Source organism: Leptodactylus fuscus, chromosome 2 (genome assembly GCF_031893055.1).
Source record: "Leptodactylus fuscus isolate aLepFus1 chromosome 2, aLepFus1.hap2, whole genome shotgun sequence".
Taxonomy (NCBI): Eukaryota; Metazoa; Chordata; class Amphibia; order Anura; family Leptodactylidae; genus Leptodactylus; species Leptodactylus fuscus.
The window spans coordinates 35772895-35917073 of NC_134266.1; the positions used below are offsets into that span (position 1 = coordinate 35772895).

At 44.2% G+C, this 144179-nt stretch overlaps 3 protein-coding genes across 3 annotated transcripts; all 3 read right to left on the bottom strand.

The window, feature by feature from the left end:
• Window positions 1-6725: 6725 nt before the first annotated feature.
• On the bottom strand, window positions 6726-24918 carry LOC142194486 (arylsulfatase D-like). The gene is made up of 9 exons (XM_075263638.1): window positions 24794-24918; window positions 24144-24265; window positions 21494-21616; window positions 16142-16553; window positions 15329-15465; window positions 13324-13458; window positions 11861-12023; window positions 10274-10395; window positions 6726-7099 (listed from the first exon to the last, which is right to left on the bottom strand). The coding sequence occupies exons 1-9, from the start codon at window positions 24883-24885 to the stop codon at window positions 6726-6728; spliced, it is 1680 nt and encodes a 559-aa protein (XP_075119739.1). The 5' UTR covers window positions 24886-24918.
• Window positions 24919-38418: 13500 nt separating this feature from the next.
• LOC142194037 (arylsulfatase L-like) lies at window positions 38419-64809 on the bottom strand. The gene is made up of 6 exons (XM_075263065.1): window positions 64079-64809; window positions 43935-44069; window positions 41839-41981; window positions 41067-41229; window positions 40371-40492; window positions 38419-38792 (listed from the first exon to the last, which is right to left on the bottom strand). The coding sequence occupies exons 1-6, from the start codon at window positions 64807-64809 to the stop codon at window positions 38419-38421; spliced, it is 1668 nt and encodes a 555-aa protein (XP_075119166.1).
• Window positions 64810-67342: 2533 nt separating this feature from the next.
• On the bottom strand, window positions 67343-94065 carry LOC142194471 (arylsulfatase H-like). Its single transcript, XM_075263618.1, has 9 exons — window positions 93923-94065; window positions 86208-86329; window positions 81852-81980; window positions 81032-81455; window positions 78323-78459; window positions 77037-77171; window positions 75215-75377; window positions 72099-72220; window positions 67343-67692 (listed from the first exon to the last, which is right to left on the bottom strand). Exons 1-9 carry the CDS (start codon window positions 94063-94065, stop codon window positions 67343-67345), a joined length of 1725 nt encoding a protein of 574 aa, XP_075119719.1.
• Window positions 94066-144179: the final 50114 nt, after the last annotated feature.

A 144179-nucleotide genomic window follows, 5' to 3' on the forward strand; every position in this document is an offset into this window, starting at 1 on the left:
TAAAGCAGAATATACACAGATATATACTCCTAAAGCAGAACATACACAGATATATACTCCTAAAGCAGAATACACACAGATATACACTCCTAAAGCAGAATATACACAGATATATACTCCTAAAGCAGAATACACACAGATATATACTCCTAAAGCAGAATACACACAGATATATACTCCTAAAGCAGAATACACACAGATATATACTCCTAAAGCTGAACATACACAGATATATACTCCTAAAGCTGAATATACACTGATATATACTCCTAAAGCTGAACATACACAGATATATACTCCTAAAGCTGAATATACACCGATATATTCTTAAAGCTGACCCAGTCTGTATAAATCTACACAACTACTGCACGAAGAAGAAACTGCAGGAGTTATTGGTTCCCCCATCCCAAAGTAATATCCCCCTTTGCTGATGGCTCCGGGGGTATCTTTCAAATGAATGGGTTTGAAAACTGACTTCTGGTTTCCGTCTCCTGTCCAGTTTCTCGGGTAAAAGACGGAAACCTGAAAGCGGAGACCGGGCACAGGTGTGAACCCGCCCTTACTTGTTATTAGAAAGGAGCCAGGGAATAAAGGTACATTAAAGAGGACCTTTCACCATATCTGGGCACATGCAGTGTTATATACTGCCGGAAAGCTGACAGTGGGCTGAGTTCAGCGCACTGTCGGCTTTCCCGATCCGTGCCCGGTGTAAAGAGCTTACGGCCCGGTACCGTAGCTCTTCTATGGTCAGAAGGGCGTTTCTGACCATTAGCCAGAGACGTCCTTCTGCCTCGCGGCGCCAATCGCGCTGTGCTGTGGAGCAGGGAGGAACGCCCCCTCCCTCTGCTCACACAGCTCGTCCATAGACGAGTATTATCAGGAGCGGGAGGGGGCGTTCCTCCCCGCTCCACAGCACAGCGCGATTGGCGCCGCGAGGCAGAAGGACGTCTCTGGCTAATGGTCAGAAACGCCCTTCTGACCATAGAGCACTACGGTACCGGCACCGTAAGCTCTTTACACCGGGCACGGATCGGGAAAGCCGACAGTGCGCTGAACTCAGCGCACTGTCAGCTTTCCGGCAGTATATAACACTGCATGTGCCCAGATATGGTGAAAGGTCCTCTTTAAATTTAGCAAATACACTGAATATTTCTATAAGGTAACGAGTCAATAGCTTCCTCCTTGGCTAGCACTTTGTTGGCCTTTATTTATATGAAATATTCTTGGACATATATATGTACGAGGGCTGGGGGAATTAATGAAAAAAAACAAAATCGAACATCAACCAGTAAAAAAGTTGTGATTTCGTTATGCCGATTATGTTAGTTCAGTTATTATAATATTTGCCAGGTTCCACCTGCAGTTTCACTCATACATGTCCGAACTGAAAGTGCAATTTTTATACTCTGTGGTCTCCTCAGACCCCAGAGTATAATAAGTGGTGCCCCAGGGGGAGGTGACAAACATAAAAACAGTATAGAGGGATGCAGTTGGAGACTTTCGTGTGAACGTAGGGTCCCAACCCACAATATCTTATAAGAAGTGAACATCACACTTGAGTTGTGCTGTGAAATTTTCTTTGTTTATTCGTATATACAAGTAGAGTAAAACGTTTTTCGGTATAAAGATACCGTCATCAGACTCTACAATGAGTAGAGAAGAAAGACAAAATTTAAGTATACAAGGCACTGATATACATATTATATAGTCATATGTGTCAAGCCAAAATGTACATAGAGGCAAATGATCGAGAACATGCAGAACAAATTGCAACAGAATATGAGACAACATCACTTCTAACAGGCAAAATCTAAAGTAAAAATACGAAACAGTGAAAAAATAAATGCAAAAAAATAAATCAATAAGTACAAAAGAAGTATCTGTGTATTGAGTCAGGAAAAATGGCTGAAATAGTATTGTTTGAACAAAAGAATACAAGAAAACTGTAAATACCTGGATGAAAGTTGCAAATAATGCGAAAAGGCATACATCATAAATTGTGGTGAGTATCAGCTTGAACTGTGGATGGCAAAAAGGCCAAAGGTCAAATAAGTGACAATAATAAGGGAGAGGGTACTAAGGTATGACATTGAAAGAAATGATATGAACATAACTATAGAAATAATGAGGGACTGTATAGCTTGTAGTAATGGTAGAACACAGAGGTGGTACAATGGTGTCAGGATTACCTCATAACCCTATATAAGGCAGTCAAGGTTCAAGTATTGAAGAGATAGGATAGGGCCATACATGCTCGTTGTCCAGGGGCTTACCTCCGCCTTGTTCCATGCAGGGTCCGCTTAAAGTAAACAAACTGGTAGCAGTAAGACGCTGTGCAGCAGCTGGGGGCGAGAACGCCAGGGAGAAAAAGCGCGCGCTGGCCCCTGTCAGAGTCAGACTGTAAAAAGGCCACTCAGCCAATCATGTACAGAGCCTGTCGAGGCTGGTGACATCAGTGAAGATCACCTGATAAACAGGGAGAACCGTCCGTGAATTGTCGGCACGGTCTCCAGCATGTTGCATCAAGGAACCGCCCAGGGGGCATGTTTGTAGAGCGGCAGGCTGGTGACTGCTTGAAAAAAGAAAGATGAGATATACTTTGATGGAGAGCTCCGTCCTCATCAAAGAAACACAGGAGATAGGTCAATTGTATGGGTTGCAATTTGTAGAGGACCTGAAGAGACATAGGGAGCACTTAACAAAGGATGGTGAACATATATGCAAAATGAGGTGATAAGGGTATAATAGGAATGGTAAGTAGAAGAGTATATTATAGAAAATAGACTGAACAATAAAGAAATGGAAAATAATAGAAAATAAAAAATGAATGGAAAATAAAAAATAAAATAAAAGTAAAATTGAAAGTTTGTGAGTTTGGATGTTTGTGGGTTAGTGTGTTTGGATGTTTGGATGTTTGTTCCTCAATCACGCAAAACCCGCTCCACCGATTTGGCTGAAATTTTCCACAAATGTAGTCACTACACTGGATTGCGCAATAGGCTACTTTTCGTCACAATAGCGCACATACATTTTTCCCAGGACCCCCACAAAACCCAAACTCCCATCACTATCTCTGCAATCTCACACACTTTGGACCATAGCAAGCCACAAAATTCATATTACCCTCTACAGCAGAGGTCAGCAACCCCTGGCACACGTGCCATGAGTGGCACTCCTGCCATATTTCACTGGCAAGCCAGCAGCACAGGACCTGCAAGAGTTAAATGAAGTCCGAGCGTCCCTTCAGTGCTCTGCTAGAGCTGAGGCATAAGGACACTCCCCTTTGAGAGGGGTGCAGGAAACCCAGGGGGTGGAGCTTAATCGCTCAGGTCTCTGCCTGCCTGCTATAGTGGTCTGCATCCTGCAAACGTTCCCCGAGGAGGACAGGAAGCTGCTAGCAAACTGAAAGTAAGAAACACACAGGTCCCTTCCTTTAGTTCCTATTCTCATTAATGTCAGGCATTTGGGGTTATTAGTTTAGTGTTAGTAACTCCATGTGCCTCACATTAATAGGAATAAACCCCACCATGTCCCTCATATTAACCCCTGTGTACCCCATATAAAGGTTACTCATATGTGAGACATATGGAGGCACTAATAAAAGACCTCAATAATGAAGATACTTAATTATTACCTCCAAGTCTCTCACATATCAGTAACTCTTACACAAGGGTTAATGTGAGGGACATGATGGGGTTAATTGCTATTAATAAGAGGCACATGGAGTTACTAAACTGTCATGCACAAGGACAGACTTTATGTGGCTTGCTCAAGAGTATCCTGTGCCCAAAATGTACATGTACTGGCGGAAAATAACAAATCATACAATGTCGTATATCGAAGTATATTAACTTGAAATACCTCTGTCCCAAAGACACTATGTACAGTTTATACCAACACCGTATAGCAGCTGAAATACAAATTACATTCAACACAAAAGTCTCATGTGCTCTCAGAATTACAGCAAAAACAAGATACAAAGTTACATTTTATATCCCATACCTTTTACACACTACTAAAACCTTACCCGCGCCTGTATTTACCCACTTCTACAATCTCCGCAGATGAAGTCGCGGGTACCAGCTAGTAGAAAATAAAAATAAAAAAATAAAAATAGCCAAAAATTTAAAAAATTATTTAAATTTTTTTTAAAAATACTGTTTTTTCCTATGTGGGCCAATTGAAAAACAAAGGATACTTTGCAAGATGCGGACCCTGATGGGTAGTTGGAGGGGTCTCAAGGAGTCTAAGGAAGAAAGAAACAACATACTGTATATGGTTAGTCACTCAAATAAATGCATTTACATCATAATCATGATTAAGTCCTTTTGGTTCTAGAGTTTGAAGTTTGTGTATCCAAAAGGCTTCACGTTTCTTGAGCATAGTACCACGGTTACCACCCCGTCTTGGGATATCAATGTTTTCAAGGACTTGAAATCTCAGTTGTGAGACGTTGTGATTCATCTTGTCAAAATGAGCTGGTATGGGCAAGAAAAGGTTCTTGCATCGGATGTTAGATTTATGCTGTTTTATGCGGTCTCACACACGTTTGGTGGTCTCCCCAACGTATGCGAGACCGCACGGACATTTGATGAGATAGATAACAAAGTTTGACTCGCATGTATAATAGCCCTTGACGGGGGTGGCCTGACCGGTGTGAGGATGATATATTATGTTCCCTTTGAGAATGTTAGAACATTGGTGGCAACTTAGGTAAGGAAAGGTGCCCATTTTTCGTGTACTTAGAAAGGTTTGGCGGGGTTCCGATTCCTCCGATGTCCTCAGGTCCCGTGTTCCTCCGGCGCTCGCGAATGGACGTTGATAAAAGAAAAATAGCCTGGGCGCATGCGCAGTAACTGTAGTAGAAGCCGCATGCTACTGCGCATGCGCCCAGGCTATATTTTTATATCAGTGTCCGTTTGCGAGCGCCGGAGGAGGACGGGACCGGAGGACATCGGAGGAAGAAGAGGCGTGGACGAAGATGAAGACACACCCTGAATGCCCGCCCAGCGTACACGTTCGGTAAGTAGAGCACATTCTTTTTTAGGTAATTATTTTAAAACGGGGGGGTGGGGGGGGGGTGTAGTTTAATATAACATTTACGGTGCCTGAATAGCCTATTCACGCATATGTGGGGCTCTATCAGCATGATTTTGCTGAGAGAGCCCCTTTAAGCGGACCCTGCATGGAACAAGGCGGAGGTAAGCCCCTGGACAACAAGCATTTATGGCACTATCCTATCTCTTATATCTTAACAATACTTGAACCTTGACTGCCTTATATAGGGTTATGAGGTAATCCTGACACCATTGTACCACCTCTGTGTTCTACCATTACTACAAGCTATACAGTCCCTCATTATTTCTATAGTTATGTTCATATCATTTCTTTCAATGTCATACCTTAGTACCCTCTCCCTTATTATTGTCACTTATTTGACCTTTGGCCTTTTTGCCATCCACAGTTCAAGCTGATACTCACCACAATTTATGATGTATGCCTTTTCGCATTATTTGCAACTTTCATCCAGGTATTTACAGTTTTCTTGTATTCTTTTGTTCAAACAATACTTTCACCCATTTTTCCTGACTCAATACACAGATACTTCTTTTGTACTTATTGATTTATTTTTTTGCATTTATTTTTTCACTGTTTCGTATTTTTACTCTAGATTTTGCCTGTTAGAAGTGATGTTGTCTCATATTCTGTTGCAATTTGTTCTGCATGTTCTCGATCATTTGCCTCTATGTACATTTTGGCTTGACACATATGACTATATAATATGTATATCAGTGCCTTGTATACTTAAATTTTGTCTTTCTTTTCTACTCATTGTAGAGTCTGATGACGGTATCTTTATACCGAAAAACGTTTTACTCTACCTGTATATACGAATAAACAAAGAAAACTTCACAGCACAACTCAAGTGTGACGTTCACTTCTTATAAAGCATAAAAACAGTGTTACTCACCTCTCCTGGGCTACGGCATGACTCCTTGTTATCTTCTGATGCATAGATGTTAATGGCCTCAGATGTCCCTGAAGACAAAGGGAGTTGCATTGGCGACCAGGAGAGGTGAGTAACAGTTTTTTTGTTTTTTTTTTAAGTTTGATCACCTATCCTGGGCATCCACTTATTATATTCTGGGGTTTGAAGAACCTGACGAGACTATTTTCACAAGGTTCGCCCAGAACATACTGTAAAAGTGACATAACCTGAATAGTTGTCCGATTAATCGCCCACCCTATATGTACGTAGAGTAAAAGTTCTAATACTTTGAAAATAATGGAGAAAAACAAAGCAAAGGAAGCGATAATCTCAGAAATGTATTGTGTGAGAAACCACAAAGCCCCTCTTTACAGAGTGGTACTAAGATTGCCAGGAGGACACTTGGACCATCTGTATGCCCTAGACTCCTTTATTTCTGAACCCTGTAATTGAGTTACATAAAGACATTTTAGAATCTGAAAATGTGTTTAATAGTCCAATTAAAAAAATGTGAATTTACAAAAGTAGTTTTTAGACCTCATTATATTTAGTCAATCGGCAGTGAAGGAGTCTGGATACCAATACTGATGTTCTGCTACTCAACGATTTGCTTCATGGTTCATTCAGTCATGCAGGATTCCTAAAATCTTTTGAGTTTATATATCTCACGTGTATTCCAGCAGTCATAGGATGCAAAAAAAACAAAAAACAACACTGTATGGCAGCAAGTCAGAATTTATGCCAGGATTCCTGTTGCATTGCCTTCTTCCTTATCACACCAGCAGAAAGGAAAGGTCCCACAACATGGCTGTAACCAGGGCCTCCATAGGTAATTGAGGAAAGCTAACTGCAGAGGTACCACACTGATGGTTTTCTGATGCTCTGCCACTGCCGCCTTTATTCGGTCTAGTACAGTCTTATATTGGGGGTCCACATGAGGGTCAAGAGGTTTGGACTCTGAAGGATCAGCAGATAATTCAAATAATAATGGAGGATCATGGAGAGTAGTCCCATCTCCATCACAAGCACAGAATGCAGTTTCATAGCAGCCCACCGCACCCTCAGGGGAAAAGACTGGAGTCATGTAGTGAGCTTTCCATATAGCGCCACCTAGGAAAAAAAATTTAAGTACAGCAATTAATTTTCTGTAGGAGATTTAAACATGAACAATAAGTCAAATGAGGACCTTTCACCACCTCTACCAACTCAAGTTGGCGGTGCTCTTTAGCTTCCACTGTTCCCAAGCAATAAGCACACTTAGTTTTGGTGCCTGATGTGTTATTTAAACTCTGTAATGTCAGGTGGGCGGTGTCAGACAGGGGGTGCGATTCAGAGCTCCAATCAGATGCAGTCATTGTCAGAGCTCAGAATCACACCCCTTGTCTGTTCCTGCCTGACACCACCCTTCTGACAATACAGAGCCTAAATAGTATATCAGGCACCAAAACTAACAGCATTGATTGCTCAGGAATGATGGTGGCTAGAGAAAAAAAAAATCCAATTTCACCAGAATCGGTGGAACAAAACCTATTAAATAATGTAAATAAATGGACTTTTTGGAGATGGTGAAAAGTCCTCTTTAATGTCCCCATTATGCCCTAAAATCCTTGCAGATTAATTTTTTTTTTTTTTAAACATTAACAGTAAAAAAAAAAAAAAAAATAATTTGCATCCTACCCCATTGTGAAGCAGTATTAGAACTGAAAATGCCATATATAGCAATTGGAAGCTAAAAACAGCACAAAAATGCATACAAAAGGAAAGCAGTATATAAATACTGATTTTTGATTTGGGCTTATTTTTTAGGCTATTTTTTTCAGATTGATAAACAGTGTGAACTCAGCCTCAGTGCCATTATGTGTGCTAGAAGTGTGCACAGGAGCTGTGTCTGTGGCATTACTTCTGGTGTCCGACTGTATTAGGCTCTATTCAGATCTTGTTTTTTTTACATCTGTTTAGCAGATACAAATAGCCCTCCGTTCACATCCGTTTTTTTTTAAGGACACAATCATAGTATACTATATTTTTGTGTGTGTTAAAAAAGTTAAAATCAGTTTTTTTTTAAACTTTGTGTAAATGGATGCGTTAGATATTTGCGTTAGTTTTTTGCATCTGTTATACAGATGTAAAAAAATGGGTTTTGAATAGAGCCTTATGCAGCCGAGGCCTGGGAATAGCCGCTGGAGTCAGATACTCCAACTCTGGTGGAATAACCCCTCAGATACCGCTATCAATAGCATTAATGACATCCAGTGGTTTAGGGGCAAAGATCCCCGGAAGGGTTTGCAATGACAGCCAGGAGGTCAAGCAAAGGCTTTCTGACTGCCTATGCTAGAAATGTAGCTAGTGGGAAGGGGAGGCAGAGGGGGCTACTTTCCTGAAGCCACTGACTCTGTGGGGCCCACCCCAGGGCAGCCATTAATGCTTTACTTTTATCTAGATCGGTGTCTGCAGACACCAATCTAGTTAAAATCCATCCTTTTCTTGTAAACCGCAAGCCACATCAGGCCTGAGGTTTACAAGACACCAAGAGCAGACAAAACATGTCTTCTCCTGTCACAGGCCGGCACGATGATGTCATCGCGCCTCCAGCATTGGGACTCAGACGCCTTATGCGTGAACCCTGGGCATAGAGCAGAATAGGAGGCGGCTCCAGCTCCATTCAGCAAAGGATTGCAGGTAGGTGAGTATAACTTTTGTTGTTGTTGTTGTTCTGTAGCACAGTTGTAGATAATTTAATAGTATAAGGTGTTGTTAGGAGCAATGGCGTAACTAGGAACGGCGGGGCCCCGTGGCAAACTTTTAACATTGGGCCCCCCCATCCCCCGACTGATGCTCGCCGAAGACCCTGACTGAATCCCCCCGCATTCCTGTGCTCTCTATTATGCCCCAGAGTGGCCCCTGCGCACGCACGCACGCACGCACACACACACTATTATGCCCCATAGTGGTCACTGCACACAGTATTATTCCCCACTGTTGACACCAAGAGTATAATAATCGGAGACCGAAGGGGGGTACCAACATAAAAAAACCATTGTTACTCCGCTACATCTGGCTCCGCTTCACTATTCGGTGATGTCAGCCATCTTCCCTGGACGTCACATGACCCGCGATGCAGGCCCCGGTCATGTGCCGTCAGGGAGAGTCACAGAAGTAGGCCTGAACCTGCCCAGAGAGGTAAGTAACAGTGTTTATGTTACCTTACCCTGGACCTCTGATCATTATACTCAGGGGAGGTCTGAAAAGACCCCTGAGTATAATAATGATGTTTGTGGGGCCCGTGGCATCACTTACCAGTGCCACTGCCATGATTGGTAACTAAATAGGGCCTGTTACCAGCTGGAGTAACGGCCTATAAAGAAAAGAATAAAAACACAGCGGTAGCGGCTGTCGCCGGGCCCCTAATGTCCCGCGCCCTCTGGCAGCCGCTATCCTGGTAGTTACGCCACTGGTTAGGAGGGTATAATTTAAGGGAGGATTCATAGGGCATTAGGATAATGGGGGGGGGGGAATCATTTATATAAGGGCTATTAGGGGGCATTACAAGGGGGGGAGGTCATTTATATAAGGCGTCATTATGAACATAAGGGGGTGGTCATTTATATAAGGGGTCATTAGTGGTCCAGTTTTTAATGTCAGGGGGAATAAGGAGCGGATTATAAGGGGGCAAAAAATGCTGCAGGAAAAACCGTGGTGTTAATGAATCATGTTTTTTCCTGCAGTGCTTTTCACAGAAAGTCCACAGAGGTATACGGGTAATACAAATTGCAAAAAATTGAATGCAAAAATTGCAGGTTTTTTTGCACATGGACCCCTAAAAATGTTAGTAAAAGCTAAACAAAACATTATATGTACCCCATAGTACCTCACATAGCTATGTTGACAAAAATAAAAGTTATGAATTTTGGAAGGTGGGGAAGGAAAATATCCTTAAAGGGTTAGAGTGATTTTTGGGATTACGATATTGGAAGGTACAATAGCCAGCATGGCCACTACAATATGTACAGAGTTGTCTCCTTCTGGCTATATATACTTTGCAGTTGAAGTGACTGTGACTGCTCTCAGGCAATTTCTAAGGTTTTTTCTCCCCGCCATTATGATATTAATGGTCTATGCTAAGGATTTGTCATCAATATTGTTGTTCTGGAAGTCCCTTTAAATTTATTGCCGGTAGGTGAAGACCCCCATGAGCACAGGATAAAAACTGCACAGTATTCACAACACTGAGGCTATAGCTTGGACCAAGCACATATGATAGTAAACATGAAATAAAACACTTACTCTCTTTTTGATGCCAGCGGACCGCATGTAGGCTAGTGCCACAGTAATGGAACAGAAATTCATGTTCTGAGTGAGGAGATTGTTTTGTGACTAGAGGCATCAGGTTCCTTCCATCAATGATTCTAATATAACAGAAAATTTTAATATGAATATTTATAGGTTTTAACTTTTATTATACTATTTTTTACTAAATTTTCTGACCTCCAAATCCCACATTCCTTCATACAGCCTAACTTTAATCATTACCAGGGAAGCTAACTATCTACAGGTCTGTACAGATCCTATTGCTTTTTTAACTGCATCTCTAAGCAGCCCGGATGCTGGACCCATTCATAAAGAGGAATTTTGAGCTTTCAGTGGAGGCAGTGACATTTTTTTTCTGTGGAAACCGCGTTGCGAGACTCATGCTGATTAACCCCATTGTATCTGTGGCTAACCAATGTGCAAACTAGCTGCAGAAATCCAGAACTCTACTTTGGCTTTCTGTGAAGGGTTCCACAGGGCTGATATTTAGAGAACAATATGAGACAAAACACCACCTCACGTTCCGCCCCAAATTCCTCCATGCGAACAACCCTTAGATCATATTCCATCGACCACAATTTGGCATCTGTTCTTCATCACCTCCCGCGGTTCTACTGAACTTCAAATGCCAAAGAAACCTACAGTAACCTAAGATATGTTCCCTTCCCATCATATAATAGATTAATTATATTTGTTGGCCAAGAACAATACAATAACATATTGGTATGAGGGTAAAAAGAAAAATCGGTCAAAACAAGTGATAATACCATTCTGAGTACAAAGAGAGAGACAACCCCCCCCCCCAGAGAAACGATAGGAAAGAGTTAAATGGGGGTGGGGGGTGGGAAGAAGATGCAGGCCATGGAGACCATATTGACTGGAAGGTCTCCATTGTATTGTAAAGCGTAGCAGTGAGGAGTGGCATAACTAGGAATGGCAGGGTCCCTTGGCAAACTTTTGAAAAGCCCTCCCAAAGACCTTGACTGACCGACCAACCTCTCCCTGCATTCCTGTACACAGTACTCTTCCCAATAGTGGCCCCTGCACACGCTATTATGCCCCATAGTGCCCCCTGTGCACAGTATTATTCCCCATAGTTGCTATGGGGAATAATATTGTGTTTGCAGGGGCCACTATGGGGCCTATTACTGTGTGCAGAGGCCACTATTGGGAAGAGTACTGTGTGCAGGGGCTACTATGGCAAGTATTATGTTACATAGTGGTCCCTGCACACTTTCAGACCCCAGAGTATAATAATTGGAGACCTATCGGAGGATACAAACATACTTACCTCTTCCTTGCTCCGGCGCACTCCCCGGTTATGTCGGCCATCTTCACAACGCATTACTCCAGCAGGTAATGGACTATTAAAAAAAAAAAAAAAAATCCACAGCGGAGGCGGCTGCCACCAGGCACAAATGTCCCAGGCCCAGTGGCAGCCACCATCGCTACTACCCGGTAGTTACGCCCCAGGCAGTGAGATATTCCAAACTCCTAACATCTTTACTTTGAGGTCATTCCTACAATGTATTAGATGTGACAGGGCACAAACATAACACAAACCTGTCATTAGGCAATTCTCCACCACCCAAAGAGACCAGTGTTGGATAGATATCCATCAGACTTGTGGGCTCATCAATTTCTACATCAGAAGGAATCACTCCAGGCCATCGCAATATCCCTGGCACTCGGATACCGCCTTCCCAGCCAGCCATACCCTTTCCACCTTTTATATGATAAGAACATGTTGTAAATGTGTTAGATGAATTTAATACACTGAGTAGATTTGTATGCAGTGTGTATGACTTATTAAAATAAAATTGAAAGAATATATGATTGTATGATGCTATTAACCAGGAAAATTGTTTCTCAATGGAGATAGCTGCGTACACCAACATACCCAGCATTCTGGACATTCTGGGGCCCACAATGACGCAAACACCATTAGGGTCCATTAGAATCCAGGGATCAACTCTGCTTCTGCCCCTTCATTTTAGCCAGAGGTATACCTTGAAGCTACAGGGCCCCAGAGTAATATCTGTAATGGGGCCCCAAAGAATAATTGCATATTTAAAGGGATTCTACTATTATAAACTTTTTTTTTCTCATGTCGGAATAGCCTTAAAGGCTATTCTTTTCCTACCTTTAGATGTCTTCTTCGCCCCGCTGTTCGGTTAAAATTCTGTTTTTCATTGGTATGCAAATGAATTCTCTTGCAGCACTGGGGGCGGTCCTCAGCGCTCAAACAGCACTGGGGGCCTCCCCAATGCTGCGAGAGAACTCTCCAGAGCCGCCTCCATCTTCTTCTGAAATGTCCTCTTCATGCGTCTTCTTCCAGCGCTAGGGTCATACTTGTATGCCTGCGCAGTCGGCTCTGCCATCAGGCCGCAGGCAGAGCCGAATGCACATGCCAGCGGCCATGTTTTTGTGGTCATTTATGCGAGCATGCGCAGTACGCTCTGTACTCCGTTGAACTACAGGAGTGTACTGCGCATGCTTGCATAAGTGGCCACAAAAGCATGGCCGCCGGCATCTGCATTCGGCTCTGCCTGTGGCCCGATGGCGCAGGCGTACAATTGTGACCCCAGCGCAGGAAGAAGACTCATGAAGAGGACGTTTTAGAAGAAGATGGAAGCGGCACTGGAAAGTTCTCTCGCAGCATTGGGGATGCCCCAGTGCTGTTTGAGCACTGAGGACCGCCCCCAGTGCTGCGAGAGAACTCATTTGCATACCAACGGAAAACTTAATTTTAACCGAACGGTGGGGCGAAAAAGACATCTAAAGGTAGGAGAAGAATAGCCTTTCTTAAGGCTATACCGACGTATCAACGCGAAAAAAGTTTTTAATAGTAGAATCCCTTTAATTGGTCAGGGAGACCTTTGACAACCCTGAGGGCGGAGGGCTATAACTATGCTCTCCATGTGAGTCTCAACATCTGCGCCATTATTAATCATAACTTCAGACATAAGTGTTACAATAATATCTCAGATATTACAGCACAACATGAACTTTTTTTTTTTTCTCACCTCTATAAATTCCATTCCATCCTCCAGTTTGGATGTTGCCATCTTTAACCTCTAAATGTCCTCCATGGTCAGAGGCAAAATAAATCATCGTGTTATTCCTTAATCCAGCATTATCAATAGCATTGACTATTGAACCTGAAAAAATATTCAATGATGTAAGTGATTAAACTGTACAGAAATAGAAGACAGATGTGCTACATGTGATAACCAAGACCTAACGCAAGGGGATTATATAGAAATAATTGCTCTATGTTGCTGTCATGGATAAGACTAGAAAGCTTGGAAACCTATCCAAAGGATAGGCCATCAATGCCAGGAGTCTGACACCCAACAACTGGGGGTCTGATACCAGACAACCCCATCTATCAGCTGTTCTGTGCAGCGGATACACAGACAATAGATCAAGAAGTCCAAGTGATGCAAATCAGCTTCTATTTTCTATCTCCAGATGTTCCATGGCAGTGAATTGATAGCTCTTGACCTTGACTGGCACAACTGGAGCTTCATTAACAAGGAGGATGCTGAGGGCACTTTCAGCGGTGACTTTATATTACAGACCGTAAACCACAATAAGTTTTGTGTTGGTTTTGTTTGCGGGGACTTACATTACAGGGGCGGTTTAATTTAAGAAGTGAAGGCGGTCAGTCACAGCAGTCTGTCTCCAAAGGCCTTATAGGAGTATTCCAGGCCCATATATATAACCTATATGAAATAAGTGAACTACTCTTTTAAACACATGAGATCATAAGGAAAAAGTACTGTGGGAAAAACCGTGGCAGCAACACATCACGGTCCTCCCCGCAGTGGTTTAGATAGAAAGTTCGCAGAGATTTCCTCTGTAGACTTTTTGTTTCAATTACACCTATGGGGAAACCGCCGACGTTTCCGTATAATTGACATGCTGAGATTTCCAAAACCACGCCGGTTTTGGAAATCGTGGCATGTCCGCTGTGCGGTATTTACCGCAACATGGTCATGGGATTTGTTGGAATCCCATTCACTTTGCCCTGACTGTAAAACGCTGCGATTTTTCCAGCAACATTTACACCAGGTGGGGCCCTGGCCTTAATATATGAGAGAAAGGTTCCATTCTATTTAATATGTCTATTAGCCCCTGTTCATCCCCCTCCCCTCTGTTTAGCAGATCTATTTAACTCTTTCAGCACCGAGCCAGTTTTCGCTTTTGCATTTCCATTTTTCCCTCCCCACTTTCCAAGTGCCATCATTTTTTTTCATTTGTCAGTTCTTAGAGACAGAGGATGGCCTGTTGTTTGTAAAACACATTGTACTTTGTATTGACACCATTCAATATCCTGTGCAATGTACAGGAAACTGTAAAAAATTCAGAATGAGGTGGAATTGGGAAAAAAAACGCATTTTTGCCAATTTGTTATGGGTTTAATTTTTACGACATTCACTATGTGATAAAAATGACACGCTACCAGTATTCTCTGCATCAGTACGATCCCAGAGATTCCAAATTTAGGGTGCATTCACACGATGTAACGTGCAGCGTGATGTGGCACGTATATGGCGTGTGAGAGTTTGCGCGCCGTAAAAGCTCCTATTCATTGCAATGGGAGTTAGGATTGTATACGCCACATTTTTTTTGCGGCCTAGCATACTAGGACGTTCTGTAACAATGAGGGTCTTTGTGAAGAAACTGAAGTATGTTTGGCTGCATTAAATTTCAACGGGTCTAGCATAATCTACCCTGTTTCCCTGAAAATAAGACACCCCCCTTTCACCTCCTGGACTACCTACAACCGGCAGTCATGCTGGCGCTCCGCTAAGGAAGAGCCAGCATGACTGCTGATTGTCCCCCGCTCCAGCCACTGCATAAGACATCCCCCGAAAATAAGACAGGTCATATATTTCGGAAGATAATTTAATATAAGACACTGTCTTATTTTCGGGGAAACAGGGTATCAAATTTGGACTGCACAAAGGCCGTACACTCAGACAATCGTAATAGTCATTGCATCTACTTTATTGTATGACCTACCAACCATGAAGTCCATTTCTTCAACATTATCCCCATAAGGCCCATGTTTGCTTTTTCCAGTAAATGCTTTTGTGGTTACCAGCGGTGTGTGAACATGGAGAAATGAAACGATGAGCAGGAAAGGAACATTCTTTTTTCTTTAAATAAACAGAAATAAATTTATTAAAATGTTAATAAAACTGTAGTTCAGAAAAAAAAAAAATTTAAGAAAAAAAAATCTAATACGTAGGTAGATAAGTTCTCTAATTGTTTGAAGTGAATGGACCAAAAATAACATAACATAACGCGTAACATAAGACACAGAAATGCCAAAATAGTTCAGGCATTTTCATACATGACAATACCTAATGTTTTTTGTAATTGGTAGAGTAGGTGATTGAATGTTTTTAAACTTTTAATTTGTTTAACTTTAATATTACTTAGAGGTTTGAACAAGAAACTGTTCATAGATTGCTTACAACTTAGACTTCAATACTATGGTATTGCAGCCTATGGTTAAGTTTTTATGTTACTATTGAGGCTTGCCCCAGGCAATGCTTAATAGTACCTTTGGCCTGGAAGGTCTCTGAGAGACAACTCCAATCATGGACACTGCCACCTATAGAACTGGCTCAGCTCCTAAGACAGTGCCATGTTTAAAGACTCGAAATTTACCTTACATGTTGAATGTTGGGAAGTTTTTACCATGGGAGACTACAGGTTCTGCAATATTATGGAAAATGAACTGAGACCATTAGCTGCAAACCATGTTGTCTGCTATCTAAATATTCATACGTGATATTTTGTTGCAAAATGAAAGTCAAGCCGCCATACCTGTCAATGAACTGTTGTGTTTCCCTCAGCAGCTGAGATGCAGATCTTTCCAGATTCATGGGTTGTTCAATGATTTCGTGATTTCTCATTATTATACAGCTCAAATGTTGTACAAAAATGGGTTTTAGGTACCAGATGATATAAAACAAAATGCCAAATAGGGCAACGTAGAAAACGACCCTCCTGTTGATCTTGAGCATATTACTGTATCTAAGAACCATCAATGTCATCAGAGAAAAAGCCATAAGATGAGTAAAAAATGTCAATTGCACATCAATGTTCAGCAACCCTTTGGGCTGACACATAAAGTGGAGTGAAAATGGAACACCATAGAAATAGTCAAAACCATGGCTAAGCGGATGATGGCAGTGATCATTACGAGATTCACAACTCACCCCAAGATGCCATTTACCTAAGTAAAGAAAAAACACAATGCTTGTTACGTGGTCACTAACCTTTAAAGAAATTCTACCATTAAAATCAATTTTTTTTCTCACTAACATGTAGGAATAGCCTTAAGAAAGGTTATTTTTCTCCTACCTTTTGTTATCTTCTCCGCACCGCCGTTCTGTAGGAATCCCGGTTCTTGTCGGTAGGTAAATTAGTTCTCTCGCAGCACTGGGGGTGGGCCCCAGCACTGAAACAGCACTGGGGGCGTCCACAGTGTTGCGAGAGAACTCTTCAGCACCGCCTCCATCTTCTTCAGGAACAGACTCTTCACACGTCTTCTTCTGCGCGCTGGTGGTCAAACTTCTAGGCCTCGAGCAGAGCCGACTGCGCATGCCCACAGGCCACAAGAAATTGACCGCTTACTTACTGTGTAAGCGGGCATTTTTCTTGTGGCAGCGGGCATATGCAGTTGGCTCTGCCCGAGGCCTAGAAGTTTGACCACCAGCGCCGGAAGAAGACATGTAAAGAGGCCGTTCCTGAAGAAGATGGAGGCGGCACTGTTTGAGCGCTGGGGACCGCCCCCAGTGCTGCGAGAGAACTCATTTGCATACTGACGAAAACCGGGATTTCTACCGAATGGCGACGCGGAGAAGACATCTAAAAGTAGGAGAAGAATAGCCTTTCTTAAGGCTAATCCTACGTGTTAGTGAGAAAAAATTTGATTTTAATGGTAGAATCCCTTTAAACAAATTTTGCATATATCTCTATACAAGGAAACCCTGCAGTGTTTATATTAGAGAAAAATGCTTCTTTCCCCACTTACAGTGGCTTGTAAAGGTATTCATACCACTTGAACTTTTGCACATTTTGTCTCCTTACAACCACAAACTTAAATGTGTTTTATTGAGATTTTAAGTGATAGATCAAAACAAAGTAGCAGATAATTGTGAAACAGAACAAAAATGATACATGGTTTTTAAAATTTTAATGAAAAGCGTGACGTGCAAAAGTATTCATCCCCTGTACTCTGATACTCCTAAATAAAGTCCACTGCACACAATTGCCTTCAGTAGTCATTTAATTAGTTAATGAAGCCCAACTGTGTGTAATTTAGTCTCAGTATAAATACACCTGTTCTGTGAAGGCCTCAGTGGTTTGTTAGAAAACACTAGTGAACAAACAGCATCATGAAGACCAAGGAACTCACCAGACAGATCAAAAATGGAAAAAGTATTCTACAACAGTAACTCTACCAAAATATGCTCGTGTGAGTGGTGATGTTAAGAAAGATAAAGAAAGCTTAGGAGAGACGTCTATGAGTAAAGAGTATACAGAGAATGAAGGCAATCAGAAGAAATGCAATTTTACTACTGTTGACGCTGAAAGGGTTTTTCAGGGAGTTAAATACTGATGGCATAGCCTTAGGATATGTCACTAATATCTGAGCAATGGGGGTTTAATACCTAGGATTCCCACAGATTTACTGCTCAACAAGGCAGTGGCACTTGCTTGAGTGTTGTTTCCACTTCACAGGCCAATGAAAGCATGGTCATTTTTTCATGTGGCCTGCTGGCAGCTGAAGCTCCTTTGTAATGAAAATTTGCGGTTTATTCTTAAACAAATTAGCTGCTAAGTGCGTTAGGGGCAATTCTTCTCCTATAATAGAGTTGTCAATAAATCTGCCACTCTCTGATAGTATTGAGATGATTCTGTCGATCCCATCTCAGTCTATACAGTTAAGCTGGCAAGTGAGGTGCAGAAAACAGGAAATAGGAGTCTATTTTAGAGGTTCTGGTGACAAGTGTGAAAACTGAAATATTACCCTTTTATTTTATTACATGAATAGTCACATACCTAAAATATATTACCCTGAACCTAAAACAAATTTCCTTCCATGAGATTTTCTTATATCCTATGCACTGAATATTGGTCTAGACTAGAGCATCAACAAATTCATGGATGGCAACTCAGGCCCATTTACCTTATCAGTATGTTTTTGATGTGTGGAAGGAAACCTGAGTCACTGGAGCTAACTCAAGAAAACACACAGGAAGAACATGCAAACTTCATGCAGATACAAAACTGCAAAGCTGCAAAAGTTACAATAATATTTTGGAAAAACATTTACAAAGTATGAAGAGTAGAGATGAGCGAACACTAAAATGTTCGAGGTTCGAAATTCGATTCGAACAGCCGCTCACTGTTCGAGTGTTCGAATGGGTTTCGAACCCCATTATAGTCTATGGGGAACATAAACTCGTTAAGGGGGAAACCCAAATTCGTGTCTGGAGGGTCACCAAGTCCACTATGACACCCCAGGAAATGATACCAACACCCTGGAATGACACTGGGACAGCAGGGGAAGCATGTCTGGGGGCATAAAAGTCACTTTATTTCATGGAAATCCCTGTCAGTTTGCGATTTTCGCAAGCTAACTTTTCCCCATAGAAATGCATTGGCCAGTGCTGATTGGCCAGAGTACGGAACTCGACCAATCAGCGCTGGCTCTGCTGGAGGAGGCGGAGTCTAAGATCGCTCCACACCAGTCTCCATTCAGGTCCGACCTTAGACTCCGCCTCCTCCGGCAGAGCCAGCGCTGATTGGCCGAAGGCTGGCCAATGCATTCCTATGCGAATGCAGACTTAGCAGTGCTGAGTCAGTTTTGCTCAACTACACATCTGATGCACACTCGGCACTGCTACATCAGATGTAGCAATCTGATGTAGCAGAGCCGAGGGTGCACTAGAACCCCTGTGCAAACTCAGTTCACGCTAATAGAATGCATTGGCCAGCGCTGATTGGCCAATGCATTCTATTAGCCCGATGAAGTAGAGCTGAATGTGTGTGCTAAGCACACACATTCAGCACTGCTTCATCACGCCAATACAATGCATTAGCCAGTGCTGATTGGCCAGAGTACGGAATTCGGCCAATCAGCGCTGGCTCTGCTGGAGGAGGCGGAGTCTAAGATCGCTCCACACCAGTCTCCATTCAGGTCCGACCTTAGACTCCGCCTCCTCCGGCAGAGCCAGCGCTGATTGGCCGAAGGCTGGCCAATGCATTCCTATGCGAATGCAGACTTAGCAGTGCTGAGTCAGTTTTGCTCAACTACACATCTGATGCACACTCGGCACTGCTACATCAGATGTAGCAATCTGATGTAGCGGAGCCGAGGGTGCACTAGAACCCCTGTGCAAACTCAGTTCACGCTAATCGAATGCATTGGCCAGCGCTGATTGGCCAATGCATTCTATTAGCCCGATGAAGTAGAGCTGAATGTGTGTGCTTAGCACACACATTCAGCACTGCTTCATCACGCCAATACAATGCATTAGCCAGTGCTGATTGGCCAGAGTACGGAATTCGGCCAATCAGCGCTGGCTCTGCTGGAGGAGGCGGAGTCTAAGGTCGGACCTGAATGGAGACTGGTGTGGAGCGATCTTAGACTCCGCCTCCTCCAGCAGAGCCAGCGCTGATTGGCCGAATTCCGTACTCTGGCCAATCAGCACTGGCTAATGCATTGTATTGGCGTGATGAAGCAGTGCTGAATGTGTGTGCTTAGCACACACATTCAGCTCTACTTCATCGGGCTAATAGAATGCATTGGCCAATCAGCGCTGGCCAATGCATTCTATTAGCGTGAACTGAGTTTGCACAGGGGTTCTAGTGCACCCTCGGCTCTGCTACATCAGATTGCTACATCTGATGTAGCAGTGCCGAGTGTGCATCAGATGTGTAGTTGAGCAAAACTGACTCAGCACTGCTAAGTCTCTGCATTCGCATAGGAATGCATTGGCCAGCCTTCGGCCAATCAGCGCTGGCTCTGCCGGAGGAGGCGGAGTCTAAGGTCGGACCTGAATGGAGACTGGTGTGGAGCGATCTTAGACTCCGCCTCCTCCAGCAGAGCCAGCGCTGATTGGTCGAGTTCCGTACTCTGGCCAATCAGCGCTGGCCAATGCATTCTATTAGCCCGATGAAGTAGAGCTGAATGTGTGTGCTTAGCACACACATTCAGCTCTACTTCATCAGGCTAATAGAATACATTGGCCAATCAGCGCTGGCCAATGCATTCTATTAGCTTGATGAAGCAGAGTGTGCACAAGGGTTCAAGCGCACCCTCGGCTCTGATGTAGCAGAGCTGAGGGTGCACAAGGGTTCAAGTGCACCCTCGGCTCTCCTACATCAGAGCCGAGGGTGCGCTTGAACCCTTGTGCAGCCTCGGCTCTGCTACATCAGAGCCGAGGGTGCGCTTGAACCCTTGTGCACACTCTGCTTCATCAAGCTAATAGAGTGCATTGGCCAGCGCTGATTGGCCAGAGTACGGAATTCGGCCAATCAGCGCTGGCCAATGCATCCCTATGGGAAAAAGTTTATCTCACAAAAATCATAATTACACACCCGATAGAGCCCCAAAAAGTTATTTTTAATAACATTCCCCCCTAAATAAAGGTTATCCCTAGCTATCCCTGCCTGTACAGCTATCCCTGTCTCATAGTCACAAAGTTCACATTCTCATATGACCCGGATTTGAAATCCACTATTCGTCTAAAATGGAGGTCACCTGATTTCGGCAGCCAATGACTTTTTCCAATTTTTTTTCAATGCCCCCAGTGTCGTAGTTCCTGTCCCACCTCCCCTGCGCTGTTATTGGTGCAAAAAAGGCGCCAGGGAAGGTGGGAGGGGAATCGAATTTTGGCGCACTTTACCACGTGGTGTTCGATTCGATTCGAACATGGCGAACACCCTGATATCCGATCGAACATGTGTTCGATAGAACACTGTTCGCTCATCTCTAATGAAGAGTTTATTTATCAGAATTTTGAACTTCGAGTTCCGAGACTGTAGGACTTTATAAAGAATATTTTATAAGATTAAAATTTACGCTACCCGTTACTTATGGTATTGAAAACAAACACAATGAAAGTTTTACTGATATGAAAAATATAGGACAGTGTACAATACCTATAATCCCAGTAGAATAGCCTTGTTTCTGCAGTATTGAGGCAAATGTAGTCTCATTAGGGGGTAATCCGCTAGGTGCACCAAGCCACTTTAGAACACGAGCTCCACCACATGACCCCATACCTATCATAAGACAAATATGACTCATTTTACACCTTAAACACCATATAGCTCCTATCTGATATACAGTGCACAGAACTTCAACCGAAATGTTTACTGTGACGCATACAAGGAATGACTGAAAATCGGTTATTCGGGAATAGAAAAGTGCAGCTCACTGCCTTAATAAAGGTGAAGGCTTTAGGCCAGAGTAACTAGCAAACTTGTTTTCTATTTATTGAAATATACAGAATATATATCCTTATACATTTATGCAGTATTTCCTTTCTGGCATTATTTTTTGGAGGTCCTAAATTCTATATTTTTCCTGGGGCACTTTACATGGTGAAAGCTGACAAGCCACTGCCAGAAATGTATCACAGAGAACATAGCAGCAGGAAGAAAAACTAACAAGACCAACTGAGATGGTGAGGGATTGCTAGACTACCTCTATACACATTAAGTTGGATTAAGCTGGTATTGCCAGGGGAGGCCACATCTGGATAAGACACAGTAGATGAAAGAGGTTATCCACGTTCATTAAATTGATGGAACTTAGACCATCAAGTTTAGATTGACGTAGTCCCACTATCGGTACCCCACAAGTGAATCATAAACTGATTGGAAAAAGACATATGAAGATGCCAAGGGATTGCACCTTCCTGGGGGTTCAATTTATTACCATGTTTCTCTGAAAATATTATTTTTTTCCTCCGAATAAGGACTAGAGCTTATTTTTTGGGGTAGGATGGTTGGGAGCTACGTCATGCCTATTCTCTGCCTCCATGATATCATGTGACATAACCTAGGGCTTATTTTTGGAGAAACAGGGTATATTCTGGGGCCTGAAACAATCCAGATGGATGAATCTCACAAATATTCATTGAAAACAAATGTTGCGAGGTTCGTCCATCTCTAGTGAATAACCCCTTTAACCTCTTATTGCACCTTAATGTAACTGTATATCCAAGTGTCCAGGTACTTTTGAATACTTTGATACCCAGTTACATCACCGTAATCGCTCGGAAGCCGTGTCTGGGATCTTGGTGACGATTCACTGTTGTGTTTCTGCTGTACAGAATGGCATTAACACTGATCTTGCCCATTTAATCCCTTTTTTTTTTGCAGATTTTAAGCCAAGTAGGGGGCTCTGCTGTTTCTCCATCAGCTCTCATGATGCTATTGCTGGATGCCAAAGGCCGTACACAGGTACCCTAGGCCTGGTATTGCTGTTTGTCTACTTAGGAGAGGCATGGACTAATAGATTGCAGTTTCATGCTGACAGACAATTATACACCTAGTAGACCAAAGCAGTATATCACGATACAATAGAGGCAGGCAAGAGTAACTGCACTTCTCCAAGATCTTTAGTTGACTTATATGAAATCTATATATGTCACCTATGCATCTCTGTGCATTTGAGTGGCCGAGTGAGAAGGGCAGCATGTACCGGTAAACGACACACAGTCGACTTGATATACACAGGTAGGTATTGGAAGGATTCCAACAGACAATCCGGTTCAGCGCTCTCTCGGGAGTCAAGAATGTTCAAAGTTCATTGCAAACATATAATGCGTTTCGGGGTAATGGAGTACCACAAACAGCTCTACCCCTTCATCAGATCTTTGTCTTTGCAGCTGAATGGCATGCAGAAAAGGCCATTCAAAAATTTTGGGGAAAATTCACAAGGAGTGGACTGCTGCTGGAGTCAGTGCTTCAAGAGCCACCACACACAGACATACAGGACATGGGCTACAAGTGTCACATTCCATGTGTCAAGCCACTCATGACCAATAGACCACGCCAGAAGAGTCTTACTTGGGCCAAGGAAAGAAAGAATTGGACTGTTGCTCAAGCTTTTTGTAGATTAAATTTTCATTTTTCAACAGGACTTGGCCCCTGTCCACACTGCCAAAAGTACTAATACCTGGTTTAACCACAGTATCACTGTGCCTGATTGGCCAGCAAACTGTCCTGACCTTAATCCCATAGAGAATCTATGGGTGTTGTCAAGAGGAAGATGAGACCCCAGGCCCAACAATGCAGATGAACGGACGGCTATCATACAACCTGGGCTTCCATAACCCCTCTGCGGTGCCACTGGCTGATCCCTCCATGCCACATTGCCACATTGATGTCAGCCAACATTTCAGTGTTAATTTTTTTTTTTACAGTTGGTCTTATATACCGTAATATTCTAATTTGCTTAGTGTGTCCATCACATGACCATGGACCATAAATCACACGACCATGGTCAGAGTTTTATCCACTAGAAGTAACAAAATAAATGACAACAAGCCGAGATCTAGAAAACTGTAAGGAATTGATGCAGAAAGTATATTGGAAAATTGTATATGTTTTTATTGTACAAACAATAACATTTGTCTCTCGATATTGGCCTGAAAGTGACCATCCCCTTTAACTCAAGTGCACAAATGAAGAGTTACATAACCAATGCACAATTCTTGAATTGTCATAAAAACTACACAACTGGTTCATTATTTCACATATCAGACCTGGATATGGATTCACTAAAGAGATATTTACTCACCAGACCTAAAGGGATACCGTCCTGTCATAAAAGCAGCTCTGCTTGGTGTGCATAATGGGGCGGCTGCTATGTGTTGGGTCAGTTTAACTCCTTCATTTGCCAGTTTATCAATATTTGGCGTCCTTTGAACAGGAAAAATTGTTTTATTTTTTTGGTAATAAAACAGAAATGGATTCCAGATAACAAAAATCTTCCCCAGTGTAGCAAATATTTTATATGCTACGTTCATTCTGCTTGGGGACCCGAAAAACGAAACCCAACTTACTTAAAAAGTGGTCTCTCGCAGAAACCCATGGCCCTATAGACTTTAATGGGGTCCGCCCGGTGGCCGTCTGAAAAATTTGGAGAGAAAACCGCTGCTTGCAAGACTTTCTCTCCACATTTTACAAGCGGAATGGGAAGGGATATCTCGAAGGGAAGGTGTGAACCTAGACTTAGTTATTACAAAAATATCAAAGCTCAGAATCTATTAATTCAGTACCATACAGTAACATCTTCATTATAAGACTAGACTGTATACAGTCCTAGGGAAACAATCACTGTCCTGCACCTTTAAGTAAATCTCCATCTTTTGTAATAACTTTTGAGTAACAAACTATGGGGGGCTTTTTCTAATTGGAAATCATGTGAAAAAGATTTTATACATGTACCTTATTGTGGTATTTCCATAACATCCAATATCTCCAATGCCAAGATCATCAGCAAGCATTAGCACAAAGTTTGGTTTAGGGTTTGATGCCATTATAAGTGTATTACCAGCTAAATGCAAGATGACCAGAAAAGTCCTAAATCAGATAAAGTCAGAGTCACATAAAAGCATGGCAGAGTACATGTTACTTACATGTTACTTAAAGAGGTTGTCCCTTCTCAAGGATCCTATCTGTACTGGTAGCTTATGTAAATTGAAGCCTTTTCCTAAATATATTGCTTTAGAAATTCTGCTTTGTTTGCCTGGTATGTGAATTTATTCCCTCCATTGTTTAAACTGTGTTGCTATAACCACAGACCTTTAGGACAAATGACCTCACTTACTCACTGCTCTGCCTGCAGGACAATCGTTCAGATAATTGCAGTTATCTGATAAAGCCGAGTCTATCTCTCAGTGTAAACACACAGATAACACCGAGTCCATTCTGTGCCAGCATCTGCATATTATCTGATCTGCAGAAGTGTTCTGTGTCTCGTTCAGCAGGAGGGGGGAGAGAAATGCAGGAAGTGATAAGCCGGACACTGCAGGCAGAGTGCTGAGACACTGAGATGGGAAAACCCCTTTAATAACCAGTTTCATCTACAAATCAATTTATAACTCAAATGACCCAACAAAATTGTCATTTTGGGGTTCTGTCAGTCATCTGTATCCTTTTTAAGTGTTAATGCTTAACAATCACATGTACAGGAGCCTGATGAAGGTCTGAATAATCTAATGGCGAAACCTTCATTGCTTCTTTTCTTGTGGGAAGGGTATAAGGCTAGTGTCAGCACCTGGCAAACCCAAGGGACCCTACTCAGATGCAGGTTACTGATTGCAGCTGCTGTTTTTTTTTCCCATTATATAAAAAGGATTAACCCCAGCAAGTACCAGACCCTATTTACTTACCATTTCCTGATCCTGCTCACGGTTGACTTTGCTTCCGCTTCAGCCCTCCAGGGGGCCCAGCCTTCCTATATCATGTTGCTGATGTTAAAAAGCAATATGTAATGGGATTCAGAGGGCCTCCTAGAGGGCTGAAGTTGAAGTAAAGGCAGCCATGATCAGAAGTGGGGATTGTTAAGTCGGGCTGTGGGCCATGGCAAGAGTATTTGTTGAGCGAAATTCACCCCACAAGGATTGCCTGGTGGTTCCATTCAGCTCGAATACATCCAAAACCCAAACTACTTTCATTATATCTGAGAGTTTCTTCAGACCCCTGAGTATAATGATTGGAAGGTCCCAGGGAGGTGAGGAAACATAAAAACCATTGTTACTCATCTCTTCTTGGACTCCGGCATGTCACCCTGCTATCTTTGGGCCTGTTTCGTGACGTCACATCATTGAAGAGGGCCAAAGACTGTACAGGGTTCTATCTACTATTACAGTTTACCCCAGTAGGTCTGACTTAGCGAGAAAAAAAAAACTATTTCAGTTGGTTTTTTTGCTGCAGTGTGCATGTTGCTCCAAAAGAGCAACATGCACAAGGCCCCAAGGCCCCATACAAAATGGAGCCGGCCCTGAAAGAATAACAACATCATCTAGGAAAATAAGGAAATCTGTAACCATTTTCTGGATTTTTTTTTCTTCTTTTACAAATATACAAATGAATTACAAGGACAATGAGGCTTGCCAAGATTTCTGTACTTCGAACTTGAGTTCTTTTTTTTTTTTTTTTTATAGAAAATGGTTCATCTATTGAATTATCTGAAGTATGATATTGCATAATGGTTTATCATTTTGTCTTCAGATTACAGAATCCCTTTACATCACTTAAGGAAATTGTACATCTATAGGGCTATCTAAAGGTGTTATAGTTCACAGCATATTCCCTACAATGCTCTGCAGCTGCTTTGATACAGTGTTTCCTGGTGGTTGATGTAAGTTCTAAAGCTTCTCTTAACGAAGTTATTCCCACCAATTCTAGCAATGGTGCTCTGGTTTTCCTGTCCTGATGGAGCAATGCCACTCCATTCACTCCCAAATAAAATGACTGGAGCAGGAGAACCAGAGCTACATTTTCAAAATTGCTGGATTTCCTCTGGTTGGATCCCCATCGATTAGGACGTTATACCCGATCTTATCTTAATTTCATAATTTGGTACAACCGCTATAAGACCTGATTTAGATGGCTGTATTAAGTATATTAAATACGGCCTATATGTTGGCTGTATCACTTGACTGAACACATTAGATGAATAGAGTCTTACACTATCTATCTATCTATCTATCTATCTATCTATCTATCTATCTATCAATCATATCTATCTATCTATCATATCTATCTATCTATCTATCCATATTGCTGGACTACTATCTGGAACTGAAGGCAGGATTACAGAATTAGGCAGTGATTTACAACATTATAGGTGACTATGATGCTATGAGACTATGTTCAGGCAAGCAAATACTATTAACATATGGTTTGTCGAATGCAATGAAAATCTACACCATTGGAGGAAATTTTTTATGTTACTACATTGCACCTATCATGGGCTAAAATATCTTTCCTATAGTAATAATAACTTTAAAAAAAAATTCTCAGCCATGTTTACCCTGCCGTCCATACTTTTCTAACTATGCAGTCATTCAGAAAGCAATCCATCAGAGAAGTTAACGGATACAGTATCTCATTCTCTAGCCCTGACCTCAGTTGTCCTTTCAGGATTTCCCACCAGAGATAGGATATCCGATTCCCGGTTTATGGCATTGCTGCTTCATTTATACTTATTTCAAAGAGTTGTTAAAAATACATAAAAAATAATCCAAAATGTAGATAGAACTGCTCAAGGATACTTACACATGCATTCTAGTGAATCCCATTCTTCACCCAGAAATGAAGATTTGATAATAAATATCCTAATAGAGGCAGAACAATATTTGACAAGTCTGTCCTGGCTGGGGTCAAATTCCGCAGCGTTTGCACTGTAACTACTGTACTGTGTGATGGATCAAAGACTGTTAATAATTAATCATTTTAACATGCAACTGATAAAACATGGCGTTATATAGTGAATTTAGAGACTTTTTCCATCTGGTATAAGCTGTCATTTTTTCAATGGTAAGAAACTATCAGATGAGTACAACTTACCTTTTATATCGCCACATTCCCTGCTATTACATTTTCTATCCTGGCAGTTCCTTTAAGAATATGCAAACTGCATTGTGATTGGTTGTGTTGAGTTTGCCTCTGTAGTTCTACACCAGGTGAGTGTTTCCATCATTTGTTTGTAAATTTCCTTGGGTTCGGGTCCTCCCGAAGTGTCTATTTACCATGCTTATCCATTGCATTGGCTCAGTTGAAATGCTTATCCACTTTTGGCACCAGACACCTCAGGGTCCATTGTTTCCAGCCAAAGGGAGTTGGCTCAAATCAATAGGAGTGGGACTATTGTCTCCCCAGACAACAATGAATTACAAGATGGCAGCATGGACATATCATTTTATCTTTAACCTGGGGCAGAAAGGCAAATATATATAGCTGTATCCACAGCGCCGCACCTCCCATGAGGCGACCTGAAGCGAGCGCTTCAGGCGGCGCTATGTCAGGACCCCAGGGAGGGCGGCATTTTTAATTACCTAAGCCAGTCCAGGACAAGCTGTCCTGCACTGGCTTAGCACCGAGCGGTGGTTTGGGGAGGCCACTGGAGCAGCGCTGCTCCAGCAGCCTCCCCTCACGCTCAGGCAGAGAGCAGGTCGTCTCCGTGCCCTTTGTCTGCCTGCGAACGGCGCTAAGCCCCTCCCCCTTCGCGCCACCACGCCCCCTTCGCTCCGCCCACTCCTGGGGGGGGGCAGCTTTCTGTAGTTCGCCTCGGGCGGCGTAAGGGGTAGGTTCACCCCTGTGTATCCAGATATTTGCTGATTTTCTATTTCTGGGCCACCTTCACCGAGATCCCGGGTGCAGGCGTCATCTTGTCACGTAATGTCATATTCAGTTTCAAACATAAATAATTATACTGCATTTAGTTTTACCTGGGGTATAGGTGACCATTTCTAAATTCGGCACAACCCATTTAATGTGAGCACTGAGACAAGTAGCGACATAAGTTAAGCAGTCACTTGAAGCAGGAATTTTAAATAAAATAAAAACCTCACTAGACTAGGGTACCTCACCTAAACATACATTTCTTGAACAGATCCAAGAGGTCAGGTTGTTCACACCAAGAATAAAAATAGCAATTTTTTTTTTCGAGCCTCTCTCAACCTGTGCGCTGGAACTGTAAACTTTTTATACATGGTGAACTACAGCAGCAGAGAAGGTGTATATGTGTACGGAGGGAATGAGAATGATGGATCCCACTGCAAACCTTCCTGCTACTCCATAAAAATTAACATCCTCAGCAAGATTTTTTTACCTTTCATATGTCTGGTAATTGGACTAATCCTTGAGGCTTGCACTCTATTTTTGACAGCATATTATATATATACAGCTGTAGCATGGCCATATGACCTAGGGATGTGATGTTAGTACCTGACCAAAGGGAGGACACAACGCACAAACGTTTGGATGAAGTCACATCCCTTTGACATGATCATGTTCATTTGGTCACAACCCTTTTCAGCTATACCCGCTTTTTTGGAAATGATTGGGCACAAAAATGCCCAAATCAGTGCCTGCTTATTTTTGTAGCGCGGGAGATTTACCCACTGTCACGATACTAGTGGCACAGGATCAGGAGTCCAGTCGTCGGGTAATGCAGAGGAGGCTGGAGACAGCACGTGGGTAGCCCACAGGTGGGCTGAGGTATAGTTCAAGATCAGATGAGCAAGTAACAGATATGAGTCTGTAGAAGTTCAGGAGCTGTATAGCGCTACGGTGAGCTGGCAGCCAGCAGGTAAAGTTCAGAGGAACTAAAGAGGATCTCTAGCAGAGAGGTCCCCTAGGTGTCCAGGCTGTATTCAGAACACAATACCAACACAACAGGAAGTGTCAGAGTCACCTATATATAGGAAACCCAATCAGGGTAATACAGGGCGGGTTCCAATCATTAGAAACAGCTGATGAGCCTCAGGAGTAGGCTCCACACAGAAGTCCAACAGGCCGTTATTCAACAAGCTGGATAGCTCAGGAAACAAGGAGACACCGGGCAAGACAGCAGGTCACAGGTTCAAATCCTGACATCACTCCCCTCCTAACGGCGACCTCTGGGTGCCACAGATCCTGGTTTTGTTGGATACTGTTGATGAAACTGTCTAATCAAACGAGGAGCATTGATGTTAGATACCGGTTCCCATGAATTCTCTTCTACACCATACCCTTGCCATTTGATAAGGTATTGTAGTCGGTTTCTGTATATACGGGAGTCCAGAATCTTTTCCACAACAAACTCTTCTTGTCCATCCACTTCCACTGAATCTGGAGGTTGAGAGGACCGTTAAGGAAATGGATTGGCCGTAGCAACTTTCAGAAGAGATACTGTACATGAAAAACAGGATGAATTTTCATTGTTTCCGGAAGTTGTAAACGTACCGCCAGAGGACTGATTATTTTAGAGATCTTATAGGGGCCAATAAATTTTTGTCCTAGTTTGGGTGCAGGGACCTTCAGTTTAATATTTCGGGTAGAAAGCCATACTCGATCCCCTACTTTGAATTCAGGCGCTGGTCTCCGATGTTTATCTGCTGCTTTTTTATATTGCTCCTGAGCCGCTCCCAATGTTTCTTTCAACATCCTTAGATTTTGTTGTAGTGATGTGATTTTCTCTGTAACTGCTTGAATTAGTGGTGCAACCGGATTTTTTGGGAGAATACTTTGATGGTATCCTAAGTTTGCAAAAAATGGTGTTTGTTTTGTTGACGAATTCTGAGAATTGTTGTAAGAGAATTCAGCAAAAGGTAATAAGTCTACCCAATCATCCTGTAAATGGCAGATGTAACAGCGCAGGTATTGTTCTAGCGTCTGGTTTGTACGTTCCGTCTGACTGTTAGTCTGAGGGTGATAAGCAGTTGACAGGTGAAGTTTAATATCTAACGATGTACAGAAGCTTGTCCAGAATTTAGATGTGAATTGTACCCCACGATCCGAGACCACTTCATCTGGTACACCATGAAGACGGAAGATGTTATGGACTATTAAGTCAGCAGTTTCTTTGGCCGAAGGCAAACCGGTACAAGGGATGAAATGAGCTGCTTTTGTAAGTCGGTCCACGACTACCAGTATCGCTGTCTTTCCTTTGGAGTTAGGTAGATCCACTATGAAGTCCATTGAGATCGAACTCCAAGGTCGTACTGGAATGGACAATGGCTGCAGCCAACCCATCGGTGAGGAATGTGAAGGCTTATACCGGGTACAAGTATCACAAGAGAGAACATATTTTTTCACATCTTCTAGACAGCCAGGCCACCAGAAGAAACGGGATAACAATTCATATGTCTTCTGTACTCCCTTGTGTCCAGCTAATCTGGAATCATGTACAAACTGTAGGATCCTCAGACGCATTGCTTCCGGTATGTATAGACGCTGTCCATCAGTCCATACTTGATTCCTAAGGAATAGGTGTACATCCCTTGACGGTTGTGCTAGAAATGGATCAGTGTCATAGGCCGCTTTTAAGTCCTCGAGCAAATCACCTTCCTGGATAATACCTACCACCCCTGCCTCAGGCACAATGGGAGCAGGTGGAATTGAAGGATTAGAATCACTTGAAAACATCCGTGACAAAGCATCTGCTTTTCCATTGCGGGACCCGGGTCGAAATGAAATTGAGAAATTAAAATGGTTCAGGAATAGACTCCATCGGGTCTGACAAGGGGAGAGGCACTTGGCTGATCTAATAAACTCTAAGTTGCGGTGATCAGTTAGAACTAGTATTTGTTGTGAAGCTCCTTGAAGATGGTGTCTCCACTCTTTAAATGCCGAAACAATAGTGAGTAACTCTTTGTTCCCTACATCATGATTCTTCTCTGCAGAAGACATCCGCTGAGAGAAGAATGCACATGGATGTAACAGCTTCTTCTCACCTGATCTTTGAGAGAGGATGGCCCCAACTGCACAATCCGATGCATCAACTTCAATTACAAAAGCAAGTTCTGGGTTGGGATGACGTAGTACTGGAGCTGTGGTGAATTTAATTTTTAAACGAGAAAAAGCTTCATCTGCTTGTGGTGTCCAGGAGAAGTGGGTCTTCTTCTTTGTCAGCTCTGTAATAGGAGCTACAATTTCTGAGAAATTTTTAATAAAGCGTCTATAAAAATTAGAGAAGCCAATAAATCTTTGCACTTCTTTTACAGTCCTGGGAGTCGGCCAGTCGATAACTGCTTGGATCTTTCTGGGATCCATATGCAATCCCTGAGAAGAGATGATGTACCCTAGGAATTGAATCTCCTCCCGATGGAACTCACATTTTTCCAATTTGATGTAAAGTCGATTTTCCCCCAATCATTCCAATACACGTCTTACATGCTCCTGATGTTCTTCTAGCGATCCATAGAAAATTAGTATATCATCTAGATAAACCACCATGAATTGATCTAGTAAATCTCTGAATATATCATTTGCTAGGTGTTGGAAGGTAGCCAGAGCATTGCAGAGCCCGAATGGCATTACCAGACTTTCAAAGTGTCCATATCGAGTACGAAAAGCGGTCTTCCATTCATCACCTGGCCTTATCCGGAGTAAATTGTAAGCGCCCCGTAGGTCTAATTTGGTAAAGATCTTTGCTTGTTGAACTTTTTCCAACAGTTCAGGAATTAGAGGCAATTGGTAATGATTCTTTACTGTAATCTTATTAAGTTCTCTGTAATCCACCACTGGCCGTAATGAACCGTCTGATTTCTTAACAAAGAATATAGGAGCCCCTGCAGGAGAAGATGATGGCCGGATAAACCCTTTTTTCAAGTTTTCATCAATAAATTCCTTAAGAGCATTTAATTCAGGTTCTGATAATGGGTATATAGTCCCAAAAGGTATGGGTGCTCCCGGAAGCAATTCTATTGGGCAGTCGTAAGGACGGTGAGGTGGTAGTTTGTCCGCTTCCTGTTTATCACAAACATCCTTCAAATCCTCATATACTGTTGGTAACTGATGTTGTTCCTGATTTTGAGTAGAGACTGGAATTGTTGGTTCGGGTTGATCTTTTATCTCATTGTCTTTTGGGGGAAATCTCAGCTCCTTAGTTCCCCAATCGATGGAAGGATTCTGTGCCTGTAACCAAGGTAAGCCTACCGTAAGATGACAGGAAAGTGTGGTAAAAGGAAAATGTTTGTTTTGGTACCGTGTTAGCCAGCGGTTATGAAATATAAAAAAAAAAAAAAAAAACTTTGCAAGTCTTCAGTAGGTGATACCTTTTTTAATGGCTAACTCATAATGATGACAGAATATGACGTTTCGAAGCTTCCTCTGAGCTCCTTCTTCAGATATATCTAAAAACACTTTCTAGAGGCTGCATATTTATAACTGGACACGGGTAGGATTACAGGAGGGAGGGGGGAAGAGGCTTATTACTATATACTTATAAAAACAAATAATCAATTGCCAGATCCCAGGTTCTTATCTTAATGGCTGTCTTAGTTCAGTGATCTGTATAGAAAGACATAAACCCACGTGAGATGTTCATTCCACTGTCCAGCGACTTGAATAGGATCATGGCCTTGTACTCATAAATCAGTCGCTGTTTCCTTGATTTAAAGTTCCCTTTTAAGATCAAGATTTTCATGTCATTGATGATGTTATGATCTTCCTGGCAGAAATGTTTTGGCACGGGAAGATCAGTTCTCTGTTGTTTGATTGTATGGCGATGTGAATTAATTCTCATTCTGAGTTTCTGTCCGGTCTCTCCAACATACAGATTTTCAGTGGAACATTCGGTGCAAATGATCAAATACACCACATTAGGTGTGTTACAGGTGAACGTACCTGGGATTTGATATTCCCTGTTAGAGTTTGGTATCTCTATCCTGTCAGTGGTCAGTATGTGGAGGCAGGTCTTGCACCTCTTCTGTCCACATGGAAATGTTCCTGTGTTAGTTGGAGGTGACAGTGAGCTGCTAATAATCATATTCCTGAGGTTTGGTGGCTGTCTGTAGCATAGGAGAGGGGGATCTGGAAATATGGATTTTAGACGGTTGTCTTTTTGCAGTAGTGGATGTAATTTGCGTGTGATTCCTCTCAGCGTCTCCAGGTGGGGGTTATATGTGACAACCAGGGGCACCCGATTGTTCTCCTGTTTGGTATTGTATTTTAATAACTCCGATCTTGGTATCCTGGTGGCCCTGGTGATTTGGTTATCAACTGATCTTGGATGGTAACCCTGCCTCAAGAATGTGTTTTTGAGGCCCCCAAGGTGTTCGTCTCTATCTGCAGGGTTTGAACATATGCGATGGTATCTGATGGCTTGGCTGTATACAATGGAATTCTTTATGTGTTTCGGATGAAAGCTATCCCATCTTAGGTAGGTAGGGCGGTCAATTTTTTTCCGATACAGTGATGTCTCAATTTTGTTGTCCTGTATCTTGATGACTGCGTCCAGGAAGTTTATTTCAGAGAAGGAGTGATTGAGCGTCAGGTTGATGGTGGGATGGAACTGGTTGAATTGTTCATGGAAGGTTTTCAGCTGTTCCTCAGACCCGGTCCAAATGATTAGGATATCATCAATGAAGCGATAGTAGGCCAGAGGTCTGATGGTGCAGGTGGATAGAAAGTCACTCTCAAGCTTGGCCATGAAGAGATTAGCGTACTGTGGCGCCATTATGCTCCCCATTGCGGTGCCGGTCCGTTGTAAATAGATGCAGTCACCAAAGGAGAAGTAATTGTGAGTGAGGATGAATTTTTTCAGTTTCACCACTGATTCAGCGTTCATACCTCGCTTTTCCATGAAAAACTGGCAGGCATTTATACCGTCCTGGTGTGGGATGTTGGAGTACAGGGATTCTACATCCATGGTGGCCAGGATGGTTCCATCTGGAAGGGGACCTATAGTGGATAGTTTATTTAATAGGTCTGTGGTGTCCAGAAGGTAGCTGGCTGTATCCTTCACTAAGGGTTTAAGAGTACCCTCCACCCATCCAGAGATCTGTTCAGTGAGAGTCCCAACACATGAAATGATCGGTCTCCCTGGGTTCCCAGGTTTGTGCAGTTTTGGAAGCATATAAAAAGTCCCTGTCCTTGCTGGTATGAGGCCGCTTAGGCTTATTGCTCCATCAGATAGGCCGGAGATCACCTTTTTCAGTTTTTTAGAGTACTCCACTGTGGGGTCTGAATCCAATTTGGAGTAGTAGTGTGTATCAGTCAGTTGTCTGTGTGCTTCCTGCATATAGTCTGATGTGTTCATCCTGACTATAGCACCACCCTTGTCCGCTGGCTTAATGATGATGTCTTTGTTATTTCTCAGGGATTGTATGGCCCTTCTTTCCTGGGCACTGATGTTAGATGGCAGTGCTTTATTTGTATCCAGTATAGTTGATTTGACCATGTGTCTGAAACAGTCTATGTAATTGTCCAAATCAAAATTTCGTCCAGTTGGAGGTGTCCAATCAGATGTCTCCTTTTTTGCTAAGATTGGAACCTCTGAAGGGGTAGGTTGGGTCTCCTCTGTGTCATGAAAATATTCCCTCAGGTGCAGTCTCCTGAAAAAATCCTCCATGTCACTGCACAGTTCAATTTTATCCATGGTTTTAGAAGGACAAAATGAGAGTCCCCTGGAGAGTACCCCAAATTCTGCTTTGGTGGGTTCATAAGTGGAGAGATTGATAACACAGTTCGGTGTGTGGAGAAGAAATGAGTAAAAATGAGAGAGTTTCACGATGCTGAGGTTCAATGTGAATCTTCAAAGGTACAGTTTCCTGGTCTACAGGTCCCGAACTCAGGGGAGACCCATCCACAGTCTCCATCACAATAGGTGAATGTCTCTTATATGAGCGTATTCCATGTTTCTGGGCGAAACCAAAGTCCACGAAATTTCCGCTAGCCCCGGAATCCACCATAGCTGATGTAGAGATCCACACAGAGTTGATTAATAATTTAAGAGGGACAAAGTAATGTGAATCCTTGTTCTCCTTTTTAACCTGAGAAATGGACACTTTCTCCGGCTGATTGTTCCCCCTCTGAAGCTGAGGATTCCTCATTGGATGCATGAGGATCCATTACAGCAGCCACTGTTCTCCGGGGGTGATTCGCAGAGCGGCTTGGGCAATTTATAAGAAAGTGTCCCGACTTTCCGCAATATAAACACAGATTTTCTTTAAACCTATGTTCTCTTCGCTCGGCACTCTCCCGTTTCTGAATCGCATCAATTTGCATTGATTCTGGTTGGGATTCCCGGGACTGCTGATCAGATGACTTTTTATAACCCAGTGGTAATGTGGTAGTGTATTGACTGGTCATGCGGTTTGCATAGCCCCATTTCTCCTGTCAACGTTCTGTCAGACGAGTATCAATCTGAATGCAGTGATCAATAAATTCAGAAAAGACTGAAGGAGCTTTTGCTCGTGCTAATTCATCTTTAATATTGCTGGAAAGTCCACTCTTGAAAAGAGCTAGTCTTGCGGAGTCATTCCAGCTAGTGTCCACGATCCATCTCCGAAATTCCATGGCATAATCCGCAACAGAACATCTGCCTTGCTGCAATGTTAGTATGGTGGTCTCTGCTGTAACCATTCGGTTAGGGTCATCAAACATCCCTTTCATTGCTTCCATGAAGTCTTTGTAGTTATTCAGGCAGATGTCATCGGTTTCGATTAGCGGATTTGCCCAGGCAATAGCTTTGTGTGTTAACAGCATAATGACGCACAGCACCTTTGATCTTTCAGTTGGATACTGGTTTGGATGCGCATCAAAATACAAGTTGCACTGGTTTACGAATCCCCTGAATTTATCCCGATCACCATTAAATCTAAATGGCGGCAATCTTGGGGATGGAGCAGGGGTGGGAATCAGGCCTTGTGCATCCAGCTGTGCAATACATGCTGTGACCGTATTCATGGATGTCTGCAATTCCTGCAGAGCTTGGCCTTGAATAGTGATTTTACCAGTGATCATGTGATCAAAAGATTCCCATTGGTGCTTCATATCTTGGACCTCCGTATACATTGCGCCTTCTACCTTTTTGAAGCGAACCTCCCAAGCTTCTTTCCCAATGGACTCCATTGTAGGTGTTGGTATCCTGTCACAATACTAGTGGCACAGGATCAGGAGTCCAGTTGTCGGGTAATGCAGAGGAGGCTGGAGACAGCACGTGGGTAGCCCACAGGTGGGCTGAGGTATAGTCCAAGATCAGATGAGCAAGTAACAGATATGAGTCTGTAGAAGTTCAGGAGCTGTATAGCGCTACGGTGAGCTGGCAGCCAGCAGGTAAAGTTCAGAGGAACTAAAGAGGATCTCTAGCAGAGAGGTCCCCTAGGTGTCCAGGCTGTATTCGGATACTCAGAACACAATACCAACACAACAGGAAGTGTCAGAGTCACCTATATATAGGCAACCCAATCAGGGTAATACAGGGCGGGTTCCAATCATTAGAAACAGATGATGAGCCTCAGGAGTAGGCTCCACACAGAAGTCCAACAGGCCGTTATTCAACAAGCTGGATAGCTCAGGAAACAAGGAGACACCGGGCAAGACAGAGGGTTCAAATCCTGACACCCACTCTCTCTGGAGTTCGGGAGGTCAGTCCTTTCCGAAGATTTCTGAAGCTTTTCAGGAGAGTTGACAAGTAGTTTATAACCATTGACATCTTCTCTGACTGTAGTGATGGAATTGGGAAGTGGAATAAAATCTCCTGTGACTCAGTCTCTTTCATGCAGAAATATACTAAGAGAATTCTGTAGAATTTTCCATATCTGATTTATTTTTCACCACAACCTACTTCTGCTTTTGGCATTAGACTACCCAAGCATAAAAGCAGTACTGTATGGAAACCTCTCAAGGGTAGAAGCAGGGCCGTTTTTATACATACAAGTATCCCCCCCTCATGTAATGTAATGTCTGCCGAAATAGCTCAGACAACATAGTATCCACTCATGTAGCCCCCACATAACTCCTGTCCCCTCAGAGAACATTCGGCAATTGATACATTACAAACAAATTTTAAAAAATTCATATGGGACCTCTATTGTGTAAATCAATGTGATTACAATAATACCCATTTTATTTATTTATTTACGTATTACTTAATTTAGCATATATGTCACGTATGGCACAGTGCGAGTAGGGTTAATCATAATTGAGGTAAAATGTTAAATTCTTTGTGATTTTAATCATAATCACCCAGCAATAGAAATTAGGGAGCATTTACACATTCAGATGGTTGAACGCAGTTCAGGTGTGAATCATAAATAGAGTATAGAGTTTGTTACAATCACAGCTATCAAGCTGTATTCCCGTGTGTCCATCACATGACTATGGCCTGTCCATCACATGACCACGGACGTCCATCACGTGATCATACATTGATTTTCATCCACTGAAAGTAAACAAAAAATGACAACAAGCAAAGATCTATAAAACTGTGAATAATTGATAAAGATAGCGTATTGGAAAATTGTATAATGTTCATATTTTCTGAAACCTGAAAAACTTTGAAGTCTTCTAGAAGTCCTAAAACATATTATATCTCTTCCAGAAGGAGTGTATGGCAAAGATTTCCTCACAAGACCTCACTGGAGGATTTCTGTTGCATTTCCTTCTTCCTTATCACACCAGCAGAAAGGAAAGGTCCCACAACATGGCTGTAACCAGGGCCTCCATAGGTTATTGAGGAAAGAAAACTGCTGAGGCACCACATTGATGGTTTTCTGATGCTCTGCCGCTGCCGTATTTATTCGGTCTAGTACAGTCTTATATTGGGGGTCCACATGAGGGTCAAGAGGGTTGGACTCTGAAGGATCAGCGGATAATTCAAATAATAATGGAGGCTCATGGTGAGCAACCCTGTCTCCTTCACAAGCACAGATTACAGTATCATAGCATCTCCCCGCACCTTCAGGGAAAAAGACTGGAGTCATGTAGTGAGCTTTCCATATAGCACCACCTAGGAAAACAACATATAAATGCAGCATTAGCAGTGTTTTGAGTGATTTCTGACTTTCTGGGAATCCCTGGCATCCTCTGCATTTGTTTAGATGCTTTCCTAGCTTCCTGCTGTCTTAGAATACAACTCCCATGACCCCCCTCACTCCCTCCCCCACCCTGTTTCCCTAGATGGCCTTGGATCTCTAGCTACATCTATCTACCTAACTAACTCAGCCCACCCTCTCCCTATCATACTTACCTGTCTTCTGTGTCCTGGAAATGAGTTTTCTTCGATCCCATCGGCATCTTTTTCTGTGGACTTCTTGTGCATGCGGGAAAGTGTACAATAAATCTCTATTGTGCAGGTGCCGGCATAAGCGTAGGAAGAGATGCATCATGCTAGAAGGCTGAAGATTGGTAAGAATGATGGGGGAGTGTAGGTGACGCCTCCTTTCCGGAAATGCAGAAACGAAACGTCACCAGATCATCAGAAAATGTGCCTGGACCGCTCTAGCTATGTAGGTAGCTATATATTATTTTTTTAATTAAGCCTATTAAAAGTTAGGCAGCAGGGGATGGGGGTAGAGGGTAAGGGGGTGTTAGTTTAGGGAATAATTTTCAATTTATCTCATTATGAAATGCAACTTTTTTGTTGCAGACTTTGCTGTGATTTTTTGAGCCAAAGACTAGAATGGCTGCTAGCGGAATAAAAAAACGTATAGGACGTTCTTATACTTCTACCTTTTGCTCAATCCCCTCCTGGCTTTGGATCAAAAGATGTAACAACATTTTCAACAAAAAAAAGCTGTATTTCCACAACATGGGGCCTCATCTTGAATGATTTAGTCCACTCTGAAGATCAGTTTAGTTTGCACTGATTGTGAACAATCTATTACTAGTACAGGAGCACCACTGGTCATCTGTAAGAGACGGTCCATTAGTCTATCCACATTGTGTGTGTAGGTTACAACTAGAGAAAACCTCAATGAGCAGAGCGTACAAACTGTTCACCACAGTAAAGCTAAAAAAAAACCAATTTGTGGTCGTGTGATAATCACGGAACAGCAAAAAAAAAAATCTAGCTTGGTCCAAGGTCCATGAATAAAAAAACCTGAAGTCTAAATAAATACATTTAAGGACGGGTTCACACCTGCGCCTGGTCTACGCTTTGTGGGTTTCCATCTTCTACCTGAGAAACTGGACAGGAGACGGCAGTCAGTGACCGTCCGTGAGCGTCTTCTGGTCTCCGCTGCGAAACCGTTTTTTTAAAACTGGACATAAAGTCCTGCATGTCCGACTTTGTTTCCGGTTAAAAAAACCGTTTCGCTGTGGAGAGTCAGAAGACGCACACGGGTGGTCACTTTGTAAACCCATTCAAGTGAATGGATTTGAAAACTGACTGCCGGTTTCCGTCTCCTGTCCAGTTTCTTGGGCACAAGAGGGAAACCTGCAAAGCGGAGACCGGGCGCAGGTGTGAACCCGCCCTACATGTATGCCACCCATAAAAGATGTAGACAGCATAGGTAAATTACAGACGCGTGAATAGCCTAACACAGACCAAGCACATATGATAGTAAACATGAAATAAAGCACTTACTCTCTTTTTGATGCCAGCGGACCGCATGTAGGTTTTGGCCACAGTAATGGAACAGAAACTCATGTTCTGAGTGTGCAGATTGTCTTGTGACTAGAGGAATCAGGTTCCTTCCATCAATGATTCTAATGTAACAGAAAATTTTAATGTAAATATCTATAGGTTTTTTCTTTAATTAAACAAGACACCAGTTATTTATATGGGGAGCTTAAGGGGTCAAACCTCTTAATCATGGAGCTGTGAGCACAATTTTTCTATATGTGTATTTCTTATCTATCTGTGGGGCTGGGTTCTGGTGACAGACCCCCTTCCCCCTTTAAGGTAGCCGAGTTCTGTAACATCAAACTCAGTTTAGATCCTTAGACGTTATTCAGATAGATGTAATGTGGCCACATTTTAGTACCTGTATTGTGATGGCAATACTTGTAGTGTATACTTGCCTTCTACTTAGCAAAAGTGATGGTGGTGGAGCTTGGTTCATTTCACCCGAATGGGACATAGTTGCAATACTATACATCACTGGTACTAAGTAGACAGTGAGCATGAGGACAGAGCAGTGTAAACATTGAAGGAGCTGCGGCACTTGCACAACCACCATGGCCAATGCGGGGGTGTTGAGAGTCAGACCTCCACCAATCAGAAATTGATGGCCTGTACTAAGATTGCAAAAATAGACAAAAATGACATTCTAACACTGACCTGTCATTAGGTAATTCTCCACCACCCAAGTAGACCACAGTTGGATAAATATCCATTAGACTTGTGGGCTCATCAATTTCTATATCAGAAGGAATCACACCAGGCCATCGCAATATCCCTGGCACTCGGATACCGCCTTCCCAGCCAGCCATAGCTTTTCCACCTGGAAATTTTACATCAAAAACATTTTTTACATGCCCTACTTGAATTTGGGAAGAATATGCAAATCTGACTTCCATGATGTAATTAGGATGCCAGTGTCTCAGTCATGCACTCCAATAGAGGGCGCTCACTGAGGATGTGCAAGTCTATCTTCCATGATGTAATTAGGAAGACAGAGCCTCAGTCATGGAGCCCAATAGGTGGCGCTCCCTTTAACATCATGCCTGACCTTCTCAGAGGCCTTTGTTTGCAATGATGTTGGGATTTTACCAGGTAGTCTTGAATTTGATACACTACGATATGTAGGTTTGTTTGCGTTGTGTATGACAGATGTTACATTAAATTGAAGCAATATACAGTAAATCTGATTATGAGCTATTTTCTGGCTCAACCTCTGAATTGACTCTTGGGAATGGCTGAGTTACTATAGGCTACAGACTTACTGTTCATACAGGGAGCAGGTCAGTACCAAAGAGGCACAGCGATAAATTAGATGCTGCTTTGAGGGAGCCTTAATCTCTATACCATCCACCAATCACACCTTCTACATGACCCTATGACTGTTTTAATACAGATATGTATTATATCACCCTATGAAAGATTTCCTCACCTCTATAAATTCCATTCCATCCTCCAGTTTGGAATTTGCCATCTGTAGCCTCTAAATGTCCTCCATGGTCAGAGGCAAAATACACCATTGTGTTGTTCTTTAATCCAGCATTATCAATAGCATTGACTATTGAACCTGACAAAAATATTCAATGATGTAAGTGATTAAACTATACAGAAATAGAGGAAGGACATAGAACACATAATAAAAACTAACTAAAGAAAAAAAATGAGATCTGTAAAAGTACTGTTGCAATTTACTGCCACATGGAAGGCTAGAAAGCATGGAAAACATAGAAATGAGATGACATTCAAGTGTGATAGCCTTTTCAATTTCTTTAATCCCACACAAAAACAAAAGGAAATTGCCCGGTAGGGTTTAGTTATTGTGTTTGTATGGTATATAGATGGAGAAGGCTTTTATACATTTGCTCAAAAAGAGCAAAACCCAGGTGCAGCTACAAAAGGAATGGGAAATACAAAGGGAAAGTGTATACTTCTCTCTTCTGCGCAATCCACAATCTGCAACAAGTAAAGTGTGCCTAACGGAGCTTTCCCAACTATATCATTTTAAACTCTATTTGCTGGATACAGAGACTTGCAAAAGTATTCATACTTGGAACTTCTTCACATTTTGTCAGCTTACAACCACAAACTTAAATATGTTTTGTTGAGATTTTAAGGGACATACCAACACGAAGCAGCAGATAATTATGGAGTGGAACAGAAATGATACCTGAATTTCAACATTTTAATTAAATAAAACAACTTTACTTTGTAGAGCCAACTTTCACTGCAATTACAGCAGCAAGTCTTTTGGGGTATGTCTCTGACTGGACCATTCTAACACGACTATTATTTTATCTAAACTATGTTTAGGGTCATTGTCTTTTGTTGTCTCCAACGGGTTTTCTTCCATGATTGCCTTGTATTTAGCTCCATCCATCTTCCCAACAACTCTGACCAGCTTCCCTGTCCATGCTGAAGAAAAGCATCCTCCGCAGCATGATAGTGTGTTCAGGGTCAAAAAGTTGAACTTTGGACTTAGAGCACCGTCTTCCACATGTTTGCAGTTTCCCCTATGTGGTTTGTGGCAAACTGCAAACAGCACTTCTTATGTCTTTCTTTCAACAATGATTTTCTTCTTGCCACTCTTCCATAAAGGCCATATTTGTGGAGTGCACGACTTATAGCTGTTGTGTGGACAGATTCTTCCATCTGAGCTGTGGATGACTGAAATTCCTCCAGAGTAACCATGGGCCTCTTGGCTGCTTTTCTGACCAGTATTCTCCTTGCTCAATCTTTCAGTTTACATGGACAGCCAGGTCTTCGTAAGTTTGCAGTTGTAGAATACTCTTTCCATTTTTGGCACTCCTTGGGATGCTCAAACTTCTGTTTTAAACTTCTCTACAACTTTATCTCTGACATGTCTGGTGAGTTCCTTGGTCTTCATGATGCTGTTTGTTCACTAGTGTTCTCTAACAAACCACTGAGACCTTCAAAGAACAGGTGTATTTATACTGATACTAAATTACACACAGCTGGGCTCTATTAACTAATGTGAATTCTGAAGGCAATTGCGCGCACTGGATTTTATTTACTGTTATCAGAGTATAGGGGGCTGAATACTTTTGCACGTTTTTTCCACGGTGCTGGAAAATGCCACTAATTTTGGCACTGATATCTCCCCACTGTCAGAAGGCAGAAGGGTGGGGCTTACAGCTCAGTGTCATCTCTGGACATTAAGGGCCCCTTCAGACGGAGGATACGCTGTCTGATTTTGAACGTGTAGACGTTCCGAATCAGCAGCGTTTAAGAGCAGGTCCCATTGCTTTCTATGGGAGCTGGCATACGTGCGCTCCCCATAGAAATGAATGGGAAAAAGCAGCACTGTCAGCGCACTGTCAGCTTTCCAGCAGTATATAGAACTGCCTGCGCCCAATCTGATGAAAGGTCGTCTTTAAATGAGTTGTGTAGAGAACATTCAATGTAGAATAAAAGCTGGCATTGCTCCGAGGTTGCAATAAAATCTAACTTTTAATCCCTGATTTTAAAAAATTGAATCAAGAATAATACTCCAAAAAAAAAAAAAAGTACCTTATAGTGTCATTCCCGTAGCATCCAATATCTCCAATGCCAAGATCATCAGCAAGCATTAGCACAAAGCTGGGTTTAGGGTTTGATGCTGTTATATGTCTATTGCCAAATAAATACAAGATAGCCAGAAAATTCCTAAAACAGACAAAGTTTAAGGTCATATAACTGCACAGTAGAATTCATGTTACTACAAAACCAGTTTCTTGATTCCCACAGAAGTCTATCCATCTACATAGTCCAAACAAACACTGGTTAAAAGGGATGATGGGTGCAAGAAATATTTTTTGTAGTGTATACACTACAACATGATGGAGGTCAGCATACTAATATAGATGGTCCCGTGATTACTGATAGTGATTTATCACAGCACTGCTGGGGAATTGGAGGTCATAGCTAGTTTAGCCTGCTTTGCCGACATTCCAACTCTTCGTCATGTGATCCACTTCATTCTACTCTGAGCACAAGCAGCAATATCTGAGATCGGTCATGTGACTAAGAGTTGGAGAATTGCCCATCGATCTTGAAATGTTTTTTCTAGACTAAAAATATTAGGATAGGTCATCAATATCAAGTCAGTGGACATCTGACCCCTGGCACGCCCTGTGCAGTGAGCAAACCACAGTATTACACATCAACACAACTTCACTTGAATGAGAACTAATACCCGGTTCACATTAGCGTTCGGCTTCTGTCCAGAAGGAGTCCGCATGAACCCCACCCCCCCGAACGGAATACCAACGCTAATGCAAGCGCTGTGCAGTTAGGCACATGGACTCCATAGACTATAATGGGATCTGTGTGCTCGCTGCGCACTGCCCGCACGATGAATGTCACCTGATAATATACTACAGAGGACACAGATAATATCAAGATGGAGCGTATTAGTGAGTGTGTGAGCAACGTTACGAGTTCTGATGGGATAAGTTAGTAACTGTGTAGCACGGCATGAGGAACAAGTTCAGCAGCAGGACAGCTTAAGAGCTGCCGAAACGTCAGAGCAGGCAAACCACAGACAGCAGCAATTTGCTTAATATTGGCGGATCATCGAAGCCAACAACACGCAGACGAAGTCGCGGGCAGAGGCTAGTACATAATAAAGGCTGTGATGTCATTCGTTGTTTTGGACAACTAAGAAAATTTGGTTCTGTACTTCAGCATGCCACATAGTAGTTATATGTCTATTACCCAAAGCACATATTACTCAAATCCAGAGACAATATTGGTTTCAGTTATAGTTCCACAAATTTGAGTGCAAGGTGTAAGACTTTCTCCATTAACATCTTCCAAGCCTATAGAAAATGGTGCAATAGACTCGGCCCTTCACAAGCTTCTTGTACTCCGATGTGCGTTTTCTGAATGTATTTCTTTCCAGCTTTGTAGTAGTCAGAACAGCCAACTATGGGGAGGCAACTTTTTTTTTTCATGACCACAGTATGTTACAGAATGGATAACAGATAACAAGCCCTCTTAGTCTATGGTGTTGCTGCTGCTGTCTGTCTGATAGTTAATGAAAAGATAAGGAAAAGAGAAGTCACATTGCTTGTGCCTACTATTAAGTCAGAATTAGTCTCATTCAGATGAACTTGTTGGTCCTATGAATTATAAGTAGAGTACCCAGATCTCCCATAGGGATCTGGTCAATCAACCTTATTGTACCATAGATCTGTATAATGCTGAATGTTCATCTCATAAAAATGAAATGGGGACATATCAGGCACCAAAACTAACAGCATTGATTGCTCAGGAACAGTGGGTGCTAGAGGAAAAATTCCAACTGTGCCAGAATGAACGGAGCAAAAGCTATTAACAGATAATAAGAGCTGAAGTTGGCGGAGGTGTAGAAAGGTCCTCTATAAGATGCCTAATGTTTGCTATGGGACACCACGTTCTTTATATACGGAATTATTGCTAAATATACACATATTGCAAAGAGTTATATCATACATTAAAAATGATAGATAACTGCTCAAGGGTACTTACATAAGCCATCTTGTAAATGCCATTCTTCTTTCTGAAATGAAGATTTAATCATGAGTGTCAGAGTAGACTGCTGATTTTGACTTCAGACAGTCTGAATATAGGGGTGTCACTTGGTGAATATACAAACCCATACACCCATTCACTTTGATAGCAGTGCCACAGATAGCTGTACTACAACTCTCCGCTCTCTATGTCTTTCCCATTGAAGAGAATAGGAGCGTATATCAAAAAAACTCTGTGGGAAAAAAGAACGGTGGCAACGCATCGAGGTTCTTTGAACAATTGATTTAGGCTGAAATGTTTCAAATTGTTAGACAAATGGATGTGAATTATCAGAAAAAGGGGGCATGGCCTAAATGTGTCACACTATGCCTTTAAGATTATGGGATAGTGTTATAGTATTAAAAAAAAAAACCCTGCCACTGCAAATTATACAAAGAATGAGCAATGTAGCTCCAGGCATGAAGCATTTCCAAGAACGGTGGTGTTCCCGAGCTGCAACTCTATGGGGCTCTCCGATGGTGGACTCCCACAGATCGAATATTGATGGCCTATCCTAAGTATAGACGACTAGAGATGAGCGAACACTAAAATGTTCGAGGTTCGAAATTCGATTCGAACAGCCGCTCAATGTTCGTGTGTTCGAACGGGTTTCGAACCCCATTATAGTCTATGGGGAACAGATACTCGTTAAGGGGGAAACCCAAATCCGTGTCTGGAGGGTCACCAAGTCCACTATGACACCCCAGGAAATGATGCCAACACCTCTGGAATGACACTGGGACAGCAGGGGAAGCATGTCTGGGGGCATCTAACACACCAAAGACCCTCTATTACCCCAACATCACAGCCTAACAACTACACACTTTACACACTCAATACCACCTCTCTGACAGTAGGAAAACACCTTGAAACATGTGTATTTGGCACTTGCAGTGAGGAGAGCTTGTCACCAGCAGTGAATTTGGCCCTTGTAGTAAGTTGAGGTTGGCACCAACATTTGTTTTGAAAATCAGGGTGGATTGAGCCTCTAACCAGCAGAGTTTGGGCAAATTCATGGTGGAGGGAGCCTCTAAAAACCCCAGTTTGGACCAATTCATGGTGGAGGGAGCCTCTAACCAGCCCAGTTTGGGCAAATTCATGGTGGAGGGAGCCTCTAAAAAACCCAGTTTGGACCAATTCATGGTGGAGGGAGCCTCTAACCAGCCCAGTTTGGGCAAATTCATGGTGGAGGGAGCCTCTAACCAGCCCAGTTTGGACCAATTAATGGTGGAGGGAGCCTCTAACCAGCCCAGTTTGGACCAATTAATGGTGGAGGGAGCCTCTAACCACCCCAGTTTGGACCAATTCATGGTGGAGGGAGCCTCTAAACAGCCCAGTTTGGGCAAATTCATGGTGGAGGGAGCCTCTAAAAAACCCAGTTTGGACCAATTCATGGTGGAGGGAGCCTCTAACCAGCCCAGTTTGGACCAATTAATGGTGGAGGGAGCCTCTAAACAGCCAAGTTTGGACCAATTCATGGTGGAGGGAGCCTCTAAAAACCCCAGTTTGGACCAATTCATGGTGGAGGGAGCCTCTAACCAGCCCAGTTTGGGCAAATTCATGGTGGAGGGAGCCTCTAAACAGGCCAGTTTGGGCAAATTCATGGTGGAGGGAGCCTCTAACCAGCCCAGTTTGGACCAATTAATGGTGGAGGGAGCCTCTAACCAGCCCAGTTTGGACCAATTAATGGTGGAGGGAGCCTCTAACCAGCCCAGTTTGGACCAATTAATGGTGGAGGGAGCCTCTAACCACCCCAGTTTGGACCAATTCATGGTGGAGGGAGCCTCTAACCAGCCCAGTTTGGACCAATTCATGGTGGAGGGAGCCTCTAAAAAACCCAGTTTGGACCAATTCATGGTGGAGGGAGCCTCTAAACAGCCCAGTTTGGGCAAATTCATGGTGGAGGGAGCCTCTAAAAAACCCAGTTTGGACCAATTCATGGTGGAGGGAGCCTCTAACCAGCCCAGTTTGGACCAATTAATGGTGGAGGGAGCCTCTAAACAGCCAAGTTTGGACCAATTCATGGTGGAGGGAGCCTCTAAAAACCCCAGTTTGGACCAATTCATGGTGGAGGGAGCCTCTAACCAGCCCAGTTTGGACCAATTAATGGTGGAGGGAGCCTCTAACCAGCCCAGTTTGGACCAATTAATGGTGGAGGGAGCCTCTAACCACCCCAGTTTGGACCAATTCATGGTGGAGGGAGCCTCTAAACAGCCAAGTTTGGACCAATTCATGGTGAAGGGAGCCTCTAAAAACCCGTTTGGACCAATTCATGGTGGAGGGAGCCTCTAACCAGCCCAGTTTGGGCAAATTCATGGTGGAGGGAGCCTCTAAACAGCCCAGTTTGGGCAAATTCATGGTGGAGGGAGCCTCTAACCAGCCCAGTTTGGACCAATTAATGGTGGAGGGAGCCTCTAACCAGCCCAGTTTGGACCAATTAATGGTGGAGGGAGCCTCTAACCACCCCAGTTTGGACCAATTCATGGTGGAGGGAGCCTCTAACCACCCCAGTTTGGACCAATTCATGGTGGAGGGAGCCTCTAAAAACCCCAGTTTGGACCAATTCATGGTGGAGGGAGCCTCTAACCAGCCCAGTTTGGACCAATTAATGGTGGAGGGAGCCTCTAAACAGCCAAGTTTTGGGAAATTCATGGTGGAGGGAGCCTCTAACCAGCCCAGTTTGGACCAATTCATGGTGGAGGGAGCCTCTAAACAGCCCAGTTTGGGCAAATTCATGGTGGAGGGAGCCTCTAAAAAACCCAGTTTGGACCAATTCATGGTGGAGGGAGCCTCTAACCAGCCCAGTTTGGACCAATTCATGGTGGAGGGAGCCTCTAACCAGCCCAGTTTGGACCAATTAATGGTGGAGGGAGCCTCTAACCACCCCAGTTTGGACCAATTCATGGTGGAGGGAGCCTCTAAACAGCCAAGTTTGGACCAATTCATGGTGGAGGGAGCCTCTAAAAACCCCAGTTTGGACCAATTCATGGTGGAGGGAGCCTCTAACCAGCCCAGTTTGGGCAAATTCATGGTGGAGGGAGCCTCTAAACAGCCCAGTTTGGGCAAATTCATGGTGGAGGGAGCCTCTAAAAAACCCAGTTTGGACCAATTCATGGTGGAGGGAGCCTCTAAACAGCCAAGTTTGGACCAATTCATGGTGAAGGGAGCCTCTAAAAACCCGTTTGGACCAATTCATGGTGGAGGGAGCCTCTAACCAGCCCAGTTTGGGCAAATTCATGGTGGAGGGAGCCTCTAAACAGCCCAGTTTGGGCAAATTCATGGTGGAGGGAGCCTCTAACCAGCCCAGTTTGGACCAATTAATGGTGGAGGGAGCCTCTAACCAGCCCAGTTTGGACCAATTAATGGTGGAGGGAGCCTCTAACCAGCCCAGTTTGGACCAATTCATGGTGGAGGGAGCCTCTAACCAGCCCAGTTTGGACCAATTAATGGTGGAGGGAGCCTCTAACCAGCCCAGTTTGGACCAATTAATGGTGGAGGGAGCCTCTAACCAGCCCAGTTTGGACCAATTAATGGTGGAGGGAGCCTCTAACCACCCCAGTTTGGACCAATTCATGGTGGAGGGAGCCTCTAACCAGCCCAGTTTGGACCAATTCATGGTGGAGGGAGCCTCTAAAAAACCCAGTTTGGACCAATTCATGGTGGAGGGAGCCTCTAAACAGCCCAGTTTGGGCAAATTCATGGTGGAGGGAGCCTCTAAAAAACCCAGTTTGGACCAATTCATGGTGGAGGGAGCCTCTAACCAGCCCAGTTTGGACCAATTAATGGTGGAGGGAGCCTCTAAACAGCCAAGTTTGGACCAATTCATGGTGGAGGGAGCCTCTAAAAACCCCAGTTTGGACCAATTCATGGTGGAGGGAGCCTCTAACCAGCCCAGTTTGGACCAATTAATGGTGGAGGGAGCCTCTAACCAGCCCAGTTTGGACCAATTAATGGTGGAGGGAGCCTCTAACCACCCCAGTTTGGACCAATTAATGGTGGAGGGAGCCTCTAACCAGCCCAGTTTGGACCAATTAATGGTGGAGGGAGCCTCTAACCACCCCAGTTTGGACCAATTCATGGTGGAGGGAGCCTCTAAACAGCCAAGTTTGGACCAATTCATGGTGAAGGGAGCCTCTAAAAACCCGTTTGGACCAATTCATGGTGGAGGGAGCCTCTAACCAGCCCAGTTTGGGCAAATTCATGGTGGAGGGAGCCTCTAAACAGCCCAGTTTGGGCAAATTCATGGTGGAGGGAGCCTCTAACCAGCCCAGTTTGGACCAATTAATGGTGGAGGGAGCCTCTAACCAGCCCAGTTTGGACCAATTAATGGTGGAGGGAGCCTCTAACCACCCCAGTTTGGACCAATTCATGGTGGAGGGAGCCTCTAAACAGCCAAGTTTGGACCAATTCATGGTGGAGGGAGCCTCTAAAAACCCCAGTTTGGACCAATTCATGGTGGAGGGAGCCTCTAACCAGCCCAGTTTGGGCAAATTCATGGTGGAGGGAGCCTCTAAACAGCCCAGTTTGGGCAAATTCATGGTGGAGGGAGCCTCTAACCAGCCCAGTTTGGACCAATTAATGGTGGAGGGAGCCTCTAACCAGCCCAGTTTGGACCAATTAATGGTGGAGGGAGCCTCTAACCAGCCCAGTTTGGACCAATTTATGGTGGAGGGAGCCTCTAACCACCCCAGTTTGGACCAATTCATGGTGGAGGGAGCCTCTAACCAGCCCAGTTTGGACCAATTCATGGTGGAGGGAGCCTCTAAAAAACCCAGTTTGGACCAATTCATGGTGGAGGGAGCCTCTAAACAGCCCAGTTTGGGCAAATTCATGGTGGAGGGAGCCTCTAAACAGCCCAGTTTGGGCAAATTCATGGTGGAGGGAGCCTCTAACCAGCCCAGTTTGGACCAATTAATGGTGGAGGGAGCCTCTAACCAGCCCAGTTTGGACCAATTCATGGTGGAGGGAGCCTCTAAACAGCCCAGTTTGGGCAAATTCATGGTGGAAGGAGCCTCTAACCAGCAGAGTTGTGGGAAAGCAGGGTGGAGGGAGCCTCTAACCAGCAGAGTTGGTGGAAATCAGGGTGGAGGGAGCCTCTAACCAGCAGAGTTGGGGGAAATCATGTTGGAGGGAGCCTAGTATTAGCAGAATTGTGCAACGCTTATGGTGGATGAGTATGAGGATGCGGAGGAATTGGAGAGGTTGAGTACAGACATGGAGTTTCATGTTGGGGTGCTTTACACAGGTGGGCACAAAAATGAAGGCTCTATCCAGTGGTGGTTCATTTTTATCAAAGTGAGCCGGTCGGCACTCTCAGCTGACAGACGGGTGCGCTTGTCAGTGATGATGCCACCGGCTGCACTGAACACCCTCTCAGATAGGACGCTGGCGGCAGGACAGGACAGCACCTCCAAGACATATAGGGCAAGTTCAAGCCACAGGTCCAACTTCGACACCCAATACGTGTAGGGCGCAGAGGGGTCGGAGAGGACAGGGCTGTGGTCGGAAAGGTATTCCCGCAACATGCGCCTATACTTCTCACGCCTGGTGACACTAGGACCCTCCGTGGCGGCACTTTGGCGAGGGGGTGCCATCAAGGTGTCCCAGACCTTAGACAGTGTGCCCCTCGTTTGTGTGGACCGGTGAGAACTTGGTCGCCTACTGGAGGAACTGCCCTCCCTGCCGCCAACGTCACATGCTGGAAACATCTCCATCATATTCTGCACCAATTGCCTGTGGCAAGCATTGATGCGATTGGCCCTCCCCTCTACCGGAATAAAAGACGAGATGTTGTTTTTATACCGGGGGTCAAGGATAGCAAAGATCCAGTACTGGTTGTCCTCCATGATTTTGACAATACGCTTGTCGGTTGTAAAGCACCCCAACATGAACTCAGCCATGTCTGCCACAGTGTTAGTTGGCATGACTCCTCTGGCCCCACCGGAAAGTTCAATCTCCATTTCCTCCTCATCCTCCATGTCTACCCATCCGCGCTGCAACAATGGGACGATTCGAAGTTGCCCGGAAGCCTCCTGTATCACCATCACATCATCGGACAACTCTTCTTCCTCCTCCTCCTCCTCCTCCTCCTCCATTAAACGCAGTGAAGCGGACAGATGTGTGGACCTACTCTCCAGCTGTGACGGATCGGATGCTATCCCTAACTCCTCTGTGTGATCTGAGTTATCCCTGATGTCAATCAGGGATTCTCTCAGAACACACAAGAGCGGGATTGTAAGGCTCACCATCGCATCCTCAGAGCTCACCCTCCTTGTGGACTCCTCAAAGACCCGTAGGATGTCACAAAGGTCTCTCATCCATGGCCACTCATGGATGTGAAACTGAGGCAGCTGACTTTGTGGCACCCTAGGGTTTTGTAGCTGGTATTCCATCAAAGGTCTCTGCTGCTCAACCACTCTATTCAACATCTGAAACGTTGAGTTCCAGCGTGTGGGGACGTCGCACAAAAGCCGGTGTTGTGGCACATGCAGGCGTTGCTGGAGAGATTTTAAGCTAGCAGCGGCTACTGTCGACTTGCGAAAGTGGGCGCACATGCGCCGCACTTTCACCAGTAGCTCTGGAACATTGGGGTAGCTCTTTAGGAAACGTTGCACCACTAGGTTGAAGACGTGGGCCAGGCATGGAACATGTTGGAGTCCGGCAAGCTCCAGAGCTGCTACCAGGTTCCGGCCGTTATCACAAACGACCATGCCTGGGCCCAGGTGCAGCGGCTCAAACCATATTGCCGTCTCATCGAGGAGGGCATCCCTCACCTCGGAGGCAGTGTGCTGTCTGTCCCCCAAGCTGATCAGCTTCAGCACAGCCTGCTGACGTCTACCAACGCCAGTGCTGCAACGTTTCCAACTCGTAGCTGGGGTCAATCTAACAGCGGAGGAGGAGGCGGTGGCGGAGGAGGAGGCGGTGGCGGAGGAGGAGGCGGTAGAGGAGGAGGAGGAGGGGGGTGTTCTTCTCGTGTCCCTGCCAGGAATGTTAGGCGGGGAGACGAGGTACACCGGGCCAGTTTGGGAAGCAGTCCCAGCCTCAACTACATTCACCCAGTGTGCCGTCAGTGAAATGTAGCGTCCCTGTCCGCATGCACTTGTCCACGCGTCGGTGGTCAAGTGGACCTTTGTGCAAAGCGCGGAACTAAGGGCCCGCCTGATGTTGAGTGACACGTGCTGGTGCAAGGCGGGGACGGCACACCGGGAGAAGTAGTGACGGCTAGGGACGGCATAGCGAGGTGCCGCAGTTGCCATCAGGTCCAGGAAGGCGGGAGTTTCAACAAGCCGGAACGCCAACATCTCCTGGGCCAGCAGTTTAGCGATGTTGGCGTTCAAGGCTTGCGCGTGTGGGTGGTTAGCAGTGTATTTCTGCCGCCGCTCCAATGTCTGAGAGATGGTGGGTTGTTGTAAAGAAACGCCTGATGGTGCCTTTGATGGTGCAGGAGAAGGAGATAAGACAGGACCAGGGGAGGATGAGGTAGAAGTCAACAAAGTGGCGGAGGCAGATGAAGTGGTGTCCTGGCTCGTCCTCTGGAGTGCATCGCCAGCACAGTCAGCAGTGGCAGTGGCAGAGGCAGAGGCAGTGGCAGAGGCAGTGGCAGTGGCGTGAACGGCAGGCGGCCTTTGTCCTGCCGTTGCTGCCTGCCACTGATTCCAGTGCTTGGATTCCAAATGACGGCGCATTGAAGTGGTGGACAGGTTGCTCTTCTCAGAGCCCCTAATCAATTTCGAGAGGCAAATTGTGCAGACAACACTATATCTGTCCTCGGCGCATTCCTTGAAAAAACTCCACACCTTCGAGAAACGTGCCCTCGAGGTGGGAGTTTTTCGGGGCTGGGTACGAACTGGAACATCTTGGGAGATTCCGGGTGTGGCCTGGCTTCGCCTAAGCTGCTGACCTCTGCCTCTGCCTCTAGCTACCCTTTTTGGTGCTGCACCTGCCTCAACATCCACACTACTTTCCCCGCTTGACATCCCCCCTGTCCAGGTCGGGTCAGTGTCCTCATCATCCACCACTTCCTCTTCCAACTCCTGTCTCATCTCCTCCTCCCGCACAATGCGCCGGTCAACTGGATGCCCTGACGGCAACTGCGTCACATCATCGTCGATGAGGGTGGGTTGCTGGTCATCCACCACCAAATCGAACGGAGATGGAGGAGACTCTAGTGTTTGAGCATCTGGACACAGATGCTCCTCTGTTAGGTTCGTGGAATCGTGACGTGGAGAGGCAGGTTGAGGGACAATGAAAGGAGCGGAGAACAGCTCTGGGGAGCAGGGACAGTTTGGGTTATTGTTCTGTAAAGCTTCGGAATTTTGGGAGGAAGGAAGACAAGACTGTTGGGTAATAGGAGGAGAGGAGGCAGAGTCTGACTGGCTGCTGGACAATGTGCTGTAAGCGTTCTCTGACAGCCATTGCAAGACCTGTTCCTGGTTCTCGGGCCTACTAAGGTTTGTACCCTGCAGTTTAGTTAATGTGGCAAGCAACCCTGGCACTGTGGAGTGGCGCAATGCTTGCTGCCCCACAGGAGTAGGCACGGGACGCCCTGTGGCTTCACTGCTACCTTGCTCCCCAGAACCATTCCCCCGACCTCGCCCACGGCCTCGTCCACGTCCCTTTCCGGGAGCCTTGCGCATTTTGAATTCCTAGTTAGAAATTGGCACTGTATACCAGTAGTAAAAATTGTGGGTGCACGTAACCCCAATATATTCTTTGAATTCCCAGTCAGACACTGGCACTATATGGCAGTAGCAAGAAATGAGGGTATTTATAACCCCAATATATTCTTTGAATTCCCAGTCAGACAATGGCACTGTATACCAGTAGTAAAAATTGTGGGTGCACGTAACCCCAATATATTCTTTGAATTACCAGTCAGAAACTGGCACTATATGGCAGTAGCAAGAAATGAGGGTATTTGTATTCCCAATAAACTCTTTGAATTCCCAGTCAGACAATGGCACTGTATACCAGTAGTAAAAATTGTGGGTGCACGTAACCCCAATATATTCTTTGAATTACCAGTCAGAAACTGGCACTATATGGCAGTAGCAAGAAATGAGGGTATTTATAACCCCAATATATTCTTTGAATTCCCAGTCAGACAATGGCACTGTATACCAGTAGTAAAAATTGTGGGTGCACGTAACCCCAATATATTCTTTGAATTCCCAGTCAGAAACTGGCACTATATGGCAGTAGCAAGAAATGAGGGTATTTGTATTCCCAATATACTCTTTGAATTCCCAGTCAGACAATGGCACTGTATACCAGTAGTAAAAATTGTGGGTGCACGTAACCCCAATATATTCTTTGAATTACCAGTCAGAAACTGGCACTATATGGCAGTAGCAAGAAATGAGGGTATTTATAACCCCAATATATTCTTTGAATTCCCAGTCAGACAATGGCACTGTATACCAGTAGTAAAGATTGTGGGTGCACGTAACCCCAATATATTCTTTGAATTACCAGTCAGACACTGGCACTATATGGCAGTAGCAAGAAATGAGGGTATTTGTATTCCCAATATATTCTTTGAATTCCCAGTCAGACAATGGCACTGTATACCAGTAGTAAAAATTGTGGGTGCACGTAACCCCAATATATTCTTTGAATTACCAGTCAGACACTGGCACTATATGGCAGTAGCAAGAAATGAGGGTATTTGTATTCCCAATATATTCTTTGAATTCCCAGTCAGACAATGGCACTGTATACCAGTAGTAAAAATTGTGGGTGCACGTAACCCCAATATATTCTTTGAATTACCAGTCAGAAACTGGCACTATATGGCAGTAGCAAGAAATGAGGGTATTTGTATTCCCAATATATTCTTTGAATTCCCAGTCAGACAATGGCACTGTATACCAGTAGTAAAAATTGTGGGTGCACGTAACCCCAATATATTCTTTGAATTACCAGTCAGACACTGGCACTATATGGCAGTAGCAAGAAATGAGGGTATTTGTATTCCCAATATATTCTTTGAATTCCCAGTCAGACAATGGCACTGTATACCAGTAGTAAAAATTGTGGGTGCACGTAACCCCAATATATTCTTTGAATTCCCAGTCAGACACTGGCACTATATGGCAGTAGCAAGAAATGAGGGTATTTGTATTCCCAATATATTCTTTGAATTCCCAGTCAGACAATGGCACTGTATACCAGTAGTAAAAATTGTGGGTGTATATAGCCCCAATTCTATTGCTAGGGGACTTGCAGGGTATTTCTGGGGTGAAGGTGGGGGGGCACACCGTTGGAACGGGTATCGGGGTATATATCGGGTATACGGGAATACACTGACAGTGTATTCCATTCAGGATCCTGGGAAAGCTGGGTTGCGGCGATTGAGCCCGTCAGTGCCACGTTACACTGACAAGCTTCTCCCTGGAATTTAGCTCTTACAAGAGCTGTTGGTTGTCTTCTCCTTCCTATCCTAGCCTGTCCCTGCCTACCCAGAATCTAAGCCCTAGCTAGCTGGACGGAAACCTCCGTCCTCGGTGAATTGCAAGCTCAGAATGACGCGAACCTGGGCGGCGCTGTTCTTTTAAATTAGAGGTCACATGTTTTCGGCAGCCAATGGGTTTTGCCTACTTTTTTCAACGTCACCGGTGTCGTAGTTCCTGTCCCACCTACCCTGCGCTGTTATTGGAGCAAAAAAGGCGCCAGGGAAGGTGGGAGGGGAATCGAGTAATGGCGCACTTTACCACGCGGTGTTCGATTCGATTCGAACATGCCGAACAGCCTAATATCCGATCGAACATGAGTTCGATAGAACACTGTTCGCTCATCTCTATAGACGACCAAAACCAAAATCTAGATGAACTCTTTAAGGGTCCCATACACTAGGACAATATTTTAGACAATTACTTTTTCACTGTCCTACCTTTCACATATACTAAGACATAGATAAAGGCAGATCAAAAATAAAATATATAGGTAAAGATACCCTAAGTAAATGTAAATCAGGTTCACATACATAAGACTATTTACTACTACAGAGATTGCTATTGAGTATGACTTACACTTCTTCGGGATCCAGTGTTGTTTCCCGGATTTCACTGCCCTGACAATTCATTGGCTTATACACCAGCTGACTGACTTTTCCTCAGGCGTCATAAACAACAAGGCTGCCAACACCTTTCACAAGACTGGTTTCACAAAAATCTAGGCTGGATCACATTGCAGTTACACATCAGTGCATCAGGGACTCTTAACTTTCCCCAAATGAATGTCAAGTTATGGAAATCATTCACTCAGAAATAGCATGTTTGCTCAATTTTTAACTCCTACCAGATGCAGGAAACCCAAACGCAGGCGTGACCCTAGCGTCAGATGTTGTGGTTAATATTGACTGCAGCATCTATTGTAATGTTTTACAAAAGTGGGGGCTCCCAAGTCTGGCATCAAAAAACTGAGTGTGAGTCAGTTCAATAAAACTGGGAGATAGGAATACTCCTTTATGGCCCAAAATAGACAAGTGCTCGAAGGGTTAACACTTGCTAACACCATTGGTTTCCTGGAGGTAACAGCTTTTTTAATACGTATAGGTTTCCGTTCTGGGGGTCTCTCATTTAAATAGGTAGTCTTTACTTTGCTTAGCTTTGTACATTTAGCAGGCATTGTTGTGTTATCCCTTTATTTGGCCCTTGGACATTTGTACACTTGTATACTTGATGTTTTTAATTGACGTCATAGCATCGCGCCTCCTAAATAGAGAAGCAGACTTGTGTCTGTTTTCTAGGTGTCTTGTAAACCGCAGTTGGTTAGTTTTAACTAGATCGGTGTCTTGCAGACACCGATCTAGTTAACAGTGAAGCATATACTAATGTCCTGGGGCATTACTATCAGGAGGGGCGGGATATATTAATGGCCTGGGGCATGACAGAATTCACACAGACCAACGCCCCTCCATGCGGCCCCTCCTGATAGCCTGAAGCGGTCGCCTCATTAGAGGTGTGGCCCTGTTTGGTTACTACAGGTAACTAAGATAATTTTGCTTTTAGACCATTCTAATAATTCTGCCCATGGGTGTTCAGTTTTAAAAATCCGCCAGAGCCCCTGGACCCAAAGATCCAGTAGAAGTTGAAAACCCAGATATTGCAGATATTTCCTGGTATCATATCTCGCCTACTGTTGTATCTAACAAACAATAAGTAGACAATAAATAGCCTTGTTAAATATATATATTCAGGCTTGCATGTGTATAGGATGGTATAGAGCCGTGGTGGCAAACCTATGGCACGCGAGCCAAACGTGCCACATAGAGCTCTCTCTGTGGGCACCCATCTGTGGAACAGATTATACTGTGTGAGGGCCACTGTAGAACATATTGTACTGTGTGGGGGCCACTGCGGACCAGATTGTACTGTGTGGGGGCTCCTCATTATTTATATCATACAGTATCTGTTTTATAGAAGATATGATATTATTACAGGCGGTAATAACATTGCACGGTCACTATAAAACAGATCGTGTGTGATGTAAGTAGTGAACACTAAATGTTCAAAATTATGCCAAATGCAAGCTATTACCTTTTATACAAAGTTGTTTTATATCATTGAATGCTCTGTAAGGTGGCATTCACACGACCGTATTTTGCAAGTCCATAATTGTCGGTAATTATGGATCCGCACAGTATTAAGGTTAATTTGCTGTGCTGGCACTTTGTGATAAATTTGTGGGTTTTGGGTTGCAGTTTGGGCACTCAGTCTTTAAAAGGTTCGCCATCACTGGTATAGAGGAATAACTCAAGCAAATGTAGGTCCAGCAATTCCAATGTAATCCATATAGGGAAACTGCAATCATTTTTCCAAGATTTTGTCTTGCTTTTCTTCATGCCTCAGTCTACTGTATGTGGTCTGGTTTATATTCATCTGTACCATCCTCTTCAATCTTGCCACATGATAGTACAGATTAAGAACTGTACACATACTACACCAATTCTCTGGATTGTATCCACTGAAAGTAAATAAAAAATTATAACGTTTGTTTGCCAAAAATGGATAACTCTTTTAAGAATCTGACAATGTTGCCAGCATATTAACTGAGGTTGCATAATTCTGGTCGACGTGTTAAGAGGAAAACCACATAATTTGCTTGATCAGCCACTAGATGGCAACCTAACAAAGCAATAGCAAATTTACATGCAGATAAAGTTCTATTACACTGTCCATGGATTATAATATAATATAATCCTCTGCATTGTCTTTTTTTTTAAATTTTAATAAAATATTTAATATTATGTAAAAAAAAGATAACTGTAAAATAAAAGTAACTTGTATGCTATAGGAAGAAGAAAAATCCAAGTCATTCAGTAAACAGATTGATGCCAAGATTCTGTAATGTATTTCAAGAATACCACATCTTAGAGTGTGCAAGATAATGCTGTAAAGCTGTATATTAGCATAATAATAATAATAATAATAATGAAAATATACATAGTGAACATTGAAATCGTACTAATATTATAAATGTGAAAGTTTGAATGTTTGTTCCTCAATCACGCAAAAAACACTGAATGGATTTGAATGAAATTTGGCACATGGATAGTTTGTAACCTCAATTAACACATAGACTACTTTTTATCCCGGTAAATGACATGGCTTTATGACTGTTATGAATTTATGTTCACATGCTATATTACACTGCTCTTGCAGCAGCTTATCTCAAGTTCTGTTAAAGCCAGGTCTGTTATCTCTCTGGGTAAATACTCAGCTAACCCTCAGTCCATTATGTACTAGCATTTGCATATTATCTGATCTGCTCCGGGCAACATGCTGACACACTGAATGGGAAAACACCTTTAATCCAAATTGGCAGTTTGCCACTTTTAAACATAACGGGGAACAGAAAATCTAATTTGTTGCAAAATTCTAAAACAACGAGAGCTATGAAGGAAGCCAGAAGTCAACAGAGTTCTCCTCAAGTGGAGCTCAGGGGGATCATCGACGCCAACAACACACTCATTATACGGTGTCCCAGCGAGCTACTGAGATACCGGAACAATCACAGACACAGCGCAAGGAACAAGTTCAGCGGCAGGCCAGCTTGACAGCTGCTGAAATGCCGGAGCAGGCAGATCATCAATGCCATCAACTTGAACATTATATGGTGTCCCAGCGAGCTGCTAAGATGCCGGAACAATCACAGACACAGTGTAAGGAACAAGTTCAGCAGCAGGACAGCGCATTCCCGAGCAACAAGCACAGTTAGTTTTGATACCTGATGTGCTATTTAAGCAATCAGCCATACTCAGCAGCAGAGAATGGAGCAGGAAGCAGACAGCTCAGTTTTCAGTGTAGTGGTCAGACCAGGATAATGAAAATCAGTGTCCATTCACTTGAACGAGAAATAAGAATAATTCTATCTTCTTCTTGCTCTTTTCTCTGTGTATCAGCTGCTGAAAATGGCTGACTGGTGGTGGTGCCAGTATCAGACCCATCACCCGTCTATTTTTGAAGATCCATCCTTAGGCTCATTCATCAATATTCATTGGTATTGAATTGTCTCAGGCCTGTTCTTTATCATCACGGTGACTGGATGTCAACAAGTGTTCTTGTCACCTGGACCTTATGCACAAAGTCTTGTCATTTACCACCATGTAAGATGGTGGGTCAAACATGTAGCAAGGGGACTCGATTGACCACTATTGTTCTCTGTGTATTTCTGCCAGACAAGTAGCAATACTCAGATGCAAAACTTTTAGTTATCTTTCTTGGGGATGGGGTTACTCATAGACAAGGACTTATGTCCAACTGTCTCACAATATCTTTAAGGATCAGCTTTAGGACAGCAGAAAAAATATAGAAAAAATATAGATGGTTCTCGCTGGATTGGCAAGTGTGGAAGGTTGCGGACGGCAGGAGCAAACCTATGACTGTGGGGTGGGATTCAAAAAGTATATGTGTACCCTTATCCCCTTCCCTTTCTTCCCTTCCTATGTCATGTACTTACATGTTCGCTGGTAGCTTGGTATGGTCTGCTCCCCCTCCTGTGTTCCTGCTCGTTGGTACAGTCCTTCTGGTCTTAGTGTTGTAGCTCCGCCCCTTCGGTCTCTTTCCCGGCTGCCTTCAGCACTGGACGGATCACCCGGAATTTTCCCTCCCTCCCTCCCTCCCCTTTTGGTTGTGTTATATATAAAAAAAAAAAAAAAAAAAAAAAAAAAGAGAGAAAGGAGATATGGTTTTGCGGAGCTCAGTGAGTGATTTTCATGGTTCCCCATGGCGCAGTGCTGCGTCCTTTGGTTAAAAAAAAAAAAAAAATTTTTGCGGATGTATAAAAAAAAAAAGAAAAAAAAAAAGAAAAATTATTAGAAAAAAAAAAAATATAATGAAAGAGGTTAACGATGTCAAGTTTGGAGCAGTGTACTATGCTCAAAATGGTGGTGGTGCTCTGGTTGTTTGCTGTTTGTGCGCTTTGCTGGTCTTCGGTCTTTACGTGACTTTTGGCCGCGTGTCGGCGGTCTTGTTTTTTCGCCTATTAACATTTTCTCTTCTCTTTCAGCCAATCCTCGACTATTCTATGCCAGTCACAGCTGGAGGGCGGTAATGAACAGGAAGTAGGGTGACGGCGAGATGATGCCCCTCCGCGGGAGGGGGCCGGGTCACCTGTTTCCTGACCAGTCTATGTTTACCAATGGGTTATGTTTACATTTTGGTTGCCATGGTGACGGTTGCCATGGCAACCCAACATTGTTATTACCTGATGTTATAAACGATGTTTACATTTTGGTTGCCATGGGTTGGTTTCCATGACAACCCAACGTTGTTCTTATCTACTGTTTTATAAATAAATACGCTGTGGCCGACTTTCACCCACACAAATGGTTAATGGTAGTCTGTTTGTTTTTTATCGTCCTGGGGATGTGCCTTGAAAGGGCAAAGGGGAAAATATATTGGTCAGTACGTTTAATCCCCGCAGTCTTACATCTAGATCTGTGCAATGTAATGCATCACAATGTATGGCAGTACATTGCACTGGGGTTTTGGGGACGGGGTGGGGGAGGTGTAGATTAGCAGATCCTAGGTTTAAGTCCCCTTGTGGGACAGGTAAAAAGTAAAAAATATATATATATATATTCATTATGGAAGATGGGGAATGAAAATAAGAAAAGTCGCTGAGCAATTATGTACAAACTAACCTGCTTCCAAAATGATCCTGCATACTACCCCCTCTCCTAACAGAGGAGAGAAGAGACTGAATGGAAGATTATGTAGATAATCTATTTTCCCATAGTCCAAACAGCAGCACAACGTATGGGGTATTCCTGCCCCTGTGAGCCATTTAGGACAGGCGGAACTTTTAATCACATCAGCCTTCCCCTTTAAAAGGACAGAGAACCTCCCCCCCACTGTGTTAGTCCTCAAGTATCCAGAAGGACCCTAAAAGAGGACCAAAGAAAAGAAACAAATGGGAGGGAGCCTTGTGCTGTTGTTTGGACTATGGGAAAACGGATTATCTACATAATCTTCCATTCCCCTGCGCCAAACAGCAGCACAACGTATGGGGAGGTAGCAAGTAAACCCCCCCTAGGGAGGGACCTCCTGGCATACTGACGATAGTACAGAGCGCCCGAAAGCTACCGCTTCCGATGAGCGCCAATTTAGCCTATAATGACGAATGAATGTCAACTGTGAGCTCCAGGTCGCGGCTGAACATATTTGGTCCAGCGAAACCGAGCGCCTCTCCGCACAAGTAGCAGCGACCGCCCTCATAGAGTGGGCGTGAACAAACTGCGGAGGGGACAACCCCTGCGCCTGAAAGGCGTGGTAAATGGCCTCCTTAATCCACCTTGATATGGAGGCTTTGGATGCTTTTTCTCCCTTATATCTACCAGAAAAATTTACAAATAAATTCTCTGACCTTCTCCAGGGTCTGGTTCGCTCTAGGTAGACCCTTAGGCACCTGACCAGATCCAATGTATGTCATCTTTCCTCCTCCTGGGAGGAAGGGGAAGGAAAAAAGGTCGGCAAGGAGATCACATGATTAATATTACGGTCCGACGGGACCTTGGGAACAAAGCCAGGCAGATATCTCAATTGAACTCTATCAGAGAAAAATTGCAGGTATGGTTCTAAGGCCCCCAAGGCCTGCAGTTCTCCGGTCCTCTTTGCTGAGGTCACTGCTAACAGAAAGGCCACCTTGTAATATACAAACCTTAGGCCTACCTCCTCCAGAGGTTCGAATGGGGCTAGACACAGCCCCTGAAGTACTGTGGCCAATCCTACTGCGGAACTGGGGCTTGGATGGATGGCCGAAGCCTCGCGGCCCCCTTTAAGAATTGGCCAATCAGCAGATTCTGAGACAATCTGATCCCTAATACGGCAGAGAGAGCAGCCACGTGTACCTTTAGTGTAGCCGGAGTTAGGCCCCTCTCCAGGCCACTCTGTAGGAATTCCAGCACCGAATCCGAGGATGTACCCATCCGGTGGTTCACCAAGCACCATTGGCGATAGATTCTACCAATCCTTAGGTAGCTCCTGTTCGTGGACTCTGCTCTTGAACAGGCCAGTGTTGACAGAACGGCCTGGGATAATCCTCCATGTCCGTATAGGGTGCGTTCAACCTCCAGGCTGTCAGGTTGAACCTCTCCAGGTCCTGGCAGAGCCGGTTGCCTTGGGTTACCAGGTTGTGGAGAATCGGAAGCCTCCAGTGGTTCCCTCGACTCATCTGCATGAGGTGGGTAAACCATGCCCTCTTTGGCCAGAACGGTATGATGGCAATCACCGATACCTGGTCCTGTTTGATCTTCGCCAATACCTTCGTTATCATGGGGACCGGAGGGAAGATGTACACCAGCCTGAACCTCCAAGGTATTGAGAGGGCATCTACTGCCAAGGGATTGTCCTCCCGATAGAGGGAACAAAACTTCTCCACCTTGGCATTGTACTGGGTGGCCATCAGATCCACCTCGGGGAGACCCCACATCTGTGTCAGCCGTAAGAAGACATCCTGGTTTAGGGACCATTCGCCGGAAACTTCGAGGCCTCTGCTGAGCTGGTCTGCCAGTATATTTAAGTGTCCCTTTATATGCACCGCTCTGAGGTGGCTTACATTCACTTCTGCCCACGAGAAGATCCGGTCCGCTAACTTTCGAAGAGGAGGCGACCTCGTACCTCCCTGTTTGTTTATATAAAGGACTGCTGTAGTGTTGTCCGTCCTGATCTTCACTGCCTTGCCGCGCAGAAGATGGGAGAAGTGTAGCAGGGCCCGGTGAATTGCGCATAACTCGCGCCAATTGGATGACTGGGAACTTTCCCGATAATTCCACGTCCCTTGTGCCAGGGTCTCCCCCAGATGCGCCCCCCATCCATGGAGGGACGCATCCGTGGTCAACAGGGTCCAGTCGGGCTGGACTGTGGACCTCCCGTCCTTCGGTTGGTACCACCATAGCAGTGATTGACGGGTACTGATGGACAACTGGATAGGCTTCATCAGCCCTAAGGGGCTGCGGCTCCAGACCTTGAGGATCTCGCTCTGAAGGGGGCGCATGTGCCACAATGCCCATGGAACTGCCTCTGCAGCTGCCGTCATCAAACCTAAGACCTTCATAGCAGTTCTTATCTGAACTGTCCGCGTCACCGCCAAATGATGCACCGCCCGACCAATCTTCTCCTTCCACTTCTTCCACCGGGAAGAGGGTCCTAAACCTCCTTGAAATTTGAAAGGATCTTTCAGGCCGCTTCCACTCAGTTTCCATGGATCTTGCCAATGCTGGTTCCACTCTAAAGGATCTTGGTCCTCTTTGTTCTGACGTCTCGCCTCTATCAGGGCGCACAAGTTTCAACAGCTTGGGCATTTTTTCCAGAGGAAAAGAGGGACCAGCAACCTTCGATTCATCCTCCATGGAGATCTCATCCAAGACCTAAAATTCGTCCTCCAAAGGGACTGACCTTGACGGGGGGTCCAAACGTGGCCTCTTGGCGAGGTGAGAAATAGACTCTTTCATTTCCCTCATCGAGTCCTCCACATATTCTTTAACCCAGGAAATCATCTCCCGGAACTGGGACTCCTCCGGTTGCGGGCCTCGACATTGGCGGCAGCGGGAGTACTCGTAGTCGTCCGGCAAGGGGATGTTGCAGCCCCTGCAAGGAGCATGTCTGCGTCTCGACCCGGACTCCCTATGCCGTTCCTCTCCAGAAGAAAATGAGGAAGACATCTATAACAGAGAATATCCCATAAGCCACAGCAAGGACACCGGAGTGGAGTACTTCACCATATACCTCTAATACCTCGCCTGAGGGATAACCAAGGGTGTGGTATCACCAGGAGCTTTTAGGGAGCTGACCAAGCCAACAAAAGCCTGAGCAGCAACTGCCAGCACCCATGGTAGGATTATATAGCCCTACCAGGAAGAACCGCCCTTAGGCCCGCCTCCAGGCCAAATGCAAGGGCTACCAAGCCCCAAACCAACACCTCTTACCTTCCCTGTATTCCTGCCTCCTTCACTCCTCACAGCCTATTGTCCCCCCCCCCCCCCCGCACCCAGGGAAAGCTGCCACAGCCGGGAGCGCGCGGGGAAGGCTGGGCGTCAGACGAGAGGTCCACGCATGTGCAGACCGCCGCCGGAGGAGGAAGGAGGAAGCCGGAGGACGCAGCCGCGTCATGCCGGCATCAAGCGCCGACCGCCTCGGCCCCCGACAGATAGCAGGCAGACCGGACCGCCGGCTCCAGGTACCTACGCCCGGATACATGCATAGGGGGAGAGAACCTCCCCCCCTCCACCTGTCCTGCCCTCAGGACAGAAAAAAACACAGTGGGGGGGAGGTTCTCTGTCCTTTTAAAGGGGAAGGCTGATGTGATTAAAAGTTCCGCCTGTCCTAAATGGCTCACAGGGGCAGGAATACCCCATACGTTGTGCTGCTGTTTGGCGCAGGGGAAGGAGCTCTTCCTCCTTAATAAAACGTTCAAGATGTTTACCACCCACTTGACTAGTATAACCTAGTTTGCATCAACACTAAAAGGGCTTATATCTTTGGAATGGCTTAACAGAAAATGCTGAAGGTGACAGCACCTATCAGGTAGGCTTTTCAGACCTGGAGAGAGATGTATCAAAATCAGCAAAAACTAGAGATGAGCGAGTACTGTTTGGATCAGCCGATCCGAACAGCACGCTCTATAGAAATGAATGGATGCACCTGGTACTTCCGCTTTGACGGTGGCCGGCCGCTTAACCCCCCGCGTGTCGGCTACATCCATTCATTTCTATGCGAGCGTGCTGTTTGGATTGGCTGATCCGAACAGTACTCGCTCATCTCTAGTAAAAACCATTTGTGAGGAGCCTTCATGTAGATGATCAGGTTGACAAGACTTTTGGTTAGATTGACGACTATAATTCATCTGGTTAACATTTCATATTCACACAAGTAAGGCTTCTAGTGCTTGTAGTTGGTGCCAGTCATGGCAAAAGTGGCTTGTGTATTTTGGGGAATACCAATAACAAATATTTGCAGAATGAAGCCAGGTCCTGTTAAGTTGAACCAACCATTCCCCCCCCCTGTATTCCTGCATGCACTATTATCTTTTCAGAGTATAATAATTGGAGACCCAGGGCAGTGGGGGAGGTACAAACATAAGAAACACTGTTACTTACCTCTCCCTGGCTCCGCTGCACTCCCCGCTGAAGTTGGCCATCTTCAACGACATACGGGACGTCATATGTCCCAGGGCCTGCGTCACAACACATAAGGACATAAGCCCCAGTCATGTGACGTCAGGGACGTCACACAAGTAGGCCTGGAGCCAGGATAGGTAAGTAAATAGGGCCCGTTACCTGCCTATTAAAAAAAAAATGCGGCGGTAGTGGCTGTCAACAGACCCTCTAATGTCCTGGGCCCTGTGGCAGCTGTGTCGTTGCACCCCTGGTTTGTGTGCATTTGTAGTACTAGTAACCAGTCACCCATCCATGAGGCGGTGGAAGCATCATCAGAATACTCCACCTCTGTAGCCTTCATCTCATATCATTTGGGCCTACCTGTATCCTTCAGAGAGCCATGGCTTCATCCCACATCATTGTGTCTTTTTCAGGTGAAGGATTGATGGGTCTACCCAAAGAGATTAGACTAGATAATAGGCAATGGCAAAGGATCAACGAGGCGTCACTTATTTTAACCCATCATGCTCCTTCAGTTGCCGATTTTAGTCCCTTTTTAATCATCTTATGTATAAGTGATGAATGTTACAGATGTGAAAAACGCTTTAACCACGTAGTTCAGACAATAGTCAAGGTGTGCAAATAAATACAAGAAAAGGACTTAAATAATATAAAGATTTTTAATAGCAGGACAATGTGTATCTCTGAAACACTTTGTAACTAAAACCTAAACAGTATTTTATTTGTAAGATTTACTTATACAGAAGGTTTGAAATCCCTGTAAGAATTATTTGGCACTTTGTTTATTGCACCAGCAGAATGGAAAGATTCCACAGCACGGCTGCAGCCAAGGTTTCCAGACATTGTTTAATCCATACAGCTGCTGGGGTACCATATGGAGAGATGCATTATGGCGTGCTACAGCGTCTTGTACGGTTTGTAGCACCTCCCCGTATAGTCCTGAATCATTAGGAAGAGGATTCTTCTCTGAAGGATCATTGGAGAGATTATAGAGCAGAGGAGGAACATGGTAGATGACTTTTTCCCCACTACAGGAACACAACTTAGAACCATAACATGCTCCAGCCCCTTCTGGGAACTTCGGAGAAATATAGTGAACCTTCCAAACAATGTCACCTGATGATGAGAAAAATAGGTTATTACATCATTAACCACGTCAGTACCGGGCCAATTTCTGGACCAGACGCATTTTAGATTTTTTTGTACAGTGGGGCAAAAAAGTATTTAGTCAGTCACCAATAGTGCAAGTTCCACCACTTAAAAAGATGAGAGGCGTCTGTAATTTACATCATAGGTAGACCTCAACTATGAGAGACAAAATGAGAAAACAAACCCAGAAAATCATATTGTCTGATTTTGTAAGAATTTATTTGTAAATTATGGTGGAAAATAAGTATTTGGTCAGTAACAAAATTTCATCTCAATACTTTGTTATATATCCTTTGTTGGCAATGACAGAGGTCAAACGTTTTCTGTAAGTCTCCACAAGGTTGGCACACACTGTTGTTGGTATGTTGGCCCATTCCTCCATGCAGATCTCCTCTAGAGCAGTGATGTTTTGGGGCTGTCGCTTGGCAACACGGACTTTCAACTCCCTCCAAAGGTTTTCGATAGGGTTGAGATCTGGAGACTGGCTAGGCCACTCCAGGACCTTGAAATGCTTCTTACAAAGCCACTCCTTCGTTGCCCTGGCGGTGTGCTTTGGATCATTGTCATGTTGAAAGACCCAGCCACGTTTCATCTTCAATGCCCTTGCTGATGGAAGGAGGTTTGCACTCAAAATCTCACGATACATGGCCCCATTCATTCTTTCATGTACCCGGATCAGTCGTCCTGGCCCCTTTGCAGAGAAACAGACCCAAAGCATGATGTTTCCACCCCCATGCTTTACAGTAGCTATGGTGTTTGATGGATGCAACTCAGTATTCTTTTTCCTCCAAACACGAAAAGTTGTGTTTCTACCAAACAGTTGCAGTTTGGTTTCATCAGACCATAGGACATTCTCCCAATACTCTTCTGGATCATCCAAATGCTCTCTAGCAAACTTCAGACAGGCCCGGACATGTACTGGCTTAAGCAGTGGGACACGTCTGGCACTGCAGGATCTGAGTCCCTGGCTGCGTAGTGTGTTACTGATGGTAGGCTTTGTAACATTGGTCCCAGCTCTCTGCAGTTCATTCACTAGGTCCCCCCGCGTTGTTCTGGGATTTTTGCTCACCGTTCTTGTGATCATTTTGACCCCACGGGGTGAGATTTTGCGTGGAGCCCCAGATCGAGGGAGATTATCAGTGGTCTTGTAGGTCTTCCATTTTCTAATTATTGCTCCCACAGTTGATTTCTTCAATCCAAGCTGGTTGCCTATTGCAGATTCAGTCTTCCCAGCCTGGTGCAGGGCTACAATTTTGTTTCTGGTGTCCTTTGACAGCTCTTTGGTCTTCACCATAGTAGAGTTTGGAGTCTGACTGTTTGAGGGTGTGCACAGGTGTCTTTTTATACTGATAACAAGTTTAAACAGGTGCCATTACTACAGGTAATGAGTGGAGGAAAGAGGAGACTCTTAAAGAAGAAGTTACAGGTCTGTGAGAGCCAGAAATCTTGATTGTTTGTAGGTGACCAAATACTTATTTTCCACCATAATTTGCAAATAAATTCTTACAAAATCAGACAATGTGATTTTCTGAATTTGTTTTCTCATTTTGTCTCTCATAGTTGAGGTCTACCTATGATATAAATTACAGACGCCTCTCATCTTTTTAAGTGGTGGAACTTGCACTATTGGTGACTGACTAAATACTTTTTTGCCCCACTGTATGTGTGAATTTGAGAGCTATAACATTTTTATCATTTGTGTTATTCAACTAATTTCTGCGTCTTTTTTTGGTGACACGTAGGGCTTTATTTTTATGTTGTTTTTAATTTTTGCATGTGTTAAATTTTTTTTATATCCGGGAAAATACAAACAAAATAGAAGGGAAATCGTGCTTGTTTTTCACTTTTTAAAAAACAAAACAAAATTTAATAACAGAAAGTGCAACTAAATTTTTTTTTATAAAATAGTTTTTCCTCTCCATAACAGTAATTTTTATTTGGTATGGTGTCGTCGGGGATGCGGCTGTAACCTTTAATAACGGCGTTTTATTTTATTTATTTTTTAAATTATTTTATTTACTTTTTTTGTTAACTTTTCTATTATTATTTTTTTTTTTACATTGTGTCCCCATAAGGTTGTAATAGACCTGTGGGAACATCTGATCACTTTTTTTTTTTGTAGGGGAGGTTGATTTCCTTTTAACTGAGGCTAGTACATTTAGCCCCAGTTGCAGAAGGAATACAGCGTACTCCCCATTACTATAGGACTAAGAGCTGATCTGGGTACTGTAGGACTCAGCAGCTCTTACAAGACGTTAATCCTGGTGGATCATGTGACCGCTGGGTCAGAGGGGAGCCGCAACATGGTGTCGCCCATTAACGCTGTGTACAGTGCTCATTGAGCGCTATAAACACAGCGATCGTGAAGGCAGGGAAGGTAATAAACCTTCCCTGCCTTCTCTCTGGGAGATCCGGCTGAAGTTACAGCCAGTCCCCAGTTTCAGTAGCTGAACAATTTCGTGTAGCTGCTGAGTTCTCCTTGGACATACTGGTGTGTCCTAGCAGAAATAGACAACCACCTTCTGGACGTAAAAACCCGTTAGGTGGTCCAGAAGTGGTTGAGTCAGGGGTGAACCATTTGTTTCTGCCGCCTGAGGCAGACGTCAGAAAGCCGCCCGAGGCAGACGTCAGAAAGCCGCCCCCCCTTCCCCCCGAGGAGGGGGCGGGGCGAAGGGGCGGGGTCTAGCAGAAGGGGCGGGGTGGAGGGGGCGGGGCCTAGCGGAGCGAGCGCCTTTAGTAGGCAGAGAGCAGGCAGGGAGAGGACCTGCTCTCTGCCTGAGCATGAGGGGCGGCGCTGCTCCAGCGGCCTCCCCAATCCACCGCTCAGTGATGGTGACCCTAAGCCAGTCCAGGACAGCTTGTCCTGGACTGGCTTAGGTCAGCAAAAATGCCACCCTCCCCGGGGCCCTGGCATAGCGCCGCCTGAAGCGGTCGCTTCAGGTCGCCTCATGGGAGGTGTGACGCTGGGTTGAGTCAAAGTTGCTATTATTGGATCTTCACAGTCCACCTCTATACAACAATCTATTGTGTTCATGTGATGGATACAGGTGCGTAGTGTGTCACCAGTTTATCCATGTGCATTTATAGAGTTTGGTTGAAAAAGGACATAAATCCATTGAGTTTAACCAAGGACTAAGATTAAGACTAGGCCTCACAACAACTTTGGCCTCAACTCCCTTTACATGACCAAGGATCACTGGGTCACTCTGCAGTTCCTTCACAAAACTTAGTAACAGCAACTTCTAGACACAAAAAGATTAAATTGGTGTTCGATCTTTTTGTGACCTGTTTCAGTTGTGGCTCCTTAAGGGTTGCAATGTGATTCCATTCATTAACAGCAGTGCTTAAATTTGGAAGAAATTTTTTATGGGGAACTCTAGAATGATTAACTCCCTGACTGCCAACCCTTCCACCCCTTCCCACACATACCCCGACCCTGACCAACCCACTCCCCATCCCCCCACACTATTATTCTCCATAGTAGCCCCTGCACTCACTATCATGCCCCATAGTGGCCCCCACACACTATATTATGCCTTATAGTGGCCCCTGCACACACCATTATACCCCATTGTGGACCACCCATGTACATGTACAATCTTTTCAGACCCCAGAGTATAATAATCAGAGACCCAGAGGAGGATACTAACATAAAAAACAATGTTACTTACCTCTCCTTGGCTCTGGCACACTCTCGGCTGATATCGGCCATCTTCAATGATGGAAGAGACGTCACTTGAGCTGGGCTTGCGTCGCAACACATAAGGAAGCAAACCCTGGCCTACGTGACGTTTGGGATATCACCAAGTAGGCCTGAATCCTTCCAGAGCCAGGAGAGGTAAGTAACAGTTTTTTTTTATGTTCTGCATTCTGCTTCAGACACATTTGATTATTGAGGCTTTGATCTCTTTATACCGTAACTGAGTTGTGGTCCAATTTAAGCGGTGGCTAACATTGTAGGAGTCATAGGACGCCCCATTAGTCTTTGATCATGTGACAGGTTAAGGGCCAAACTGCCATTTTGCCCTAGCTTATTACTTTTGAGTTTAGTAACAGGGACAGTCTGTGCTTCTTTACTTCAGTACATACTTTTGAGTTCCTAAAAAAAAAAAATTCTAATGGAGCTCTGGTAGAGAAGCACTATAAATATTCAATCCTGTAAAATGGTCCATTATTGTTGACAGACCACTCACCCCAATGCTTCCCCGCAAGTAGTGACTACTTGTAGTAGTGATGTGGCACAGTATGTACCTCTGGCACATTGGGGCTCAGCAGGTGGGCGCTACTATGGCAGAAATAAGCAATGGGTACTTTATTCATCCTTTGCACATGCAGTAGAACACTTTTTACAAAGTTATTATATTTATACTTACTATTGGGCTGTTGCCATCGAACCGCATGCAAGTGTTCACTACAGTAGTGAAACATAAATTCATGATCAGATTGAGCTACATGACCTTGCAGAAGTGGCATCAGATCTTTGCCATCAATTATTCTGAAATAGAAAATTATATGTTATGTCCTGTAATAAAAAGTTGCAGTAAATACAGCAATGTACTACAGTCCTATGAAAAAGTTTGGGCACCCCTATTAATCTTAATCATTTTTAGTCCTAAATATTTTGGTGTTTGCAGCAGCCATTTCAGTTTGATATATCTAATAACTGATGGACACAGTAATATTTCAGGATTGAAATGAGGTTTATTGTACTAACAGAAAATGTGCAATATGCATTAAACCAAAATTTGACCGGTGCAAAAGTATGGGCACCTCAACAGAAAAGTGACATTAATATTTAGTAGATCCTCCTTTTGCCTCTAGTCGCTTCCTGTAGCTTTTAATCAGTTCCTGGATCCTGGATGAAGGTATTTTGGACCATTCCTCTTTACAAAACAATTCAAGTTCAGTTAAGTTTGATGGTCGACGAGCATGGACAGCCCGCTTCAAATCATCCCACAGATGTTCAATGATATTCAGGTCTGGGGACTGGGATGGCCATTCCAGAACATTGTAATTGTTCCTCTGCATGAATGCCTGACTCGATTTGGAGCAGTGTTTTGTATCATTGTCTTGCTGAAATATCCATCCCCGGTGTAACTTCAACTTTGTCACTGATTCTTGAACATTATTCTCAAGAATCTGCTGATACTGAGTGGAATCCATGCGACCCTCAACTTTAACAAGATTCCCGGTCCCGGCATTGGCCGCACAGCCCCAAAGCATGATGGAACCTCCACCAAATTTTACAGTGGGTAGCAAGTGTTTTTTTTTGGAATGCTGTTTTTTTTTGGACGCCATGCATAACGCCTTTTTGTATGACCAAACAACTCAATCTTTGTTTCATCAGTCCACAGGACCTTCTTCCAAAATGAAGCTGGCTTGTCCAAATGTGCTTTTGCATACCTCAGGCGACTCTGTTTGTGGCGTGCTTGCGGAAACGGCTTCTTTCTCATCACTCTCCCATACAGCTTCTCCTTGTGCAAAGTGCGCTGTATTGTTGACCGATGCACAGTGACACCATCTGCAGCAAGATGATGCTGCAGCTCTTTGGAGGTGGTCTGTGGATTGTCTTTGACTGTTCTCACCATTCGTCTTCTCTGCCTTTCTGATATTTTTCTTGGCCTGCCACTTCTGGGCTTAACAAGAACTGTCCCTGTGGTCTTCCATTTCCTTACTATGTTCCTCACAGTGGAAACTGACAGGTTAAATCTCTGAGACAACTTTTTGTATCCTTCCCCTGAACAACTATGTTGAACAATCTTTGTTTTCAGATCATTTGAAAGCGGGCTGTCCATGCTCGGCGACCATCAAACTTAACTGAACTTGAATTGTTTTGTAAAGAGGAATGGTCCAAAATACCTTCATCCAGGATCCAGGAACTGATTAACAGCTACAGGAAGCGACTAGAGGCAAAAGGAGGATCTACTAAATATTAATGTCACTTTTCTGTTGAGGTGCCCATACTTTTGCATACCCATACTTTTAGGTGCCCATTAATTTTGGTTTAATGCATATTGCACGTTTTCTGTTAGTACAATAAACCTCATTTCAATCCTGAAATATTACTGTGTCCATCAGTTATTAGATATATCAAACTGAAATGGCTGCTGCAAACACCAAAATATTTAGAACTAAAAATGATTAAGATTAATAGGGGTGCCCAAACTTTTTCATAGGACTATATGTATAAGCCTGATCATTAGCAATGGTCTGAGAAACTCAAGTCCAAAGTCCAGAGACAGGGAATGTACAGTGGATAGATTATTGCAGTAGTTCTTAAAAATTCTCAATGACATAGTAACCGAAAAGGAATTAAAATTAAAAAATCTAACTGGGCAATGTTTTTTCCATTGGCCTACGCTTATGATAACTATACCTATCTGATGAGTGGAGGGCTGACAGCTGGCCCACATGCGGATGAGCTGTTCAGAGCTGCATCCAATCCCCTATACAGTACATGAAACCGGAAGCAGATGACTCCATACACTGTATAAGGGCTGGTTGGCATAACTGCATTTCAGGTCCCATCGACATCAATGAGATGCAGTACACAATCTGTCATGTGAATGATGGTGAAGTCTGTATTTTCTGCCTTATTTAAATCTCTTATTTTTGTGTTATCTTATTACACTTCAATAATACTGCAAAGTTTAATTGTGTGCAAAAATAATTTTATTATTATGTCTGTTTGCTGTTATTCATTCTCCTTACCTCTAGTGGATGAAATTCTGATCAGAGTCATGTGATATACAGTCCATGGTCATGTGATGAACAGCTCGTTATAGTCACAGCACAGTAATTAGACATCTGCTTGGTAATGAGCTGTGCACCTGTGTCCTCATCACATGACCACCGACTGTACATCACATGACCCTGGTCAGAATTTTGTCCACTAAAAGCAACAGAATGAATGACAGCAAGCAGAGATGTACAAAGCTTAGGAAATGATACAGAAAGTATATTGGAACACACTCTATCTATTATACAAACAATAACCTTTGTCTCTCAATATTGATCCAAAAATGGCCAACCCCTTTAAGTTTTACAAAGGCTTACATGTTTACTTGTTCATTGTCCTTTGACGTTTCATGGTCCTGTTATAAAACCAGGATATTCAATGTACAAGTATCAGACACCCATTGATCAAATTCTGATGACCTGTTCTGTAGATAGCTCATCAGTATGTGTTCCATATCCTGTACGTTTCTACCTCTGTCATCCAAATTCAGCAAAGTCTTTATTCCAGTCACTAAAGAGCGTCTAGTGTTTTTTTTGGGGGTTTTTTTTTGGGGGGGTCAGACTATACATCACAGCGTGAAGCTTTCAGTACCATATAAGAGAATCTGTTAGGGCATACATCACATTACTCAGACCATGGATCGAAGTAGCACCATTTCTGAAAAAATCAAATTTTTTATAATCCTGGACAAATACTTTTACAAATCAAAGTAAAATTTTAGATAAGAGTCACTAGATTTTATTTCAATACCTGTCTTGTGGTGTCTTGCCTCCCCCAAGTTTCGTTACTGTTGGGTATATATCCATGAGGCTTGTTGGTTTATCAATAACAGTATTTGCAGGAAGAACCCCTGGCCAACGTACGATTCCTGGTACCCGTATGCCACCTTCTAGTCCTCCCATACCTTTACCACCTATAGTGGGTACAGACCAGAGCACAAGGTACGCAAAGTTAGATAGCAATTGGATGAATGCTACTTAGGCATAAAACTCTTCTAGTAATGACAAGTAATGTACAGTACACAACAGAGTTGCCCATCCTTTTTGTATGAAGAACGGCCCCGATAAATTAGGTAAAAAATACCCCCTTCCCATTATGGCATCAGGTCTACCCAGGAGAAACAAAAGTTCCTCTGGAAGGGTGTAATCCTGAATTGGTCTTGCCACCCAGTAGCCTCATATCTTCACCATGGGTTTTGTTTATAGTATGATATGTGAAAGGGATCAACCAATATCGTCCTGCAACCCTAGGAGGGACTTGTGGTCATACATCCTTGTCCATATTAGGCTGGTTTCCCATGAAAAATAGTGTTCATTTTGTTTAAGACTAAGACCCCATGTAGCATGCTGGAGCCATAAAGCAATGTGGGAAAAACCGTAGCGGAAACACATCACAGTTTTTCCTACAGTGCTTTTCATAGAAAGTCCGCACAGTTTTCCTCTGTGGACTTTTTGCTTCAATTATATCTAGACGCGACAGTTTTTAAAATTGCAGCATGTCCACTTCGGATATTTTTCTTCAATATGTGGATGGGATTAGCCAGAATCCCATCCACTTTACAGGTACTGTAAAATTACAGCAACATTGCAACGTTTACGCTACGTGGGCCCTGACCTAAAAGGGGTTTCCAGCCCTAAGGTTTTTAGGGTTTTTTGTTTTTATTCCCAGCAGATTCTAATGCCATGTTTACCAGTAATTGGATCAGATTTTCATAGTACCATTACAAGACCATGTACTCATTCAGTCCACAGATTTATTTTTACTGAGCCACATCCAGAAAGCTGGATTATCAGAACCTCCCACTCCTGTATCTAAAACTTCTACTGAGTTGCACCGCTTCTCTGGAATTATTTACTTGGGACAATCAGATTAATTCACAATTTCTACAGTTTGAAGCGCAAACAAAATAGCTTCCCCACTTACACCTGATCCCATTGATAGAAAACACATGACTACTTTCACCTCCAAATAATCTGGCAATCCTAAGGCTGAGTTCACATGGGGTATTTTGGTCAGGATTTTGAGGCCGTATTGGCCTCAAAATCCTGACCAAAAAGACAGTCAGGTCAGCTGTCTGTTCCGGCTCCCGGAAAAAAGAACAGACATGCTAATTCTTCAGGTGGAGTTGCCTTGCGATTTGGCCTGAAGACACTCTCTCCTCCCGACTAGGCTCATTCATTGGGCCTAATCCGGAGTGGAGTGCGCGACTGGATCCCAGTGCAGTGCACCGGCATTTAGTTGCGGCTACCCGTTTTTTGGGCTGGAACCTGAAGCGGCCTCCGCTTCAGGTTCCGGACCAAAAAACTCCGTGTGAACCCGGCCTAAAGGTTCACTTACATTTGCCATTCACAAATATGTAATGTTTGATAATTTTCTTCTATAAATAAATGACCACGATCTAATCTTTTTGACTTGTTTTTTCCCATGATGTAATTTTAGGTCAAATTTATGCAGGAATCTAGTAAATTCTAAATTTTCAGAGTTTTTTTTATGAATGTTAAAAATTAACTCAAATACTGAGAAAACACAATATTCAATGTATTATGCCATAATAAACTATTAGCTTTCTCACCTCTGTAAATTCCATTGCTGCCCTTAAGATGAGGACTTCCATCCATTCCTTCTAAGTATCCACCATGGTCAGATGTAAAGTAAGTGAATGTGTTGTTTATTAACCCTTCTTGATCAATAGACTCAAGAATTTGCCCTGTCAGATAAAAAAAGATAGAAATAAAAATGCTGCACATACATATAGAAATTAATGCTACATCGCTCATCTGCTCCTGACTAGAGATGAGCGAACACCATTCGATCGAATAGTTATTCGATCGAATATCAGGCCGTTCGAGGTATTCGATTACAATCGAATACCACGAGGCAAACTCACTAAAAATTCATATCCCCTCTCACCTTCTCTGGCACTATTTCTGCACCAAGAACTGCGCAGGGGAGGTGGGACAGGAACTACGACAACGGAGGCATCGAAAAAAAAAATCGGAAAAAGTAATTGGCGCAAAATAACGCGGCGTATACGATCCTAACTCCCATTGAAATGAATGGGAGCTTTTACGGCTCGCAAACTCTCATACGCCGTATATGTGCCAGATCATGCTGCACGTTACATCGTGTGAAGGCACCCTTAGATGAATGGTGGATTTAATATTCGATTAATTTGGGACTGTGAACTATATGAATGTGAGACAGGAACAGATCTACAGGCAGGGTTAGCTAGGGATTACCTTTATTTAGGTGGGGCTCTATCTATTCGGGATCCCTGTCGGCTTGCGATATGCACGAGCTGACTTTTTCTTATAGGAATGCATTGACCAGCGTTGATTGGCCAGTGTACAGCATTCGGCTAATCAACGCTGGTTCTGCCGGAGGAAGTGGAGTCTAAGATCTGTCCACAGCAGTTTCCATTGTGGTCCGATCTCAGATGTAGCAGTGCTGACACAGCGCAGAGCTCAGCACACACAGAGATGCAGCAGAGCTGAGTGTGCAGCATGGTTCAAAGCACACTCAGCACTGCTACATAAGAGATGAGTGTGCAGCAGGTTCAGCTGCATCGGACTGCTGCATCGGACTGCTACATCGGCCACTGCTACACTGCTACATCGGCCAGCACTGCTACATCGGGCCATGTGCTCAGCTTGGCTACTTCGGCGATGCAGCCGAGCAGAGCGCACGGCCAGCACAGATCGGGAAAGCCGACAGTGTGCTGAATTTGGCTTTCCAGTAGTATATAGAAATGCCAGTGCCTAAACCCATGAAAGGTCCTCTTTAATTCAGAAAGTGGATACACTAAAGTTTTATTCAACGACCACCAAAATATAATAATAATGTGTACATGGAACTTGCCAATCATCCAGTCCATTTCCTCTATGTTGTCCCCATACAGATCATGTTTGCTTCTCCCTCTGAAGTTCTTAGTAGTATAGAGAGGGGTGTGGATATGAAGGAAAGATACAAAAAGAAGAAAAGGTCCGTCTTTATTTCTGAAATATGATTGAAGAATGTATTAGGTATTAGGTATGGAAAACAATACACAGTACTGTATGACATCCATAAAACTTACAGGGATACACTTTACTGAAAATTTATAACAATTGTATTGATTAGAATTCTATCAATATTAGGAAGAGACATATGAAATAAAGTTAACATTATCTTTAATGTATTTGCACAGTGTTTGCCCACATTTACCATGAAATTTTGATAGGATTGGACTTGAAAGTGGTTTTCCCCATGAACAAAACTATATATAAAAAGGGAGTCTGTCAGCGGGGAAATTATCAAACTAATGACAGAACCTTACAGGGGACCTTCTACACTTTCCAAAGATTTCTTTATTTCCTCATTGCAGCTCCATTTTCATGGAAATTATCATTTTATTTGCAAGCAAATTATCTGTCAAATGGGCTTTAGGGACATTTCTTTTCCCACAAGGACTTTGTTCTCCACTTGAGATAACCACCAGTTAGGGCCAAGTATCTGAAGCTCAAGCTCCTAAAACCTTTTTAAGCCAATTTGCAAGAATAAAAACATGATTTTCATGAAATTGGAGCTGCAATATAAAATAAGGCTTGGTTCACATCTGCGCAAGGGTCACAGTCATTCAGGTCCACCAGGGACCAAAACAATGGAGAGCCGGAGAGCTAAAACAGAGGTTAACCATGGAAACCAGAGGAGTGTTAAGTCTTCCGTGCAGGACTTTTCTTTCCACTGATTTTCTGTGCCGGAGTTTTAGAAATTATTTCTATGCATCTTAGTGGTGACAATCTGTTGCAACAAAATTTGCTCCTTTGTTCAGATATTTTTGTTTGAGCTAAATTATGGAAAAGGATACAGACTTTGCTCATCATTTTCCTACTGTGAGCTATGGGAAAAGTAATACAATTTTCTATCACCTTTAGTGTAAGATACCCGCTGTCCATAATACCTCACACAGAACTAGGTGCAAACACATATCTTTAACTTTTCCCTTTACAATAGACCAATTGTTCAACTCCTGTCTTGACTACACCTATGATCAGAGTGAGCGCAGTGCTAGCAAGTTACTGTTCCACATCTTGGCATAGTAAGTTTTTTGGTTACATTACAACACGTGTTACAATGTACTCGCACTATATTCTATGATGGGTTATATGGAGCAGGAGGTACGTTTGCTGCTCGAGGGCTGCTTGGAGTAGACAATATCTAGTGAGGCCAGGTGAGCTAAGAGAGCAGTGTGAAGAACTTGGAGAGAAGAGGATAATTTTGCCTAGATGCCAACTGGTTCAGTAAACTGGCACACCTCAGCAAACACCTGTTGAGGAAGAGCCTAGGTGGTGAATACCCTGCAACAGTGGACGCACATTGTTTGTTATCCCCTTCACTGTTCAAACTCATGCTTTGGTTCAGACCTGGCCAATCACAGGCCACTGGCCAGGGTTGTAGAAGACCTGTCTCCACAGCAATCCTTGGCCCAGAGTTCAGTTAGTTCCAGGCTAGACATTGTGCTGAGTGCAGAGTGTTCCTGCACCCCAGCAACTGGGCTCTGGACCAACGGTCTGGCCATTACAACCTCAAATAGGATCACTTTCTGCCCCAGGCTCATCCAGAGACAGCCCTGTGTCAAGGGAACAGTTTGTCTGGACTTTTACCAGCGGTTCCAGGAGGAACAACAGAAGACTCTGACAGAAGGAACCTATTCAAGCCTAGTATCCAGGTACCCTGATACCTGTCAAGCCTCTCTGTTCCATTACTAGCTCCAACATCCTTGGTTGGGAGTGGCATGAGAGGAGGAGTAGGTGTGGATTTATTTGTGGAGCCTGTAACATCTCTGGGCAGCCTCCTAAAGCCAAGACAGGGGAATTGGGGGAATTGGACAGTCCACTTCTACTAGCTGCTGTTGTGCTAGTTTCAGCCAAGTTAATAAACTGTTAGCTGTGTTCACTGTAACCTGGACTCCTGAGTTATGCCTGCATTACCATCAGGACCCTTCCGAACACCATCACACTGGCTCAGAGAGGAGAGGTCCCCTCCCCAACTGGAAGTACCCCGGGGAACTACTACTAACACAACCATTCAGTAGAGCTGCAGGACCACCCTCGACTGTGTCCGGCTCTGGAGTGGGATTGGGGTGCATGTGGCGTGTACGTGGCCTAGCATGTGGCACAGCATCCGCCACTACAATTTCCATCCTCCGGTCTCCTCCACTGGATTGTGACATAGGTAACCAATCCAAACACCAACCTATTCATCTACGCAGTCTTGTTCTAAAGATTGAGTTGTGGAAGAATGTTTCATTCAAAATGATAGAGAACTGTAGTGTCTTGGTTATCTCACCTTAAATTCTGGATCCCCAAAGTGTACTGTATAATGTGTAAATGGAAAAGTTCCTTTTTTTTAGTAAACTTGCAGCCATTTCTTACTTTTTGGTTACATGACCTGGTGTGAATTGCTCGGTAAATGTGAGACATTTACCCTGAATAAATGCTCATAAAAATATTCAACGTGTTACCAGTATTTAAATATTATCCATTTTATTTGTCGCTAAAGTGCAATGTATATCAATGTAAGTTTTACCTGTTAATAAATGCCTTGGCCTCCTTGACTACTTGACCAGCTTTTGTTTCCAGGTCCATCGGCTGTTCAACTATTTCAAAGTCTCTCATAATTATGCAGTTCCAATATGGTAGAAATGCAAAGGCTAAGTACCAATACATGAAGTACAATGTGCCACATAGGGCGCCAACCACAATAAGTGTCCAGGGAATGTTGATGAATTTCCACATCTTGCCCACTAGCAGTGTAAGCACTGTGATGAGGAAGACCTGCGCATGATACCATATCGCCATTTTAAGGCCTCTAGGAATCTCACTTTCCCTTGTTATCTCGCAGTCATTGAGTAAGGTGAAAGGCATGCCATAGAAATAATCAAAGCCATGGTTTAATGGATGGTGGCAGAAATCATCCCTAGTGTTACAGCTTACTCCAAGATGCCATTTACCTGTTAAACAAAATCACACCAAAAATGTGTGACAATGTTAGAATTATCATTATTATTATTATTATTATTATTTAGAATAATCACAATGTATTAGAATTATTAATATATTACATATGTAAAATCCAAAATAACTAAGGCCCGGTTGACATCTGCATTTGGGATTCCATTCGGGGGACCCTCCGAACGGAAACCTATATGCATTAAAAAGTGGTGAAACTACATGGACCCCATAGATTATAATGGGGTCCATGTGGTTTCCTCATCATGAATCATGTGGAGAGAAAAGTACTGCAAACATCAGATTTTTTTCCCGCTACTGGGAGACATTAAATAGATTGGTCTCTTTTGCATCTATGAGGACATTACTAGACAAAAAAATAAAAAGTTAATGCTCACCAATGATTCCTGTAGAATAACCTTGGTCCTTCAAGATTTTAGCAAATGTTGTTTCATTTGCGGGAAGTCCTCCAGACACACCAGTCCACAGTAACACCTTTTTAGAACCATTCTCATGGCCGGACATACCTAATTAAAAAAGAGCAAGTGTCAGACATTCGTAGCTATGGTTTTCATTAATATATGCAAAAATATTACCAGAATGTTAATGGTATAGCGAATGGCCTATGAACCTAATATTTACCTAAGGTTTAATAGGTTTTGCATTCTGATGGAATATTTTTAGTAGGCTATGAATACTTTGTCAGCTTTTTCTTTTCGTGTACTGCATGTACTGTATGTTTAAATATCACTTTAGATTGGGAGGCAATGAGCAGCATGGTGGCTCAGTGGTTAGCACTGTTGTCTTGCAGCACTGGGCTCCTGGGTTTGTAATCCAACCAAGGACATCTGCATGGATGTGGGTTTCCTCCGGGTACCATGGATTCCTCCCACAGGCCAAAAATATAATAAGTAAATTGTCTTCCTGTAAAACGCCTGACCCTTGCAAGTGTTGGGGGAAGAATATCTGTATGGCAGCCATTAATTCCCCTACCCGACAACGCTCCCTGCTCTTTGAGTCCATGTGAGAAAAGCACTTTACAAATGTCTGTCATTAGATCTCAGCAAAATCTACAAAAATTAACATGAGGTTCTTAGTATATACTGTATATTGATCGAGGTGCATGAGCCCACTAGTGACTTCACGCCGACCTTTATATTGTGGTACCCTACGGTACTGGGTGCAGCTGTTTTGTGTCTGTGGTCTTCTCAGTAAAATATGCCAAAGAACATCCCCATCTCTTTTGTAAACAAGCCTCTGGTAAATGGCCACTTCTTGTGGGTCTGTTTGTATGGTAGAACAAAAACTCAAGTGTAGGTGTGAACCAGTGGTGTAACTAGGAGTGGTGGGGCCTCGTGGCGAACTTTTGACATGTCCCCCCCCCCCCGACACTGAAGACCGCGACAGCCCGATCCCTCCCCCTCATTCCTGCGCGCTCTATTATGCTCCATAGTGCCCCCTGCACACAGTATTAAGCCCTATAGTGGCCCCTGCACACGGTATTATGCCCCATAGTGGCCCCTGTACACAGTATTATGCCCCATAGTGGCCCCTGCACACTTTATTATGCCCCATAGTAGCCCCTGCACACAGTATTATGCCCCATAGCGGCCCCTGCACACACTATTATGTCCCATAGTGGCCCCTGCACACACTATTATGTCCCATAGTGGCCCCTGCACACAGTATTATGCCTCATAGTCACCCCTGTACACAGTATTATGCCCCATAGTGACCCCTGCACACAGTATTATGCCCCATAGTGGCCCCTGCACACATTATTATGCCCCATTGTGGCCCCTGCACACAGTATTATGCCCCATTGCGACACCTGCACACAGTACTGTATTATGCCCCATTGTGGCCACTGCACATAGTATTATGCCCCATAGCGACCCCTTCCCCCAGTACTGTATTATGCCCCATAATGGCCCCTGCATATACTACCGGTATTATGCCCAGGGGTGAACCTGCCCTTTTCGCTGCCCAAGGCGAACGACAGAAAGGAGCGGGGCGGAGCGAAAGGGGTGGGGCGAAGCGGCATTCCCAGGCAGAGAGCAGGCACGGAGAAGACCTGCTCTCTGCCTGAGCGTGAGAGGAGGTTGCTGGAGCAGCGCTGCTCCAGCGGCTTACCCAATCCACCGCTCGGTGCTAAGCCAGTCCAGGACAGCTTGTCCTGGACTGGCTTAGGTAAGCAAAAATGCCGCCCTCCCTGGGGCCCTGGCATAGCGCCGCCTGAAGCGGTCACTTCAGGTCGCGTCATGGGAGGTGCGGCGCTGATTATGCCCCATAATGGCCACTGCATATACTATTATGCCCCATAATAATCACCCATGAACAATTATTATACTCTGGGGTCTTTTCAGACCCCAGAGTATAATAATCGGAGACCGAGGAGGGGATACAAACATAAAAAACACTGTCACTTACCTATCCCCGGCTCCGCTGCAGTCCTCGGCGGTGTCGGCCATCTTCAATGACGTCAGGATGTCACATGACCCGGGACAGTGGGCGGTTCGTGCACTGGTGGACGTCATCTTGCGGTCACGCCTTCCTCTTCTTTCTTCTTCCACCGACGTCCTCCTGGGCTCTTCTTCCACGCCTTGATCTTCTTTTCTTCTGGCGGGTTGTGTTCATATCCCGCGCGTGCGCAATGAAAGAATACATATGTAAAAATCAGACTCCCATTGACTTTAATTACATTTTTTACACGTGTAAAAAATGCGCCAAAAAATGTGCCAAAAAACACGTGTAAAAAATGTCATTGAAGTCAATGGGCGTTTGATTCTTACATGTGTATTCTTTACACGTGTTTTATGCAAAAATGAGCGTGTGTTTACTGCATGTGCACGGGCACTAACTGTGATGGCACATGTCCTTGCGAGATTTACTTGTGGGGCTGTGTGCACACGATTAGTTTCGCCACTAATGGACTACACCTGCATAGGTAACATACTATATACGGATGACTGCTAAACCTCTACCTTGTAGCCTCCTGAAAAAGTGTGGGCAAAACATACGTAGGAGCTCATGGCAGTGGCGTAACTACCATGGTAGCAGTGGTAGCGGCTGCCACAGGGCCCGGGACATTAGGGGCCCGGTGACAGCCGCTACCGCTGCGTTTTATTTTCTTATTTTTTTTTTTTAATAGGCCGTTACGGGCCCTATTTACTTACCGATCCTGGCTGGGCCGGGATCGGTAAGTGACACCGCGGGCCCCAAAATCACTATCATTATACTCACGGGTCTTTGCAGACCCCCGAGTATAATGATCGGAGGCCCGAGAGAGGTAAGAAACATAAAAAACACTGTTACTTACCTCTCCACGATCCTGCCAGGCCTCCTTCCTAGTTGTCTGATGTCTCTGACGTCACATGAACCCGACCTGTGTCCCGGGTCATGTGACGTCCGACGTCATTGAAGAAGGACGGCAGCGGAGCCCGACAGTGTAGGAGCCAGGAGACAGGTAAGAAACAGTAGTTTTTTATGTTTTTATTCCCCCGGGTCTCCGATTATTATACTCTGGGGTCTGAAAAGACCCCAGAGTATAATAATTGTTTATGGGTGTCCACAGTGGAGCATAATAGTGTGTGCAGGGACGACTATGGGACATAATACTGTGTGCAGGGGCCACTATGGGGGATAATACTGTGTGCAGGAGCCACTATGGGGGATAATACTGTGTGTAGGGGCCACTAAGGGACATAATACTGTGTGCAGGGGACACTATGAGACATAATACTGTGTGCAGGGGCCACTATGGGACATAATACTGTGTGCAGGGGCCACTATGGGACATAATAGTGTGTGTAGGGGCCACTGAGGGACATAATACTCTGTGCAGGGGCCACTAAGGGCCACTAAGGGAGAGCGCGCAAGAATGCGGAGGAGGGGGTCGGTCGAGGTCTTCGGTGTCAGTTGGGTGGGGGGCCCATGTCAAAAGTTCGCCACAGGGTCCCGCCATTCCTAGTTACGCCACTGGCTCATGGTATTTATTTTTTCCCCCTTATCTGTTATTTTGCATTTGATTCTTATTGATGGCACGGTTGTATAAAATGCTGATGACACTGCTTTTTGCTATAGGACCTATGTCCATTTTAGCAGGTTTATGGACATGAACAGTTTATAGTTTGGGCTGAACCTACTTCACTCATCTCCATTTATGACTTCACTGTGAGTCTGTCCTCATGTGTCCTTTTGGCCAGGAATGTGCGTCATGAAAAGAACAGAATCTCAAAATAAAAGGAGTTTGTAACATTGCGTCACACAGTGATATGCTATATGAGTCTATATGAGGCCATCCTGTGGTTGTGTTGTGTGTTACAACATGTCAAGGGTATTGCCGGCATGTTGTGATGTATTATATTGTGTATTGTGAAAAATTGGAATCCTTTAACAAGGAATGTTAATGTATTTATACAACACAGTCTATGATAGAAAAATGTCAAAAAAGAAGGGTGAAATTATTGTTCCTTTTCAACCCCCAGATTCCATCCCCCAAATTTTTTTATATATGTATATATATATATATATATATATATATATATATATATATATATATACACACATAATGGTAATTGTATGTCCTTCAAATTATTGCAGAAAGATAGTATAAATCTTGCAAAGAAACAAGATTTAAAAAAAAATAAATAAAAAAAAAAAAAAATTGCTCTTCTATTGCAGCCATTACAGCCAAACTTTGGTCTGTAAGGTTAGTAATAACCTAAGAGTAATAAATAGATTACATTTATTACCTGTTCTGATAGGATATCGGCCAGTCATGAACGCTGCTCTACTTGGGGAACATAAAGGAGCTGCGGATATGTGATGAGTTAGCTTTACACCTTCTCTGGCCAGTCTATCAATGTGGGGAGTTCTGAAATGATACAAGAACTTATTTTCATTCACTTGTGTTAATTTAAAGGGGTTGTCCTATTTTGGACGCACTGGCGCTTCCATTCACAAGTTGGCCTAAGGGGACGTTCCATTCCCCGTCCTCCTAATGCCTGGGGGACTCAGCATTCAGGCCCCTGAGATTGGACAATTATCCCCTGTTCTGTGGATAAGGAATACAAGTCCATAACAGGACAACCCCTTTAACAGTTAAATACATCCTATCTGTATATATCATTTAAGGAAGGGGTTAGTGGACCCAAATACTTTTTATACTGATGACCTCTTTCTATCTGGGGGCCGGAAGCTGCTAGAGGACAGGAGTGTGCAGTACTGCTCCTACTATTGAAGTAACTGGAGCAGCGCCATCCACTACATAGTGTAGTTCTGGTGAACTGCAACGCCACTAATATTACTTGAATAGGAGCAGTGATGCATGCGCTGCCCATCCACTGGCCGCTTATCTGTCTTATCTATATATATAAACTACTCTTACTGTACCTAGTGTCAGAGACGCTGATAGAGTATTGGAAGTGAAGACTTCATAATTACAGTCACAGCTCTCATCTTCTGTGTGGATACTGAATGCTCAGCATTAGGCCCAATATGAACCCATTACTGTTCACTATTCAAAGTATGCTGACTGTTGCAACAACAACTATCCTGTATGTCCTAGACACAAAGGAGACATTGTAAAGGAATTATTACTGTTTATATCATCACATATATGGAGGCAGAGTCAATGAAGCTATGCACATGGTAACAGTGCACTGTCACACATGACTGGGATATTCCCAAGTCCTTCTAACTAAACAAATTATTAACCCCACACCCCTTCTCTGACAAGAGAAGATAGTTACTTATAATAAAATAACTCAGACAGACACAAGATTCAGATGGATTAGAACGGCCACAACAGCCAATTTATTTAGACAAATAATAAACAAGTAAATAAAATAGCTTTACAAATGGGAGGTCTGGCGGAGCCCACCAAAAGGGGAAGCAGTAGGATAAAGGCTCCCAGCCGCAGCGTGCCGACTCGAGAGCAGACAATAAGTCAGAATACTGCTTGGCAAAAACACGCAATATTACTCATTTAATATGCATTTCTCCCATAAAGCATAACTGTAAAGGGGGGGTACCCTACACCTTGGGTCCCCCATATTCTCCCCAAACGACCTTAAAGCGTGCCCTGCCAGACCTTCCAACCGCCATTACTCCGTTGCATGACCCCTTATGCAATGGAGTCCGCCCACACCCATAGGGCTCGCTCAATACCACCCTGCAGCGCTATGGACCATAAGTCATAACCCACATCATTAAGGTGCACCCCATCCTTGGCCTTGTGGCCGCTCTGAGGACTCTCCAGGTCATGATGGCGAACCACCACACCGCCATTACGAGACACAAAAGCGGAGACGGCTCTATTAATCTTCCGCCGAGCTTTGTTTAATTTATCAACAGAACGGGCACCTCGCCAGGCCATCCTGGCCACAATATCAGACCAGACGATAACTAAGTCCGGATACAAGGACTGTAAGCGAAGCACATCAAACTTAATGTTGCGAATGATTTCACGAGAGGTACGCACAGCCATGTCGTTACCCCCCGCGTGAATCACCAGCACATCAGGGGGATGATCCAAGCGGGTATAAAAATGTATGGCAGGGAGCACACTGCTCCAAACCAGACCCCGGACCCCTATCCATCTAACCACAGCCTGATCACGAGGGAAACCCAACTGCCTACCATTGGGCCGGACTGAAGCTCGGACTGCTCCCCAATAAACATAGGAATGCCCTAGGATCCAGACGAGACAGGGGGCAGGACCTGAAAGAAAAAACAAGGATACAAGGAAGAAACAACCAACTCACATAATGAAATAGCAAAACAAACACAATTAAACCAAGTGAGGGCGAACATATGAACGGTACCTGCAGGACCTCCAACGGCCCACGCGCATGATTGCCGTCTCAGGCAGACTGCAACGGGCAGCCTCAGTTGCCGCCCCAATGCGAAATGAATGAGAGCTAAAAAACGCAGCCGGGATACCCAAAACACCCAACACCTTATGAAACACGGCTATAAACTGGAAACGGGACAGAGCCCGACCGGACTCATGTACTAAAAAGGCTCTTCCGCCGGAAGGCTGTACTAACAAAAATTCCCTAACAGCGGCAACCGGGCACGAGGCAGCGCCCCGAACCGGAAACAGGCGGACAGCCACACCCCGACCCTCCTGGTCAACCTTACTACGTCGCAACCAGCACACTACAGAGGTACCAAAAAACTGCACATGCTGCGCCCACAGACCATCATGAGCTAAGCCTGAAGAACTAACCAATTCTCCAACTCGGAAAGCACCATAAAAAGCTAAAGAAAAGGCCACTAGAAACAACCTAGCCTCGTATGCATTCCAGCATACAGACCGTAGCTGACTACAAACGGATTCTAAGAGAGCAAAAGTCACCGGACGTCTGCTGTCAGGGGGAGGAGCCGAGCGACTAAACCCCCTGAGAGCCCTACGCACCAAAAAATGCTGGGTGACATCGGGAAGATCAAATAAATGAAACCAAAAAGACAACGTGGCCAGGCTCCGGCCAGCAACTGACTTAGACATGCCATCAGAAAAACGAGACCCCAACCAAGAAAGTAACAAAGACACCGAGGCACCTGAATGGGCATCCTGGCCCGCCTGATGACAGAAAAGAGACCAGTCCCAGGGGCCACGCGGTGGCTCAGTGGTTAGCACTGCAGCCTTGCAGCACTGGAGTTCTGGTGTTCAAATCCCGCCAAGGGCAAAAAAACATCTGCAAGGAGTTTGTATGTTCTCCCCGTGTTTGCATGGATTTCCATCCCATATTCCAAAAAAGACATACTGATAGGGAAAAATGTACATTGTGAGCTCTATGTGGGGCTCACAATCTACATTTAAAAAAAAAAAAAAAAAAAAAAAAAGAAAAGAGACCAGTCCCGCCAAGACCGGATGTACGCTCTCCACGTGGAGTCACCCAACGATTGTCCTACCAGCATCAAGGCCAACCGAACACCAGGTCCCAGAGGTGCGCCGGGCAGGGGGTCCCTTGAAGATCCGCCTCCGGAGCCAAAGCTTGAAATCGGTCCCACTGAAAGCGAGAAAGGGCGTCAGCGGTGGAATTGAGAACCCCAGGGACATGGCGAGCAGAGAGCCAAACATTATAAGACAAACAAACAAGAACCAAGTGCCTGACCAAACGTACAACAGGCGGCGACGAGGCTGACAAACTGGTAAGCACATCCACCACAGACAGATTATCACACAAAAAACGCACTCTCTTGTTAGCCAACAGAGGACCCCCATACCTCGACAGCAGCCACAATCGGGAACAATTCCAATAATGTCATGTTTCGTGTCCAACCCAAATCTCGCAACTCATGAGGCCACTCACCAGCCATCCACTTGCCCTGAAAATAAGCACCAAAACCACAACCACCTGACGCATCAGTGGACAAAGAAAGATCAGGGCTATCCATCCACGCCTCCTGCCAAACAGACTTGCCGTTAAAACGAGAAAGAAAGGTGGCCCAAACTTGCAAATCCGCCTTATGCTCCACCGTAAGCCGAATGAAATGTGCGGGGCTGCTTACACCCGCAGTGGCCTGAGCTAAACGGCGGCAAAAAATTCTCCCCATAGGGATAATTCTGCAGGCAAAATTCAATTTGCCCAAGACAGATTGCAGTTGGCGCAACCTCACCTTCCGGTACAGCAGCAGCTGCCCAATCTCTTTCTCCAAATCACGCACTTTGTCAACAGGCAAACGACACTCCATAGCTACTGAATCAATTTCGATCCCTAAGAATTTCAAGGTCGTGGTCGGGCCCTCTGTCTTATCCACCGCAAGCGGGATACCAAACGCTGAGCAACCTGCTGCAAAGTCGACAAAAGGACCGAACACACCCGAGACCCAGCCGGGCCAATGCACAAGAAGTCATCAAGGTAATGCAGAATAGTCTGCAAACCTGAATCCTCCTTAACAACCCACTCAACAAAAGTTGCAAAACATTCGAAAAATGCACAAGAAATAGCACAACCCATTGGAAGGCATCTGTCTATGTAATAACTACCATTCCAGCGAAAACCTAACAGATACAAACTATCAGGATGGATAGGAAGTAACCGAAAGGCCGCCTCCACGTCCGCTTTTGCCATAAGGGCACCAGAACCGCAGAGGCGAACCATGTCGACAGCCCGATCAAATGACACATAGGATACAGAACACAAGTCATCATCAATGCCATCGTTAACAGATAGCCCCCGTGGGAACGAGAGGTGGTGTATAAGGCAAAATTTATTTGGTTCCTTTTTCGGCACCACCCCCAACGGAGAAATATGCAAATTAGGTAAAGGGGGGGCCAAAAAAGGACCAGCAATACGGCCTAAGGCCATTTCCTTTGACAATTTGTCAGACACCACCTCAGGCCGCAAGTGGGCTGATTTCAAATTTTGATGACAGGGAGAGGACACCCGTAAAACAGAAGGAATCACAAAACAGTCCCTGAAACTGGACAACAAAAACTGAGCAGCCCGCTGATCTGTATACCTATTTAGGTACGGAAGCATCGGTTCTAGCCGGACCGGTGTCCTCCCTTTTTGCAGTTGATTCACTCTGTTTAGCTCGTTGCTTCTTAAAGCAGTGAGAGGCTGCATGAGCGCCCCCACAGTGGGAGCACTCATGTTTGAAGCGACAGGAGCCGGCGAAGCGGCACTGTCCTTCATTGTACTGCCAGCAACAACTGGGACGGACCACCGTTGAGGATGCCTGTCCCGAAGAGGCAGCCCCAGCACTGGCACGAAAAGGCTGAGGAGGCAGCCGAGCCGCCACCATAAGGCGCATCCATAAGCTGATGTCCTTATGATCCCACCGGATTGACGGCCGGACCGCCCTCCTCTGACGAAATTGCTCGTCATAACGAAGCCAGGCGGTCCCGCCATAAACCTGGTAAGCCTCACTGATTGAATCCTGATAACAAAATAAACCAGTGGAGTGCTGGGGAGACTTTTCACAAATAGTACAAGCCAAAATGCTGAAGGCCTGAAGCCAATTTGAAAAGGTGCGAGGTATCAGACGATACCTGCGCCTTTTCTCCTCCTCCTTCTTAGATTCCGTGAGTTTAACCCTATCTAAGTTAAATTTCTCTAAAGGCAACAATGAAAAAATTTCAACATACTCATCCTTCCATATTTTCTCACGGACCTCCTGTTTCAAATGAACCCCCAAGGGGCCATCAAAACATACATAAATCTTCCCCCGTGCTGCATCATCCAGGCGAACCAGATCAACAGATACCTCCACCTGTGGCGGGGTGCCAGACTCATCTACAGAAACCGGCAAAGATACCGGGGTGGCAAGAGGCGACACAGGTGGAGGAACTGCCCCAGTGTCAACCCAAGCAGCGGCGGGTGAAGTTGAAAGAACCTTAGGAGTCAGACAATCCACTAATAAATGAACACTAGACACAAGATCTGCTACAGCATCAGAGGAATGGGGGACATCGGCTGAGGGGCCTGAGGGGTTCAGGGAGGGGAGGGTCCCTAACCGTGTAGAAGAGTGAACAGAAGGAAGGGAAAGAGGCAACTCACCAGGCTGGCGCCGATAAAGCACCGGGGCAGCCGCTGCGGTAGATCCCTCCGCGACGCCATCTTCATCCCCGGAGCTGTGTACATCAGTAGCTAGGGATAGGGGAGGATCAGCAGGCAGATAGATGTTGACGTCCAGGTCCCCAGCCCTTTGGGTGGATGCAGGGCGGCCGCTGTGGACAGGTCTGGGAGATGGTCCAATGACATCTTCCTCCTGGAGCGAGGCCGGCTGGCAAGGAGCAGAGGCAGTCCTGGCAGGATGCCGTGACCGGGAGGACTGGAGACGATCTACTCGGCTGTGTGAGCCTTCCAAGGGAGCAGAGCGACGGGGAGGCGTTGGGGGAGGAGGATCAAGCCCCCTGGCGCTTGCAGCAGCTGTCCTAGCAGCATCCAGGAGATGTGGCTGCTTCTTCCGATGGCGGCCGCCATCTTGTGCCCTCCGTGAAGTCATCCGATGTGCGCCGGGAGTGGGCGGAGCTATGGGAGTGGGTGGAGCCAAGGCCTGCAGCCGTCCGGAGTAGCGATGAGAAGGACGTCGTCGCTGGGCAGCAGCAGAGGGGGATGCAGGAGCTGGAGAGTCCTGACGGGAGCTTACAAGCCGGCGGCGGCGCTTGGGTGAGGAGGAGGGGCTGAGCCTCTGAGGAGGACGGGAGGTCCAGGCACGGCTCTTACGTGCTGGAGGCCCATCTGCAGACCCGGCAGGCGGAGCAGGCATCGGAGCAGGCTGGGAATCAGCAGGGGGATCTTCTTCCAAGGACGCCAAGGCAGATAGAAAATTGTCCCTAAGCCAGGCTGCCCCATGAATAGCAGCCATCCTGAGGATCGACTCCTGGAGAACAGCATCATCAGAAGGTCCCGACATGGTGAGTACAGAGAAAGCTTCGATCCGGGGATTGTGACAGGGAATGAGAGAAGGGAGAGGGGATATATATACAGTATATCCCACAGAGAGGGTCATGGCCCGGTCACCACCTGTAGACCGGGCCTTGAACTGTAAATAACACTAACTAGGAGTTAACCCCTGCAGTGCTGCAGAGCCAGGCACGTGCAAGACTAGGGAATCTTAGTCATGCCGGGCCTGCGCTCACTTCTTTTAGCTGCGGCCCTCACTGTCCAAGCATATGGGATGCTATGCACATTAGTAAATGTACTGCCAATACACTGAAAGCACAGAAACTTATATACGCACAGAATACATGTATAGAACATACAAGATAGTTGTGGCTACTGATAGAGTCACAATACTGTAGCTGTCTTTGAATGGGGAGTAGTAAAATGTTAATATTAGGGGGCATTCACACTACGTTTACTGAAGCTTATTCTGAACGTAAAACACGTTCAGAATAAGCGGCGTATAAAGCAGTTCCCATTCATTTCTATGAGAGCCGGCATACGAGCGCTCCCCATAGAAATGAATGGGCTGCTTCTTTCACTCCGAGCAGTCCCATTGAAGTGAATGGGATGTGCCGGCGTGTACGGCTCGGCATGAGCAGAGCTTGCCGTATGCGCCGGCACTTCCCATTCACTTTAATGGGACTGCTCGCAGTGAAAGAAGCAGCCCATTCATTTCTATGGGGAGCGCTCGTATGCCGGCTCTCATAGGGAACTGCTTTATACGCCGCTTATTCTGAACGTGTTTTACGTTCAGAATAAGCTTCAGTAAACGTAGTGTGAATGCCCCCTTAGAGGTAATATTGTGTGTTGCACTGACCCAATGCATATATATATTGCATAAAGTGAACTTAGAGACAAGAAGTTCCAACTTCTTTCTGATCCAAGACTAGTGTGAACACACCCCTAGCACTGGACAGGACAGCTAGAAGAAGTATAACAAGTTTAGAGCTCTGTTGGGGGTGGGAGAGATATGAGCAAACAATTGACTTTGCATAAAATGGAGTAGCATATACATATGGTCTTGCATTCTTTCCAATTTGACAGGTACGTTTAAGATGCCTTACCTTATAGTGTTATTCCCAAAACAACCAATTTCTCCAATGCCAAGGTCATCAGCCAAGAACAACAAGATGTTTGGCTTCTGGGCAATGGCTTCATTTACTGGAAATAAGCCAAGGACCAAAAGTAAAAGTGGTAAAATAGCCATGAAATACCTGGAACACAAGACGTATTTAACAAGTTTACATGGAGAGGATTACAATAACTCTGCAATGGTAGACACTCGGATATTACTTACCATATGTGTAGGCTGCTCATCTCATACTCTAGGCTGCTTATTGGACTTAGCTCTATGCTATTCTGTTGTAAAATATATAGTTTTGAATACTAAACCAGGAAATCTTTAACAAGGGGCATGTTATAGCACAGACCAGGAGGAGATATGACGTCAGTGCTGTTTTTTTTTTTTTTTTTTCTAGAAACTGTTTAACTGGTTTGTGAAGTATGTCAAACCCAGAATACCTGCGTATGTGAAAGGGCATTACAAAATGTACATACAGAAGCATAGAAAAACAGATATTTGGAAATGTTTTCATAATAGAACACACTATCAACAGGATTACGGAGGTGGATTCAACATACATGACGCCACTAGGACCATGGTCATGTGACAGTATATCAGTCTGGCTGGGACGCATTTAACATCTGCACTTAGCATTGACTACTGTAACTCCCTACTGATCCGTCTTCCCCTCACTAAACTCTCCTGTCTACAATCTAACCTGAAGGCGGATAGGATGGGTCATCAATTGAAGAGCCATAGGGGGTGGGGGTGGTCTGAGACTCCATCAGAACTGCTTCTGCTTTACATCCATTGGTCACATGCCTGATCACCGATCTGTCCCATTTAAGTGAATAAGCTGAACTACAATACTAAGTTCAATTGCTGCATAAACGTGTGGCAAGTAGTGAAGAGGTTGCAGCACTCACCTCAACTGCTGATCAGTCATACACTTCTCTACCTATAAGTATTTGGGCACCCATGTAAATGCAAATGAAGATATCTGATGTACGTCACGCCTTCTGCCACTAAATATCATGTACGAAACAGCATTGCATTAGTCGCATGCAAGATGCCACGAAGTGAAGAGTTGTCCGATTTCGAGAAAGGGGTAATTGTGGGGTACCACAGAAATGGTCGATCCTTAAGGTAAATAGCCAGAGAATTGAATTACCCAAAATGGACAGTGGCCTATATGATTACGAAGTAGAAGGTGAACGGTAATTGTCAGAATGTGCCCCGAGTCAGCAGACCCCCAAAACTGCAGCCATCCAAAACCGGTGAAAGAACTTACCTGTCTTCTCCAAGCTGAATAGAATAAATAGTACCACTAGCCATCATACAAGGACTTGTGGAAAGCCCCGGAGGGTGGAGGCTGTAATTGCCACTCCTGGAGGCTCTACCAACTATTAAATATGAATAAATGTTTTTCTATTCTACCACAGGTGTCCAGGTGGATATTAGTATTAGGTCCTGCCTTTTACTCATTCGAGTGTTTATTCCCATTGCCACAAGTGTATAAATCCAGCACCTAGCCTCGCAGTCTGCATGTACAAACAGTTGTGAAAGAAAGGGTTATACTAAAGCGCTCATGAAAGTCAATGGGGGTAGATTTATTAGGCTACTTGTGCCTTTTGGCAGACTTTGTTGGTTATGTTACGGTAGCTTGATTTAACTTGACTTTTAATGTGTTAACTAGAGATGAGCGAACAGTGTTCTATCGAACTCATGTTCGATCAGATATTAGGCTGTTCGGCATTTTCGAATCGAATTGAACACCGCGTGGTAAAGTGCGCCATTACTCGATTCCCCTCCCACCTTCCCTGGCGCCTTTTTTGCTCCAATAACAGCGCAGGGTAGGTGGGACAGGAACTACGACACCGGTGACGTTGAAAAAAGTAGGCAAAACCCATTGGCTGCCGAAAACATGTGACCTCTAATTTAAAAGAACAGCGACGCCCAGCTTCGCGTCATTCTGAGCTTGCAATTCACCGAGGACGGAGGTTTCCGTCCAGCTAGCTAGGGCTTAGATTCTGGGTAGGCAGGGACAGGCTAGGATAGGAAGGAGAAGACAACCAACAGCTCTTATAAGAGCTAAATTCCAGGGAGAAGCTTGTCAGTGTAACGTGGCACTGACGGGCTCAATCGCCGCAACCCAGCTTTCCGCGGATCCTGAATGGAATACACTGACAGTGTATTCCCGTATACCCGATATATACCCCCGATACCCGTTCCAACGGTGTGCCCCCCCACCTTCACCCCAGAAATACCCTGCAAGTCCCCTAGCAATAGAATTGGGGCTATATACACCCACTATTTTTGCTACTGGTATATAGTGCCATTGTCTGACTGGGAATTCAAAGAATATATTGGGGTTACGTGCACCCACAATTTTTGCTACTGGTATATAGTGCCATTGTCTGACTGGGAATTCAAAGAATATATTGGGGTTATAAATACCCTCATTTCTTGCTACTGCCATATAGTGCCAGTTTCTGACTGGTAATTCAAAGAATATATTGGGGTTATAAATACCCTCATTTCTTGCTACTGCCATATAGTGCCATTGTCTGACTGGGAATTCAAAGAATATATTGGGGTTATAAATACCCTCATTTCTTGCTACTGGTATATAGTGCCATTGTCTGACTGGGAATTCAAAGAATATATTGGGGTTACAAATACCCTCATTTCTTGCTACTGCCATATAGTGCCAGTTTCTGACTGGGAATTCAAAGAATATATTGGGGTTATAAATACCCTCATTTCTTGCTACTGCCATATAGTGCCAGTTTCTGACTGGTAATTCAAAGAATATATTGGGGGTTATAAATACCCTCATTTCTTGCTACTGCCATATAGTGCCAGTTTCTGACTGGTTATTCAAAGAATATATTGGGGGTTATAAATACCCTCATTTCTTGCTACTGCCATATAGTTCCAGTTTCTGACTGGGAATTCAAAGAATATATTGGGGTTATAAATACCCTCATTTCTTGCTACTGGTATATAGTGCCATTGTCTGACTGGGAATTCAAAGAATATATTGGGGTTATAAATACCCTCATTTCTTGCTACTGGTATATAGTGCCATTGTCTGACTGGGAATTCAAAGAATATATTGGGGTTACAAATACCCTCATTTCTTGCTACTGCCATATAGTGCCAGTTTCTGACTGGTAATTCAAAGAATATATTGGGGTTATAAATACCCTCATTTCTTGCTACTGCCATATAGTGCCATTGTCTGACTGGGAATTCAAAGAATATATTGGGGTTATAAATACCCTCATTTCTTGCTACTGCCAAATAGTGCCATTGTCTGACTGGGAATTCAAAGAATATATTGGGGTTACAAATACCCTCATTTCTTGCTACTGGTATATAGTGCCATTGTCTGACTGGGAATTCAAAGAATATATTGGGGTTATAAATACCCTCATTTCTTACTACTGCCATATAGTGCCAGTTTCTGACTGGGAATTCAAAGAATATATTGGGGTTATAAATACCCTCATTTCTTGCTACTGGTATATAGTGCCATTGTCTGACTGGGAATTCAAAGAATATATTGGGGTTACGTGCACCCACAATTTTTGCTACTGGTATATAGTGCCATTGTCTGACTGGGAATTCAAAGAATATATTGGAGTTACAAATACCCTCATTTCTTGCTACTGCCATATAGTGCCATTGTCTGACTGGGAATTCAAAGAATATATTGGGGTTACAAATACCCTCATTTCTTGCTACTGGTATATAGTGCCATTGTCTGACTGGGAATTCAAAGAATATATTGGGGTTATAAATACCCTCATTTCTTGCTACTGGTATATAGTGCCATTGTCTGACTGGGAATTCAAAGAATATATTGGGGTTACAAATACCCTCATTTCTTGCTACTGCCATATAGTGCCAGTTTCTGACTGGTAATTCAAAGAATATATTGGGGTTATAAATACCCTCATTTCTTGCTACTGCCATATAGTGCCATTGTCTGACTGGGAATTCAAAGAATATATTGGGGTTACAAATACCCTCATTTCTTGCTACTGGTATATAGTGCCATTGTCTGACTGGGAATTCAAAGAATATATTGGGGTTATAAATACCCTCATTTCTTGCTACTGCCATATAGTGCCAGTTTCTGACTGGGAATTCAAAGAATATATTGGGGTTATAAATACCCTCATTTCTTGCTACTGGTATATAGTGCCATTGTCTGACAGGGAATTCAAAGAATATATTGGGGTTACGTGCACCCACAATTTTTGCTACTGGTATATAGTGCCATTGTCTGACTGGGAATTCAAAGAATATATTGGAGTTACAAATACCCTCATTTCTTGCTACTGCCACATAGTGCCATTGTCTGACTGGGAATTCAAAGAATATATTGGGGTTACAAATACCCTCATTTCTTGCTACTGGTATATAGTGCCAGTTTCTGACTGGGAATTCAAAAAATATATTGGGGTTATAAATACCCTCATTTCTTGCTACTGCCATATAGTGCCATTGTCTGACTGGGAATTCAAAGAATATATTGGGGTTACAAATACCCTCATTTCTTGCTACTGGTATATAGTGCCATTGTCTGACTGGGAATTCAAAGAATATATTGGGGTTATAAATACCCTCATTTCTTGCTACTGCCATATAGTGCCAGTTTCTGACTGGGAATTCAAAGAATATATTGGGGTTATAAATACCCTCATTTCTTGCTACTGGTATATAGTGCCATTGTCTGACTGGGAATTCAAAGAATATATTGGAGTTACAAATACCCTCATTTCTTGCTACTGCCATATAGTGCCATTGTCTGACTGGGAATTCAAAGAATATATTGGGGTTACAAATACCCTCATTTCTTGCTACTGGTATATAGTGCCATTGTCTGACTGGGAATTCAAAGAATATATTGGGGTTACAAATACCCTCATTTCTTGCTACTGCCATATAGTGCCAGTTTCTGACTGGTAATTCAAAGAATATATTGGGGTTATAAATACGCTCATTTCTTGCTACTGCCATATAGTGCCAGTTTCTGACTGGGAATTCAAAGAATATATTGGGGTTATAAATACCCTCATTTCTTGCTACTGGTATATAGTGCCATTGTCTGACTGGGAATTCAAAGAATATATTGGGGTTATAAATACCCTCATTTCTTGCTACTGCCATATAGTGCCATTGTCTGACTGGGAATTCAAAGAATATATTGGGGTTACATTTCTTGCTACTGGTATATAGTGCCAGTTTCTGACTGGTAATTCAAAGAATATATTGGGGTTACGTGCACCCACAATTTTTGCTACTGGTATATAGTGCCATTGTCTGACTGGGAATTCAAAGAATATATTGGGGTTATAAATACCCTCATTTCTTGCTACTGCCATATAGTGCCATTGTCTGACTGGGAATTCAAAGAATATATTGGGGTTACAAATACCCTCATTTCTTGCTACTGCCATATAGTGCCAGTTTCTGACTGGTAATTCAAAGAATATATTAGGGTTATAAATACCCTCATTTCTTGCTACTGCCATATAGTGCCAGTTTCTGACTGGGAATTCAAAGAATATATTGGGGTTATAAATACCCTCATTTCTTGCTACTGGTATATAGTGCCATTGTCTGACTGGGAATTCAAAGAATATATTGGGGTTATAAATACCCTCATTTCTTGCTACTGCCATATAGTGCCATTGTCTGACTGGGAATTCAAAGAATATATTGGGGTTACAAATACCCTCATTTCTTGCTACTGGTATATAGTGCCAGTTTCTGACTGGTAATTCAAAGAATATATTGGGGTTACGTGCACCCACAATTTTTGCTACTGGTATATAGTGCCATTGTCTGACTGGAAATTCAAAGAATATATTGGGGTTACAAATACCCTCATTTCTTGCTACTGCCATATAGTGCCATTGTCTGACTGGGAATTCAAAGAATATATTGGGGTTACAAATACCCTAATTTCTTGCTACTGGTATATAGTGCCATTGTCTGACTGGGAATTCAAAGAATATATTGGGGTTATAAATACCCTCATTTCTTGCTACTGGTATATAGTGCCATTGTCTGACTGGGAATTCAAAGAATATATTGGGGTTACAAATACCCTCATTTCTTGCTACTGCCATATAGTGCCAGTTTCTGACTGGTAATTCAAAGAATATATTGGGGTTATAAATACCCTCATTTCTTGCTACTGCCATATAGTGCCAGTTTCTGACTGGGAATTCAAAGAATATATTGGGGTTATAAATACCCTCATTTCTTGCTACTGGTATATAGTGCCATTGTCTGACTGGGAATTCAAAGAATATATTGGGGTTATAAATACCCTCATTTCTTGCTACTGCCATATAGTGCCATTGTCTGACTGGGAATTCAAAGAATATATTGGGGTTACAAATACCCTCATTTCTTGCTACTGGTATATAGTGCCAGTTTCTGACTGGTAATTCAAAGAATATATTGGGGTTACGTCCACCCACAATTATTGCTACTGGTATATAGTGCCATTGTCTGACTGGGAATTCAAAGAATATATTGGGGTTACAAATACCCTCATTTCTTGCTACTGCCATATAGTGCCATTGTCTGACTGGGAATTCAAAGAATATATTGGGGTTACAAATACCCTCATTTCTTGCTACTGGTATATAGTGCCATTGTCTGACTGGGAATTCAAAGAATATATTGGGGTTACAAATACCCTCATTTCTTGCTACTGACATATAGTGCCAGTTTCTGACTGGTAATTCAAAGAATATATTGGGGTTATAAATACCCTCATTTCCCCCTACGCCCAAACAGCAGCACAAGATGGGGTATTCCTGCCCCTGTGTACTGTTAGGACAGGTGGAACTTTTAATAAACTAACTAGTTACCCTCCCATAAAAGGTCCAGGAGACCTCCCCCTCCCTGTGTTTTTTTCTGTCCTGTTACCAGGACAGGTGGAGGGAGAGGTCTCCTCCTCTCCCACACATTTTCTCTTTTTTTGGAGGAAATCTCCCTTTTCTAGCCCCCCTCCCCTCCCCCCATCTTGTGCTGCTGCTATCAGAGTCTTACCGGGGGTTTGGGGCTTTCTGTTGCCTCCCTGACGGCGCCTCCTGCCTTCTCCGGTCTGGCGCGGCCCCATCTGTGCTGCAGCGGATGAGGGGGGATGGTGAGGCAGCGTATCTGTTCTCGGCGCTGCGGCGCCATTCGTCCGGCTGCCGGGGGGAACTGTAGATGCGGTTCCTTGTTTCGCCGCGGGCACTATTTGCTGGTGCTCCGCGGACTTCCTCTCTTCCCGCGCATGCGCGCGGGAATCCGGTTCGCGCATGCGCGGACCGTCGTCCCCGCTCGGCCGGACATTGGGAGCGCTTGAGCAGCGCTCCCACCCCGCTTTTGTGCTGGATTTAAAGGGATAGTGTCCCCCTCCACTCCATCCTCCTAGCCATCTTAGGCTAGGAATAAAATGGTGCCCCCAAGCCTGGCTCTAGCCGAGGCGCTGGAAGGGGGCGGAGCTAAGGTTTGCCCCGCCCCCGTTTCTCCCTATTTCTTCCTGGTCTGCCCAGAGTAGGTTGCCTGTCTGCTTAGCTTGCAGGTTCCTACTCTCCCTGGGCAACCAGAAAGTAGAAGAAAATTTCCTGACACCACAGGTGCTGAAATTCCTTTCAAAAGGTGATGTATGCCCCCTGGTGGGCCCTCAGGGTAGAGGCTGCAAAGGTAAGGGAAATAATGAGTAATATGTTTTTCCTTAGATGTCATCCTCCTCTTCAGTGGCGGATAACCCTAAAAGGAAGGCTTCCAGTAAGCGTCGCCACCTTGCCTGCGCCAAATGCGAAGTCCCCTTACCTGATGGCTACGCTTACCAATGTTGTCGCGGGTGTCGGGGTCCCCCCTCAGAAGACACTTCTGTCCGTGACATGGTCGGTTGGGTAAGGGAATTCGTCGAGGAGTCGATGAAAGAGATGAAATTCTCTATCTCTCAATTGGCCAAGAGACCACGGCTGGATTCGCCTCCTTCTCTCCCACCGATGGAGGGTCTCCAGATCTTGGACGAGGTATCCTCGGCGGAGGACAACCTGGACCCATCTAAGCCGGTATTCTCGGTGGAGAGGATGCCCAAACTGCTAAGAGTGGTTCGGGCTAAGGAGTTGGAGGAGGCGGCTGAGGAGGCTCCATCTACCTCTCTCAGAGCCTTCAGGGCGGACCCAGACTTGGTAAAAAGGCTGGAGGCTGAATGGCGGTTCCCTGAACGCCCATTCATTGCGTCTAGACGCTTTAGGTCTCTTTTTCCCCTATCCGAGGCACAATCCAGCTCCTGGGGCCCTCCGCCCAAGGTTGACATAGCCGTCTCCAAACTGTCAAAGCGCACGGTGGTACCAGCGGAGGATGGCTCTAACCTCCAAGATGTGATGGATCGCAGGGCGGAGGGGTCCCTGAGGCGTGTATACGCCTCTTCCTCGGCACAGGCCTCAGTGGGCATTGCGGCTAGCGAGGTGGTCGCTAAACTGCGGTCAGACATCTCTAAGCTGGAGAGAGATATTGACTCCGGGGTCCATCGGGACGACTTGCTGTCGGCCATGACAAATATTTCCCTCATGTCTGACTATCTCTCGGAGGCGGCCTTCTACCAGGTCAAGCTGGCCGCAAGATCCATGGCATTGTCCACCGCCGCAAGGCGCCCCCTCTGGCTTAAGCCCTGGAGGGCAGATAATGCCTCCAAGTTTAATTTATGCGCCTTGCCATTCGAGCCCGGCAGGCTATTTGGCAGCGAACTCGACCGGATAATGGAGGGTCTGGCCGATTCAAAGGGTAAGAACCTGCCCCAGTCTACAGGATCCAGGCAACGATCCTTTCGGGGCTACGCCCCCTCCAGAGGCATGTCTAGAGGCCAGTTCCGTAGGTGCCCCTCGGGCCCAAGAGGCGGTCGAGGTTCCTCCCGTGGTGGTGAGAAAAGATCCACCTTCTGACTGTCACGACCCCCTTGCCTGCAGGGCCAAGGTGGGGGGTCGTCTCTCCTTACATTTAACCGCCTGGCACCATCAGATCCAGGATCCTTGGGTTCTCCAACTTATACGGGAAGGCTACAAAATAAACTTCCTTTCCCTTCCTCCAGACAGATGCAGGAGGACCCGCCCTCTTCAGGGCACCAAACAACTTCATCTGCAAAGATCTGTGTTGGAGTATATCGACAAGGCTGCATTGGAACCCGTCCCCCTGAACGAACAAGGGCAAGGCGTCTACTCACCCGTGTTTCTAGTGCCAAAATCGACCGGAGGGTGGCGCATGATTATCGACCTAAGGTATGTAAATCAATTTATCCGCAAGGTCCGGTTCCGGATGGAGACCATAAGGTTGGTTCTCCCTTTTCTGCAGCCAGGAGATCTATTCGTCACCTTGGATTTGAGGGACGCATACCTCCATATTCCTATCTATCCTCCACACAGAAAATATTTACGGATTGCCACATATCTAAACGGAAGATTACATCACTTCCAGTTTACAGCTCTCCCGTTCGGTATAACCTCAGCCCCCCACACCTTTACAAAGGTAGTGGCCCCGGTCATAGCCGCCCTGCGCCTCCAGGGGATATTTATTGTCCCATATCTAGACGATTGGCTAAATAAAAGCTCAGTCAAGGGAGCTCCTCGCCACGCAGTTGAGCATCACAGTGGCATTTATAAGCGAACTGGGCTGGCTAGTAAACTGGCAAAAGTCAGTAGTGGTTCCATCTACCCGGATTCAATTCCTAGGGTTCAACCTGGATTCTCTCAGTATGATGATCTCCCTGCCCTCTCCTCGAAAGGAGAAGATTGGTCGAGCGGTTCACTACCTATCCCGAACCAGGAAGGTTACAATCAGGACAGCGATGAAGGTCCTAGGTCTCATGTCCGCGACCATCGAGGCAGTTCCCTGGGCTCTATGGCACATGCGCCCGTTACAACTCGAGATCCTGAGAGTATGGAACCACAGTCCCATGGGACTTCAGAAGCCTATCCAGCTTTCCATCAGTGCCCGTCGATCACTACAATGGTGGTCCCAACTCAAAGACGGGAGGTCCACGGTCCAGACCTACTGGACCCTGTTGACCACAGATGCCTCCCTAACAGGCTGGGGAGCGCATCTGGGGGAGACCCTAATACGGGGAACATGGAACCCGCAGGAGAGAACTCGCTCCTCCAATTGGCGAGAACTTACGGCAGTTTTTCTGGCACTACGGACTCTGACTCCCCATCTCCAAGGGAAGGCTGTCAGAGTAAGAACAGACAATTCTACAGCCGTCCAATATATCAACAAACAAGGGGGCACCAGGTCCCCCTCCTTGATGCGGGTGACCGATCTGATATTTTCATGGGCGGAGAAGAATTTGTCCCGGCTGTCAGCGGTACATATCAAAGGCCACCTCAACGTCCTGGCAGATCAACTAAGCAGGGGACTAGTGACAACAGCCGAATGGTCCCTGTCCCCGGAAATTTTCCAACAGCTTACCAGGATATGGGGTCTCCCCGAGGTGGATCTGATGGCCACCCAACACAACGCCAAGGTGGGACGGTTTTGCTCCCTGTACCGGGACGGCAATCCCTTGGCGATCGATGCCCTGTCAATACCCTGGAGCTTCAAACTAGTATACGTTTTTCCTCCCATTCCAATGATTCCCAGGGTGTTGGCAAAACTCAGGCAGGACCAGACATCGGCCATTGTCATCATGCCGTTCTGGCCGAAAAGGGCATGGTTTACCCACCTCATGTTAATGAGTCGAGGGACCTACTGGAGGCTTCCGTGTGTCCAAAACCTGGTAACTCTAAACAGTCAGCTCTGCCAGGATCTGGACAGGTTCAACCTCACTGCCTGGAGGTTGACCGCACCGTACGTGGAGACAGAGGATTGTCCCAGGCCGTTTTAAGAACACTGGCCCACTCTAGAGCGGACTCAACCAATCGTAGTTACCAGAGGATCGCCCAAGTATTTAACGATTGGGGAGCCAGGAGGCAGTGCGATACAACATCTATCGAATCAGTCCTGGAGTTTTTACAAGAGGGGTTGGACAACGGATTGTCCCCAGCCACCTTGAGAGTACATGTCTCGGCGTTATCCGCTCTATTGGGGACTAGACTGTCTCAGAATCCTCTTATAAGGCAATTCCAGAAAGGGGCCTCCAGGCTCCGACCCCCGGTTCGGCCCCCGGCTCCCCAATGGGACTTAGCTGCGGTCCTGCAAGGGCTATGTGGCCCTCCATTTGAACCTTTAGCTGAAGTGGACTTCAAGTACCTCTCTTGGAAGGTGACTTTTTTGCTGGCGATCACATCGGCCAAGCGAGTGGGTGAGCTCCAGGCCTTGGCGGCATCAGAGCCATACACAGTCTTTTTTCCAGACAGAGTCCAGCTTAGGTTTGTTCAAGGTTTTCTGCCCAAGGTTCCGTCAGTGGAAAATATAAACCAGACTATAACCTTGCCCACTTTTTTCCCCTCTCCCTCCTCGGAGTGGGAGGAGAGGATGCATAGTCTGGATCTGGTGCGAACATTGCAAGTATACCTGGACCGAACAGGCCCATTCCGTAAGTCAGAAAACCTGCTCATCAATTTTTTTGGTCACAACAGAGGTGTCAAGGCATCCAAACCCACTCTGTCGAGGTGGATCAGAGAAGCCATCTCAGTGGCCTTACAGTCACAAGGGCTGCAGGTTCCGGAATTTTTGCGAGCCCACGCTACCAGGTCGGTGGCTGCATCATGGGCAGAGAGGCAATCCCTCTCAGTAGACCAAATCTGTGCGGCTGCATCTTGGTCTTCCCACTTGACGTTCGCCAGACACTATAGGTTAGACTGGCATGTTTCCAAGGCAAAATCTTTTGGTTATTCTATCCTGACCTCTGCTTGTCAGGATCGCCCTCCCTAGAAGGGGTATTACTTGTTAAGTCCCCATCTTGTGCTGCTGTATGGGCGTAGGGGGAATGGAAGATTATGTAGATAATCTGTTTTCCCTTAGCCCAAACAGCAGCACAAAGCTCCCTCCCTTTCTTGTTAAAGGATAAATTATTATAGTCGGTATGGTACTTGGAGACTAACACAGGGAGGGGGAGGTCTCCTGGACCTTTTATGGGAGGGTAACTAGTTAGTTTATTAAAAGTTCCACCTGTCCTAACAGTACACAGGGGCAGGAATACCCCATCTTGTGCTGCTGTTTGGGCTAAGGGAAAACAGATTATCTACATAATCTTCCATTCTTGCTACTGCCATATAGTGCCAGTTTCTGACTGGGAATTCAAAGAATATATTGGGGTTATAAATACCCTCATTTCTTGCTACTGGTATATAGTGCCATTGTCTGACTGGGAATTCAAAGAATATATTGGGGTTATAAATACCCTCATTTCTTGCTACTGCCATATAGTGCCATTGTCTGACTGGGAATTCAAAGAATATATTGGGGTTACAAATACCCTCATTTCTTGCTACTGGTATATAGTGCCAGTTTCTGACTGGGAATTCAAAGAATATATTGGGGTTACGTGCACCCACAATTTTTGCTACTGGTATATAGTGCCATTGTCTGACTGGGAATTCAAAGAATATATTGGGGTTATAAATACCCTCATTTCTTGCTACTGGTATATAGTGCCATTGTCTGACTGGGAATTCAAAGAATATATTGGGGTTACAAATACCCTCATTTCTTGCTACTGCCATATAGTGCCAGTTTCTGACTGGTAATTCAAAGAATATATTGGGGTTATAAATACCCTCATTTCTTGCTACTGCCATATAGTGCCAGTTTCTGACTGGGAATTCAAAGAATATATTGGGGTTATAAATACCCTCATTTCTTGCTACTGGTATATAGTGCCATTGTCTGACTGGGAATTCAAAGAATATATTGGGGTTATAAATACCCTCATTTCTTGCTACTGCCATATAGTGCCATTGTCTGACTGGGAATTCAAAGAATATATTGGGGTTACAAATACCCTCATTTCTTGCTACTGGTATATAGTGCCAGTTTCTGACTGGTAATTCAAAGAATATATTGGGGTTACGTGCACCCACAATTTTTGCTACTGGTATATAGTGCCATTGTCTGACTGGAAATTCAAAGAATATATTGGGGTTACAAATACCCTCATTTCTTGCTACTGCCATATAGTGCCATTGTCTGACTGGGAATTCAAAGAATATATTGGGGTTATAAATACCCTCATTTCTTGCTACTGGTATATAGTGCCATTGTCTGACTGGGAATTCAAAGAATATATTGGGGTTACAAATACCCTCATTTCTTGCTACTGCCATATAGTGCCAGTTTCTGACTGGTAATTCAAAGAATATATTGGGGTTATAAATACCCTCATTTCTTGCTACTGCCATATAGTGCCAGTTTCTGACTGGGAATTCAAAGAATATATTGGGGTTATAAATACCCTCATTTCTTGCTACTGGTATATAGTGCCATTGTCTGACTGGGAATTCAAAGAATATATTGGGGTTATAAATACCCTCATTTCTTGCTACTGCCATATAGTGCCATTGTCTGACTGGGAATTCAAAGAATATATTGGGGTTACAAATACCCTCATTTCTTGCTACTGGTATATAGTGCCAGTTTCTGACTGGTAATTCAAAGAATATATTGGGGTTACGTGCACCCACAATTTTTGCTACTGGTATATAGTGCCATTGTCTGACTGGAAATTCAAAGAATATATTGGGGTTACAAATACCCTCATTTCTTGCTACTGCCATATAGTGCCATTGTCTGACTGGGAATTCAAAGAATATATTGGGGTTACAAATACCCTCATTTCTTGCTACTGGTATATAGTGCCATTGTCTGACTGGGAATTCAAAGAATATATTGGGGTTATAAATACCCTCATTTCTTGCTACTGGTATATAGTGCCATTGTCTGACTGGGAATTCAAAGAATATATTGGGGTTACAAATACCCTCATTTCTTGCTACTGCCATATAGTGCCAGTTTCTGACTGGTAATTCAAAGAATATATTGGGGTTATAAATACCCTCATTTCTTGCTACTGCCATATAGTGCCAGTTTCTGACTGGGAATTCAAAGAATATATTGGGGTTATAAATACCCTCATTTCTTGCTACTGGTATATAGTGCCATTGTCTGACTGGGAATTCAAAGAATATATTGGGGTTATAAATACCCTCATTTCTTGCTACTGCCATATAGTGCCATTGTCTGACTGGGAATTCAAAGAATATATTGGGGTTACAAATACCCTCATTTCTTGCTACTGGTATATAGTGCCAGTTTCTGACTGGTAATTCAAAGAATATATTGGGGTTACGTCCACCCACAATTATTGCTACTGGTATATAGTGCCATTGTCTGACTGGGAATTCAAAGAATATATTGGGGTTACAAATACCCTCATTTCTTGCTACTGCCATATAGTGCCATTGTCTGACTGGGAATTCAAAGAATATATTGGGGTTACAAATACCCTCATTTCTTGCTACTGGTATATAGTGCCATTGTCTGACTGGTAATTCAAAGAATATATTGGGGTTACGTGCACCCACAATTTTTGCTACTGGTATATAGTGCCATTGTCTGACTGGAAATTCAAAGAATATATTGGGGTTACAAATACCCTCATTTCTTGCTACTGCCATATAGTGCCATTGTCTGACTGGGAATTCAAAGAATATATTGGGGTTACAAATACCCTCATTTCTTGCTACTGGTATATAGTGCCATTGTCTGACTGGGAATTCAAAGAATATATTGGGGTTATAAATACCCTCATTTCTTGCTACTGGTATATAGTGCCATTGTCTGACTGGGAATTCAAAGAATATATTGGGGTTACAAATACCCTCATTTCTTGCTACTGCCATATAGTGCCAGTTTCTGACTGGTAATTCAAAGAATATATTGGGGTTATAAATACCCTCATTTCTTGCTACTGCCATATAGTGCCAGTTTCTGACTGGGAATTCAAAGAATATATTGGGGTTATAAATACCCTCATTTCTTGCTACTGGTATATAGTGCCATTGTCTGACTGGGAATTCAAAGAATATATTGGGGTTATAAATACCCTCATTTCTTGCTACTGCCATATAGTGCCATTGTCTGACTGGGAATTCAAAGAATATATTGGGGTTACAAATACCCTCATTTCTTGCTACTGGTATATAGTGCCAGTTTCTGACTGGTAATTCAAAGAATATATTGGGGTTACGTGCACCCACAATTTTTGCTACTGGTATATAGTGCCATTGTCTGACTGGAAATTCAAAGAATATATTGGGGTTACAAATACCCTCATTTCTTGCTACTGCCATATAGTGCCATTGTCTGACTGGGAATTCAAAGAATATATTGGGGTTATAAATACCCTCATTTCTTGCTACTGGTATATAGTGCCATTGTCTGACTGGGAATTCAAAGAATATATTGGGGTTACAAATACCCTCATTTCTTGCTACTGCCATATAGTGCCAGTTTCTGACTGGTAATTCAAAGAATATATTGGGGTTATAAATACCCTCATTTCTTGCTACTGCCATATAGTGCCAGTTTCTGACTGGGAATTCAAAGAATATATTGGGGTTATAAATACCCTCATTTCTTGCTACTGGTATATAGTGCCATTGTCTGACTGGGAATTCAAAGAATATATTGGGGTTATAAATACCCTCATTTCTTGCTACTGCCATATAGTGCCATTGTCTGACTGGGAATTCAAAGAATATATTGGGGTTACAAATACCCTCATTTCTTGCTACTGGTATATAGTGCCAGTTTCTGACTGGTAATTCAAAGAATATATTGGGGTTACGTGCACCCACAATTTTTGCTACTGGTATATAGTGCCATTGTCTGACTGGAAATTCAAAGAATATATTGGGGTTACAAATACCCTCATTTCTTGCTACTGCCATATAGTGCCATTGTCTGACTGGGAATTCAAAGAATATATTGGGGTTACAAATACCCTCATTTCTTGCTACTGGTATATAGTGCCATTGTCTGACTGGGAATTCAAAGAATATATTGGGGTTATAAATACCCTCATTTCTTGCTACTGGTATATAGTGCCATTGTCTGACTGGGAATTCAAAGAATATATTGGGGTTACAAATACCCTCATTTCTTGCTACTGCCATATAGTGCCAGTTTCTGACTGGTAATTCAAAGAATATATTGGGGTTATAAATACCCTCATTTCTTGCTACTGCCATATAGTGCCAGTTTCTGACTGGGAATTCAAAGAATATATTGGGGTTATAAATACCCTCATTTCTTGCTACTGGTATATAGTGCCATTGTCTGACTGGGAATTCAAAGAATATATTGGGGTTATAAATACCCTCATTTCTTGCTACTGCCATATAGTGCCATTGTCTGACTGGGAATTCAAAGAATATATTGGGGTTACAAATACCCTCATTTCTTGCTACTGGTATATAGTGCCAGTTTCTGACTGGTAATTCAAAGAATATATTGGGGTTACGTCCACCCACAATTATTGCTACTGGTATATAGTGCCATTGTCTGACTGGGAATTCAAAGAATATATTGGGGTTACAAATACCCTCATTTCTTGCTACTGCCATATAGTGCCATTGTCTGACTGGGAATTCAAAGAATATATTGGGGTTACAAATACCCTCATTTCTTGCTACTGGTATATAGTGCCATTGTCTGACTGGGAATTCAAAGAATATATTGGGGTTACAAATACCCTCATTTCTTGCTACTGACATATAGTGCCAGTTTCTGACTGGTAATTCAAAGAATATATTGGGGTTATAAATACCCTCATTTCTTGCTACTGCCATATAGTGCCAGTTTCTGACTGGGAATTCAAAGAATATATTGGGGTTATAAATACCCTCATTTCTTGCTACTGGTATATAGTGCCATTGTCTGACTGGGAATTCAAAGAATATATTGGGGTTATAAATACCCTCATTTCTTGCTACTGCCATATAGTGCCATTGTCTGACTGGGAATTCAAAGAATATATTGGGGTTACAAATACCCTCATTTCTTGCTACTGGTATATAGTGCCAGTTTCTGACTGGGAATTCAAAGAATATATTGGGGTTACGTGCACCCACAATTTTTGCTACTGGTATATAGTGCCATTGTCTGACTGGGAATTCAAAGAATATATTGGGGTTACAAATACCCTCATTTCTTGCTACTGCCATATAGTGCCATTGTCTGACTGGGAATTCAAAGAATATATTGGGGTTACAAATACCCTCATTTCTTGCTACTGGTATATAGTGCCATTGTCTGACTGGGAATTCAAAGAATATATTGGGGTTATAAATACCCTCATTTCTTGCTACTGGTATATAGTGCCATTGTCTGACCAGGAATTCAAAGAATATATTGGGGTTACAAATACCCTCATTTCTTGCTACTGGTATATAGTGCCATTGTCTGACTGGGAATTCAAAGAATATATTGGGGTTATAAATACCCTCATTTCTTGCTACTGCCATATAGTGCCAGTTTCTGACTGGGAATTCAAAGAATATATTGGGGTTATAAATACCCTCATTTCTTGCTACTGGTATACAGTGCCATTGTCTGACTGGGAATTCAAAGAATATATTGGGGTTACGTGCACCCACAATTTTTGCTACTGGTATATAGTGCCATTGTCTGACTGGGAATTCAAAGAATATATTGGGGTTATAAATACCCTCATTTCTTGCTACTGCCATATAGTGCCATTGTCTGACTGGGAATTCAAAGAATATATTGGGGTTACAAATACCCTCATTTCTTGCTACTGGTATATAGTGCCATTGTCTGACTGGGAATTCAAAGAATATATTGGGGTTATAAATACCCTCATTTCTTGCTACTGGTATATAGTGCCATTGTCTGACTGGGAATTCAAAGAATATATTGGGGTTACAAATACCCTCATTTCTTGCTACTGCCATATAGTGCCAGTTTCTGACTGGTAATTCAAAGAATATATTGAGGTTATAAATACCCTCATTTCTTGCTACTGCCATATAGTGCCAGTTTCTGACTGGGAATTCAAAGAATATATTGGGGTTATAAATACCCTCATTTCTTGCTACTGGTATATAGTGCCATTGTCTGACTGGGAATTCAAAGAATATATTGGGGTTATAAATACCCTCATTTCTTGCTACTGCCATATAGTGCCATTGTCTGACTGGGAATTCAAAGAATATATTGGGGTTACAAATACCCTCATTTCTTGCTACTGGTATATAGTGCCAGTTTCTGACTGGTAATTCAAAGAATATATTGGGGTTACGTGCACCCACAATTTTTGCTACTGGTATATAGTGCCATTGTCTGACTGGAAATTCAAAGAATATATTGGGGTTACAAATACCCTCATTTCTTGCTACTGCCATATAGTGCCATTGTCTGACTGGGAATTCAAAGAATATATTGGGGTTACAAATACCCTCATTTCTTGCTACTGGTATATAGTGCCATTGTCTGACTGGGAATTCAAAGAATATATTGGGGTTATAAATACCCTCATTTCTTGCTACTGGTATATAGTGCCATTGTCTGACTGGGAATTAAAAGAATATATTGGGGTTACAAATACCCTCATTTCTTGCTACTGCCATATAGTGCCAGTTTCTGACTGGTAATTCAAAGAATATATTGGGGTTATAAATACCCTCATTTCTTGCTACTGCCATATAGTGCCAGTTTCTGACTGGGAATTCAAAGAATATATTGGGGTTATAAATACCCTCATTTCTTGCTACTGGTATATAGTGCCATTGTCTGACTGGGAATTCAAAGAATATATTGGGGTTATAAATACCCTCATTTCTTGCTACTGCCATATAGTGCCATTGTCTGACTGGGAATTCAAAGAATATATTGGGGTTACAAATACCCTCATTTCTTGCTACTGGTATATAGTGCCAGTTTCTGACTGGTAATTCAAAGAATATATTGGGGTTACGTCCACCCACAATTATTGCTACTGGTATATAGTGCCATTGTCTGACTGGGAATTCAAAAAATATATTGGGGTTACAAATACCCTCATTTCTTGCTACTGCCATATAGTGCCATTGTCTGACTGGGAATTCAAAGAATATATTGGGGTTACAAATACCCTCATTTCTTGCTACTGGTATATAGTGCCATTGTCTGACTGGGAATTCAAAGAATATATTGGGGTTACAAATACCCTCATTTCTTGCTACTGACATATAGTGCCAGTTTCTGACTGGTAATTCAAAGAATATATTGGGGTTATAAATACCCTCATTTCTTGCTACTGCCATATAGTGCCAGTTTCTGACTGGGAATTCAAAGAATATATTGGGGTTATAAATACCCTCATTTCTTGCTACTGGTATATAGTGCCATTGTCTGACTGGGAATTCAAAGAATATATTGGGGTTATAAATACCCTCATTTCTTGCTACTGCCATATAGTGCCATTGTCTGACTGGGAATTCAAAGAATATATTGGGGTTACAAATACCCTCATTTCTTGCTACTGGTATATAGTGCCAGTTTCTGACTGGGAATTCAAAGAATATATTGGGGTTACGTGCACCCACAATTTTTGCTACTGGTATATAGTGCCATTGTCTGACTGGGAATTCAAAGAATATATTGGGGTTACAAATACCCTCATTTCTTGCTACTGCCATATAGTGCCATTGTCTGACTGGGAATTCAAAGAATATATTGGGGTTACAAATACCCTCATTTCTTGCTACTGCCATATAGTGCCATTGTCTGACTGGGAATTCAAAGAATATATTGGGGTTACAAATACCCTCATTTCTTGCTACTGGTATATAGTGCCATTGTCTGACTGGGAATTCAAAGAATATATTGGGGTTACAAATACCCTCATTTCTTGCTACTGCCATATAGTGCCAGTTTCTGACTGGTATTTCAAAGAATATATTGGGGTTATAAATACCCTCATTTCTTGCTACTGCCATATAGTGCCAGTTTCTGACTGGGAATTCAAAGAATATATTGGGGTTATAAATACCCTCATTTCTTGCTACTGGTATATAGTGCCATTGTCTAACTGGGAATTCAAAGAATATATTGGGGTTATAAATACCCTCATTTCTTGCTACTGCCATATAGTGCCATTGTCTGACTGGGAATTCAAAGAATATATTGGGGTCAGAAACTGGCACTATATGGCAGTAGCAAGAAATGAGGGTATTTGTAACCCCAATATATTCTTTGAATTCCCAGTCAGAAACTGGCACTGTATACCAGTAGTAAAAATTGTGGGTGCACGTAACCCCAATATATTCTTTGAATTACCAGTCAGAAACTGGCACTATATGGCAGTAGCAAGAAATGAGGGTATTTGTAACCCCAATATATTCTTTGAATTCCCAGTCAGAAACTGGCACTGCATAGCAGTAGTAAAAATTGTGGGTGCACGTAACCCCAATATATTCTTTGAATTCCCAGTCAGACAATGGCACTATATACCAGTAGTAAAAATTGTGGGTGCACGTAACCCCAATATATTCTTTGAATTCCCAGTCAGAAACTGGCACTGTATACCAGTAGTAAAAATTGTGGGTGCACGTAACCCCAATATATTCTTTGAATTCCCAGTCAGACAATGGCACTATATACCAGTAGCAAGAAATGAGGGTATTTATAACCCCAATATATTCTTTGAATTCCCAGTCAGACAATGGCACTGTATACCAGTAGTAAAAATTGTGGGTGCACGTAACCCCAATATATTCTTTGAATTACCAGTCAGAAACTGGCACTATATGGCAGTAGCAAGAAATGAGGGTATTTGTAACCCCAATATATTCTTTGAATTCCCAGTCAGAAACTGGCACTGTATACCAGTAGTAAAAATTGTGGGTGCACGTAACCCCAATATATTCTTTGAATTACCAGTCAGAAACTGGCACTATATGGCAGTAGCAAGAAATGAGGGTATTTGTAACCCCAATATATTCTTTGAATTCCCAGTCAGAAACTGGCACTGTATACCAGTAGTAAAAATTGTGGGTGCACGTAACCCCAATATATTCTTTGAATTCCCAGTCAGACAATGGCACTATATACCAGTAGTAAAAATTGTGGGTGCACGTAACCCCAATATATTCTTTGAATTCCCAGTCAGAAACTGGCACTGTATACCAGTAGTAAAAATTGTGGGTGCATGTAACCCCAATATATTCTTTGAATTCCCAGTCAGACAATGGCACTGTATACCAGTAGTAAAAATTGTGGGTGCACGTAACCCCAATATATTCTTTGAATTCCCAGTCAGACAATGGCACTATATACCAGTAGCAAGAAATGAGGGTATTTATTACCCCAATATATTCTTTGAATTCCCAGTCAGACAATGGCACTGTATACCAGTAGTAAAAATTGTGGGTGCACGTAACCCCAATATATTCTTTGAATTCCCAGTCAGAAACTGGCACTATATGGCAGTAGCAAGAAATGAGGGTATTTATAACCCTAATATATTCTTTGAATTCCCAGTCAGACAATGGCACTGTATACCAGTAGTAAAAATTGTGGGTGCACGTAACCCCAATATATTCTTTGAATTACCAGTCAGAAACTGGCACTATATGGCAGTAGCAAGAAATGAGGGTATTTGTAACCCCAATATATTCTTTGAATTCCCAGTCAGAAACTGGCACTGTATACCAGTAGTAAAAATTGTGGGTGCACGTAACCCGAATATATTCTTTGAATTACCAGTCAGAAACTGGCACTATATGGCAGTAGCAAGAAATGAGGGTATTTGTAACCCCAATATATTCTTTGAATTCCCAGTCAGAAACTGGCACTGTATACCAGTAGTAAAAATTGTGGGTGCACGTAACCCCAATATATTCTTTGAATTCCCAGTCAGACAATGGCACTATATACCAGTAGCAAGAAATTAGGGTATTTATAGCCCCAATATATTCTTTGAATTCCCAGTCAGACAATGGCACTGTATACCAGTAGTAAAAATTGTGGGTGCACGTAACCCCAGTATATTCTTTGAATTACCAGTCAGAAACTGGCACTATATGGCAGTAGCAAGAAATGAGGGTATTTGTAACCCCAATATATTCTTTGAATTCCCAGTCAGAAACTGGCACTGTATACCAGTAGTAAAAATTGTGGGTGCACGTAACCCCAATATATTCTTTGAATTACCAGTCAGAAACTGGCACTATATGGCAGTAGCAAGAAATGAGGGTATTTGTAACCCCAATATATTCTTTGAATTCCCAGTCAGAAACTGGCACTGTATACCAGTAGTAAAAATTGTGGGTGCACGTAACCCCAATATATTCTTTGAATTCCCAGTCAGACAATGGCACTATATACCAGTAGCAAGAAATGAGGGTATTTATAACCCCAATATATTCTTTGAATTCCCAGTCAGACAATGGCACTGTATACCAGTAGTAAAAATTGTGGGTGCACGTAACCCCAATATATTCTTTGAATTACCAGTCAGAAACTGGCAGTATATGGCAGTAGCAAGAAATGAGGGTATTTGTAACCCCAATATATTCTTTGAATTCCCAGTCAGAAACTGGCACTGTATACCAGTATTAAAAATTGTGGGTGCACGTAACCCCAATATATTTTTTGAATTACCAGACAGAAACTGGCACTATATGGCAGTAGCAAGAAATGAGGGTATTTGTAACCCCAATATATTCTTTGAATTCCCAGTCAGAAACTGGCACTGTATACCAGTAGTAAAAATTGTGGGTGCACGTAACCCCAATATATTCTTTGAATTCTTAGTCAGACAATGGCACTATATACCAGTAGCAAGAAATGAGGGTATTTATAACCCCAATATATTCTTTGAATTCCCAGTCAGACAATGGCACTGTATACCAGTAGTAAAAATTGTGGGTGCACGTAACCCCAATATATTCTTTGAATTACCAGTCAGAAACTGGCACTATATGGCAGTAGCAAGAAATGAGGGTATTTGTAACCCCAATATATTCTTTGAATTCCCAGTCAGAAACTGGCACTGTATACCAGTAGTAAAAATTGTGGGTGCACGTAACCCCAATATATTGTTTGAATTACCAGTCAGAAACTGGCACTATATGGCAGTAGCAAGAAATGAGGGTATTTGTAACCCCAATATATTCTTTGAATTCCCAGTCAGAAACTGGCACTGTATACCAGTAGTAAAAATTGTGGGTGCACGTAACCCCAATATATTCTTTGAATTCCCAGTCAGACAATGGCACTATATACCAGTAGTAAAAATTGTGGGTGCACGTAACCCCAATATATTCTTTGAATTCCCAGTCAGAAACTGGCACTGTATACCAGTAGTAAAAATTGTGGGTGCACGTAACCCCAATATATTCTTTGAATTCCCAGTCAGACAATGGCACTGTATACCAGTAGTAAAAATTGTGGGTGCACGTAACCCCAATATATTCTTTGAATTCCCAGTCAGAAGCTGGCACTATATGGCAGTAGCAAGAAATGAGGGTATTTATAACCCCAATATATTCTTTGAATTCCCAGTCAGACAATGGCACTGTATACCAGTAGTAAAAATTGTGGGTGCACGTAACCCCAATATATTCTTTGAATTACCAGTCAGAAACTGGCACTATATGGCAGTAGCAAGAAATGAGGGTATTTGTAACCCCAATATATTCTTTGAATTCCCAGTCAGAAACTGGCACTGTATACCAGTAGTAAAAATTGTGGGTGCACGTAACCCCAATATATTCTTTGAATTCCCAGTCAGACAATGGCACTATATACCAGTAGCAAGAAATGAGGGTATTTATAACCCTAATATATTCTTTGAATTCCCAGTCAGACAATGGCACTGTATACCAGTAGTAAAAATTGTGGGTGCACGTAACCCCAATATATTCTTTGAATTCCCAGTCAGACAATGGCACTGTATACCAGTAGTAAAAATTGTGGGTGCACGTAACCCCAATATATTCTTTGAATTCCCAGTCAGACAATGACACTATATACCAGTAGCAAAAATTGTGGGTGTATATAGCCCCAATTCTATTGCTAGGGGACTTGCAGGGTATTTCTGAGGTGAAGGTGGGGGGGCATACCGTTGGAACGGTGATTTGGGGTGTATATATGGGGTATACGGGAATACACTGTCAGTGTGTTCCATTCAGGATCCTGGGAAAGCTGGGTTGCGGCGATTGAGCCCGTCAGTGCCACGTTACACTGACAAGCTTCTCCCTGGAATTGAAGTTATATGTAAGCCCAATATATTCTTTGAATTCCCAGTGAGACAATGGCACTATATGGCAGTAGCAAAAATAGTGGGTGTATATAGCCCCAATTCTATTGCTAGGGGACTTGCAGGGTATTTCTGGGGTGAAGGTGGGGGGGCACACCGTTGGAACGGGTATCGGGGGTATATATCGGGTATACGGGAATACACTGACAGTGTATTCCATTCAGGATCCTGGGAAAGCTGGGTTGCGGCGATTGAGCCCGTCAGTGCCACGTTACACTGACAAGCTTCTCCCTGGAATTTAGCTCTTACAAGAGCTGTTGGTTGTCTTCTCCTTCCTATCCTAGCCTGTCCCTGCCTACCCAGAATCTAAGCCCTAGCTAGCTGGACGGAAACCTCCGTCCTCGGTGAATTGCAAGCTCAGAATGACGCGAACCTGGGCGGCGCTGTTCTTTTAAATTAGAGGTCACATGTTTTCGGCAGCCAATGGGTTTTGCCTACTTTTCTCAACGTCACCGGTGTCGTAGTTCCTGTCCCACCTACCCTGCGCTGTTATTGGAGCAAAAAAGGCGCCAGGGAAGGTGGGAGGGGAATCGAGTAATGGCGCACTTTACCACGCGGTGTTCGATTCGATTCGAACATGCCGAACAGCCTAATATCCGATCGAACATGAGTTCGATAGAACACTGTTCTCTCATCTCTAATACCCTCATTTCTTGCTACTGCCATATAGTGCCATTGTCTGACTGGGAATTCAAAGAATATATTGGGGTTACAAATACCCTCATTTCTTGCTACTGCCATATAGTGCCAGTTTCTGACTGGTAATTCAAAGAATATATTGGGGTTACAAATACCCTCATTTCTTGCTACTGCCATATAGTGCCAGTTTCTGACTGGTAATTCACAGAATATATTGGGGTTACGTGCACCCACAATTTTTGCTACTGGTATATAGTGCCAATTTCTAACTGGGAATTCAAAATGCGCAAGGCTCCCGGAAAGGGACGTGGACGAGGCCGTGGGCGAGGTCGGGGGAATGGTTCTGGGGAGCAAGGTAGCAGTGAAGCCACAGGGCGTCCCGTGCCTACTCCTGTGGGGCAGCAAGCATTGCGCCACTCCACAGTGCCAGGGTTGCTTGCCACATTAACTAAACTGCAGGGTACAAACCTTAGTAGGCCCGAGAACCAGGAACAGGTCTTGCAATGGCTGTCAGAGAACACTTACAGCACATTGTCCAGCAGCCAGTCAGACTCTGCCTCCTCTCCTCCTATTACCCAACAGTCTTGTCCTCCTTCCTCCCAAAATTCCCAAGCTTCACAGAACAATAACCCCAACTGTCCCTGCTCCCCAGAGCTGTTCTCCGCTCCTTTCATTGTCCCTCAACCTGCCCCTCCACGTCACGATTCCACGAACCTAACAGAGGAGCATCTGTGTCCAGATGCTCAAACACTAGAGTCTTCTCCATCTCCGTTCGATTTGGTGGTGGATGACCAGCAACCCACCCTCATCGACGATGATGTGACGCAGTTGCGGTCAGGGCATCCAGTTGACCGGCGCTGTGCGGGAGGAGGAGATGAGACAGGAGTTGGAAGAGGAAGTGGTGGATGATGAGGACACTGACCCGACCTGGACAGGGGGGATGTCAAGCGGGGAAAGTAGTGTGGATGTTGAGGCAGGTGCAGCACCAAAAAGGGTAGCTACAGGCAGAGGCAGAGGTCAGCAGCTTAGGCGAAGCCAGGCCACACCCGGAATCTCCCAAGATGTTCCAGTTCGTACCCAGCCCCGAAAAACTCCCACCTCGAGGGCACGTTTCTCGAAGGTGTGGAGTTTTTTCAAGGAATGCGCCGAGGACAGATATAGTGTTGTCTGCACAATTTGCCTCTCGAAATTGATTAGGGGCATCAGGGATAACTCAGATCACACAGAGGAGTCAGGGATAGCATCCGATCCGTCACAGCTGGAGAGTAGGTCCACACATCTGTCCGCTTCATCGCGTTTAATGGAGGAGGAGGAGGAGGAAGAAGAGTTGTCCGATGATGTGATGGTGATACAGGAGGCTTCCGGGCAACTTCGAATCGTCCCATTGTTGCAGCGCGGATGGGTAGACATGGAGGATGAGGAGGAAATGGAGATTGAACTTTCCGGTGGGGCCAGAGGAGTCATGCCAACTAACACTGTGGCAGACATGGCTGAGTTCATGTTGGGGTGCTTTACAACCGACAAGCGTATTGTCAAAATCATGGAGGACAACCAGTACTGGATCTTTGCTATCCTTGACCCCCGGTATAAAAACAACATCTCGTCTTTTATTCCGGTAGAGGGGAGGGCCAATCGCATCAATGCTTGCCACAGGCAATTGGTGCAGAATATGATGGAGATGTTTCCAGCATGTGACGTTGGCGGCAGGGAGGGCAGTTCCTCCAGTAGGCAACCAAGTTCTCACCGGTCCACACAAACGAGGGGCACACTGTCTAAGGTCTGGGACACCTTGATGGCACCCCCTCGCCAAAGTGCCGCCACGGAGGGTCCTAGTGTCACCAGGCGTGAGAAGTATAGGCGCATGTTGCGGGAATACCTTTCCGACCACAGCCCTGTCCTCTCCGACCCCTCTGCGCCCTACACGTATTGGGTGTCGAAGTTGGACCTGTGGCTTGAACTTGCCCTATATGCCTTGGAGGTGCTGTCCTGTCCTGCCGCCAGCGTCCTATCTGAGAGGGTGTTCAGTGCAGCCGGTGGCATCATCACTGACAAGCGCACCCGTCTGTCAGCTGAGAGTGCCGACCGGCTCACTTTGAGAAAAATGAACCACCACTGGATAGAGCCTTCATTTTTGTGCCCACTTGTGTAAAGCACCCCAACATGAAACTCCATGTCTGTACTCAACCTCTCCAATTCCTCCGCATCCTCATACTCATCCACCATAAGCGTTGCACAATTCTGCTAATACTAGGCTCCCTCCACCCTGATTTCCCCCAACTCTGCTGGTTAGAGGCTCCCTCCACCCTGATTTCCACCAACTCTGCTGGTTAGAGGCTCCCTCCACCCTGCTTTCCCACAACTCTGCTGGTTAGAGGCTCCCTCCACCCTGCTTTCCCTCAACTCTGCTGGTTAGAGGCTCCCTCCACCCTACTTTCCCACAACTTTGCTGGTTAGAGGCTCCCTCCACCCTGCTTTCCCACAATCATGCTGGTTAGAGGCTCCCTCCACCCTGATTTCCACCAACTCTGCTGGTTAGAGGCTCCCTCCACCCTGCTTTCCCACAACTCTGCTGGTTAGAGGCTCCCTCCACCCTGATTTCCACCAACTCTGCTGGTTAGAGGCTCCCTCCACCATGAATTGGTCCAAATTGGGCTGTTTAGAGGCTCCCTCCACCATGAATTGGTCCAAACTGGGGTTTTTAGAGGCTCCCTCCACCATGAATTGGTCCAAACTGGGGTTTTTAGAGGCTCCCTCCACCATGAATTTGCCCAAACTGGGCTGTTTAGAGGCTCCCTCCATCATGAATTGGTCCAAACTGGGCTGGTTAGAGGCTCCCTCCACCATGAATTTGCCCAAACTGGGCTGGTTAGAGGCTCCCTCCACCATGAATTTGCCCAAACTGGGCTGTTTAGAGGCTCCCTCCACCATGAATTTGCCCAAACTGGGCTGTTTAGAGGCTCCCTCCACCATGAATTGGTCCAAACTGGGCTGGTTAGAGGCTCCCTCCACCATGAATTGGTCCAAACTGGGCTGTTTAGAGGCTCCCTCCACCATGAATTGGTCCAAACTGGGGTTTTTAGAGGCTCCCTCCACCATGAATTGGTCCAAACTGGAGTTTTTAGAGGCTCCCTCCACCATGAATTTGCCCAAACTCTGCTGGTTAGAGGCTCAATCCACCCTGATTTTCAAAACAAATGTTGGTGCCAACCTCAACTTACTACAAGGGCCAAATTCACTGCTGGTGACAAGCTCTCCTCACTGCAAGTGCCAAATACACATGTTTCAAGGTGTTTTCCTACTGTCAGAGAGGTGGTATTGAGTGTGTAAAGTGTGTAGTTGTTAGGCTGTGATGTTGGGGTAATAGAGGGTCTTTGGTGTGTTAGATGCCCCCAGACATGCTTCCCCTGCTGTCCCAGTGTCATTCCAGAGGTGTTGGCATCATTTCCTGGGGTGTCATAGTGGACTTGGTGACCCTCCAGACACGGATTTGGGTTTCCCCCTTAATGAGTATCTGTTCCCCATAGACTATAATGGGGTTCGAAACCCGTTCGAACACACGAACATTGAGCGGCTGTTCGAATCGAATTTCGAACCTCGAACATTTTAGTGTTCGCTCATCTCTAGTGTTAACCACTAAACTTACATTTGCATGAACATTGTAAATGGTTGTGTGAAGGCCAATATTATTATTTTTTTTTAATGGTTGTCACACAACTGCATTACTTTCAATTGGGGTTGTTTATTATCAGCCCCTTTTTTACACTAGTAAAAGGAGCGACCTTTTTTACACTAGTTTTACTGTGGTGCTTATTTATGATGGCGGCACACTTTGTTAAATGTCGTGCATGTTAATTAGTATTAGATGCAAAAAAGGTTCAGTTACCCCTTTCTACTGCTTCCTAACCTGACAGGCTCTTTTACGCTGCCCATGGACGGACTGGAGTGCATTTGCGACACAGTATAACGTACAATTTTTGTGATGATTTTTTTGTAAATTGCAGCATGTCAATTATACCTAAGAAAACGCTGTTGTTTTCCGTATAGGTGTAATAGAAACAAAAAGTCCCAGAGAAAATTGCACCTTCATGAACTATAATGTGAAATTATATCTGTGAAATTACATGACTTTTGGATATGGGATGTCCCTCACTCCTTCCTAAAACCACCCAAACTACAGTAAGTATTGACTTCGGAATAAATGCACAAAACACTTTATTTTGGGTGTCAAAATGGCCACAGCTTTATTAAACTCACAGAAGTAAAATAATGACAGAAGGAGTCAGGTGAAGTGCTAGACCATTGGGATTCACGAATACTGTGAGATCCCCAGCTGTCTGACATACAGCACCCGGCCAGACAGCAATAAATAAATAAAGGGGGCGGCACGCTCCGGCTTGCAATTCTAGCAGAGCCAGTACACTTTAAGGGCACCAACGACCCTGTGCTTAACCACTGTGCCCGCCCCTGGATGACGTTCCTATTCCGACATCCTTCAGGCTGGCCATTTCCAAAGCTCAGCCTGTTCACCACCATGAGGTTTAACCTCCTCTAAAAGAAATAGACTACAATACTGAAATTTCCATAAACCAGTATACACGGGGATTACCGCCATACCACAAAAATGTAATTGTCAACCATTTCTGCACATAAGTATATATTTCCCCCTTATGAGGTGTGAGGTCCCACTTATGGTGGCAACTATATACATATGATATAGATGTATATACCACGACCGAAATAACACCTCTGCAAGGAACTGCCACTAAAACTAGAACTGTCGATTAAGCTCCATTGGCAACCCTATACACTGCCGGGAAAGACATGGAGAGTTCAAAGAAGGGTACAGAAAATTACTTGCTGTGCGTCAGCTTCACCAGATACTACAGCAACTCCAGGGGACTTACTGTATTGAAATAACTCACCATTGTTGTTTGATGGGTGCCAATCACATCAACAATAAAACAAGTCATTAAATGATGCTTAGCATGATGAGAATAAGCCCATGATCAGCTCGAGATACAGAAGTCTTTGAAGGCAGCGTGAGACCCTCTCCCGTCATCTCTCATTCATTGTCAGAGTACTTGATGACCTTTACCCTTAGCCGCATGCACTGACCCAAGGGCACCCAAACCGAAATTCGAGGCTGAAATTCTCTTCTTTGCTGGACATGAGCCAGCACCATCCTGATGCTGCCCGTTCCGCAAGGGGGGGGGGTTGCAGGCCTATATAGCTCCTGCTCGCAGAGCATGTGGTCATCATAGTAAGCAGTGCTGGGCTCCATTCGCTAACTGGCTGCAATAGACACTCTACTGCAACAATGGCGGTATCAAACTGTTAGCAACCTTAAGAGAATATGAATTGGTCAATATAAGCGGTCAAATACCTTCACTAAGATAAGTACAAATCAACAGAAAGAGTCCTTGAAGCTATAGATTGTTATCAAAAACATGCCCCATTTTTTTTTTTTTTTAATATTTTTTTCTCACTCTCCAGCCGCAACCAGCACCAGCTCGGAGGGCTCAATTTAGTGCACAGGCATGTGAAAACTGATAGCCATGAGCCTAGGGACGTACCCTAACAGGGTCTTCTTAAAATTAATTGGTTTGCCATAACCAGGGGTCCATACCTTTGATGGTTACCCCTCCACACCAGGGGGCCATACTTCCGATGATTACCCCTCCACACCCAGGGGGCCATACCTCCGATGGTTACCCCTCCACACCCAGGGGGCCATACCTCCGATGATTACCCCTCCACACCCAGGGGGCCATACCTCCGATGGTTACCCCTCCACACCAGGGGGCCATATCTCCGATGGTCACCTCTCCACACCAGGGGGCCATACCTCTAATGGTCACCCCTGCACTGGGCTACACCCGAGGTGGTTGCCCATTATTGACCAAATTATAAGTAACTTCAAGGACCCAGTAAAAAAACACATTTAATGTCAATGGTGCAAATTATATTGCACAACAATAGCTATAGTTTAGGATTAAATTTAAGAAAATAAATTAATAAATAACTATATTACATTCTGTTAAACACGCGTGATCAAGCTTGTTAGTGTATCGCAAACAACCTGTTACACAGTGGCTTGGAAGCACTTGTGTGTGTCTCAGTCCTAAGCCACCAGGCCCTTTAGGGTTAAATAATAAGGCAAGGCCAGTGATAGTAACAAAGTAAAACACCGGTCTAAAAATTGGAGATCCAGACACACATGGTCATCTCTTCTACCTGTACTAGATCACTCAGCTAGTTAGACATGTATGTACAGTATTGTACTTATGTTGGGACTATGCATGCAAATCCCTTTACATACAGTCCTATGAAAAAGTTTGGGCACCCCAATTAATCCATTAAACCAAAATTTGACCGATGCAAAAGTATGGGCACCTCAACAGAAAAGTGACATTAATATTTAGTAGATCCTGCTTTTGCAAAGATAACAGCCTGTCGTCGCTTCCTGCAGCTTTTAATCAGTTCCTGGATCCTGGATGAAGGTATTTTGGACCATTCCTCTTTACAAAACAATTCAAGTTCAGTTAAGTTTGATGGTCGCCGAGCATGGACAGCCCGCTTCAAATCATCCCACAGATGTTCAATGATATTCAGGTCTGGGGACTGGGATGGCCATTCCAGAACATTGTAATTGTTCCTCTGCATGAATGCCTGAGTCGATTTGGAGCAGTGTTTTGGATCGTTGTCTTGCTGAAATATCCATCCCCGGCGTAACTTCAACTTCGTCACTGATTCTTGAACATTATTCTCAAGAATCTGCTGATACTGAATGGAATCCATGCGACCCTCAACTTTAACAAGATTCCCGGTGCCGGCATTGGCCACACAGCCCCAAATCATGATGGAACCTCCACCAAATTTTACAGTGGGTAGCAAGTGTTTTTCTTGGAATGCTGTTTTTTTTTTTTGGACGCCATGCATAATGCCTTTTTGTATGACCAAACAACTCAATCTTTGTTTCATCAGTCCACAGGACCTTCTTCAAAAATGAATCTGGCTTGTCCAAATGAGCTTTTGCATACCTCAGGCGACTCTGTTTGTGGCATGCTTGCAGAAACGGCTTCTTTCTCATCACTCTCCCATACAGCTTCTCCTTGTGCAAAGTGCGCTGTATTGTTGACCGATGCACAGTGACACCATCTGCAGCAAGATGATGCTGCAGCTCTTTGGAGGTGGTCTGTGGATTGTCCTTGACTGTTCTCACCATTCTTCTTCTCTGCCTTTCTGATATTTTTCTTGACCTGCCACTTCTGGGCTTAACAAGAACTGTCCCTGTGGTCTTCCATTTCCTTACTATGTTCCTCACAGTGGAAACTGACAGGTTAAATCTCTGAGACAACTTTTTGTATCCTTCCCCTGAACAACTATGTTTAACAATCTTTGTTTTCAGATCATTTGAGAGCGAGCTGTCCATGCTCGGCGACCATCAAACTTAACTGAACTTGAATTGTTTTGTAAAGAGGAATGGTCCAAAATACCTTCATCCAGGAACCAGGAACTGATTAAAAGCTACAGGAAGCGACTAGAGGCAAATCTTTGCAAAAGGAGGATCTACTAAATATTAATGTCACTTTTCTGTTGAGGTGCCCATACTTTTGCACCGGTCCAATTTTGGTTTAATGCATATTTCACATTTTCTGTTAGTACAATAAACCTCATTTCAATCCTGAAATATTACTGTGTCCATCAGTTATTAGATATATCAAACTGAAATGGCTGCTGCAAACACCAAAATATTTAGAACTAAAAATGATTAAGATTAATAGGGGTGCCCAAACTTTTTCATAGGACTGTATATATTCATACAGCACCATGAAATTAAAGGTGCTCTAAAAGAAATATAACTTATAAGAACTTAACTTAAAAGAAAGAATAACTTAAGGCTCACCCCACTGTTTAAGCAATAATATTAAGTAATACCAGCTCCAGAATAATTCTGACCCATGTAGGTAATACGGAAAAACTTAGCAGCTGTCAGTGGGTACATTATACTGTTATAGGACACCACTGAGAAATAACCCATCACATAGTATATGACATGGGACTGCATTATATGATGTAACATATAATAATGGTAATCTATATACTTATTTGGATACAGACTGTAAATGCTCCTAAATGAAGGGCTACACGGGAAGACTAAGAAATACAATAATCTGATGCATTATTTGTCTGATATCCATTGTCTAAATGTGTTGGGCCCTAATACGGAGGTCATAAATAGATCATTAGATGCCATATAAGGAGGAGGAAATAATAACACAAGCACTTAACTATTCCGGATACAAACCCCTTCCTGTTGAGGGGGAGGTCCTTGGAGCTACAAAAGTCTGGCTGCCAATCTGTTCCACCACACCAAATTACCCCCAGCCGCAAGCACTGGCCCAGGAGCACCATAACACCAGAATGGCAGATACCACATATAATAACCCACTCCCCTGGACACCACCCAGCAGGAGCCCATAGACCAGCTAGACCAAGGTAAATTAATATTAGGGGAAACTAACCACCATGTTTCCCCACCTCCGAAAATTTCAACCAACTCCAAGGACCCCCTCACCCCCCCCCAATTAAAATTAACCTTTATACAGTACCTTCTATAGGAAGGGTTAATAGTAACACAAGCACTAAACGTCTCTGAATACAAACCCCTTCTCATGAGGGGGAGGTTCTTGGAGCTACAAAGTTCTGGCCGCCAATTTGTTCCACCACCAATTTACCCCCAGCCGCAAGCACTGGCTCAGGGGCACCATAACACACAGAATGGCAGTTTTCCATATATAATAACCCACTCCCCGGGACACCACCCAGCAGGAGCCCAAAGACCAGTCAGACCAAGAGAAATAATCCCAGGGGAAACCAACCACCATGTTTCCCCACCGCTTACAATTTCAAACAACTCCAAGAACCCCTCACCAACGGTATAGCCTGTATACACAGTATGACCTGTATACAGCCCTGAGAAATTACATAAAAATGATTAACTTTAACTTATCCCCAGCATGATAAGTATTAGCACAGAAATGGAGGATATACAGTACAGGGATTACAGTGCAGCCTCCATTACCCTCACCACACTGTACCAGGCTGTCCCTCTCTCACCACAGTGACCTCTCAGCTCCACCATAGAGAGCCCCTCAGTCCCCTGGACTTATGTACAACTAGCTGGTACCCGCGACTTCGTCTGCGGTGATTGTAGCAGTTTGTATATACAGGAGTGGGTAAGGTTTTCGTAGTGTGTATAAGGTATGGGATATGAAATGTAACTTTGTATCTTGTTGTTGCTGTAATTCAGAGAATACGTGAGACTTTTGTGTTGAAGTTACTTTGTATTAGAGCCGCTATATATACGGTGTTGTGAGAAACTTTACATAGTGACTTTGGGACAGAGGTATTTGAAGTTAACCCTTTCCCGCCGATGGCATTTTTTGATTGTCGTTTTTGACTCCCCTCCTTTTAAACCCCATAACTTTTTTATTTCTCCGCTACCAGAGCCATATGAGGTCTTAAATTTTGCGGGACAAATTTTTCTTCATGATGCCACCATTAATTATTCTATATAATGTACTGGGAAGCAGGGAAAAAATTCAAAATGGGGTGGATTTCAAGAAAAAAAGCATTTCTGCAACTTTCTTACGGGCTTTGGTTTTACGGCGTTCACTGTGCAACCAAAATGACATGTTCCCTCTATTCTGTGTTTCGTTATGATTCCGGGGATACCAAATTTATATGGTTTTAGTTACATTTTGACCCCTTAAAAACAAATCCAAAACTGTTAAAAAATTTTTTTTTTGAAAAGTCGCTATATTCCGACAGCCATAACTGTTTTATACGTGCGTGTACGGGGATGTATAGGGCGTATTTTTTTGCGGGACTGGGTGTACTTTGTAGTTCTACCATTTTCAGGAAATGTTATTGCTTTGATCACTTTTTATTCAAATTTTTATCAGAATCAAAACAGTGAAAAAACGGCGGTTTGGCACTTTTGATCATTTTTCCTGCTACGGCGTTTACCGAACAGGAAAAATATTTGTATAGCTTTGTAGAGCGGGTGATTTCGGACGCGGGGATACCTAACATGTATGTGTTTCACAGTTTTTAACTACTTTTATATGTGTTCTAGGGAAAGGGGGGTGATTTGAATTTTGAATCCTTTTTTTTTTTTTGTTTTTAATATTTTTTTTACTTTTTTTAAACTTTTTTTTTTGCATTTATTAGACCTCCTAGGGGTATTGACATGGGTGGGCGGTGTCGGGGATTGTCAGAGCGGTGGGGGTTGGCAAACATGGCTGCTCCGGAGCGTTAAAGAGCGCCTCCTGGAGTATCGTTAAGGGGAGGGGCAAAGTGGTAAAGTATATGTATATGTGATTGTGTGGGGTTAGGGGCGAGGCTGTAGAGGGCAATATGAATTTTGTGGCTTGCTATGGTCCAAAGTGTGTGAGATTGCAGAGATGGTGGTGTGAGTTTGGGGTTTGTGGGAGTCCTGGGAAAAACATATGTGCGCTATTGTGACGAAAAGTAGCCTATTGCGCAATGGGGTGTATTAACTATGTTTGTGGAAAATTTCAGCCAAATCGGTCGAGCGGGTTTTGCGTGATTGACTAACAAACATCCGAACACACATACCCACAAACATCCAAACTCACAAACTTTCACATTTATAATATTAATAGGATCTGGATTAATTGACTGTATATATCTTGAGGTAATACTGAAGTATACATTATATATCAGGATTGTGTGACATGAGGGGACTCTGTGACTATATATAACCTGAGGTAATACTGCAGTATATATGATATATCTGCCATGTCTACAGTGTGAGGTAAATACATGAGGGGACACTGTGACTGTACATATCTTGAGGTAATACTGCAGTATATATGAGACATCAGCCATGTCTGCAGTGTCTGTGGTAAATACATGAGGAGACTCAGCCATGTCTGCAGTATGTAGGGTAAATCCATGAGAGGACATAACTGCATACATCTTGTGGTAATACTGCCTCATATACAGTATAGTTGGTGATACTACACTAGTGCTGTGTAATGTGAATGTGGTCACACCAGTCCTGTGTGAGGTGATAAATCTCAGTCTTATACTCCCTGATACAGCAGCCATGCTTCATCCAGGTCTTGTGATGAGAAAGAGGATGAAGGTGGATGAGACAAGAAGTTACATCTATTCCTAAACTCCTCCCTCCCTACAGTAACACACTAAGCACTATATACTCCTAAAGCTGAATATACACACATATACCCTTAAAGCTGAACCATTCTGTATAAATCTACACAACTACTGCACAAAGAAGAAACTGCAGGAGTTATTGGTTCCCCCATCCCAAAGTCATGTCCCCCTTTGCCGATGGCTCCGGGGGTGTCTTTTGGGAGAGTTACCTACTTTATGTCCTAGTGGATCATTTTGCCCTGTTGCTAGGTTCCAAATATTTTTTAATTACTTATCAATAAATTATTATTCTTTTATTATCATTGTGTATTTATTGCTGTGTTTTTCTGGCCAATTGTTTTGTTTTGAGTTGTTGTAATACCCTTGTGGCCCTGGCTATGTTTATTTCTGAGGTTTTTTGGGTACTTTTCCGTTATCGGGCCAGCATCGTAGTTCAGCACCAGCATCGGGACAGCAGTCCAGCATCGGGAATTACATCCGAGGACTGCTGGCCCGATGCTTGTGCCCTGTCTCTAGTACCCAGTACAGCGATGCCCCCATCCTCCCAGTGCTACCCCCCAGCTCTCCTCACATCTGCTCCGTACCCTCCCCGCCACACGACTAGGCCTCACCTCGGCGCTCTCAATCTGTCCATTCACGTTCAGGAGGAAGATGCTCGCACTGGAAGCCATGGCCAGTACCGAGACCGGAGACCAGAAGGAAACACACTGGGGCTCAATACAGGCCCTGAAAGGGATGCACTGACCATAGTAACGGGGCGCTACGGCGAGCCGGAGGGACAAACTTCTTGCACCGTCCGGCGACTAACTAGTAGTGTTGGTCAGTATTTATGGTGAGGCCTAGTCGTGTAGCGGGAGGGTATAGGGCAGATGTAAGGAGAGCTGGGTACAAGGATCAGGCCAGCAGTCCTCGGCTGTAATTCACGATGCTGAACTGCTGACTGCTATCCCGATGCTGGTGCTGAACTGCGATGCTGGCCCGATAACGGAAAAGTACCGTTTTTTGTTTTTTTGGTGTAGTTCACTAAATAGGAGGGCATCAGATTAGAAGAGAACGTGTTACTTGTGAGGCTCTACATTCATTGCTCCCTTATGATGAAGCATGCAGGTGGTTTAATTCTATCTAAACTCAAAGGAAATATGTTTTGTGCAGGGTCGGACTGGGGTGTCTAGGGCCCACAGTGGAATTTTTTCTAGGGGCCCACTGGAGGAACCTGCAGATCAACGATACAGAAACAAGACAGCTAGAGGTAACAACATGTCGGAAGCCATGCTGCCCATCCCCCAATACAATGTGTACTACCTAAACCTATTGCTATACCTTGTATGGCAAGTGAGCAGTGCAGCTCCTAGAAATGTTCCCATTATCTGTAGCTGCTCTGTCCTGGAAAAGCTGATCTGCAGAAGTCCTGGATGTTGTATCATCGCAGATGTAATATTGAAAACAAATCCTAAGGACAGGCCAACAATATTAGAAACATGGATAAATCCTTTAAAGTGGTTATTCAGGAAAGGAGCAACTCATGTGCCTGGCGGGAGGTGTAAAACAAAAAACAAATAAATAAAAAAAGAATACTCACCTGTCCCCATCGCTCCGTTGTGCGCAGCCAGTGTCCATTCAGTCTCGTGCTGGCGCCTCCTTGCTGGGAGTCCTGCACCTCATGTGACTGCTGAGACCAATTAGGTACAGGATTTCCAGAAATTAGGCCATGAGACCAAACAGACACAGGCAGTGGACAACGGGGTGCTCGGGACAGGTGAGTATGCTTTTATTTATTTATTTATTTATTTTTATTATTTTTACACCTCCCTGGTGGCCACCACAGTGATCCCTCCAGTTTATAGACAACCTCTTTTAAGGGGTTGTCTGGGCTAAATTTTGTATGGCCACTTCACTGGTCCCCGCATACAGTGGGCTCTTCACTGGTCCCCCCATAATGTATGGGGAACAGAGATGGGGCCATTATATTGTGTGGGAGCCGTGATGGGGCTAACATCCTGTGCAGAAGGGGGACGTTAAAATGTATAGGGCATATTAAAGGGGTTGTCCAGGGTTAATCTTTTTTATGGCCATAGGATAGGCCATAAATACCTGAAACCCCACATTGCAGAAACACAATGTCTTTGGCTACTAAAGAAAAAAAATAAATTCTCAATATACTGAGCATCACACTATAAGGCTAAGGCCCCATGTAGCAAGCCGCAGCAAAAAGTGTTGCGGGAAAAACCCTGGCGACAACGCATCAGTTTTTCCCACAGCGCTTATTGCAGAAACTCCACAGAGGTTTCCTCTGAGGCCTTTCTTCTTCCTTTATACCTATAAGGACACTGCCGGTGTTTCTGTAGTTATAAGTGACATGCTGCGATTTCCAAAACCGCAACAGTTTTGGAAATTGCAGTGTGTCCATCGCATGTATTTTTCTGCAATGTTTGGATGGGATTGCACACACTATATATCTACACACTCAGGCCTGGTTCACATCTGTGTTAATTAATCCGTTCAGGGAGTCCGTATGAGGACCCCCTAAATAGACTACTGAACGCATTAGCAAGCGGTGTGCAGTGAGAGCACACGGACCCTATAGACTATAATGGGGTCCGTGTGCTTTCCATGCGGTGTCTGCAGGGAACATATGGACAGAAAAGTACTTCACGTTCTACTTTCTTGTGTGGACACTGTGCGGAAAGCACATGGACCCCATCATAGTCTATGGGGTCCGTGTGCTTTCACTGCACACCGCTTGCTAATGCGTTCGGTAGTCCATTCGGGGAAAGAAAGCCAACCCGATGGACTACAATGACTACCGACCTGTAGCACTGACATTCTACCTGATGAAGGTCCTAGAGAGACTGGTCTTGACACACCTACGCCCTCTAGTGTGCTGCGCTCTGGACTCCTCCAGTTTGCTATCAACCGGGCATTGGGGTAGAGGACGCCATCATCTACCTTCTTCACAGAGCTCTCTCTCACCTGGAGAAACCCGGAAACACTGTGAGAATAATGTTCTTTGATTTCTCCAGTGCATTCAACACCATTCAGCCAGGGCTACTGAGGGAGAAGCTGGACCTTGGTGGTGTGGACCATCACCTGTCCAACTGGATACCAGACTAATTTCAAAAAAGGTAAAATAGTATTGAAAATTAGCTCACCGTTCAACAGGTCAAGGTGCATGATCCAATGCTTCCTGGGCTATGGAAGACTGAAGCAAATGGAATCTTCTGGAGAGAAATGGTAGATCCGCAACACTTGTCTGTACTTTAAAAATGAACTTTTAATCCATTTAGTTAAAAAATACATAGAAAGTGCGAAAATTTGGAGAAAAAATGAAACAAAAAAATAGTGCTATAAAAACCGCTGTCTTAGCATTTCATCCGACGCATTTCAGGACCTTACTGTCCCTTAATCATAGCTCTTTTCGCACTTTCTATGTATTTTTTAACTAAATGGATTAAAAGTTGATTTTTAAAGTACAGACAAGTGTTGCGGATCTACCATTTCTCTCCAGAAGATTGGATACTAGACTACCTGACAAACCGCCCTCAGTATGTGAGAGCCCAGGACTGTGTGTCTGACACTGTGATCTGTAGTACGGGGGCACCACAAGGTACAGTTCTTGCCCTTTTTCTCTTCACACTGTACACTGCTGACTTTAGGCACAACTCCTCCAGCTGTTACTTACAGAAGTACTCCGATGACTCTGCTATACTAGGCCTTATCACTGATGGCGATGATAGGGATAAGCTACGGGGTACAGCAATGGGTAGCCCAGCTGCTCCAACCTTTACAAACCTGTACCTCGGTGGGAGGACACGGTGGAAGTGGCGTAACTACCGTGGTAGCAGTGGTAGCAGCTGCCACAGGGCCGGGACATTAGGGGCCCCATGACAGCAGCTACTGCTGCGTTTTTCTTTTTTTTTTTTTTAATAGGCCGTTACTGGCTGATGATTGATGCTCTATTGAAAGCTACATCAAATCTGAAAGAAATTTACCAGAAAGATTTATCACTTACTTTTGCTGGTCAACCGCTTGGTTTTCTGTTGAGATGAGTGAAGTTTTTGAAAATTTGATTCGGTCACTTCTCTGGATTTCACAAAAAGCTTTGATTCTTTCCGAATTGATTTGTGGCGAATAACGTTAAAAAACTGCTGTTTCCTAGCTGCAGAGAGCCTGTATAGTAGTGTAGAGCACTGTGCCTTGCAGGAACACACATGTGCTGAGGTAGTCAAACAATACAGTCAGTGAGTATGACAAGCACATGACAGGCTTTGCGCTTAAAACTGCTGCACACCTCACATCTTTGGACACAGTGGCAAAGTGTGAAAGTTGCAGTAGCCTTATGCTAGAGGGCGGCATACAGAGTGCACTGTTCTCCTAATTACATCCTGCAGAATAGATTTGCATATTTTTTACCCGGAATCCCTAGCGGAGCAGAAATGACTTGTAAGTCTCCATACTGCATAAGTAGGCACACACTCTCCCTGATGTGTACAATTATCCCTTGACCCTAGCCTTATGAGGACATTCAGTAACCCAGTGGTACAGTGTGGAGGCTGCAGCCGCCTTATGAGGCCCTAGAGTGACCCAGTGGAAGAGTGTGGAGGTGGTAGCAGCCTTATGTGGCCATACAGTGACCCACTGGCACAGTGTGGAGGTTGCAGCAGCCTTATAAGCCATACAGTGACCCACTGGCACAGTGTGGAGGCTGCAGCCGCCTTATGAGGCCCCAGAGTGACCCAGTGGAAGAGTGTGGAGGTGGTAGCAGCCTTATGAGGCCATGCAGTGACCTAGTGGCAGAGTGTGGAGGTTGCAATAACCTTATGAGGCTGTACAGTGACCCAGTGGCAGAGTGTATTGGTTACAATAGCCTTATGAGGCCTTACAGTGACCCAGTGCCAGAGTGTGGAGGTTGCAGTAACTTTATGAGGCCATACATTGACCCAGTGGCATAGTGTGGAGTTGCAATGTGAAGGTTGTAAATATATGATCACAAAAACATTGTTATCCTTAAAACTAAATGCAGTATAACTATTTATGTTTCAAACTGAATATGATATTATGTGATAAGATCACGTCAACAATATCTTTATATAGCTACTAGCTGCTACCCGCGACTTTGTCTGCGGTGATTGTAGCAGTGGGTATATACAGGCGCGGGTAAGGTTTTGGTACTGCGTATAAGGTATGGGATATGAAATGTAAGTTTGTATCTTGTTGTTGCTGTAATTCAGAGAATACGTGAGACTTTTGTGTTGGATGTAATTTGTATTTCAGCCGCTATACGGTGTTGTAAGAAACTTTACATAGTGACTTTGGGACAGAAGTATTTGAAGTTAACCCTTTCCCGTCGATGGCATTTTTTGATTTTCGTTTTTCATTTTTGACTCCCCTCCTTCTAAACCCCATAACTTTTTTTATTTCTCCGCTCCCAGAGCCATATGAGGTCTTAATTTTTGCGGGACAATTTTTTCTTCCTGATGCCACCATTATTTATTCTATATAATGTACTGGGAAGCAGAGAAAAAATTCTGAATGGGGTGGATTTGAAGAAAAAATGCATTTCTGCGACTTACAGGCTTTGGTTTTACGGCGTTCACTGTGCACCCAAAATGACATGTCCCCTGTATTCTGTGTTTCGTTACGATTCCGGAGATACCAAATTTATATGGTTTTATTTACATTTTAACCCCTTAAAAAAATCCAAAACTGTGTTAAAAAATTTTATATTCCGACAGCCGTAACTTTTTTATACGTGCGTGTACGGGGATGTATAGGGCGTCTTTTTTTGCGGGACCGGGTGTACTTTGTAGTTCTACCATTTTCGGGAAATGTTATTGCTTTGATCACTTTTTATTCAAATTTTTATCAGAAACAAAACAGTGAAAAAACGGCGGTTTGGCACTTTTGACCATTTTTCCCGCTACGGCGTTTACCGAACAGGAAAAATATTTGTATAGCTTTGTAGAGCGGGCGATTTCGGACACGGGGATACCTAACATGTATGTGTTTCACAGTTTTTAACTACTTTTATATGTGTTCTAGGGAAAGGGGGGTGATTTGAATTTTTAATCCTTTTTATTTGTTTTTATATTTTTTTTACTTTTTTTAAAACTTTTTTTTGCATGTATTAGACCTCCTAGGGGTATTGACATGGGTGGGCGGTGTCGCAGATTGTCAGAGCGGTGGGAGTCGGCAAACATGGCTGCTCCGGAGCGTTATAGAGCACCTCCTGGAGTATCGTTAAGGTGAGGGGCAAAGTGGTAAAGTATATGTATATGTGATTGTGTGGGGTTAGGGGCGAGGCTGTAGAGGGCAATATGAATTTTGGGGCTTGCTATGGTCCAAAGTGTGTGAGATTGCAGAGATGGTGGTGTGAGTTTGGGTTTTGTGGGGGTCCTGGCACAAACGTATGTGCGCTATTGTGACGAAAAGTAGCCTATTGCGCAATCGGGTGTAGTGACTATGTTTGTGGAAACTTTCAGCCAAATCGGTCGAGCGGGTTTTGCGTGATTGAGTAACAAACATCCAAACATCCAAACACACAAACCCACAAACATCCAAACTCACAAACTTTCACATTTATAATATTAATAGGATAATATGCCTTTTTGTCCCAGGTTGAAACTAAAATCATATATCCATGCTGACATCTTGTTATCCACTAGCAGTCTCCTTTTACCTGGAGACAATAGGCATGTATTTCAAAGAGACAATATTGACCAAGTCAATGAATAGACAATTAAAGAGAACATCTCTAAACAATGGTGGAAAAACCAGTTAGGCTGTCAAAGCATGAACAGATACAATTCTATTAACCCTCACACACCTAGTGTCTAGGGGGTGGATGGAGTTCAGAGCTAAGCCAAAGCTGTATACTAGGCTATATGTATATACTGTAATGCACACATGGGATTGTGACGATTGAGACTGCAAAAACATTCCTGTATGTTATGGGCTTTTGACAATGTACCACACATCATGACAAGATGGCCTCTATACTGTGCTCAGGTGTAGGCCCGAACATGCGGACACAAGGAGATTATACAGGGTTTCCCATGAGAGCATGGGAGGACCTGGCACACCCACACAAAGTGACATCACAAGAAGTGACATCACAGGAAGCCACATCACAGGAGGCGGATACCTCGACCCACCAATCAGACTCATGATAGAACTTGTTGTTTGTTTACTTCCTGTATGTGGATAAAAAATCTGCATATGTACTAAAGCTCTCTCTTTGTGTGCATTGCTGAGGCTAAGGGAGAAGTTCTTATACCAAACTCTTGTGTGGTGTGGAACCTTCATTACTGCTGGCACTTAGTCTTTGAATTTGGCCAGCCATTGTCACTCACAGTTAGTTGATGAACAGGTGACCACAAAGGCCCCTGTTTCTGACAGCAATAGCCTTATGAGGCTGTACAGTGACCCAGAGGAAGAGTGGGGAGGCAGCAGTAGCGTGACGAGGTCCTACAGCGACCCAGTAGCAGAGTGTGGAGGTTGCAGCAGCCTTATGAGGCCATACAGTGCTTAAGTTCTCTTGGAGAAAGCCAGGATTCGATTTCTTAATTGAGACAATGGAGGAGTTCCTCCCCTGTGTGACTTTGTTCGCCCAGGCATATGAGGTGTAGAACAGCGTGACACTGCTGTGCTCTGCACATGTGGTATGTTAGAGGAGCACTGTTATGCTGGTAGTATGCTGGAGGAGACCCTGCAGTTGAGTCTGAGGACACAGTGGAGGATGGGGCAGACATTGTTGTAGGACCAATGGCGTAGGAACATGGAGACAGCAGCTGCCTCACCTGTCCAGTGTGGAGGTTGCAGCAGCCTTATGAGGCCATACAGTCACCCAGTGGTAGAGAGCAGAGGTGGCAGCAGTGTGAGCAGTGGTGAACCTAGCCCCTCTGCTGCCTGATGCAGAAAATATGAAGACCGGAAGGGGCAATATGGTTTTTCTTTTGATTGTCCGCAACAGGCAGTTGAGGGGGGGGGGGGGGTGTTGGTGCTAGCGGTAACATTAAAGTGAATACTATGCAGTAATATTTTGTTACTTACAAGAGATATCTTCCCACATTTCCAGCCTCCCTCATATCCAGACGGACCACATATCCATGACCACTTCTTCCAGCTGTGACTTGACTCTTTAAAGTTTGCAACACAGACATCTCTGACTCCTCACTTCTGCACGCACCGGACCCCCTTTATATATATATATATTATGTCCCACAGCAGCCCCCTGCAACCACTATTATGCCCCACAGCAGCGGTGGAGCATAATAGAGGTTGCAGGGGGCCACTGTGGGGTATAGTAGAGGTTTCAGGGAACCACTGTGGATCATAATAGAGGTTGCAGGGGTCCACTGCGAGGCATAGTACAGGTTGCAGGGGCTGCTGTGAGGCATAATAGAGGTTGCAGGGGTCGCTGTGGGGCATAATAGAGGTTACAGGGGCTGCTGTGGGGCATAATAGGGTTTGCAGTGGCCCCTTCAACCTCTATTATGCCCTACAGTTGCCCACCCAACTATTATGCCCCACAGTTCCCCACCCAGCAGGTAGCGGCCTAAAGTATTTACTTACTTATCTTTGTGATCCCTTGCTGCTACTGCTCCCTCTTCAGCCATCAAAAGATGTCTGTGTCTGAGCGCAGGCGGCATGATGACACTGCCTGCACTCAGATGCAGAGGTCCAAACTAGTGCAGTATAGGGTCGCTCAGTTTGTTTTCAGAGCAGCCTTGTCCAAGACTAGTTTAGGTAAAAATAAAAAAGTTAAATAAATAAATAAATAAATAAATAAATGTTCCTTGAGTGCCAAAAAACCCAATTTATGTAGAAAATGGAGAGTAAAGTTGAGAATCATCCTTAAAGGGGTGTTCCAGTCACAGCAAGTTACCCCTTATTCCAAGAATCAAAAGTAACTTGCTGGTCTGTGAGGGGTCTGACTGACACTGATCACAAGACCTGGGGTCCCTGTTCACTCCCGTTTTCAATGTGGCGGCCGATTAGACAGTACTTGCCATGACCTTCATTTCAGTGGAATCGCTGGAGATAGTCAAGTGCTGTGTTTCAGTTGCCTCTGGCGGTGACAGGTAAATGAATGGAGCAGCACTATCCCACCATCCAAGATTTATGGGGTCCTTTGGATAGTCTGTAGCCGGTAGTTCTCTGTCATATGACCCAGCCCTAATGTGAGGGGATTTTTTTTGCAGTAAACAACACCCTGGATGACATCTGTGATGCCTCTGAGGATGAGGAGGAAAGCCAGGACATTGTGAAGCAGGTGATGGATGAGATTGGAATAGAAATCTCAGGAAAGGTATGTACTAAACTCTGTAACTTACAGTAAGTGTCTAGTATTGCAGCACTACATACAGCTGGTAGCATCTTTCTAGGAATCTTAGAGCTTGTACTTCCAGTAGTGCTGTGATGGATGCAACAAGGAGCTTATCTTCTGGGCACTTAATATTGACGGCTTATCCTCAGGAGAGAATATCAATATCTGATTGGTGGGGATCTGACCAGTGTCCTTCACCTAACAGTTGTTTTTAGCTGCTGCCAGGCTCTGGAGCTATACAGTGGATGGAGCCAGGGGCAGACTCTTCTGTCCACTATGTAGTGCCAATGCTGCAGCTCAGATTTCATTTACTCAAATGGGAGCTGAGCTTCAATAATTAGGAATAGCCATTCAATAGTGGATGAAGCTGCCGTTCCCTAGAAATGTATGAAAACTTGGCGTCCCCATTCCTCATGGTCACTGGGGTATGTCCCTACATATTGTTTGGAAGATGAAGGTTACAATTTGGCTGGTTGCTTTGGCCGATTACTCTGCCTTTCCTTTGTACCAATTTTCATACAACTCCCTGTTGCATCCTGACGCTATAAACCTGGAATCAGTATGGAACTTTTTTTAATTTGCGTTGCCGTTGCCATTTTCTCAAAAAGTAGGTGTGGCAAAAACAGACAGATGGCGGGGGCCATCAATCCCCACCAAATGTATTATTTACACCAGAAATCTCAGCTTGCATATAGCATGCCCTGTGTGACTGTTTTCTGCCATACAGAGCATGACTAAGTTCACAATTTATTGATGCGTGCTGTTGTTGCACAAAAATTGCAACTTTTTACACACTTTTACACACTGATACACTTTCTAAATATATATACAAGCATGGAGTGGGACAGACACCAATGGGAGCTGGGGTGAGAACACCTCGGCCTGATAATTTACTATAACCTGCACTATAGTTAAAATCTACAACTGTTCTGGTTGATGCAGATTTCAGCGCTGGTGCACACAACCTCCCAACATGGACCAGAATTATTAGGAGGCCAGTGTGTCTTCAGTGGAGGCATGGATTCAGGCCGATGCGCTTAATGTCTTCTTAATCTCTCAGCCCCAGATTACAATCATACAGGCTCATTGCAGTGATACTTATATATTATCTGTGCCAGTTTTCAGTCCTCTGTTTTTACCCTGTTCTGCCATACTCATATGCTAAATTTCATCCCAGAACTTCCAGTGTGCAACTTTTAACCTGAAACCTTCTTATTGTTACCCTTTTAGATGTTGAAGACACCATCAGCAGCTAAAGGACTTCCCAGCGCATCCTCAACCAAAGCAAACACCATCTCCGATGAAGAGATTGAGCGCCAGCTGAAGGGCTTGGTTGTGGAATAATGACCCGATCATACAAAGCTTTCTGCTATATGTGGACTTGTATTTTGGTTACTAATTAGACATGAGCGAACAGCGTTCCATCGAGTACATGTTCGATCGGATATCAGGCTGTTCGAGATGTTCGATTCCAGTCGAACACCAGGTGGCAAACTCACTAAAAATTCGATTCCCCTCACACCTTCCCTAGTGCTTTTTTTGCACCAATAACTGCGCAGGGGAGGTGAGACAGGAACTACGACAACGGAAGCAGCAAAAAAAAATCGGAAAAAGTAATTGGCTGGCTAAATCAGGTGACCTCCAATTTATACGAATAGTGTATTTAATATCCAGTTCATATGAGACTGTGAACTATGTGACTGTGAGACAGGGACAGATGTACAGGCATGGTGAGCTAGGGATTACCGTTATTTAGGTGGGAATGTCACTCACGCAGCTCTTTGGGGCTCTATCTGGTCGGGATCCCTGCCAGCTTGCGATATGTGCGAGCTGACTTTTTCCCATAGGAATGCATTGGCCAGCGTTGATTGGTGGAATGCCATACAGAGTACAGCTTTCGGCCAATCAACGCTGGTTCTGCCGGAGGCTCGTCTGTGAGGAGGCGGAGTCTAAGATCGGACTAGAATGGAGACTGCTGTGGACCGATCTTAGACTTCGCCTCCTCCGGCAATACCAGCGTTGATTGGCAAATGATGTACTCCTTATGGCATTCGGCCAATCAACATTGGTCAATGCATTCCTATGCCGAGATGTAGCAGTGCTGGCCGTGCGCTCAGCTCAGCTACACCAGAGATGCAGCTGAGCTCAGCTCACGGCCAGCACTGCTACACCGGAGATGAAGCAGAGCTGGCCATGCGCTCAGCTCGGCTACTCTGGAGATGCAACCGAGCTCAGCACACAGCCAGCTCTGCTACACCGGAGATGAAGCAGAGCTGGACGTGCACTCAGCTTGGCTACACCGGAGATCCAGCTCAGCGCTCGGCCAGCTCTGCTACACCGGAGATGAAGCAGAGCTGGCCATGCGCTGAGCTCTGCTACACCGGAGATGTATTAGAGCTGAGTGTGCAGTGTGCAGCAGAGCTGAGAGTGCAGCAGGGTTCAGAGCAGTTGAGCTGAGTGTGCAGTATCGGATTAACTCCCTCCCCCCACCATTGTCCACTTACCTGGAGCTCCCAGCTCCTCTTCTTGGTCCGGTCTGGTCCTCTGTCTGGTCTTCAGAGCGCCCTGCCCCCCTCTCCCCCGACTAGTATTATAGAGAAGGTGGGGCTTAGGAGAGTGTGGGCGGGTCTCCCCGCCCAGTACCCGCCCACACTCTCCTAAGTCCGGCCTTCTCTATAATACTAGTTGGGAGAGGGGCGGGGCTTAGGAGAGTGTGGGCGGGTACTGAGAGGGGAGACGTGAGTGATGCCCCGTCTACTAAGCCCCGCATTCTCTATAATACTAGTCTCGGGAGGCGGGGGCAGGGCTCTCTGAAGACAAGTGGACAGAGGAACGGACCAAGAAGAGCTGGGAGCTGCAGCTATGCAGGTAAGTGGACAACGGTGGAGGGGGTTAATCACTACACAGCGTGGGGCCCAACAATTTTTGGACTACATGCTGTGTAGTGAATAGGATCGTTTTTAAAATCCAATCTCCGAATGATCGGAAATTGGATTTTAAAAACGATCCTGAAATGTCAAGATCGGCTCAACCCTAAGTGCTGGCGATGTAGCAATTTCCAATGTAGCAGAGCTGGACTTGCTACACACTCAGCGCTGCTGCATCGGATTGCTACATCGGTACAGCTGAGTGTGTAGCAGCTTCAGCTCTGCTTCATCTCGGCATAGGAATGCATTGACCAGCGTTGATTGGCCGAATGCCGTACTTCTGTATGGCATTCGGCCAATCAACGCTGGTCAATGCATTCCTATGGGAAAAAATCAGCTCGCGCATATTGCAAGCTGACAGGGATCCCGACAAGATGGAGCCCCAAAGAGTTGTGTGAGTAACATTCCCCCCTAAATAAAGGTAATCCCTAGCTAACCCTGCCTGTAGATCTGTCCCTGTCTCACAGTCACATACTTCACAGGCCCAAATTAGTCGAATGGTAAATCCACTGCAATACGTTTGCAGCCTTGTATTCGATTGTAATTGAATAACCCGAACGGCCTGATATTCAATTGAATCTGTATTCGATCGAACAGCGTTCGTTCATCTCTACTGGCCAGTTCTGTGTAGAGTCTACATCCGCAGTATGTCAATTCTGAGTTTTGTCACCTCGCAATGTAGACATGTGAAATGTGTTGCAGATTCACAGGGGATTTGCAGAAATGTTTCTACTATGCCTGTACCATGGATGAACAAAAGTCAGATCTTATAAATGAGAATACCAGGGCTGCAATTTATTTTTCCTTATAATAGTATTATTGCGCCCTCTAGTGGCCGAACTGTCATAAACCTACAAGTACACCTCAAGCCAAAGTTTGGACACGTGGTACTTGAAGGGAATGTTTCTTCTATATCTTATTACTTAATCAATTTCTGATTGTTTGGGGATTTGTTTCTTTTCTATTTTCTATACACGATTATGGGGGCGGCCACTTTGTCTGAGCTGCTTTTAACATCATTTAGTCATCTGCTTTACAGCAGCCACGTGGACAGTGACTGGTGATGTTCTGTAAGACCTATGCAAAGCTTATTCCTGCACAATAGGGTCACTATAGACTGAGACGTTTAAAATTGGTGCGGTTATACACTGGGACCAAAGACTAATTGTTAGACAGATCTGCAACACTGGAAATTTAATTTTTTTATATGTTTTATTCAAAAAATGTTTGGAATTTATCAAAGTGACAAGCGCTCTTGACTAACCTCCAGTGGGAAGGCATCAAAAAGAAATGGACTTCACAAGATATCTAATGAAAGGGAAACAAAAATGTCAAGTCAATTTTCCATCAATGTCTTAATCTATTATTTTGTAATATAAATAAATAAATCACCCAGATTAACAAAAAAAGTTCCTGTGTGAACATCCCCCAGCCTGTGTCACTAGTCTCTCGCTTCTGGAGGAATAGAAGAAGAGATGATGGCTTGGCCCCATTATCCTCCATTATTATAAATTTGTAATATGATATATGTGAACGTGTCCAAGGAGATTCACCATTAAAAGAGTCAAGGAAGGATTCTGCTTGTCTGAGACTCGGTTCACACCAGCGTTGGCTCTCCATATGGGGATTCCACTCCCCCCTCCGTATTTTTACCCTTTTCAGGCGGAAACCACACGGCCCCATTATAGTCTATGGGGTCCTCGGGTTTCCTATTGTAACCGCTTTTTTAAGCGGATTAGGTTTCCGTTCGGAAGGTTCCCAAATGTAAAGCAGAACTCAGGTGTGAACCTAGCCTAAAGCCACAATGGTCACACTATTATCTATCACTTATTCACCGGACCCCCAGCGATCATGAGAACAGCCAAGTACAACACTC

Coding starts and splice junctions, on each gene's coding strand:
- LOC142194037 (XM_075263065.1), bottom strand. CDS start 64,809: ATGGAGGATGAATCGAAGGTTGCTGGTCCCTCTTTTCCTCTGGAAAAA. Junction 40,493..41,066: donor GGAGAATTACCTAATGACAG/GTCAGTGTTAGA, acceptor CTGTTACATTAG/AATCATTGATGGAAGGAACC. Junction 38,793..40,370: donor CCGCTGGCATCAAAAAGAGA/GTAAGTGCTTTA, acceptor TTGTTTTCCTAG/GTGGTGCTATATGGAAAGCT.
- LOC142194471 (XM_075263618.1), bottom strand. CDS start 94,065: ATGGCTATTTTACCACTTTTACTTTTGGTCCTTGGCTTATTTCCAGTA. Junction 81,981..86,207: donor CCGATATCCTATCAGAACAG/GTAATAAATGTA, acceptor TTTTTTAATTAG/GTATGTCCGGCCATGAGAAT. Junction 81,456..81,851: donor TTATTCTACAGGAATCATTG/GTGAGCATTAAC, acceptor TTTGTTTAACAG/GTAAATGGCATCTTGGAGTA.
- LOC142194486 (XM_075263638.1), bottom strand. CDS start 24,885: ATGGCATCAAACCCTAAACCAAACTTTGTGCTAATGCTTGCTGATGAT. Junction 21,617..24,143: donor ACGGTATCCCTTTAGGTCTG/GTGAGTAAATAT, acceptor GTCTTATGATAG/GTATGGGGTCATGTGGTGGA. Junction 7,100..10,273: donor CCGCTGGCATCAAAAAGAGA/GTAAGTGTTTTA, acceptor TTTTTTTCCTAG/GTGGCGCTATATGGAAAGCT.